The sequence below is a fragment of the Phodopus roborovskii genome, unplaced genomic scaffold (assembly GCF_943737965.1).
Source record: "Phodopus roborovskii unplaced genomic scaffold, PHOROB, whole genome shotgun sequence".
In the NCBI taxonomy this organism is placed as follows: domain Eukaryota; kingdom Metazoa; phylum Chordata; class Mammalia; order Rodentia; family Cricetidae; genus Phodopus; species Phodopus roborovskii.
Genome location: NW_026126962.1, coordinates 759,260 through 903,438, shown reverse-complemented (window position 1 = coordinate 903,438; position 144,179 = coordinate 759,260).

The window sequence follows — 144,179 nt, the reverse complement described above, 5'->3', positions numbered from 1 at the left end:
GAAATGTACTCAAGAACAGAAAGAAATATCTGTCACCCTCTCTCTAACTGCCCTCTCAAACATTTTCACGGTATCCAAAAAAATCATGCTTAGGTGTAGGAAGGGTGTGGGGTGAGGAGAACGTGTCCGTTTTAGCGTGAGTTTTAGTGCTAGTGTTACTGTTAGTGTTAGGATCGCAATAGTATTCCCACTAGGTTTCGGTTTCAGTTTTGCGTAAATGTCAGGATAGTGATACGGTTAGGGTTAGGGTTAGGGTTAGCAGCAATGTAGATTTACTTTCTCTTACTCTGTCATAGAACGATGCTGAGTTACCGTCGCAGCACTCTCCCACATTGAGAATGCACTCTGTTAGAATGAGAGAGTAGTCTCGCACATTGAAGAAGGACTTTAGCTGAGTCCAAATCTGACGCTCCGTGTCACAACAATATCAAACTCGTTTCAGCACAAAGACAAAGTGAAAACGCACTCTCGCTGACAGAGAAGAAACACACAAAAATTTAACAGTGCTACAGTGTGCGAACCACTGACACACTGGGTCACTACCTCACAGTCACTATGTTAGACAACTAACGTAATGTCACTTGTTTCTCGTTCAATGTCACATTTCATCTACATTGTTTCCTAACTCACATACGTTGTGTCAACACACACACGGAATATCCCAATACTGAAGCGCTACTTCCCAACAGTCAACAGTAATGTCACAGAGAATCTGTCAGCGTTAGAGCTTTGTGGCACAGTGATATGAAAGACTACCATTAACAATGCACTCATAATGTGATTTCCATCACTGAGGCTGATAGCCTCATTTTGGCACAGTGTGTTCACGTTCTGATCCTGTGTAGCATGAAATCACATAGTGTTTTTCTTCAGGAAACGTACTCAAGAACAGAAAGAAATATCTGTCACCCACTCTCTAACTGCCCTCTCAAACATTTTCACGGTATCCAAAAACATCATGCTTAGGTGTAGGAAGGGTGTGGGGTGAGGAGAACGTGTTCGTTTTAGCGTGAGTTTTAGTGCTAGTGTTACTGATAGTGTTAGGATAGCAATAGTATTCCCACTAGGTTTCGGTTTCAGTTTTATGTAAATGTCAGGATAGTGATAGGGTTAGGGTTAAGGTTAGGGTTAGCAGCAATGTAGATTTACTTTCTCTTACTATGTCACAGAACGATGGATGCTGAGTTACTGTCGCAGCACTCTCCCACATTGAGAATGCACTCTGTTAGAATGAGAGAGTAGTCTCGCACATTGAAGAAGGACTTTAGCTGAGGCCAAATCTGACTCTCCGTGTCACAACAATATCAAACTCGTTTCAGTACAAAGACGAAGTGAAAATCACTCTCGCTGTCAGAGCACAAACACACAAAGTTTTAACAGTGCTACAGTGTGCGAACCACTGACACACTGGGTCACTCCCTCACACTCACTATGTTAGACAACTAACGTAATGTCACTTATTCCTCGTTCAATGTCACATTTCATCTACTTTGTTTCCTAACTCACATATGTTGATTCCAAACAAACACGGAATATCCCAATACTGAAGCGTTACTTCCCAACAGTCAACAGTAATGTCACAGAGAATCTGTCAACGTCAGAGCTTTGTGGCACAGTGATATGAAAGACTACCATTAACAATGCACTCATAATGTGATTTCCATCACTGACGCTGATAGCCTCATTGTGGCACAGTGTGTTCACGTTGTGATCCTGTGTTGCATGAAATCACATAGTGTTCTTCTTCTGGAAATGTACTCAAGAACAGAAAGAAATATCTGTCACCCTCTCTCTAACTGCCCTCTCAAACATTTTCACGGTATCCAAAAAAATCATGCTTAGGTGTAGGAAGGGTGTGGGGTGAGGAGAACGTGTCCGTTTTAGCGTGAGTTTTAGTGCTAGTGTTACTGTTAGTGTTAGGATCGCAATAGTATTCCCACTAGGTTTCGGTTTCAGTTTTGCGTAAATGTCAGGATAGTGATACGGTTAGGGTTAGGGTTAGGGTTAGGGTTAGCAGCAATGTAGATTTACTTTCTCTTACTCTGTCATAGAACGATGCTGAGTTACCGTCGCAGTACTCTCCCACATTGAGAATGCACTCTGTTAGAATGAGAGAGTGGTCTCGCACATTGAAGAAGGACTTTAGCTGAGTCCAAATATGACGCTCCGTGTCACAACAATATCAAACTCGTGTCAGCGCAAAGACAAAGTGAAAAAGAACTCTCGCTGTCAGAGCACAAACACACAAAGTTTTAACAGTGCTACAGTGTACGAACCACTCAAACACTGGGTCACTCCCTCACAGTCACTATGTTAGACAACTAACGTAATGTCACTTATTTCTCGTTCAATGTCACATTTCATCTACATTGTTTCCTAACTCACATACGTTGTGTGCAAACACACACGGAATATCCCAATACTGAAGCGTTACTTCCCAAGAGTCAACAGTAATGTCACAGAGAATCTGTCAGCGTCAGAGCTTTGTGGCACAGTGATATGGAAGACTACCATTAACAATGCACTCATAATGTAATAGACTCATTTGGCACAGTGTGTTCACGTTGTGATCCTGTGTTGCATAAAATCACATAGTGTTCTTCTTCTGTAAATGTACTCAAGAACAGAAAGAAATATCTGTCACCCACTCTCTAACTGCCCTCTCAAACATTTTCACGGTATCCAAAATCATGCTTAGGTGTAGAAAGGGTGTGGGGTGAGGAGAACGTGTTCGTTTTAGCATGAGTTTTAGTGCTAGTGTTACTGTTAGTGTTAGGATCGCAATAGTATTCCCACTAGGTTTCGGTTTCAGTTTTGCATAAATGTCAGGATAGTGATACGGTTAGGTTTAGGGTTAGGGTTAGCAGCAATGTAGATTTACTTTCTCTTACTCTGTCATAGAACGATGCTGAGTTACCGTCGCAGCACTCTCCCACATTGAGAATGCACTCTGTTAGAATGAGAGAGTAGTCTAGCAAATTGAAGAAGGACTTTAGCTGAGTCCAAATCTGACGCTCCGTGTCACAACAATATCAAACTCGTTTCAGAACAAAGACAAAGTGAAAAAGCACTCTCGCTGTCAGACAAGAAACACACAAAGATTTAACAGTGCTACAGTGTGCGAACCACTGACACACTCGGTCACTCCCTCACAGTCACTATGTTAGACAACTAACATAATGTCACTTATTTCTCGTTCAATGTCACATTTCATCTACATTGTTTTCTACCTCACATACGTTGTGTCCAAATACACATGGAATATCCCAATACTGAAGCGCTACTTCCCAACAGTCAACAGTAATGTCACAGAGAATCTGTCAGCGTTAGAGCTTTGTGGCACAGTGATATGAAAGACTACCATTAACAATGCACTCATAATGTGATTTCCATCACTGACGCTGATAGCCTCATTTTGGCACAGTGTGTTCACGTTCTGATCCTGTGTTGTATGAAATCACATAGTGTTCTTCTTCTGGAAATGTACTCAAGAACAGAAAGAAATATCTGTCAGCCATTCTCTAACTGCCCTCTCAAACATTTTCACGGTATCCAAAAACAACATGCTTAGGTGTAGGAAGGGTGTGGGGTGAGGAGAACGTGTTCGTTTTAGCGTGAGTTTTAGTGCTAGTGTTACTGATAGTGTTAGGATAGCAATAGTATTCCCACTAGGTTTCGGTTTCAGTTTTATGTAAATGTCAGGATAGTTATAGGGTTAGGGTTAGGGTTAGGGTTAGCACCAATGTAGATTTATTTTCTCTTACTATGTCACAGAACGATGGATGCTGAGTTACCGTCGCAGCACTCTCCCACATTGAGAATGCACTCTGTTAGAATGAGAGAGTAGTCTCGCACATTGAAGAAGGACTTTAGCTGAGGCCAAATCTGACTCTCCGTGTCACAACAATATCAAACTCGTTTCAGCACAAAAAGTAAAAAAGCACTCTCGGTGTCAGAGCACAAACACACAAAGTTTTAACAGTGCTACAGTGTGCGAACCACTGACACACTGGGTCACTCCCTCACACTCACTATGTTAGACAACTAACGTAATGTCACTTATTCGTCGTTCAATGTCACATTTCATCTACTTTGTTTCCTAACTCACATATGTTGTGTCCAAACACACACGGAATATCCCAATACTGAAGCGTTACTTCCCAACAGTCAACAGTAATGTCACAGAGAATCTGTCAGCGTTAGAGCTTTGTGGCACAGTGATATGAAAGACTACCATTAACAATGCACTCATAATGTGATTTCCATCACTGACGCTGATAGAATCATTGTGGCACAGTGTGTTCACGTTCTGATCCTGTGTTGTATGAAATCACATAGTGTTCTTCTTCTGGAAATGTACTCAAGAACAGAAAGAAATATCTGTCACCCACTCTCTAACTGCCTTCTCAAACATTTTCACGGTATCCAAAAACATCATGCTTAGGTGTAGGAAGGGTGTGGGGTGAGGAGAACGTGTTCGTTTTAGCGTGAGTTTTAGTGCTAGTGTTACTGATAGTGTTAGGATAGCAATAGTATTCCCACTAGGTTTCGGTTTCAGTTTTATGTAAATGTCAGGATAGTGATAGGGTTAGGGTTAGGGTTAGGGTTAGCACCAATGTAGATTTACTTTCTCTTACTATGTCACAGAACGATGGATGCTGAGTTACCGTCGCAGCACTCTCCCACATTGAGAATGCACTCTGTTAGAATGAGAGAGTAGTCTCGCACATTGAAGAAGGACTTTAGCTGAGGCCAAATCTGACTCTCCGTGTCACAACAATATCAAACTCGTTTCAGCACAAAAAGTAAAAAAGCACTCTCGGTGTCAGAGCACAAACACACAAAGTTTTAACAGTGCTACAGTGTGCGAACCACTGACACACTGGGTCACTCCCTCACACTCACTATGTTAGACAACTAACGTAATGTCACTTATTCGTCGTTCAATGTCACATTTCATCTACTTTGTTTCCTAACTCACATATGTTGTGTCCAAACACACACGGAATATCCCAATACTGAAGCGTTACTTCCCAACAGTCAACAGTAATGTCACAGAGAATCTGTCAACGTCAGAGCTTTGTGGCACAGTGATATGAAAGACTACCATTAACAATGCACTCATAATGTGATTTCCATCACTGACGCTGATAGCCTCATTTTGGCACAGTGTGTTCACGTTGTGATCCTGTGTTGCATGAAATCACATAGTGTTCTTCTTCTGGAAATGTACTCAAGAACAGAAAGAAATATCTGTCACCCACTCTCTAACTGCCCTCTCAAACATTTTCACGGTATCCAAAATCATGCTTAGGTGTAGGAAGGGTGTGGGGGTGAGGAGAACGTGGTCGTTTTAGCATGAGTTTTAGTGCTAGCATTACTGATAGTGTTAGGATAGCAATAGTATTCCCACAAGGTTTCGGTTTCAGTTTTGCGTAAATGTCAGGATAGTCATAGGGTTAGCGTTAGGGTTAGGGTTAGCACCAATGTAGATTTACTTTCTCTTACTATGTCACAGAACGATGGATGCTGAGTTACCGTCGCAGCACTCTCCCACATTGAGAATGCACTCTGTTAGAATGAGAGAGTAGTCTCGTACATTGAAGACGGACTTTAGCTGAGGCCAAATCTGACTCTCCGTGTCACAACAATATCAAACTCGTTTCAGTACAAAGACGAAGTGAAAATCACTCTCGCTGTCAGAGCACAAACACACAAAGTTTTAACAGTGCTACAGTGTGCGAACCACTGACACACTGGGTAACTCCCTCACACTCACTATGTTAGACAACTAACGTAATGTCACTTATTTCTCGTTCAATGTCACATTTCATCTACATTGTTTCCTAACTCACATACGTTGTGTCAACACACACACGGAATATCCCAATACTGAAGCGCTACTTCCCAACAGTCAACAGTAATGTCACAGAGAATCTGTCAGCGTTAGAGCTTTGTGGCACAGTGATATGAAAGACTACCATTAACAATGCACTCATAATGTGATTTCCATCACTGACGCTGATAGCCTCATTTTGGCACAGTGTGTTCACATTCTGATCCTGTGTAGCATGAAATCACATAGTGTTTTTCTTCAGGAAACGTACTCAAGAACAGAAAGAAATATCTGTCACCCACTCTCTAACTGCCCTCTCAAACATTTTCACGGTATCCAAAAACATCATGCTTAGGTGTAGGAAGGGTGTGGGGTGAGGAGAACGTGTTCGTTTTAGCGTGAGTTTTAGTGCTAGTGTTACTGATAGTGTTAGGATAGCAATAGTATTCCCACTAGGTTTCGGTTTCAGTTTTATGTAAATGTCAGGATAGTGATAGGGTTAGGGTTAGGGTTAGGGTTAGCAGCAATGTAGATTTACTTTCTCTTACTATGTCACAGAACGATGGATGCTGAGTTACTGTCGCAGCACTCTCCCACATTGAGAATGCACTCTGTTAGAATGAGAGAGTAGTCTCGCACATTGAAGAAGGACTTTAGCTGAGGCCAAATCTGACTCTCCGTGTCACAACAATATCAAACTCGTTTCAGTACAAAGACGAAGTGAAAATCACTCTCGCTGTCAGAGCACAAACACACAAAGTTTTAACAGTGCTACAGTGTGCGAACCACTGACACACTGGGTCACTCCCTCACACTCACTATGTTAGACAACTAACGTAATGTCACTTATTCCTCGTTCAATGTCACATTTCATCTACTTTGTTTCCTAACTCACATATGTTGATTCCAAACAAACACGGAATATCCCAATACTGAAGCGTTACTTCCCAACAGTCAACAGTAATGTCACAGAGAATCTGTCAACGTCAGAGCTTTGTGGCACAGTGATATGAAAGACTACCATTAACAATGCACTCATAATGTGATTTCCATCACTGACGCTGATAGCCTCATTGTGGCACAGTGTGTTCACGTTGTGATCCTGTGTTGCATGAAATCACATAGTGTTCTTCTTCTGGAAATGTACTCAAGAACAGAAAGAAATATCTGTCACCCTCTCTCTAACTGCCCTCTCAAACATTTTCACGGTATCCAAAAAAATCATGCTTAGGTGTAGGAAGGGTGTGGGGTGAGGAGAACGTGTCCGTTTTAGCGTGAGTTTTAGTGCTAGTGTTACTGTTAGTGTTAGGATCGCAATAGTATTCCCACTAGGTTTCGGTTTCAGTTTTGCGTAAATGTCAGGATAGTGATACGGTTAGGGTTAGGGTTAGGGTTAGGGTTAGCAGCAATGTAGATTTACTTTCTCTTACTCTGTCATAGAACGATGCTGAGTTACCGTCGCAGCACTCTCCCACATTGAGAATGCACTCTGTTAGAATGAGGGAGTAGTCTCGCACATTGAAGAAGGACTTTAGCTGAGTCCAAATCTGACGCTCCGTGTCACAACAATATCAAACTCGTTTCAGCACAAAGACAAAGTGAAAACGCACTCTCGCTGACAGAGAAGAAACACACAAAAATTTAACAGTGCTACAGTGTGCGAACCACTGACACACTGGGTCACTACCTCACAGTCACTATGTTAGACAACTAACGTAATGTCACTTTTTTCTCGTTCAATGTCACATTTCATCTACATTGTTTCCTAACTCACATACGTTGTGTGCAAACACACACGGAATATCCCAATACTGAAGCGTTACTTCCCAAGAGTCAACAGTAATGTCACAGAGAATCTGTCAGCGTCAGAGCTTTGTGGCACAGTGATATGGAAGACTACCATTAACAATGCACTCATAATGTAATAGACTCATTTGGCACAGTGTGTTCACGTTGTGATCCTGTGTTGCATAAAATCACATAGTGTTCTTCTTCTGTAAATGTACTCAAGAACAGAAAGAAATATCTGTCACCCACTCTCTAACTGCCCTCTCAAACATTTTCACGGTATCCAAAATCATGCTTAGGTGTAGAAAGGGTGTGGGGTGAGGAGAACGTGTTCGTTTTAGCATGAGTTTTAGTGCTAGTGTTACTGTTAGTGTTAGGATCGCAATAGTATTCCCACTAGGTTTCGGTTTCAGTTTTGCATAAATGTCAGGATAGTGATACGGTTAGGTTTAGGGTTAGGGTTAGCAGCAATGTAGATTTACTTTCTCTTACTCTGTCATAGAACGATGCTGAGTTACCGTCGCAGCACTCTCCCACATTGAGAATGCACTCTGTTAGAATGAGAGAGTAGTCTAGCAAATTGAAGAAGGACTTTAGCTGAGTCCAAATCTGACGCTCCGTGTCACAACAATATCAAACTCGTTTCAGAACAAAGACAAAGTGAAAAAAGCACTCTCGCTGTCAGACAAGAAACACACAAAGATTTAACAGTGCTACAGTGTGCGAACCACTGACACACTCGGTCACTCCCTCACAGTCACTATGTTAGACAACTAACATAATGTCACTTATTTCTCGTTCAATGTCACATTTCATCTACATTGTTTTCTACCTCACATACGTTGTGTCCAAATACACATGGAATATCCCAATACTGAAGCGCTACTTCCCAACAGTCAACAGTAATGTCACAGAGAATCTGTCAGCGTTAGAGCTTTGTGGCACAGTGATATGAAAGACTACCATTAACAATGCACTCATAATGTGATTTCCATCACTGACGCTGATAGCCTCATTTTGGCACAGTGTGTTCACGTTCTGATCCTGTGTTGTATGAAATCACATAGTGTTCTTCTTCTGGAAATGTACTCAAGAACAGAAAGAAATATCTGTCAGCCATTCTCTAACTGCCCTCTCAAACATTTTCACGGTATCCAAAAACAACATGCTTAGGTGTAGGAAGGGTGTGGGGTGAGGAGAACGTGTTCGTTTTAGCGTGAGTTTTAGTGCTAGTGTTACTGATAGTGTTAGGATAGCAATAGTATTCCCACTAGGTTTCGGTTTCAGTTTTATGTAAATGTCAGGATAGTTATAGGGTTAGGGTTAGGGTTAGGGTTAGCACCAATGTAGATTTATTTTCTCTTACTATGTCACAGAACGATGGATGCTGAGTTACCGTCGCAGCACTCTCCCACATTGAGAATGCACTCTGTTAGAATGAGAGAGTAGTCTCCCACATTGAAGAAGGACTTTAGCTGAGGCCAAATCTGACTCTCCGTGTCACAACAATATCAAACTCGTTTCAGCACAAAAAGTAAAAAAGCACTCTCGGTGTCAGAGCACAAACACACAAAGTTTTAACAGTGCTACAGTGTGCGAACCACTGACACACTGGGTCACTCCCTCACACTCACTATGTTAGACAACTAACGTAATGTCACTTATTCGTCGTTCAATGTCACATTTCATCTACTTTGTTTCCTAACTCACATATGTTGTGTCCAAACACACACGGAATATCCCAATACTGAAGCGTTACTTCCCAACAGTCAACAGTAATGTCACAGAGAATCTGTCAGCGTTAGAGCTTTGTGGCACAGTGATATGAAAGACTACCATTAACAATGCACTCATAATGTGATTTCCATCACTGACGCTGATAGAATCATTGTGGCACAGTGTGTTCACGTTCTGATCCTGTGTTGTATGAAATCACATAGTGTTCTTCTTCTGGAAATGTACTCAAGAACAGAAAGAAATATCTGTCACCCACTCTCTAACTGCCTTCTCAAACATTTTCACGGTATCCAAAAACATCATGCTTAGGTGTAGGAAGGGTGTGGGGTGAGGAGAACGTGTTCGTTTTAGCGTGAGTTTTAGTGCTAGTGTTACTGATAGTGTTAGGATAGCAATAGTATTCCCACTAGGTTTCGGTTTCAGTTTTATGTAAATGTCAGGATAGTGATAGGGTTAGGGTTAGGGTTAGGGTTAGCACCAATGTAGATTTACTTTCTCTTACTATGTCACAGAACGATGGATGCTGAGTTACCGTCGCAGCACTCTCCCACATTGAGAATGCACTCTGTTAGAATGAGAGAGTAGTCTCGCACATTGAAGAAGGACTTTAGCTGAGGCCAAATCTGACTCTCCGTGTCACAACAATATCAAACTCGTTTCAGCACAAAAAGTAAAAAAGCACTCTCGGTGTCAGAGCACAAACACACAAAGTTTTAACAGTGCTACAGTGTGCGAACCACTGACACACTGGGTCACTCCCTCACACTCACTATGTTAGACAACTAACGTAATGTCACTTATTCGTCGTTCAATGTCACATTTCATCTACTTTGTTTCCTAACTCACATATGTTGTGTCCAAACACACACGGAATATCCCAATACTGAAGCGTTACTTCCTAACAGTCAACAGTAATGTCACAGAGAATCTGTCAACGTCAGAGCTTTGTGGCACAGTGATATGAAAGACTACCATTAACAATGCACTCATAATGTGATTTCCATCACTGACGCTGATAGCCTCATTTTGGCACAGTGTGTTCACGTTGTGATCCTGTGTTGCATGAAATCACATAGTGTTCTTCTTCTGGAAATGTACTCAAGAACAGAAAGAAATATCTGTCACCCACTCTCTAACTGCCCTCTCAAACATTTTCACGGTATCCAAAATCATGCTTAGGTGTAGGAAGGGTGTGGGGTGAGGAGAACGTGGTCGTTTTAGCATGAGTTTTAGTGCTAGCATTACTGATAGTGTTAGGATAGCAATAGTATTCCCACAAGGTTTCGGTTTCAGTTTTGCGTAAATGTCAGGATAGTCATAGGGTTAGCGTTAGGGTTAGGGTTAGCACCAATGTAGATTTACTTTCTCTTACTATGTCACAGAACGATGGATGCTGAGTTACCGTCGCAGCACTCTCCCACATTGAGAATGCACTCTGTTAGAATGAGAGAGTAGTCTCGTACATTGAAGACGGACTTTAGCTGAGGCCAAATCTGACTCTCCGTGTCACAACAATATCAAACTCGTTTCAGTACAAAGACGAAGTGAAAATCACTCTCGCTGTCAGAGCACAAACACACAAAGTTTTAACAGTGCTACAGTGTGCGAACCACTGACACACTGGGTAACTCCCTCACACTCACTATGTTAGACAACTAACGTAATGTCACTTATTTCTCGTTCAATGTCACATTTCATCTACATTGTTTCCTAACTCACATACGTTGTGTCCAAACACACACGGACTATCCCAATACTGAAGCATTACTTCCCAACAGTCAACAGTAATGTCACAGAGAATCTGTCAGCGTCAGAGCTTTGTGGCACAGTGATATGAAAGACTACCACTAACAATGCACTCATAATGTGATTTCCATCACTGACGCTAATAGCCTCATTTGGCACAGTGTGTTCACGTTGTGATCCTGTGTTGCATGAAAGTACATAGTGTTCTTCTTCTGGAAATGTACTCAAGAACAGAAAGAAATATCTGCACACTCTGTCTAACTGCCCTCTCAAACATTTTCACAGTATCCAAAAAAATCATGCTTAGGTGTAGGAATGGTGTGGGTTGAGGAGAACGTGTTCGTTTTAGCGTGAGTTTTAGTGCTAGTGTTACTGTTAGTGTTCGGATCGCAATAGTATTCCCACTAGGTTTTGGTTTCAGTTTTGCGTAAATGTCAGGATAGTGATACGGTTAGGGTTAGGGTTAGGGTTAGCAGCAATGTAGATTTACTTTCTCTTACTCTGTCATAGAACGATGCTGAGTTACCGTCGCAGCACTCTCCCACATTGAGAATGCACTCTGTTAGAATGAGGGAGTAGTCTCGCACATTGAAGAAGGACTTTAGCTGAGTCCAAATCTGACGCTCCGTGTCACAACAATATCAAACTCGTTTCAGCACAAAGACAAAGTGAAAACGCACTCTCGCTGACAGAGAAGAAACACACAAAAATTTAACAGTGCTACAGTGTGCGAACCACTGACACACTGGGTCACTACCTCACAGTCACTATGTTAGACAACTAACGTAATGTCACTTTTTTCTCGTTCAATGTCACATTTCATCTACATTGTTTCCTAACTCACATACGTTGTGTCAACACACACACGGAATATCCCAATACTGAAGCGCTACTTCCCAACAGTCAACAGTAATGTCACAGAGAATCTGTCAGCGTTAGAGCTTTGTGGCACAGTGATATGAAAGACTACCATTAACAATGCACTCATAATGTGATTTCCATCACTGAGGCTGATAGCCTCATTTTGGCACAGTGTGTTCACGTTCTGATCCTGTGTAGCATGAAATCACATAGTGTTTTTCTTCAGGAAACGTACTCAAGAACAGAAAGAAATATCTGTCACCCACTCTCTAACTGCCCTCTCAAACATTTTCACGGTATCCAAAAACATCATGCTTAGGTGTAGGAAGGGTGTGGGGTGAGGAGAACGTGTTCGTTTTAGCGTGAGTTTTAGTGCTAGTGTTACTGATAGTGTTAGGATAGCAATAGTATTCCCACTAGGTTTCGGTTTCAGTTTTATGTAAATGTCAGGATAGTGATAGGGTTAGGGTTAGGGTTAGGGTTAGCAGCAATGTAGATTTACTTTCTCTTACTATGTCACAGAACGATGGATGCAGAGTTACTGTCGCAGCACTCTCCCACATTGAGAATGCACTCTGTTAGAATGAGAGAGTAGTCTCGCACATTGAAGAAGGACTTTAGCTGAGGCCAAATCTGACTCTCCGTGTCACAACAATATCAAACTCGTTTCAGTACAAAGACGAAGTGAAAATCACTCTCGCTGTCAGAGCACAAACACACAAAGTTTTAACAGTGCTACAGTGTGCGAACCACTGACACACTGGGTCACTCCCTCACACTCACTATGTTAGACAACTAACGTAATGTCACTTATTCCTCGTTCAATGTCACATTTCATCTACTTTGTTTCCTAACTCACATATGTTGTGTCCAAACAAACACGGAATATCCCAATACTGAAGCGTTACTTCCCAACAGTCAACAGTAATGTCACAGAGAATCTGTCAACGTCAGAGCTTTGTGGCACAGTGATATGAAAGACTACCATTAACAATGCTCTCATAATGTGATTTCCATCACTGACGCTGATAGCCTCATTGTGGCACAGTGTGTTCACGTTGTGATCCTGTGTTGCATGAAATCACATAGTGTTCTTCTTCTGGAAATGTACTCAAGAACAGAAAGAAATATCTGTCACCCTCTCTCTAACTGCCCTCTCAAACATTTTCACGGTATCCAAAAAAATCATGCTTAGGTGTAGGAAGGGTGTGGGGGTGAGGAGAACGTGTCCGTTTTAGCGTGAGTTTTAGTGCTAGTGTTACTGTTAGTGTTAGGATCGCAATAGTATTCCCACTAGGTTTCGGTTTCAGTTTTGCGTAAATGTCAGGATAGTGATACGGTTAGGGTTAGGGTTAGGGTTAGGGTTAGCAGCAATGTAGATTTACTTTCTCTTACTCTGTCATAGAACGATGCTGAGTTACCGTCGCAGTACTCTCCCACATTGAGAATGCACTCTGTTAGAATGAGAGAGTAGTCTCGCACATTGAAGAAGGACTTTAGCTGAGTCCAAATATGACGCTCCGTGTCACAACAATATCAAACTCGTGTCAGCGCAAAGACAAAGTGAAAAAGAACTCTCGCTGTCAGAGCACAAACACACAAAGTTTTAACAGTGCTACAGTGTACGAACCACTCAAACACTGGGTCACTCCCTCACAGTCACTATGTTAGACAACTAACGTAATGTCACTTATTTCTCGTTCAATGTCACATTTCATCTACATTGTTTCCTAACTCACATACATTGTGTCCAAACACACACGGAATATCCCAATACTGAAGCGTTACTTCCCAAGAGTCAACAGTAATGTCACAGAGAATCTGTCAGCGTCAGAGCTTTGTGGCACAGTGATATGGAAGACTACCATTAACAATGCACTCATAATGTAATAGACTCATTTGGCACAGTGTGTTCACGTTGTGATCCTGTGTTGCATAAAATCACATAGTGTTCTTCTTCTGTAAATGTACTCAAGAACAGAAAGAAATATCTGTCACCCACTCTCTAACTGCCCTCTCAAACATTTTCACGGTATCCAAAATCATGCTTAGGTGTAGAAAGGGTGTGGGGTGAGGAGAACGTGTTCGTTTTAGCATGAGTTTTAGTGCTAGTGTTACTGTTAGTGTTAGGATCGCAATAGTATTCCCACTAGGTTTCGGTTTCAGTTTTGCATAAATGTCAGGATAGTGATACGGTTAGGTTTAGGGTTAGGGTTAGCAGCAATGTAGATTTACTTTCTCTTACTCTGTCATAGAACGATGCTGAGTTACTGTCGCAGCACTCTCCCACATTGAGAATGCACTCTGTTAGAATGAGAGAGTAGTCTAGCACATTGAAGAAGGACTTTAGCTGAGTCCAAATCTGACGCTCCGTGTCACAACAATATCAAACTCGTTTCAGAACAAAGACAAAGTGAAAAAGCACTCTCGCTGTCAGACAAGAAACACACAAAGATTTAACAGTGCTACAGTGTGCGAACCACTGACACACTCGGTCACTCCCTCACAGTCACTATGTTAGACAACTAACATAATGTCACTTATTTCTCGTTCAATGTCACATTTCATCTACATTGTTTTCTACCTCACATACGTTGTGTCCAAATACACATGGAATATCCCAATACTGAAGCGCTACTTCCCAACAGTCAACAGTAATGTCACAGAGAATCTGTCAGAGTCAGAGCTTTGTGGCACAGTGATATGAAAGACTACCACTAACAATGCACTCATAATGTTAATTCCATCACTGATGCTAATAGACTCATTTGGCACAGTGTGTTCACGTTCTGATCCTGTGTTGCATAAAATCACATAGTGTTCTTCTGGAAATGTACTCAAGAACAGAAAGAAATATCTGTCACCCACTCTCTAACTGCCCTCTCAAACATTTTCACGGTATCCAAAATCATGCTTAGGTGTAGAAAGGGTGTGGGGTGAGGAGAACGTGTTCGTTTTAGCATGAGTTTTAGTGCTAGTGTTACTGTTAGTGTTAGGATCTCAATAGTATTCCCACTAGGTTTAGGTTTCAGTTTTGCGTAAATGTCAGGATAGTCATAGGGTTAGGGTTAGGGTTAGGGATAGCAGCAATGTAGATTTACTTTCTCTTACTCTGTCTCACAACGATGCTGAGTTACGGTCGCAGCACTCTCCCACATTGAGAATGCACTCTGTTAGAATGAGAGAGTAGTCTCGCACATTGAAGAAGGACTTTAGCTGAGTCCAAATCTGATGCTCCGTGTCACACCCATATCAAACTCGTTTCAACACAAAGAGAAAAAGCACTCTCCCTGTCAGAGCAGAAACACACAAAGTTTTAACAGTGCTACAGTGTGCGAACCCCTGACACACAGGGTCACTCTCTCACAGTCACTATGTTAGAGAACTAACGTAATGTTACTTATTTCTCGTTCAATGTCACATTTCATCTACATTGTTTCCTAACTCACGTACAATGTGTCCAAGCACACACGGAATATCCCAATACTGAAGCACTACTTCCCAACATTCAACAGTAATGTCACAGAGAATCTGTCAGGGTCAGAGCTTTGTGGCACAGTGATATGAAAGACTACCATTAACAATGCACTCAAATGTGATTTCCATCACTGATGCTAATAGCCTCATTTTGGCACAGTGTGTTCACGTTCTGATCCTGTGTTGCATGACATCACATAGTGTTCTTCTTCTGGAAATGTACTCAAGACCAGAAAGAAATATCTGTCACCCACTCTCTAACTGCCCTCTCAAACATTTTAACAGTATCCAAAATCATGCTTAGGTGTAGGAAGGGTGTGGGGTGAGGAGAACATGTTCGTTTTAGTGTGATTGTTGGATCTAGTGTTACTGTTAGTGTTAGGATCACAATAGTATTCCCACTAGGTTTCGGTTTCAGTTTTGCGTAAATATCAGGATAGTGATACGGTTAGGGTTAGGATTAGGGTTAGCACCAATGTAGATTTACTTTCTCTTACTCTGTCACAGAACAATGCTGAGTTACCGTCACAGCACTCTCCCACATTGAGAATGCAAAATGTTACAATGAGAGAGTAGTCTCGCACATTGAAGAAGGAGTTTAGCTGAGTCCAAATCTTTCGCTCCCTGTCACAACAATATCAAACTCGTTTCAGCACAAAGACAAAATGAAAAAGCACTCTCGTTGAAAGAGAAGAAACACACAAAAATTTAACAGTGCTACAGTGTGTGAACCACTGACACACTGGGTCACTCCCTCACAGTTACTATGTTAGACAACTAACGTAATGTCACTTTTTTCTCGTTCAATGTCACATTTCATCTACATTGTTTCATAACTCACATACGTTGTGTCAAAACACACATGGAATATCCCAATACTGAAGTGCCCTCTCAAACATTTTCACGGTCTCCAAAATCATGCTTAGGTGTAGGAAGGGTGTGAGGTGAAGAGAATATGTTCGTTTTAGTGTGAGTGTTGGTGCTAGTGTTACTGTTAGTGTTAGGATCACAATAGTATTCCCACTAGGTTTCGGTTTCAGTTTTGCGTAAATGTCAGGATAGTGATAGGGTTAGGGTTTGGGTTAGGGTTAGGGTTAGGGTTAGGGTTAGGAGCAATGTAGATTTACTTTCTCTCACTCTGTCACAGAACGATGCTGAGTTACCGTCGCAGCACTCTCCCACATTGAGAATGCACTCTGTTAGAATGAGAGAGTAGTCTTGCACATTGAAGAAGGACTTTAGCTTGGTCCAAATCTGACGCTCCGTGTCACAACAATATCAAACTCGTTTCAGCACAAAGACAAAGTGAAAAAGCACTCTCGCTGACAGACAAGAAACACACAAAGTTTTAACAGTGCTACAGTGTGCGAACCACTGACACACTGGGTCACTCCCTCACAGTCACGATGTTAGACAACTAACCTAATGTCACTTATTTCTCGTTCAATGTCACATTTCATCTACATTGTTTCCTAACTCACATACGTTGTGTCAAAACACACATGGAATATCCCAATACTGAAGTGCTACTTCCCAACAGTCAACAGTAATGTCACACAGAATCTGTCAGCGTCAGAGCTTTGTGGCACAGTGATATGAAAGACTACCACTAACAATGCACTCATAATGTGATTTCAATCACTGACGCTAATAGCCTCATTTTGGCACAGTGTGTTCACGTTCTGATCCTGTGTTGCATGAAATCACATAGTGTTCTTCTTCTGGAAATGTATTCAAGAACAGAAAGTAATATCGGTCACCCACTCTCTAACTGCCCTTTCAAACATTTTCACGGTATCCAAAATCATGCTTAGGTGTAGGAAGGGTGTGGGGTGAGGAGAACGTATTCGTTTTAGGGTGAGTTTTAGTGCTAGTGTTACTGTTAGTGTTAGGATCGCAATAGTAATCGCACTAGGTTTCGGTTTCAGTTTTGCTTAAATGTCAGGATAGTGATAGGGTTAGGGTTAGGGTTAGGGTTAGCAACAATGTAGATTTACTTTCTCTTACTCTGTCATAGAACGATGCTGAGTTACCGTCGCAGCACTCTCCCACATTGAGAATGCACTATGTTAGAATGAGAGAGCAGTCTCGCACATTGAAGGAGGACTTTAGCTGAGTCCAATTCTGACGCTCCATGTCACAACAATATCAAACTCGTTTCAGCACAAAGACAAAGTGAAAAAGCACTCTCGCTGTCAGAGCACAAACTCACAAACTTTTAACAGTGCTACAGTGTGCGAACCACTGACACACTGGGTAACTCCCTCGCAGTCACTATGTTAGACAACTAACGTAATGTCACTTATTTCTCGTTCAATGTCACATTTCATCTACATTGTTTCATAACTCACGTACGTTGTGTCCAAACACACACGGAATATCCCAATACTGAAGCGCTACTTCCCAACAGTCAACAGTAATGTCACAGAGAATCTGTCAGCGTCAGAGCTTTTTGGCACAGTGATATGAAAGACTACCACTAACAATGCACTCATAATGTGATTTCCATCACTGACGCTAATAGCCTCATTTTGGCAAGTGTGTTCAAGTTCTGATCCTGTGTTACATGAAATCACATAGTGTTTTTCTTCAGGAAACGTACTCAAGAACAGAAAAAATATCTGTCACCCACTCTCTAACTGCCCTCTCAAACCTTTTCACGGTATCCAAAAAAACATGCTTAGGTGTAGGAAGGGTGTGGGGTGAGGAGAACGTGTGCGTTTAAGAATGAGTTTTAGTGCTAGTGTTACTGTTAGTGTTAGGATCGCAATAGTATTCCCACTAGGTATAGGTTTCAGTTTTGCGTAAATGTCAGGATAGTGATAGGGTTAGGGTTAGGGTTAGGGTTAGGGTTAGGGTTAGCAGCAATGTAGATTTACTTTCTCTTACTCTATCACAGAACGATGCTGAGTTACCGTCTCAGCACTCTCCCACATTGAGAATGCAATCTGTTACAATGAGAGAGTAGTCTCGCACATTGAAGAAGGACTTTAGCTGAGTCCAACCCTTTAGCTCCCTGTCACAACAATATCAAACTCGTTTCAGCACAAAGACAAAGTGAAAAAGCACTCTCGCTGACAGACAAGAAACACACAAAGTTTTAACAGTGCTACAGTGTGCGAACCAGTAACACACTGGGTCACTCTCTCACAGTCACGATGTTAGACAACTAACCTAATGTCACTTATTTCTCATTCAATGTCACATTTCATCTACATTGTTTCCTAACTCACATACGTTGTGTCAAAACACACATGGAATATCCCAATACTGAAGCGCTACTTCCCAACAGTCAACAGTAATGTCACAAAGAATCTGTCATCGTCAGAACTTTGTGGCACAGTGATATGAAAGACTACCACTAACAATGCACTCTAATGTGATTTCCATCACTGACGCTAATAGCCTCATTTTGGCACAGTGTGTTCAAGTTCTGATCCTGTGTTGCATGAAATCACATAGTGTTTTTCTTCAGGAAACGTACTCAAGAACAGAAAGAAATATCTGTCACCCACTCTCTAACTGCCCTCTCAAACATTTTCACGGTATCCAAAATCATGCTTAGGTGTAGGAAGGGTGTGGGGTGAGGAGAACGTGTTCGTTTAAGAATGCGTTTTAGTGCTAGTGTTACTGTTAGTGTTAGGATCGCAATAGTATTCACACAAGGTTTCGGTTTCAGTTTTGCGTAAATGTCAGGATAGTGATAGGGTTAGGGTTTGGGTTAGGGTTAGGGTTAGGGTTAGGGTTAGCAGCAATGTAGATTTACTTTCTCTTACTCTGTCACAGAACGATGCTGAGTTACCGTCGCAGCACTCTCCCACATTGAGAATGCACTCTGTTAGAATGAGAGAGTAGTCTCGCACATTGAAGAAGGACTTTAGCTTGGTCCAAATCTGACGCTCCGTGTCACAACAATATCAAACTCGTTTCAGCACAAAGACAAAGTGAAAAAGCACTCTCGCTGACAGACAAGAAACACACAAAGTTTTAACAGTGCTACAGTGTGCGAACCACTGACACACTGGGTCACTCCCTCACAGTCACGATGTTAGACAACTAACCTAATGTCACTTATTTCTCGTTCAATGTCACATTTCATCTACATTGTTTCCTAACTCACATACGTTGTGTCAAAACACACATGGAATATCCCAATACTGAAGTGCTACTTCCCAACAGTCAACAGTAATGTCACACAGAATCTGTCAGCGTCAGAGCTTTGTGGCACAGTGATATGAAAGACTACCACTAACAATGCACTCATAATGTGATTTCCATCACTGACGCTAATAGCCTCATTTTGGCACAGTGTGTTCACGTTCTGATCCTGTGTTGCATGAAATCACATAGTGTTCTTCTTCTGGAAATGTATTCAAGAACAGAAAGTAATATCGGTCACCCACTCTCTAACTGCCCTTTCAAACATTTTCACGGTATCCAAAATCATGCTTAGGTGTAGGAAGGGTGTGGGGTGAGGAGAACGTATTCGTTTTAGGGTGAGTTTTAGTGCTAGTGTTACTGTTAGTGTTAGGATCGCAATAGTAATCGCACTAGGTTTCGGTTTCAGTTTTGCTTAAATGTCAGGATAGTGATAGGGTTAGGGTTAGGGTTAGGGTTAGCAACAATGTAGATTTACTTTCTCTTACTCTGTCATAGAACGATGCTGAGTTACCGTCGCAGCACTCTCCCACATTGAGAATGCACTATGTTAGAATGAGAGAGCAGTCTCGCACATTGAAGGAGGACTTTAGCTGAGTCCAATTCTGACGCTCCATGTCACAACAATATCAAACTCGTTTCAGCACAAAGACAAAGTGAAAAAGCACTCTCGCTGTCAGAGCACAAACTCACAAACTTTTAAAAGTGCTACAGTGTGCGAACCACTGACACACTGGGTAACTCCCTCGCAGTCACTATGTTAGACAACTAACGTAATGTCACTTATTTCTCGTTCAATGTCACATTTCATCTACATTGTTTCATAACTCACGTACGTTGTGTCCAAACACACACGGAATATCCCAATACTGAAGCGCTACTTCCCAACAGTCAACAGTAATGTCACAGAGAATCTGTCAGCGTCAGAGCTTTTTGGCACAGTGATATGAAAGACTACCACTAACAATGCACTCATAATGTGATTTCCATCACTGACGCTAATAGCCTCATTTTGGCAAGTGTGTTCAAGTTCTGATCCTGTGTTACATGAAATCACATAGTGTTTTTCTTCAGGAAACGTACTCAAGAACAGAAAAAATATCTGTCACCCACTCTCTAACTGCCCTCTCAAACCTTTTCACGGTATCCAAAAAAATCATGCTTAGGTGTAGGAAGGGTGTGGGGTGAGGAGAACGTGTGCGTTTAAGAATGAGTTTTAGTGCTAGTGTTACTGTTAGTGTTAGGATCGCAATAGTATTCCCACTAGGTATCGGTTTCAGTTTTGCGTAAATGTCAGGATAGTGATAGGGTTAGGGTTAGGGTTAGGGTTCGGGTTAGGGTTAGGGTTAGGGTTAGGGTTAGGGTTAGCAGCAATGTAGATATACTTTCTCTTACTCTATCACAGAACGATGCTGAGTTACCGTCTCAGCACTCTCCCACATTGAGAATGCAATCTGTTACAATGAGAGAGTAGTCTCGCACATTGAAGAAGGACTTTAGCTGAGTCCAACCCTTTAGCTCCCTGTCACAACAATATCAAACTCGTTTCAGAACAAAGACAAAGTGAAAAAGCACTCTCGCTGTCAGACAAGAAACACACAAAGATTTAACAGTGCTACAGTGTGCGAACCACTGACACACTCGGTCACTCCCTCACAGTCACTATGTTAGACAACTAACATAATGTCACTTATTTCTCGTTCAATGTCACATTTCATCTACATTGTTTTCTACCTCACATACGTTGTGTCCAAATACACATGGAATATCCCAATACTGAAGCGCTACTTCCCAACAGTCAACAGTAATGTCACAGAGAATCTGTCAGAGTCAGAGCTTTGTGGCACAGTGATATGAAAGACTACCACTAACAATGCACTCATAATGTTAATTCCATCACTGATGCTAATAGACTCATTTGGCACAGTGTGTTCACGTTCTGATCCTGTGTTGCATAAAATCACATAGTGTTCTTCTTCTGGAAATGTACTCAAGAACAGAAAGAAATATCTGTCACCCACTCTCTAACTGCCCTCTCAAACATTTTCACGGTATCCAAAATCATGCTTAGGTGTAGAAAGGGTGTGGGGTGAGGAGAACGTGTTCGTTTTAGCATGAGTTTTAGTGCTAGTGTTACTGTTAGTGTTAGGATCTCAATAGTATTCCCACTAGGTTTAGGTTTCAGTTTTGCGTAAATGTCAGGATAGTCATAGGGTTAGGGTTAGGGTTAGGGATAGCAGCAATGTAGATTTACTTTCTCTTACTCTGTCTCACAACGATGCTGAGTTACGGTCGCAGCACTCTCCCACATTGAGAATGCACTCTGTTAGAATGAGAGAGTAGTCTCGCACATTGAAGAAGGACTTTAGCTGAGTCCAAATCTGATGCTCCGTGTCACACCCATATCAAACTCGTTTCAACACAAAGAGAAAAAGCACTCTCCCTGTCAGAGCAGAAACACACAAAGTTTTAACAGTGCTACAGTGTGCGAACCCCTGACACACAGGGTCACTCTCTCACAGTCACTATGTTAGAGAACTAACGTAATGTTACTTATTTCTCGTTCAATGTCACATTTCATCTACATTGTTTCCTAACTCACGTACAATGTGTCCAAGCACACACGGAATATCCCAATACTGAAGCACTACTTCCCAACATTCAACAGTAATGTCACAGAGAATCTGTCAGGGTCAGAGCTTTGTGGCACAGTGATATGAAAGACTACCATTAACAATGCACTCAAATGTGATTTCCATCACTGATGCTAATAGCCTCATTTTGGCACAGTGTGTTCACGTTCTGATCCTGTGTTGCATGACATCACATAGTGTTCTTCTTCTGGAAATGTACTCAAGACCAGAAAGAAATATCTGTCACCCACTCTCTAACTGCCCTCTCAAACATTTTAACAGTATCCTAAATCATGCTTAGGTGTAGGAAGGGTGTGGGGTGAGGAGAACATGTTCGTTTTAGTGTGATTGTTGGATCTAGTGTTACTGTTAGTGTTAGGATCACAATAGTATTCCCACTAGGTTTCGGTTTCAGTTTTGCGTAAATATCAGGATAGTGATACGGTTAGGGTTAGGATTAGGGTTAGCACCAATGTAGATTTACTTTCTCTTACTCTGTCACAGAACAATGCTGAGTTACCGTCACAGCACTCTCCCACATTGAGAATGCAAAATGTTACAATGAGAGAGTAGTCTCGCACATTGAAGAAGGAGTTTAGCTGAGTCCAAATCTTTCGCTCCCTGTCACAACAATATCAAACTCGTTTCAGCACAAAGACAAAATGAAAAAGCACTCTCGTTGAAAGAGAAGAAACACACAAAAATTTAACAGTGCTACAGTGTGTGAACCACTGACACACTGGGTCACTCCCTCACAGTTACTATGTTAGACAACTAACGTAATGTCACTTTTTTCTCGTTCAATGTCACATTTCATCTACATTGTTTCATAACTCACATACGTTGTGTCAAAACACACATGGAATATCCCAATACTGAAGTGCCCTCTCAAACATTTTCACGGTCTCCAAAATCATGCTTAGGTGTAGGAAGGGTGTGAGGTGAAGAGAATATGTTCGTTTTAGTGTGAGTGTTGGTGCTAGTGTTACTGTTAGTGTTAGGATCACAATAGTATTCCCACTAGGTTTCGGTTTCAGTTTTGCGTAAATGTCAGGATAGTGATAGGGTTAGGGTTTGGGTTAGGGTTAGGGTTAGGGTTAGGGTTAGGAGCAATGTAGATTTACTTTCTCTCACTCTGTCACAGAACGATGCTGAGTTACCGTCGCAGCACTCTCCCACATTGAGAATGCACTCTGTTAGAATGAGAGAGTAGTCTTGCACATTGAAGAAGGACTTTAGCTTGGTCCAAATCTGACGCTCCGTTTCACAACAATATCAAACTCGTTTCAGCACAAAGACAAAGTGAAAAAGCACTCTCGCTGACAGACAAGAAACACACAAAGTTTTAACAGTGCTACAGTGTGCGAACCACTGACACACTGGGTCACTCCCTCACAGTCACGATGTTAGACAACTAACCTAATGTCACTTATTTCTCGTTCAATGTCACATTTCATCTACATTGTTTCCTAACTCACATACGTTGTGTCAAAACACACATGGAATATCCCAATACTGAAGTGCTACTTCCCAACAGTCAACAGTAATGTCACACAGAATCTGTCAGCGTCAGAGCTTTGTGGCACAGTGATATGAAAGACTACCACTAACAATGCACTCATAATGTGATTTCAATCACTGACGCTAATAGCCTCATTTTGGCACAGTGTGTTCACGTTCTGATCCTGTGTTGCATGAAATCACATAGTGTTCTTCTTCTGGAAATGTATTCAAGAACAGAAAGTAATATCGGTCACCCACTCTCTAACTGCCCTTTCAAACATTTTCACGGTATCCAAAATCATGCTTAGGTGTAGGAAGGGTGTGGGGTGAGGAGAACGTATTCGTTTTAGGGTGAGTTTTAGTGCTAGTGTTACTGTTAGTGTTAGGATCGCAATAGTAATCGCACTAGGTTTTGGTTTCAGTTTTGCTTAAATGTCAGGATAGTGATAGGGTTAGGGTTAGGGTTAGGGTTAGCAACAATGTAGATTTACTTTCTCTTACTCTGTCATAGAACGATGCTGAGTTACCGTCGCAGCACTCTCCCACATTGAGAATGCACTATGTTAGAATGAGAGAGCAGTCTCGCACATTGAAGGAGGACTTTAGCTGAGTCCAATTCTGACGCTCCATGTCACAACAATATCAAACTCGTTTCAGCACAAAGACAAAGTGAAAAAGCACTCTCGCTGTCAGAGCACAAACTCACAAACTTTTAACAGTGCTACAGTGTGCGAACCACTGACACACTGGGTAACTCCCTCGCAGTCACTATGTTAGACAACTAACGTAATGTCACTTATTTCTCGTTCAATGTCACATTTCATCTACATTGTTTCATAACTCACGTACGTTGTGTCCAAACACACACGGAATATCCCAATACTGAAGCGCTACTTCCCAACAGTCAACAGTAATGTCACAGAGAATCTGTCAGCGTCAGAGCTTTTTGGCACAGTGATATGAAAGACTACCACTAACAATGCACTCATAATGTGATTTCCATCACTGACGCTAATAGCCTCATTTTGGCAAGTGTGTTCAAGTTCTGATCCTGTGTTACATGAAATCACATAGTGTTTTTCTTCAGGAAACGTACTCAAGAACAGAAAAAATATCTGTCACCCACTCTCTAACTGCCCTCTCAAACCTTTTCACGGTATCCAAAAAAACATGCTTAGGTGTAGGAAGGGTGTGGGGTGAGGAGAACGTGTGCGTTTAAGAATGAGTTTTAGTGCTAGTGTTACTGTTAGTGTTAGGATCGCAATAGTATTCCCACTAGGTATAGGTTTCAGTTTTGCGTAAATGTCAGGATAGTGATAGGGTTAGGGTTAGGGTTAGGGTTAGGGTTAGGGTTAGCAGCAATGTAGATTTACTTTCTCTTACTCTATCACAGAACGATGCTGAGTTACCGTCTCAGCACTCTCCCACATTGAGAATGCAATCTGTTACAATGAGAGAGTAGTCTCGCACATTGAAGAAGGACTTTAGCTGAGTCCAACCCTTTAGCTCCCTGTCACAACAATATCAAACTCGTTTCAGCACAAAGACAAAGTGAAAAAGCACTCTCGCTGACAGACAAGAAACACACAAAGTTTTAACAGTGCTACAGTGTGCGAACCAGTAACACACTGGGTCACTCTCTCACAGTCACGATGTTAGACAACTAACCTAATGTCACTTATTTCTCATTCAATGTCACATTTCATCTACATTGTTTCCTAACTCACATACGTTGTGTCAAAACACACATGGAATATCCCAATACTGAAGCGCTACTTCCCAACAGTCAACAGTAATGTCACAAAGAATCTGTCATCGTCAGAACTTTGTGGCACAGTGATATGAAAGACTACCACTAACAATGCACTCTAATGTGATTTCCATCACTGACGCTAATAGCCTCATTTTGGCACAGTGTGTTCAAGTTCTGATCCTGTGTTGCATGAAATCACATAGTGTTTTTCTTCAGGAAACGTACTCAAGAACAGAAAGAAATATCTGTCACCCACTCTCTAACTGCCCTCTCAAACATTTTCACGGTATCCAAAATCATGCTTAGGTGTAGGAAGGGTGTGGGGTGAGGAGAACGTGTTCGTTTAAGAATGCGTTTTAGTGCTAGTGTTACTGTTAGTGTTAGGATCGCAATAGTATTCACACAAGGTTTCGGTTTCAGTTTTGCGTAAATGTCAGGATAGTGATAGGGTTAGGGTTTGGGTTAGGGTTAGGGTTAGGGTTAGGGTTAGCAGCAATGTAGATTTACTTTCTCTTACTCTGTCACAGAACGATGCTGAGTTACCGTCGCAGCACTCTCCCACATTGAGAATGCACTCTGTTAGAATGAGAGAGTAGTCTCGCACATTGAAGAAGGACTTTAGCTTGGTCCAAATCTGACGCTCCGTGTCACAACAATATCAAACTCGTTTCAGCACAAAGACAAAGTGAAAAAGCACTCTCGCTGACAGACAAGAAACACACAAAGTTTTAACAGTGCTACAGTGTGCGAACCACTGACACACTGGGTCACTCCCTCACAGTCACGATGTTAGACAACTAACCTAATGTCACTTATTTCTCGTTCAATGTCACATTTCATCTACATTGTTTCCTAACTCACATACGTTGTGTCAAAACACACATGGAATATCCCAATACTGAAGCGCTACTTCCCAACAGTCAACAGTAATGTCACACAGAATCTGTCAGCGTCAGAGCTTTGTGGCACAGTGATATGAAAGACTACCACTAACAATGCACTCATAATGTGATTTCCATCACTGACGCTAATAGCCTCATTTTGGCACAGTGTGTTCACGTTCTGATCCTGTGTTGCATGAAATCACATAGTGTTCTTCTTCTGGAAATGTATTCAAGAACAGAAAGTAATATCGGTCACCCACTCTCTAACTGCCCTTTCAAACATTTTCACGGTATCCAAAATCATGCTTAGGTGTAGGAAGGGTGTGGGGTGAGGAGAACGTATTCGTTTTAGGGTGAGTTTTAGTGCTAGTGTTACTGTTAGTGTTAGGATCGCAATAGTAATCGCACTAGGTTTCGGTTTCAGTTTTGCTTAAATGTCAGGATAGTGATAGGGTTAGGGTTAGGGTTAGGGTTAGCAACAATGTAGATTTACTTTCTCTTACTCTGTCATAGAACGATGCTGAGTTACCGTCGCAGCACTCTCCCACATTGAGAATGCACTATGTTAGAATGAGAGAGCAGTCTCGCACATTGAAGGAGGACTTTAGCTGAGTCCAATTCTGACGCTCCATGTCACAACAATATCAAACTCGTTTCAGCACAAAGACAAAGTGAAAAAGCACTCTCGCTGTCAGAGCACAAACTCACAAACTTTTAAAAGTGCTACAGTGTGCGAACCACTGACACACTGGGTAACTCCCTCGCAGTCACTATGTTAGACAACTAACGTAATGTCACTTATTTCTCGTTCAATGTCACATTTCATCTACATTGTTTCATAACTCACGTACGTTGTGTCCAAACACACACGGAATATCCCAATACTGAAGCGCTACTTCCCAACAGTCAACAGTAATGTCACAGAGAATCTGTCAGCGTCAGAGCTTTTTGGCACAGTGATATGAAAGACTACCACTAACAATGCACTCATAATGTGATTTCCATCACTGACGCTAATAGCCTCATTTTGGCAAGTGTGTTCAAGTTCTGATCCTGTGTTACATGAAATCACATAGTGTTTTTCTTCAGGAAACGTACTCAAGAACAGAAAAAATATCTGTCACCCACTCTCTAACTGCCCTCTCAAACCTTTTCACGGTATCCAAAAAAATCATGCTTAGGTGTAGGAAGGGTGTGGGGTGAGGAGAACGTGTGCGTTTAAGAATGAGTTTTAGTGCTAGTGTTACTGTTAGTGTTAGGATCGCAATAGTATTCCCACTAGGTATCGGTTTCAGTTTTGCGTAAATGTCAGGATAGTGATAGGGTTAGGGTTAGGGTTAGGGTTCGGGTTAGGGTTAGGGTTAGGGTTAGGGTTAGGGTTAGCAGCAATGTAGATATACTTTCTCTTACTCTATCACAGAACGATGCTGAGTTACCGTCTCAGCACTCTCCCACATTGAGAATGCAATCTGTTACAATGAGAGAGTAGTCTCGCACATTGAAGAAGGACTTTAGCTGAGTCCAACCCTTTAGCTCCCTGTCACAACAATATCAAACTCGTTTCAGCACAAAGACAAAGTGAAAAAGCACTCTCGCTGACAGACAAGAAACACACAAAGTTTTAACAGTGCTACAGTGTGCGAACCAGTAACACACTGGGTCACTCTCTCACAGTCACGATGTTAGACAACTAACCTAATGTCACTTATTTCTCATTCAATGTCACATTTCATCTACATTGTTTCCTAACTCACATACGTTGTGTCAAAACACACATGGAATATCGCAATACTGAAGCGCTACTTCCCAACAGTCAACAGTAATGTCACAAAGAATCTGTCAGCGTCAGAACTTTGTGGCACAGTGATATGAAAGACTACCACTAACAATGCACTCTAATGTGATTTCCATCACTGACGCTAATAGCCTCATTTTGGCACAGTGTGTTCAAGTTCAGATCCTGTGTTGCATGAAATCACATAGTGTTTTTCTTCAGGAAACGTACTCAAGAACAGAAAGAAATATCTGTCACCCACTCTCTAACTGCCCTCTCAAACCTTTTCACGGTATCCAAAAAAATCATGCTTAGGTGTAGGAAGGGTGTGGGGTGAGGAGAACGTGTGCGTTTAAGAATGAGTTTTAGTGCTAGTGTTACTGTTAGTGTTAGGATCGCAATAGTATTCCCACTAGGTATCGGTTTCAGTTTTGCGTAAATGTCAGGATAGTGATAGGGTTAGGGTTAGGGTTAGCACCAATGTAGATTTACTTTCTCTTACTCTGACATAGAACGATGCTGAGTTACCGTCGCAGCACTCTCCCACATTGAGAATGCACTCTGTTAGAATGAGAGAGTAGTCTCGCACATTGAAGAAGGACTTTAGCTGAGTCCAAATCTGACGCTCTGAGTCACAACAATATCAAACTCGTTTTTCTCGTTCAATGTCACATTTCATCTACATTGTTTCCTAACTCACGTACGTTGTGTCCAAACACACACGGAATATCCCAATACTGAAGCGCTACTTCCCAACAGTCAACAGTAATATCACAAAGAATCTGTCAGCGTCAGAGCTTTGTGGCACAGTGATATGAAAGACTACCACTAACAATGCACTCATATTGTGATTTCCATCACTGACGCTGATAGCCTTATTTTGGCACAGTGTGTTCACGTTCTGATCCTGTGTTACATGAAATCACATAGTGTTTTTCTTCAGGAAACGTACTCAAGAACAGAAAGAAATATCTGTCACCCACTCTCTAACTGCCCTCTCAAACATTTTCACGGCATCCAAAATCATGCTTAGGTATAGGAAGGGTGTGGGGTGAGGAGAACGTGTGCGTTTAAGAATGAGTTTTAGTGCTAGTGTTACTGTTAGTGTTAGGATCGCAATAGTATTCCCACTAGGTTTCAGTTTCAGTTTTGCGTAAATGTCAGGATAGTGATAAGGTTAGGGTTTGGGTTAGGGTTAGGGTTAGGGTTAGGGTTAGGGTTAGCAGCAATGTAGATTTACTTTCTCTTACTCTGTCACAGAACGATGCTGAGTTACCGTCGCAGCACTCTCCCACATTGAGAATGCACTCTGTTAGAATGAGAGAGTAGTCTCGAACATTGAAGAAGAACTTTAGCTGGGTCCTAATCTGACGCTCCGTGTCACAACAATATCAAACTCGTTTCAGCACAAAGACAAAGTGAAAAAGCACTCTCGCTGACAGACAAGAAACACACAAAGTTTTAACAGTGCTACAGTGTGCGAACCACTGACACACTGGGTCACTCCCTCACAGTCACGATGTTAGAAAACTAACCTAATGTCACTTATTTCTCGTTCAATGTCACATTTCATCTACATTGTTTCCTAACTCACATACATTGTGTCAAAACACACATGGAATATCCCAATACTGAAGTGCTACTTCCCAACAGTCAACAGTAATGTCACAAAGAATCTGTCAGCGTCAGAGCTTTGTGGCACAGTGATATGAAAGACTACCACTAACAATGCACTCATAATGTGATTTCCATCACTGATTCTAATAGCCTCATTTTGGCACAGTGTGTTCACGTTCTGATCCTGTGTTGCATGAAATCACATAGTGTTCTTCTTCTGGAAATGTATTCAAGAACAGAAAGTAATATCGGTCACCCACTCTCTAACTGCCCTTTCAAACATTTTCACGGTATCCAAAATCATGCTTAGGTGTAGGAAGGGTGTGGGGTGAGGAGAACGTGTTCGTTTAAGAATGAGTTTTAGTGCTAGTGTTACTGTTAGTGTTAGGATCGCAATAGTATTCCCACTAGGTTTCGGTTTCAGTTTTGCGTAAATGTCAGGATAGTGATAGGGTTAGGGTTTGGGTTAGGGTTAGGGTTAGGGTTAGGGTTAGCAGCAATGTAGATTTACTTTCTCTTACTCTGTCACAGAACGATGCTGAGTTACCGTCGCAGCACTCTCCCACATTGAGAATGCACTCTGTTAGAATGAGAGAGTAGTCTCGCACATTGAAGAAGGACTTTAGCTTGGTCCAAATCTGACGCTCCGTGTCACAACAATATCAAACTCGTTTCAGCACAAAGACAAAGTGAAAAAGCACTCTCGCTGACAGACAAGAAACACACAAAGTTTTAACAGTGCTACAGTGTGCGAACCACTGACACACTGGGTCACTCCCTCACAGTCACGATGTTAGACAACTAACCTAATGTCACTTATTTCTCGTTCAATGTCATATTTCATCTACATTGTTTCCTAACTCACATACATTGTGTCAAAGCACACATGGAATATCCCAATACTGAAGCGCTACTTCCCAACAGTCAACAGTAATGTCACAAAGAATCTGTCAGCGTCAGAGCTTTGTGGCACAGTGATATGAAAGACTACCACTAACAATGCACTCATAATGTGATTTCCATCACTGACACTAATAGCCTCATTTTGGCACAGTGTGTTCACGTTCTGATCCTGTGTTGCATGAAATCACATAGTGTTCTTCTTCTGGAAATGTATTCAAGAACAGAAAGTAATATCGGTCACCCACTCTCTAACTGCCCTTTCAAACATTTTCACGGTATCCAAAATCATGCTTAGGTGTAGGAAGGGTGTGGGGTGAGGAGAACGTGTTCGTTTTAGGGTGTTTTAGTGCTAGTGTTACTGTTAGTGTTAGGATCGCAATAGTATTCGCACTAGGTTTCGGTTTAAGTTTTGCTTAAATGTCAGGATAGTGATAGGGTTAGGGTTAGGGTTAGGGTTAGGGTTAGGGTTAGGGTTAGGGTTAGCAGCAATGTAGATTTACTTTCTCTTACTCTATCACAGAACGATGCTGAGTTACCGTCTCAGCACTCTCCCACATTGAGAATGCAATCTGTTACAATGAGAGAGTAGTCTCGCACATTGAAGAAGGACTTTAGCTGAGTCCAACTCTTTCGCTCCCTGTCACAACAATATCAAACTCGTTTCAGCACAAAGACAAAGTGAAAAAGCACTCTCGCTGACAGACAAGAAACACACAAAGTTTTAACAGTGCTACAGTGTGCGAACCACTGACACACTGGGTCACTCCCTCACAGTCACGATGTTAGACAACTAACCAATGTCACTTATTTCTCGTTCAATGTCACATTTCATCTACATTGTTTCCTAACTCACATACGTTGTGTCAAAACACACATGGAATATCCCAATACTGAAGTGCTACTTCCCAACAGTCAACAGTAATGTCACACAGAATCTGTCAGCGTCAGAGCTTTGTGGCACAGTGATATGAAAGACTACCACTAACAATGCACTCATAATGTGATTTCCATCACTGACGCTAATAGCCTCATTTTGGCACAGTGTGTTCACGTTCTGATCCTGTGTTGCATGAAATCACATAGTGTTCTTCTTCTGGAAATGTATTCAAGAACAGAAAGTAATATCGGTCACCCACTCTCTAACTGCCCTTTCAAACATTTTCACGGTATCCAAAATCATGCTTAGGTGTAGGAAGGGTGTGGGGTGAGGAGAACGTATTCGTTTTAGGGTGAGTTTTAGTGCTAGTGTTACTGTTAGTGTTAGGATCGCAATAGTAATCGCACTAGGTTTCGGTTTCAGTTTTGCTTAAATGTCAGGATAGTGATAGGGTTAGGGTTAGGGTTAGGGTTAGCAACAATGTAGATTTACTTTCTCTTACTCTGTCATAGAACGATGCTGAGTTACCGTCGCAGCACTCTCCCACATTGAGAATGCACTATGTTAGAATGAGAGAGCAGTCTCGCACATTGAAGAAGGACTTTAGCTTGGTCCAAATCTGACGCTCCGTGTCACAACAATATCAAACTCGTTTCAGCACAAAGACAAAGTGAAAAAGCACTCTCGCTGACAGACAAGAAACACACAAAGTTTTAACAGTGCTACAGTGTGCGAACCACTGACACACTGGGTCACTCCCTCACAGTCACGATGTTAGACAACTAACCTAATGTCACTTATTTCTCGTTCAATGTCACATTTCATCTACATTGTTTCCTAACTCACATACGTTGTGTCAAAACACACATGGAATATCCCAATACTGAAGTGCTACTTCCCAACAGTCAACAGTAATGTCACACAGAATCTGTCAGCGTCAGAGCTTTGTGGCACAGTGATATGAAAGACTACCACTAACAATGCACTCATAATGTGATTTCCATCACTGACGCTAATAGCCTCATTTTGGCACAGTGTGTTCACGTTCTGATCCTGTGTTGCATGAAATCACATAGTGTTCTTCTTCTGGAAATGTATTCAAGAACAGAAAGTAATATCGGTCACCCACTCTCTAACTGCCCTTTCAAACATTTTCACGGTATCCAAAATCATGCTTAGGTGTAGGAAGGGTGTGGGGTGAGGAGAACGTATTCGTTTTAGGGTGAGTTTTAGTGCTAGTGTTACTGTTAGTGTTAGGATCGCAATAGTAATCGCACTAGGTTTTGGTTTCAGTTTTGCTTAAATGTCAGGATAGTGATAGGGTTAGGGTTAGGGTTAGGGTTAGCAACAATGTAGATTTACTTTCTCTTACTCTGTCATAGAACGATGCTGAGTTACCGTCGCAGCACTCTCCCACATTGAGAATGCACTATGTTAGAATGAGAGAGCAGTCTCGCACATTGAAGGAGGACTTTAGCTGAGTCCAATTCTGACGCTCCATGTCACAACAATATCAAACTCGTTTCAGCACAAAGACAAAGTGAAAAAGCACTCTCGCTGTCAGAGCACAAACTCACAAACTTTTAACAGTGCTACAGTGTGCGAACCACTGACACACTGGGTAACTCCCTCGCAGTCACTATGTTAGACAACTAACGTAATGTCACTTATTTCTCGTTCAATGTCACATTTCATCTACATTGTTTCATAACTCACGTACGTTGTGTCCAAACACACACGGAATATCCCAATACTGAAGCGCTACTTCCCAACAGTCAACAGTAATGTCACAGAGAATCTGTCAGCGTCAGAGCTCTGTGGCACAGTGATATGAAAGACTACCACTAACAATGCACTCATAATGTGATTTCCATCACTGACGCTAATAGCCTCATTTTGGCAAGTGTGTTCAAGTTCTGATCCTGTGTTACATGAAATCACATAGTGTTTTTCTTCAGGAAACGTACTCAAGAACAGAAAAAATATCTGTCACCCACTCTCTAACTGCCCTCTCAAACCTTTTCACGGTATCCAAAAAAATCATGCTTAGGTGTAGGAAGGGTGTGGGGTGAGGAGAACGTGTGCGTTTAAGAATGAGTTTTAGTGCTAGTGTTACTGTTAGTGTTAGGATCGCAATAGTATTCCCACTAGGTATCGGTTTCAGTTTTGCGTAAATGTCAGGATAGTGATAGGGTTAGGGTTAGGGTTAGCACCAATGTAGATTTACTTTCTCTTACTCTGACATAGAACGATGCTGAGTTACCGTCGCAGCACTCTCCCACATTGAGAATGCACTCTGTTAGAATGAGAGAGTAGTCTCGCACATTGAAGAAGGACTTTAGCTGAGTCCAAATCTGACGCTCTGAGTCACGACAATATCAAACTCGTTTTTCTCGTTCAATGTCACATTTCATCTACATTGTTTCCTAACTCACGTACGTTGTGTCCAAACACACACGGAATATCCCAATACTGAAGCGCTACTTCCCAACAGTCAACAGTAATATCACAAAGAATCTGTCAGCGTCAGAGCTTTGTGGCACAGTGATATGAAAGACTACCACTAACAATGCACTCATATTGTGATTTCCATCACTGACGCTGATAGCCTTATTTTGGCACAGTGTGTTCACGTTCTGATCCTGTGTTGCATGAAATCACATAGTGTTTTTCTTCAGGAAACGTACTCAAGAACAGAAAGAAATATCTGTCACCCACTCTCTAACTGCCCTCTCAAACATTTTCACGGCATCCAAAATCATGCTTAGGTGTAGGAAGGGTGTGGGGTGAGGAGAACGTGTGCGTTTAAGAATGAGTTTTAGTGCTAGTGTTACTGTTAGTGTTAGGATCGCAATAGTATTCCCGCTAGGTTTCAGTTTCAGTTTTGCGTAAATGTCAGGATAGTGATAAGGTTAGGGTTTGGGTTAGGGTTAGGGTTAGGGTTAGGGTTAGGGTTAGCAGCAATGTAGATTTACTTTCTCTTACTCTGTCACAGAACGATGCTGAGTTACCGTCGCAGCACTCTCCCACATTGAGAATGCACTCTGTTAGAATGAGAGAGTAGTCTCGAACATTGAAGAAGAACTTTAGCTGGGTCCTAATCTGACGCTCCGTGTCACAACAATATCAAACTCGTTTCAGCACAAAGACAAAGTGAAAAAGCACTCTCGCTGACAGACAAGAAACACACAAAGTTTTAACAGTGCTACAGTGTGCGAACCACTGACACACTGGGTCACTCCCTCACAGTCACGATGTTAGACAACTAACCTAATGTCACTTATTTCTCGTTCAATGTCACATTTCATCTACATTGTTTCCTAACTCACATACATTGTGTCAAAACACACATGGAATATCCCAATACTGAAGCGCTACTTCCCAACAGTCAACAGTAATGTCACAAAGAATCTGTCAGCGTCAGAGCTTTGTGGCACAGTGATATGAAAGACTACCACTAACAATGCACTCATAATGTGATTTCCATCACTGATTCTAATAGCCTCATTTTGGCACAGTGTGTTCACGTTCTGATCCTGTGTTGCATGAAATCACATAGTGTTCTTCTTCTGGATATGTATTCAAGAACAGAAAGTAATATCGGTCACCCACTCTCTAACTGCCCTTTCAAACATTTTCACGGTATCCAAAATCATGCTTAGGTGTAGGAAGGGTGTGGGGGTGAGGAGAACGTGTTCGTTTAAGAATGAGTTTTAGTGCTAGTGTTACTGTTAGTGTTAGGATCGCAATAGTATTCCCACTAGGTTTCGGTTTCAGTTTTGCGTAAATGTCAGGATAGTGATAGGGTTAGGGTTTGGGTTAGGGTTAGGGTTAGGGTTAGGGTTAGCAGCAATGTAGATTTACTTTCTCTTACTCTGTCACAGAACGATGCTGAGTTACCGTCGCAGCACTCTCCCACATTGAGAATGCACTCTGTTAGAATGAGAGAGTAGTCTCGCACATTGAAGAAGGACTTTAGCTTGGTCCAAATCTGACGCTCCGTGTCACAACAATATCAAACTCGTTTCAGCACAAAGACAAAGTGAAAAAGCACTCTCGCTGACAGACAAGAAACACACAAAGTTTTAACAGTGCTACAGTGTGCGAACCACTGACACACTGGGTCACTCCCTCACAGTCACGATGTTAGACAACTAACCTAATGTCACTTATTTCTTGTTCAATGTCATATTTCATCTACATTGTTTCCTAACTCACATACATTGTGTCAAAACACACATGGAATATCCCAATACTGAAGCGCTACTTCCCAACAGTCAACAGTAATGTCACAAAGAATCTGTCAGCGTCAGAGCTTTGTGGCACAGTGATATGAAAGACTACCACTAACAATGCACTCATAATGTGATTTCCATCACTGACACTAATAGCCTCATTTTGGCACAGTGTGTTCACGTTCTGATCCTGTGTTGCATGAAATCACATAGTGTTCTTCTTCTGGAAATGTATTCAAGAACAGAAAGTAATATCGGTCACCCACTCTCTAACTGCCCTTTCAAACATTTTCACGGTATCCAAAATCATGCTTAGGTGTAGGAAGGGTGTGGGGTGAGGAGAACGTGTTCGTTTTAGGGTGAGTTTTAGTGCTAGTGTTACTGTTAGTGTTAGGATCGCAATAGTATTCGCACTAGGTTTCGGTTTAAGTTTTGCTTAAATGTCAGGATAGTGATAGGGTTAGGGTTAGGGTTAGGGTTAGGGTTAGGGTTAGGGTTAGGGTTAGCAGCAATGTAGATTTACTTTCTCTTACTCTATCACAGAACGATGCTGAGTTACCGTCTCAGCACTCTCCCACATTGAGAATGCAATCTGTTACAATGAGAGAGTAGTCTCGCACATTGAAGAAGGACTTTAGCTGAGTCCAACTCTTTCGCTCCCTGTCACAACAATATCAAACTCGTTTCAGCACAAAGACAAAATGAAAAAGCACTCTCGCTGACAGAGAAGAAATACACAAAAATTTAACAGTGCTACAGTGTGTGAACCACTGACACACTGGGTCACTCCCTCACAGTTACTATGTTAGACAACTAACGTAATGTCACTTTTTCTCGTTCAATGTCACATTTCATCTACATTGTTTCATAACTCACATACGTTGTGTCAAAACACACATGGAATATCCCATTAATGAAGCGCTACTACCCAACAGTCAACAGTAATGTCACAAAGAATCTGTCAGCGTCAGAGCTTTGTGTCACAGTGATATGAAATACTACCACTAACAATGTACTCATAATGTGATTTCCATCACTGACGCTAAGAGCCTCATTTTGGCACAGTGTGTTCACGTTCTGATCCTGTGTTGCAAGACATCACATAGTGTTCTTCTTCTGGAAATGTACTCAAGACCAGAAAGAAATATCTGTCACCCACTCTCTAACTGCCCTCTCAAACATTTTCACGGTATCCAAAATCATGCTTAGGTGTAGGAAGGGTGTGAGGTGAAGAGAATATGTTCGTTTTAGTGTGAGTGTTGGTGCTAGTGTTACTGTTAGTGTTAGGATCACAATAGTATTCCCATTAGGTTTCGGTTTCAGTTTTGCTTAAATATCAGGATAGTGATAGGGTTAGGGTTAGGGTTAGCACCAATGTAGATTTACTTTCTCTTACTCTGACATAGAACGATGCTGAGTTACCGTCGCAGCACTCTCCCACATTGAGAATGCACTCTGTTAGAATGAGAGAGTAGTCTCGCACATTGAAGAAGGACTTTAGCTGAGTCCAAATCTGACGCTCTGAGTCACAACAATATCAAACTCGTTTTTCTCGTTCAATGTCACATTTCATCTACATTGTTTCCTAACTCACGTACGTTGTGTCCAAACACACACGGAATATCCCAATACTGAAGCGCTACTTCCCAACAGTCAACAGTAATGTCACAAAGAATCTGTCAGCGTCAGAGCTTTGTGGCACAGAGATATGAAAGACTACCACTAACAATGCACTCATAATGTGATTTCCATCACTGACGCTGATAGCCTTATTTTGGCACAGTGTGTTCACGTTCTGATCCTGTGTTGCATGAAATCACATAGTGTTTTTCTTCAGGAAACGTACTCAAGAACAGAAAGAAATATCTGTCACCCACTCTCTAACTGCCCTCTCAAACATTTTCACGGTATCCAAAATCATGCTTAGGTGTAGGAAGGGTGTGGGGTGAGGAGAACGTGTTCGTTTAAGAATGAGTTTTAGTGCTAGTGTTACTGTTAGTGTTAGGATCGCAATAGTATTCCCACTAGGTTTCGGTTTCAGTTTTGCGTAAATGTCAGGATAGTGATAGGGTTAGGGTTTGGGTTAGTGTTAGGGTTAGGGTTAGGGTTAGCAGCAATGTAGATTTACTTTCTCTTACTCTGTCACAGAACGATGCTGAGTTACCGTCGCAGCACTCTCCCACATTGAGAATGCACTCTGTTAGAATGAGAGAGTAGTCTCGCACATTGAAGAAGGACTTTAGCTTGGTCCAAATCTGACGCTCCGTGTCACAACAATATCAAACTCGTTTCAGCACAAAGACAAAGTGAAAAAGCACTCTCGCTGACAGACAAGAAACACACAAAGTTTTAACAGTGCTACAGTGTGCGAACCACTGACACACTGGGTCACTCCCCTCACAGTCACGATGTTAGACAACTAACCTAATGTCACTTATTTCTCGTTCAATGTCACATTTCATCTACATTGTTTCCTAACTCACATACGTTGTGTCAAAACACACATGGAATATCCCAATACTGAAGCGCTACTTCCCAACAGTCAACAGTAATGTCACAAAGAATCTGTCAGCGTCAGAGCTTTGTGGCACAGTGATATGAAAGACTACCACTAACAATGCACTCATAATGTGATTTCCATCACTGACGCTAATAGCCTCATTTTGGCACAGTGTGTTCACGTTCTGATCCTGTGTTGCATGAAATCACATAGTGTTCTTCTTCTGGAAATGTATTCAAGAACAGAAAGTAATATCGGTCACCCACTCTCTAACTGCCCTTTCAAACATTTTCACGGTATCCAAAATCATGCTTAGGTGTAGGAAGGGTGTGGGGTGAGGAGAACGTGTTCGTTTTAGGGTGAGTTTTAGTGCTAGTGTTACTGTTAGTGTTAGGATCGCAATAGTATTCGCACTAGGTTTCGGTTTAAGTTTTGCTTAAATGTCAGGATAGTGATAGGGTTAGGGTTAGGGTTAGGGTTAGCAACAATGTAGATTTACTTTCTCTTACTCTGTCATAGAACGATGCTGAGTTACCGTCGCAGCACTCTCCCACATTGAGAATGCACTATGTTAGAATGAGAGAGCAGTCTCGCACATTGAAGGAGGACTTTAGCTGAGTCCAATTCTGACGCTCCATGTCACAACAATATCAAACTCGTTTCAGCACAAAGACAAAGTGAAAAAGCACTCTCGCTGACAGACAAGAAACACACAAAGTTTTAACAGTGCTATAGTGTGCGAACCACTGACACACTGGGTCAATCCCTCACAGTCACTATGTTAGACAACTAACTTAATGTCACTTATTTCTCGTTCAATGTCACATTTCATCTACATTGTTTCCTAACTCACGTACCTTGTGTCCAAACACACGCGGAATATCCCAATACTGAAGCGCTACTTCCCAACAGTCAACAGTAATGTCACAGAGAATCTGTCAGCGTCAGAGCTTTGTGGCACAGTGATATGAAAGACTACCACTAACAATGCACTCATATTGTGATTTTCATCACTGACGCTGATAGCCTCATTTTGGCACAGTGTGTTCAAGTTCTGATCCTGTGTTGCATGAAATCACATAGTGTTTTTCTTCAGGAAACGTACTCAAGAACAGAAAGAAATATCTGTCACCCACTCTCTAACTGCCCTCTCAAACATTTTCACGGTATCCAAAATCATGCTTAGGTGTAGGAAGGGTGTGGGGTGAGGAGAAAGTGTGCGTTTAAGAATGAGTTTTAGTGCTAGTGTTACTGTTAGTGTTAGGATCGCAATAGTATTCCCACTAGGTTTCGGTTTAAGTTTTGCTTAAATGTCAGGATAGTGATAGGGTTAGGGTTAGGGTTAGGGTTAGCAACAATGTAGATTTACTTTCTCTTACTCTGTCATAGTACGATGCTGAGTTACCGTCGCAGCACTCTCCCACATTGAGAATGCACTATGTTAGAATGAGAGAGCAGTCTCGCACATTGAAGGAGGACTTTAGCTGAGTCCAAATCTGACACTCCGTGTCACAACAATATCAAACTCGTTTCAACACAAAGAGAAAGTGAAAAAGCACTCTCGCGTACAGAGCTCAAACACACAAACTTTTAACAGTGCTACAGTGTGCGAACCACTTACACACTGGGTCACTCCCTCACAGTCACTATGTTAGACAACTAACGTAATGTCACTTATTTCTCGTTCAATGTCACATTTCATCTACATTGTTTCCTAACTCACGTACGTTGTGTCCAAACACACACGGAATATCCCAATACTGAAGCGCTACTTCCCAACAGTCAACAGTAATGTCACAGAGAATCTGTCAGCGTCAGAGCTTTGTGGCACAGTGATATGAAAGACTACCACTAACAATGCACTCATAATGTGATTTCCATCACTGACGCTAACAGCCTCATTTTGGCACAGTGTGTTCAAGTTCTGATCCTGTGTTGCATGAAATCACATAGTGTTTTTCTTCAGGAAACGTACTCAAGAACAGAAAGAAATATCTGTCACCCACTCTCTAACTGCCCTCTCAAACCTTTTCACGGTATCCAAAATCATGCTTAGGTGTAGGAAGGGTGTGAGGTGAGGAGAATATGTTCGTTTTAGTGTGAGTGTTGGTGCTAGTGTTACTGTTAGTGTTAGGATCACAATAGTATTCCCATTAGGTTTCGGCTTCAGTTTTGCTTAAATGTCAGGATAGTGATAGGGTTAGGGTTAGGGTTAGCACCAATGTAGATTTACTTTCTTTTACTCTGACATAGAACGATGCTGAGTTACCGTCGCAGCACTCTCCCACATTGAGAATGCACTCTGTTAGAATGAGAGAGTAGTCTCGCACATTGAAGAAGGACTTTAGCTGAGTCCAAATCTGACGTTCCGAGTCACAACAATATCAAACTCGTTTTTCTCGTTCGATGTCACATTTCATCTACATTGTTTCCTAACTCACGTACGTTGTGTCCAAACACACACGGAATATCCCAATACTGAAGCGCTACTTCCCAACAGTCAACAGTAATGTCACAAAGAATCTGTCAGCGTCAGAGCTTTGTGGCACAGTGATATGAAAGACAACCACTAACAATGAACTCATAATGTGATTTCCATCACTGACGCTGATAGCCTTATTTTGGCACAGTGTGTTCACGTTCTGATCCTGTGTTGCATGAAATCACATAGTGTTTTTCTTCAGGAAACGTACTCAAGAACAGAAAAAATATCTGTCACCCACTCTCTAACTGCCCTCTCAAACCTTTTCACGGTATCCAAAAAAATCATGCTTAGGTGTAGGAAGGGTGTGGGGTGAGGAGAACGTGTGCGTTTAAGAATGAGTTTTAGTGCTAGTGTTACTGTTAGTGTTAGGATCGCAATAGTATTCCCACTAGGTATCGGTTTCAGTTTTGCGTAAATGTCAGGATAGTGATAGGGTTAGGGTTAGGGTTAGCACCAATGTAGATTTACTTTCTCTTACTCTGACATAGAACGATGCTGAGTTACCGTCGCAGCACTCTCCCACATTGAGAATGCACTCTGTTAGAATGAGAGAGTAGTCTCGCACATTGAAGAAGGACTTTAGCTGAGTCCAAATCTGACGCTCTGAGTCACGACAATATCAAACTCGTTTTTCTCGTTCAATGTCACATTTCATCTACATTGTTTCCTAACTCACGTACGTTGTGTCCAAACACACACGGAATATCCCAATACTGAAGCGCTACTTCCCAACAGTCAACAGTAATATCACAAAGAATCTGTCAGCGTCAGAGCTTTGTGGCACAGTGATATGAAAGACTACCACTAACAATGCACTCATATTGTGATTTCCATCACTGACGCTGATAGCCTTATTTTGGCACAGTGTGTTCACGTTCTGATCCTGTGTTGCATGAAATCACATAGTGTTTTTCTTCAGGAAACGTACTCAAGAACAGAAAGAAATATCTGTCACCCACTCTCTAACTGCCCTCTCAAACATTTTCACGGCATCCAAAATCATGCTTAGGTGTAGGAAGGGTGTGGGGTGAGGAGAACGTGTGCGTTTAAGAATGAGTTTTAGTGCTAGTGTTACTGTTAGTGTTAGGATCGCAATAGTATTCCCGCTAGGTTTCAGTTTCAGTTTTGCGTAAATGTCAGGATAGTGATAAGGTTAGGGTTTGGGTTAGGGTTAGGGTTAGGGTTAGGGTTAGGGTTAGCAGCAATGTAGATTTACTTTCTCTTACTCTGTCACAGAACGATGCTGAGTTACCGTCGCAGCACTCTCCCACATTGAGAATGCACTCTGTTAGAATGAGAGAGTAGTCTCGAACATTGAAGAAGAACTTTAGCTGGGTCCTAATCTGACGCTCCGTGTCACAACAATATCAAACTCGTTTCAGCACAAAGACAAAGTGAAAAAGCACTCTCGCTGACAGACAAGAAACACACAAAGTTTTAACAGTGCTACAGTGTGCGAACCACTGACACACTGGGTCACTCCCTCACAGTCACGATGTTAGACAACTAACCTAATGTCACTTATTTCTCGTTCAATGTCACATTTCATCTACATTGTTTCCTAACTCACATACATTGTGTCAAAACACACATGGAATATCCCAATACTGAAGCGCTACTTCCCAACAGTCAACAGTAATGTCACAAAGAATCTGTCAGCGTCAGAGCTTTGTGGCACAGTGATATGAAAGACTACCACTAACAATGCACTCATAATGTGATTTCCATCACTGATTCTAATAGCCTCATTTTGGCACAGTGTGTTCACGTTCTGATCCTGTGTTGCATGAAATCACATAGTGTTCTTCTTCTGGATATGTATTCAAGAACAGAAAGTAATATCGGTCACCCACTCTCTAACTGCCCTTTCAAACATTTTCACGGTATCCAAAATCATGCTTAGGTGTAGGAAGGGTGTGGGGTGAGGAGAACGTGTTCGTTTAAGAATGAGTTTTAGTGCTAGTGTTACTGTTAGTGTTAGGATCGCAATAGTATTCCCACTAGGTTTCGGTTTCAGTTTTGCGTAAATGTCAGGATAGTGATAGGGTTAGGGTTTGGGTTAGGGTTAGGGTTAGGGTTAGGGTTAGCAGCAATGTAGATTTACTTTCTCTTACTCTGTCACAGAACGATGCTGAGTTACCGTCGCAGCACTCTCCCACATTGAGAATGCACTCTGTTAGAATGAGAGAGTAGTCTCGCACATTGAAGAAGGACTTTAGCTTGGTCCAAATCTGACGCTCCGTGTCACAACAATATCAAACTCGTTTCAGCACAAAGACAAAGTGAAAAAGCACTCTCGCTGACAGACAAGAAACACACAAAGTTTTAACAGTGCTACAGTGTGCGAACCACTGACACACTGGGTCACTCCCTCACAGTCACGATGTTAGACAACTAACCTAATGTCACTTATTTCTTGTTCAATGTCATATTTCATCTACATTGTTTCCTAACTCACATACATTGTGTCAAAACACACATGGAATATCCCAATACTGAAGCGCTACTTCCCAACAGTCAACAGTAATGTCACAAAGAATCTGTCAGCGTCAGAGCTTTGTGGCACAGTGATATGAAAGACTACCACTAACAATGCACTCATAATGTGATTTCCATCACTGACACTAATAGCCTCATTTTGGCACAGTGTGTTCACCTTGTGATCCTGTGTTGCATGAAATCACATAGTGTTCTTCTTCTGGAAATGTATTCAAGAACAGAAAGTAATATCGGTCACCCACTCTCTAACTGCCCTTTCAAACATTTTCACGGTATCCAAAATCATGCTTAGGTGTAGGAAGGGTGTGGGGTGAGGAGAACGTGTTCGTTTTAGGGTGAGTTTTAGTGCTAGTGTTACTGTTAGTGTTAGGATCGCAATAGTATTCGCACTAGGTTTCGGTTTAAGTTTTGCTTAAATGTCAGGATAGTGATAGGGTTAGGGTTAGGGTTAGGGTTAGGGTTAGGGTTAGGGTTAGGGTTAGCAGCAATGTAGATTTACTTTCTCTTACTCTATCACAGAACGATGCTGAGTTACCGTCTCAGCACTCTCCCACATTGAGAATGCAATCTGTTACAATGAGAGAGTAGTCTCGCACATTGAAGAAGGACTTTAGCTGAGTCCAACTCTTTCGCTCCCTGTCACAACAATATCAAACTCGTTTCAGCACAAAGACAAAATGAAAAAGCACTCTCGCTGACAGAGAAGAAATACACAAAAATTTAACAGTGCTACAGTGTGTGAACCACTGACACACTGGGTCACTCCCTCACAGTTACTATGTTAGACAACTAACGTAATGTCACTTTTTTCTCGTTCAATGTCACATTTCATCTACATTGTTTCATAACTCACATACGTTGTGTCAAAACACACATGGAATATCCCATTAATGAAGCGCTACTACCCAACAGTCAACAGTAATGTCACAAAGAATCTGTCAGCGTCAGAGCTTTGTGTCACAGTGATATGAAATACTACCACTAACAATGTACTCATAATGTGATTTCCATCACTGACGCTAAGAGCCTCATTTTGGCACAGTGTGTTCACGTTCTGATCCTGTGTTGCAAGACATCACATAGTGTTCTTCTTCTGGAAATGTACTCAAGACCAGAAAGAAATATCTGTCACCCACTCTCTAACTGCCCTCTCAAACATTTTCACGGTATCCAAAATCATGCTTAGGTGTAGGAAGGGTGTGAGGTGAAGAGAATATGTTCGTTTTAGTGTGAGTGTTGGTGCTAGTGTTACTGTTAGTGTTAGGATCACAATAGTATTCCCATTAGGTTTCGGTTTCAGTTTTGCTTAAATATCAGGATAGTGATAGGGTTAGGGTTAGGGTTAGCACCAATGTAGATTTACTTTCTCTTACTCTGACATAGAACGATGCTGAGTTACCGTCGCAGCACTCTCCCACATTGAGAATGCACTCTGTTAGAATGAGAGAGTAGTCTCGCACATTGAAGAAGGACTTTAGCTGAGTCCAAATCTGACGCTCTGAGTCACAACAATATCAAACTCGTTTTTCTCGTTCAATGTCACATTTCATCTACATTGTTTCCTAACTCACGTACGTTGTGTCCAAACACACACGGAATATCCCAATACTGAAGCGCTACTTCCCAACAGTCAACAGTAATGTCACAAAGAATCTGTCAGCGTCAGAGCTTTGTGGCACAGAGATATGAAAGACTACCACTAACAATGCACTCATAATGTGATTTCCATCACTGACGCTGATAGCCTTATTTTGGCACAGTGTGTTCACGTTCTGATCCTGTGTTGCATGAAATCACATAGTGTTTTTCTTCAGGAAACGTACTCAAGAACAGAAAGAAATATCTGTCACCCACTCTCTAACTGCCCTCTCAAACATTTTCACGGTATCCAAAATCATGCTTAGGTGTAGGAAGGGTGTGGGGTGAGGAGAACGTGTTCGTTTAAGAATGAGTTTTAGTGCTAGTGTTACTGTTAGTGTTAGGATCGCAATAGTATTCCCACTAGGTTTCGGTTTCAGTTTTGCGTAAATGTCAGGATAGTGATAGGGTTAGGGTTTGGGTTAGTGTTAGGGTTAGGGTTAGGGTTAGCAGCAATGTAGATTTACTTTCTCTTACTCTGTCACAGAACGATGCTGAGTTACCGTCGCAGCACTCTCCCACATTGAGAATGCACTCTGTTAGAATGAGAGAGTAGTCTCGCACATTGAAGAAGGACTTTAGCTTGGTCCAAATCTGACGCTCCGTGTCACAACAATATCAAACTCGTTTCAGCACAAAGACAAAGTGAAAAAGCACTCTCGCTGACAGACAAGAAACACACAAAGTTTTAACAGTGCTACAGTGTGCGAACCACTGACACACTGGGTCACTCCCTCACAGTCACGATGTTAGACAACTAACCTAATGTCACTTATTTCTCGTTCAATGTCACATTTCATCTACATTGTTTCCTAACTCACATACGTTGTGTCAAAACACACATGGAATATCCCAATACTGAAGCGCTACTTCCCAACAGTCAACAGTAATGTCACAAAGAATCTGTCAGCGTCAGAGCTTTGTGGCACAGTGATATGAAAGACTACCACTAACAATGCACTCATAATGTGATTTCCATCACTGACGCTAATAGCCTCATTTTGGCACAGTGTGTTCACGTTCTGATCCTGTGTTGCATGAAATCACATAGTGTTCTTCTTCTGGAAATGTATTCAAGAACAGAAAGTAATATCGGTCACCCACTCTCTAACTGCCCTTTCAAACATTTTCACGGTATCCAAAATCATGCTTAGGTGTAGGAAGGGTGTGGGGTGAGGAGAACGTGTTCGTTTTAGCGTGAGTTTTAGTGCTAGTGTTACTGTTAGTGTTAGGATCGCAATAGTATTCGCACTAGGTTTCGGTTTCAGTTTTGCTTAAATGTCAGGATAGTGATAGGGTTAGGGTTAGGGTTAGGGTTAGCAACAATGTAGATTTACTTTCTCTTACTCTGTCATAGAACGATGCTGAGTTACCGTCACAGCACTCTCCCACATTGAGAATGCACTTTGTTAGAATGAGAGAGCAGTCTCGCACATTGAAGGAGGACTTTAGCTGAGTCCAATTCTGACGCTCCATGTCACAACAATATCAAACTCGTTTCAGCACAAAGACAAAGTGAAAAAGCACTCTCGCTGACAGACAAGAAACACACAAAGTTTTAACAGTGCTATAGTGTGCGAACCACTGACACACTGGGTCAATCCCTCACAGTCACTATGTTAGACAACTAACTTAATGTCACTTATTTCTCGTTCAATGTCACATTTCATCTACATTGTTTCCTAACTCACGTACCTTGTGTCCAAACACACGCGGAATATCCCAATACTGAAGCGCTACTTCCCAACAGTCAACAGTAATGTCACAGAGAATCTGTCAGCGTCAGAGCTTTGTGGCACAGTGATATGAAAGACTACCACTAACAATGCACTCATATTGTGATTTTCATCACTGACGCTGATAGCCTCATTTTGGCACAGTGTGTTCACGTTCTGATCCTGTGTTGCATGAAATCACATAGTGTTTTTCTTCAGGAAACGTACTCAAGAACAGAAAGAAATATCTGTCACCCACTCTCTAACTGCCCTCTCAAACATTTTCACGGTATCCAAAATCATGCTTAGGTGTAGGAAGGGTGTGGGGTGAGGAGAAAGTGTGCGTTTAAGAATGAGTTTTAGTGCTAGTGTTACTGTTAGTGTTAGGATCGCAATAGTATTCCCACTAGGTTTCGGTTTAAGTTTTGCTTAAATGTCAGGATAGTGATAGGGTTAGGGTTAGGGTTAGGGTTAGCAACAATGTAGATTTACTTTCTCTTACTCTGTCATAGTACGATGCTGAGTTACCGTCGCAGCACTCTCCCACATTGAGAATGCACTATGTTAGAATGAGAGAGCAGTCTCGCACATTGAAGGAGGACTTTAGCTGAGTCCAAATCTGACACTCCGTGTCACAACAATATCAAACTCGTTTCAACACAAAGAGAAAGTGAAAAAGCACTCTCGCGTACAGAGCACAAACACACAAACTTTTAACAGTGCTACAGTGTGCGAACCACTTACACACTGGGTCACTCCCTCACAGTCACTATGTTAGACAACTAACGTAATGTCACTTATTTCTCGTTCAATGTCACATTTCATCTACATTGTTTCCTAACTCACGTACGTTGTGTCCAAACACACACGGAATATCCCAATACTGAAGCGCTACTTCCCAACAGTCAACAGTAATGTCACAGAGAATCTGTCAGCGTCAGAGCTTTGTGGCACAGTGATATGAAAGACTACCACTAACAATGCACTCATAATGTGATTTCCATCACTGACGCTAACAGCCTCATTTTGGCACAGTGTGTTCAAGTTCTGATCCTGTGTTGCATGAAATCACATAGTGTTTTTCTTCAGGAAACGTACTCAAGAACAGAAAGAAATATCTGTCACCCACTCTCTAACTGCCCTCTCAAACCTTTTCACGGTATCCAAAATCATGCTTAGGTGTAGGAAGGGTGTGAGGTGAGGAGAATATGTTCGTTTTAGTGTGAGTGTTGGTGCTAGTGTTACTGTTAGTGTTAGGATCACAATAGTATTCCCATTAGGTTTCGGCTTCAGTTTTGCTTAAATGTCAGGATAGTGATAGGGTTAGGGTTAGGGTTAGCACCAATGTAGATTTACTTTCTTTTACTCTGACATAGAACGATGCTGAGTTACCGTCGCAGCACTCTCCCACATTGAGAATGCACTCTGTTAGAATGAGAGAGTAGTCTCGCACATTGAAGAAGGACTTTAGCTGAGTCCAAATCTGACGTTCCGAGTCACAACAATATCAAACTCGTTTTTCTCGTTCGATGTCACATTTCATCTACATTGTTTCCTAACTCACGTACGTTGTGTCCAAACACACACGGAATATCCCAATACTGAAGCGCTACTTCCCAACAGTCAACAGTAATGTCACAAAGAATCTGTCAGCGTCAGAGCTTTGTGGCACAGTGATATGAAAGACAACCACTAACAATGAACTCATAATGTGATTTCCATCACTGACGCTGATAGCCTTATTTTGGCACAGTGTGTTCACGTTCTGATCCTGTGTTGCATGAAATCACATAGTGTTTTTCTTCAGGAAACGTACTCAAGAACAGAAAGAAATATCTGTCACCCACTCTCTAACTGCCCTCTCAAACATTTTCACGGTATCCAAAATCATGCTTAGGTGTAGGAAGGGTGCGGGGTGAGGAGAACGTGTTCGGTTAAGAATGAGTTTTAGTGTTACTGTTAGTGTTAGGATAGCAATAGTATTCCCACTAGGTTTCGGTTTCAGTTTTGCTTAAATGTCAGGATAGTGATAGGGTTAGGGTTAGGGTTAGGGTTAGCAACAATGTAGATTTACTTTCTCTTACTCTGTCACAGGACGATGCTGAGTTATTGTGGCAACACACTCCCACATTGAGAATGCACTCAGTTAGAATGAGAGAGTAGTCTCGCACATTGAAGGAGGACTTTAGCTGAGTCCAAATCTGACGCTCCATGTCACAACAATATCAAACTCGTTTCAGAACAAAGACAAAGTGAAAAAGCACTCTCGCGTACAGAGCACAAACACACAAACTTTTAACAGTGCTACAGTGTGCGAACCACTTACACACTGGGTCACTCCCTCACAGTCACTATGTTAGACAACTAACGTAATGTCACTTATTTCTCGTTCAATGTCACATTTCATCTACATTGTTTCCTAACTCACGTACGTTGTGTCCAAACACACACGGAATATCCCAATACTGAAGCGCTACTTCCCAACAGTCAACAGTAATGTCACAGAGAATCTGTCAGCGTCAGAGCTTTGTGGCACAGTGATATGAAAGACTACCACTAACAATGCACTCATAATGTGATTTCCATCACTGACGCTAACAGCCTCATTTTGGCACAGTGTGTTCAAGTTCTGATCCTGTGTTGCATGAAATCACATAGTGTTTTTCTTCAGGAAACGTACTCAAGAACAGAAAGAAATATCTGTCACCCACTCTCTAACTGCCCTCTCAAACATTTTCACGGTATCCAAAATCATGCTTAGGTGTAGGAAGGTTGTGCGGTGAGGAGAACGTGTTCATTTTTGCATGAGTTTTAGTGGTAGTGTTACTATTAGTGTTAGGATCGCAATAGTATTCCCACTAGGTTTCGGTTTCAATTTTGCGTAAATATCAGGATAGTGATACGGTTAGGGTTAGGATTAGGGTTAGCACCAATGTAGATTTACTTTCTCTTACTCTGTCATAGAACAATGCTGAGTTACCATCGCAGCACTCTCCCACATTGAGAATGCACTCTGTTACAATGAGAGAGTAGTCTCGCACATTGAAGAAGGACTTTAGCTGAGTCCAAATCTGACGCTCCCTGTCACAACAATATCAAAATCGTTTCAGCACAAAGACAAAGTGAAAAAGCACTCTCGCTGACAGAGAAGAAACACACAAAAATTTAACAGTGCTACAGTGTGCGAACCACTGACACACTGGGTCACTCCCTCACAGTCACTATGTTAGACAACTAAAGTAATGTCACTTTTTTCTCGTTTATTGTCACATTTCATCTACATTGTTTCCTAACTCATGTACGTTGTGTCCAAACACACTCGGAATATCCCAATACTGAAGCGTTACATCCCAACAGTCAACAGTAATGTCACAGAGAATCTGTCAGAGGCAGAGCTTTGTGTCACAGTGATATGAAATACTACAACTAACAATGCACTCATAATGTGATTTCCATCACTGACGCTGATAGCCTCATTGTGGCACAGTGTGTTCACGTTCTGATCCTGTGTTGCATGACATCACATAGTGTTCTTCTTCTGGAAATGTACTCAAGACCAGAAAGAAATATCTGTCACCCACTCTCTAACTGCCCTCTCAAACATTTTCACGGTCTCCAAAATCATGCTTAGCTGTAGGAAGGGTGTGAGGTGAGGAGAATATGTTCGTTTTAGTGTGAGTGTTGGTGCTAGTGTTACTGTTAGTGTTAGGATCACAATAGTATTCCCATTAGGTTTCGGTTTCAGTTTTGCTTAAATGTCAGGATAGTGATAGGGTTAGGGATAGGGTTAGCACCAATGTAGATTTACTTTCTCTTACTCTGACATAGAACGATGCTGAGTTACCGTCGCAGCACTCTCCCACATTGAGAATGCACTCTGTTAGAATGAGAGAGTAGTCTCGCACATTGAAGAAGGACTTTAGCTGAGTCCAAATCTGACCCTCCGAGTCACAACAATATCAAACTCGTTTTTCTCGTTCGATGTCACATTTCATCTACATTGTTTCTTAACTCACGTACGTTGTGTCCAAACACACACGGAATATCCCAATACTGAAGCGCTACTTCCCAACAGTCAACAGTAATGTCACAAAGAATCTGTCAGCGTCAGAGCTTTGTGGCACAGTGATATGAAAGACAACCACTAACAATGAACTCATAATGTGATTTCCATCACTGACGCTGATAGCCTTATTTTGGCACAGTGTGTTCACGTTCTGATCCTGTGTTGCATGAAATCACATAGTGTTTTTCTTCAGGAAACGTACTCAAGAACAGAAAGAAATATCTGTCACCCACTCTCTAACTGCCCTCTCAAACATTTTCACGGTATCCCAAATCATGCTTAGGTGTAGGAAGGGTGTGGGGTGAGGAGAACGTGTGCGTTTAAGAATGAGTTTTAGTGCTAGTGTTACTGTTAGTGTTAGGATCGCAATAGTATTCCCACTAGGTTTCGGTTTAAGTTTTGCTTAAATGTCAGGATAGTGATAGGGTTAGGGTTAGGGTTAGGGTTAGCAACAATGTAGATTTACTTTCTCTTACTCTGTCATAGAACGATGCTGAGTTACCGTCGCAGCACTCTCCCACATTGAGAATGCACTATGTTAGAATGAGAGAGCAGTCTCGCACATTGAAGGAGGACTTTAGCTGAGTCCAAATCTGACGCTCCATGTCACAACAATATCAAACTCGTTTCAGCACAAAGACAAAGTGAATAAGCACTCTCGCGGACAGAGCACAAACTCACAAACTTTTAACAGTGCTACAGTGTGCGAACCACTGACACACTGGGTAACTCCCTCGCAGTCACTATGTTAGACAACTAACGTAATGTCACTTATTTCTCGTTCAATGTCACATTTCATCTACATTGTTTCATAACTCACGTACGTTGTGTCCAAACACACACGGAATATCCCAATACTGAAGCGCTACTTCCCAACAGTCAACAGTAATGTCACAAAGAATCTGTCAGCGTCAGAGTTTTGTGGCACAGTGATATGAAAGACTACCACTAACAATGCACTCATAATGTGATTTCCATCTCTGACGCTAATAGCCTCATTTTGGCACAGTGTGTTCAAGTTCTGATCCTGTGTTGCATGAAATCACATAGTGTTTATCTTCAGGAAACGTACTCAAGAACAGAAAGAAATATCTGTCACCCACTCTCTAACTGCCCTCTCAAACCTTTTCACGGTATCCAAAAAAATCATGCTTAGGTGTAGGAAGGGTGTGGGGTGAGAAGAACGTGTGCGTTTAAGAATGAGTTTTAGTGCTAGTGTTACTGTTAGTGTTAGGATCGCAATAGTATTCCCACTAGGTATCGGTTTCAGTTTTGCGTAAATGTCAGGATAGTGATAGGGTTAGGGTTAGGGTTAGGGTTAGGGTTAGCAGCAATGTAGATTTACTTTCTCTTACTCTGTCGCAGAACGATGCTGAGTTACCATCTCAGCACTCTCCCACATTGAGAATGCACTCTGTTAGAATGAGAGAGTAGTCTCGCACATTGAAGAAGGACTTTAGCTGAGTCCAAATCTGACCCTCCGTGTCACAACAATATCAAACTCATTTCAGCACAAAGTCAAAGTGAAAAAGCACTCTCGCTGTCAGAGGACAAACACACAAAGTTTTAACAGTGCTACAGTGTGCGAACCACTGACACACTGGGTCACTCCCTCACAGTCACGATGTTAGACAACTAACCTAATGTCACTTATTTCTCGTTCAATGTCACATTTCATCTACATTGTTTCCTAACTCACATACGTTGTGTCAAAACACACATGGAATATCCCAATACTGAAGCGCTACTTCCCAACAGTCAACAGTAATGTCACAAAGAATCTGTCAGCGTCAGAGCTTTGTGGCACAGTGATATGAAAGACTACCACTAACAATGCACTCATAATGTGATTTCCATCACTGACGCTAATAGCCTCATTTTGGCACAGTGTGTTCACGTTCTGATCCTGTGTTGCATGAAATCACATAGTGTTCTTCTTCTGGAAACGTACTCAAGAACAGAAAAAATATCTGTCACCCACTCTCTAACTGCCCTCTCAAACCTTTTCACGGTATCCAAAAAAATCATGCTTAGGTGTAGGAAGGGTGTGGGGTGAGGAGAACGTGTGCGTTTAAGAATGAGTTTTAGTGCTAGTGTTACTGTTAGTGTTAGGATCGCAATAGTATTCCCACTAGGTATCGGTTTCAGTTTTGCGTAAATGTCAGGATAGTGATAGGGTTAGGGTTAGGGTTAGGGTTAGGGTTAGGGTTAGGGTTAGGATTAGGGTCAGGGTTAGCAGCAATGTAGATTTACTTTCTCTTACTCTATCACAGAACGATGCTGAGTTACCGTCTCAGCACTCTCCCACATTGAGAATGCAATCTGTTACAATGAGAGAGTAGTCTCGCACATTGAAGAAGGACTTTAGCTGAGTCCAACCCTTTAGCTCCCTGTCACAACAATATCAAACTCGTTTCAGCACAAAGACAAAGTGAAAAAGCACTCTCGCTGACAGACAAGAAATACACAAAGTTTTAACAGTGCTACAGTGTGCGAACCAGTAACACACTGGGTCACTCCCTCACAGTCACGATGTTAGACAACTAACCTAATGTCACTTATTTCTCATTCAATGTCACATTTCATCTACATTGTTTCCTAACTCACATACATTGTGTCAAAACACACATGGAATATCCCAATACTGAAGCGCTACTTCCCAACAGTCAACAGTAATGTCACAAAGAATCTGTCAGCGTCAGAACTTAGTGGCACAGTGATATGAAAGACTACCACTAACAATGCACTCTAATGTGATTTCCATCACTGACGCTAATAGCCTCATTTTGACACAGTGTGTTCAAGTTCTGATCCTGTGTTGCATGAAATCACATAGTGTTTTTCTTCAGGAAACGTACTCAAGAACAGAAAGAAATATCTGTCACCCACTCTCTAACTGCCCTCTCAAACCTTTTCACGGTATCCAAAAAAATCATGCTTAGGTGTAGGAAGGGTGTGGGGTGAGGAGAACGTGTGCGTTTAAGAATGAGTTTTAGTGCTAGTGTTACTGTTAGTGTTAGGATCGCAATAGTATTCCCACTAGGTATCGGTTTCAGTTTTGCGTAAATGTCAGGATAGTGATAGGGTTAGGGTTAGGGTTAGGGTTAGGGTTAGGGTTAGGGTTAGCAGCAATGTAGATTTACTTTCTCTTACTCTGTCACAGAACGATGCTGAGTTACCATCTCAGCACTCTCCCACATTGAGAATGCACTCTGTTAGAATGAGAGAGTGGTCTCGCACATTGAAGAAGGACTTTAGCTGAGTCCAAATCTGACCCTCCGTGTCACAACAATATCAAACTCGTTTCAGCACAAAGTCAAAGTGAAAAAGCACTCTCGCTGTCAGAGGACAAACACACAAAGTTTTAACAGTGCTACAGTGTGCGAACCACTGACACACTGGGTCACTCCCTCACAGTCACGATGTTAGACAACTAACGTAATGTCACTTATTTCTCGTTCAATGTCACATTTCATCTACATTGTTTCCTAACTCACGTACGTTGAGTGCAAACACACACGGAATATCCCAATACTGAAGCGCTACTTCCCAACAGTCAACAGTAATGTCACAGAGAATCTGTCAGCGTCAGAGCTTTGTGGCACAGTGATATGAAAGACTACCACTAACAATGCACTCATAATGTGATTTCCATCACTGACGCTAACAGCCTCATTTTGGCACAGTGTGTTCAAGTTCTGATCCTGTGTTGCATGGAATCACATAGTGTTTTTCTTCAGGAAACGTACTCAAGAACAGAAAGAAATATCTGTCACCCACTCTCTAACTGCCCTCTCAAACATTTTCACGGTATCCAAAATCATGCTTAGGTGTAGGAAGGTTGTGCGGTGAGGAGAACGTGTTCATTTTTGCATGAGTTTTAGTGGTAGTGTTACTATTAGTGTTAGGATCGCAATAGTATTCCCACTAGGTTTCGGTTTCAATTTTGCGTAAATATCAGGATAGTGATACGGTTAGGGTTAGGATTAGGGTTAGCACCAATGTAGATTTACTTTCTCTTACTCTGTCATAGAACAATGCTGAGTTACCATCGCAGCACTCTCCCACATTGAGAATGCACTCTGTTACAATGAGAGAGTAGTCTCGCACATTGAAGAAGGACTTTAGCTGAGTCCAAATCTGACGCTCCCTGTCACAACAATATCAAACTCGTTTCAGCACAAAGACAAAGTGAAAAAGCACTCTCGCTGACAGAGAAGAAACACACAAAAATTTAACAGTGCTACAGTGTGCGAACCACTGACACACTGGGTCACTCCCTCACAGTCACTATGTTAGACAACTAAAGTAATGTCACTTTTTTCTCGTTTATTGTCACATTTCATCTACATTGTTTCCTAACTCATGTACGTTGTGTCCAAACACACTCGGAATATCCCAATACTGAAGCGTTACATCCCAACAGTCAACAGTAATGTCACAGAGAATCTGTCAGAGGCAGAGCTTTGTGTCACAGTGATATGAAATACTACAACTAACAATGCACTCATAATGTGATTTCCATCACTGACGCTGATAGCCTCATTGTGGCACAGTGTGTTCACGTTCTGATCCTGTGTTGCATGACATCACATAGTGTTCTTCTTCTGGAAATGTACTCAAGATCAGAAAGAAATATCTGTCACCCACTCTCTAACTGCCCTCTCAAACATTTTCACGGTATCCAAAATCATGCTTAGGTGTAGGAAGGTTGTGGGATGAGGAGAACGTGTTCGTTTAAGAATGAGTTTTAGTGCTAGTGTTACTGTTAGTGTTAGGATCGCAATAGTATTCCCACTAGGTATCGGTTTCAGTTTTGCGTAAATGTCAGGATAGTGATACGGTTAGGGTTAGGGTTAGGGTTAGCAGCAATGTAGATTTACTTTCTCTTACTCTGTCACAGAACGATGCTGAGTTACCATCACAGCACTCTCCCACATTGAGAATGCACTCTGTTAGAATGAGAGAGTAGTCTCGCACATTGAAGAAGGACTTTAGCTGAGTCCAAATCTGACCCTCCGTGTCACAACAATATCAAACTCGTTTCAGCACAAAGTCAAAGTGAAAAAGCACTCTCGCTGTCAGAGGACAAACACACAAAGTTTTAACAGTGCTACAGTGTGCGAACCACTGACACACTGGGTCACTCCCTCACACTCACTATGTTATACAACTAACTTAATGTCACTTTTTTCTCGTTCAATGTCACATTTCATCTACATTGTTTCCTAACTCACGTACGTTGAGTGCAAACACACACGGAATATCTCAATACTGAAGCGTACTTCCCAACAGTCAATAGTAATGTCACACAGAATCTGTCAGCGTCAGAGCTTTGTGGCACAGTGATATGAAAGACTACCATTAACAATGCACTCATAATGTGATTTCCATCACTGACGCTGATAGCCTCATTTTGTCACAGTGTTGTCACGTTCAGATCCTGTGTTGCATGAAATCACATAGTGTTCTTCTTCTGGAAATGTACTCAAGAACAGAGAGAAATATCTGTCACCCACCCTCTAACTGCCCTCTCAAACATTTTCACGGTATCCAAAATCATGCTTAGGTGTAGGAAGGGTGTGGGGTGAGGAGAACGTGTTCGTTTTAGCGTGAGTTTTTGTGTTAGTGTTACTGTTAGTGTTAGGATCGCAATAGTATTCCCACTAGGTTTCAGTTTCAGTTTTGCGTAAATGTCAGGATAGTGTTAGGGTTAGGGTTAGGGTTAGGGTTAGGGTTAGGGTTAGTGTTATTAGCAATGTAGATTTACTTTCTCTTACTCTGTCACAGAACGATGCTGAGTTACCGTTGCAGCACTCTCCCATATTGAGAATGCACTCTGTTAGAATGAGAGAGTAGTCTCGCACATTGAAGAAGGACTTTAGCTGAGTCCAAATCTGACGCTCCGTGTCACAACAATATCAAACTCGTTTCAGCACAAAGACAAAGTGAAAAAGCACTCTCGCTGACAGAGCAGAATCACACAAAGTTTTAACAGTGCTACAGTGTGCGAACCACTGACACACTGTGTCACTCCCACTCAGTTACTATGTTAGACAACTAAAGTAATGTCACTTTTTTCTCGTTTATTGTCACATTTCATCTACATTGTTTCCTAACTCATGTACGTTGTGTCCAAACACACTCGGAATATCCCAATACTGAAGCGTTACATCCCAACAGTCAACAGTAATGTCACAGAGAATCTGTCAGAGGCAGAGCTTTGTGTCACAGTGATATGAAATACTACAACTAACAATGCACTCATAATGTGATTTCCATCACTGACGCTGATAGCCTCATTGTGGCACAGTGTGTTCACGTTCTGATCCTGTGTTGCATGACATCACATAGTGTTCTTCTTCTGGAAATGTACTCAAGATCAGAAAGAAATATCTGTCACCCACTCTCTAACTGCCCTCTCAAACATTTTCACGGTATCCAAAATCATGCTTAGGTGTAGGAAGGTTGTGGGATGAGGAGAACGTGTTCGTTTAAGAATGAGTTTTAGTGCTAGTGTTACTGTTAGTGTTAGGATCGCAATAGTATTCCCACTAGGTATCGGTTTCAGTTTTGCGTAAATGTCAGGATAGTGATACGGTTAGGGTTAGGGTTAGGGTTAGCAGCAATGTAGATTTACTTTCTCTTACTCTGTCACAGAACGATGCTGAGTTACCATCACAGCACTCTCCCACATTGAGAATGCACTCTGTTAGAATGAGAGAGTAGTCTCGCACATTGAAGAAGGACTTTAGCTGAGTCCAAATCTGACCCTCCGTGTCACAACAATATCAAACTCGTTTCAGCAGAAAGTCAAAGTGAAAAAGCACTCTCGCTGTCAGAGGACAAACACACAAAGTTTTAACAGTGCTACAGTGTGCGAACCACTGACACACTGGGTCACTCCCTCACAGTCACTATGTTAGACAACTAACTTAATGTCACTTTTTTCTCGTTCAATGTCACATTTCATCTACATTGTTTCCTAACTCACGTACGTTGAGTGCAAACACACACGGAATATCTCAATACTGAAGCGTACTTCCCAACAGTCAATAGTAATGTCACACAGAATCTGTCAGCGTCAGAGCTTTGTGGCACAGTGATATGAAAGACTACCATTAACAATGCACTCATAATGTGATTTCCATCACTGACGCTGATAGCCTCATTTTGTCACAGTGTTGTCACGTTCAGATCCTGTGTTGCATGAAATCACATAGTGTTCTTCTTCTGGAAATGTACTCAAGAACAGAAAGAAATATCTGTCACCCACCCTCTAACTGCCCTCTCAAACATTTTCACGGTATCCAAAATCATGCTTAGGTGTAGGAAGGGTGTGGGGTGAGGAGAACGTGTTCGTTTTAGCGTGAGTTTTTGTGTTAGTGTTACTGTTAGTGTTAGGATCGCAATAGTATTCCCACTAGGTTTCAGTTTCAGTTTTGCGTAAATGTCAGGATAGTGTTAGGGTTAGGGTTAGGGTTAGGGTTAGGGTTAGGGTTATTAGCAATGTAGATTTACTTTCTCTTACTCTGTCACAGAACGATGCTGAGTTACCGTTGCAGCACTCTCCCATATTGAGAATGCACTCTGTTAGAATGAGAGAGTAGTTTCGCACATTGAAGAAGGACTTTAGCTGAGTCCAAATCTGACGCTCCGTGTCACAACAATATCAAACTCGTTTCAGCACAAAGAGAAAGTGAAAAAGCACTCTCGCTGACAGAGCAGAATCACACAAAGTTTTAACAGTGCTACAGTGTGCGAACCACTGACACACTGTGTCACTCCCACTCAGTTAATATGTTAGACAACTAACGTAATGTCACTTATTTCACGTTCAATGTCACATTTCATCTACATTATTTCCTAACTCACGTACGTTGTGTGCAAACACACACGGAATATCCCAATACTGAAGCGTTACTTCCCAACAGTCAACAGTAATGTCACAGAGAATCTGTCAGCGTCAGAGCTTTGTTGCACAGTGATATGAAAGACTACCACTAACAATGCACTCATAATGTGATTTCCATCTCTGACGCTAATAGCCTCATTTTGACACGGTGTGGTCACGTTCAGAACCTGTGTTGCATGAAATCACATAGTGTTCTTCTTCTGGAAATGTACTCAAAAACAGAAAGATATATCTGTCACACACTCTCTAACTGCCCTGTCAAACATTTTCACGGTATCCAATATCATGCTTAGGTGTAGGAAGGGTGTGGGGTGAGGAGAACGTGTTCATTTTAGCGTGAGTTTTAGTGCTAGTGTTACTGTTAGTGTTAGGATCGCAATAGTATTCCCACTAGGTTTCGGTTTCAGTTTTGCGTAAATGTCAGGATAGTCATAGGGTTAGGGTTAGGGTTAGCACCAATGTAGATTTACTTTCTCTTACTCTGTCATAGAACGATGCTGATTTACAGTCGCAGCACTCTCCCACATTGAGAATGCACTCTGTTAGAATGAGAGAGTAGTCTTGCTCATTGAAAAAGGACTTTAGCTGAGTCCAAATCTGACGCTCCGTGTCACAACAATATCAAACTCGTTTCAGCACAAAGACAAAGTGAAAAAGCACTCTCTCTGACAGAGAAGAAACACACAAAGATATAACAGTGCTACAGTGTGTGAACCACTGACACACTGGTCACACCCTCACAGTCACTATGTTAGACAACTAACGTAATGTCACTTTTTTCTCGTTCAATGTCACATTTCATCTACATTGTTTCCTAACTAACATACGTTGTGTCCGAACACAGGTGGAATATCCCAATACTGAATCGCTACTTCCCAACAGTCAACAGTAATGTCACAAAGAATCTGTCAGCGTTCGTGCTTTTGTGGCACAGTGATATGAAAGACTACCACTAACAATGCACTCATAATGTGATTTCCATCACTGAGGCTAATAGCCTCATTTTGGCACAGTGTATTCACGTTCTGATCCTGTGTTGTATGACATCACATAGTGTTCTTCTTCTGGAAATGTACTCAAGATCAGAAAGAAATATCTGTCACCCACTCTCTAACTGCCCTCTCAAACATTTTCACGGTATCCAAAATCATGCTTAGGTGTAGGAAGGGTGTGGTGTGAGGAGAACGTGTTCGTTTAAGCATGAGTTTTAGTGCTAGTGTTACTGTTAGTGTTAGGATCGCAATAGTATTCCCACTAGGTTTCGGTTTCAGTTTTGCGTAAATATCAGGATAGTGATACGGTTAGGGTTAGGATTAGGAATAGCAGCAATGTAGATTTACTTTCTCTTACTCTGTCACAGAACGATGCTGAGTTACCGTCGCAGCACTCTCCCTCATTGAGAATGCACTCTGATTTGGAAAGTTTTCCTCGATGATTTTGTTGAATATGTTTTCAGCTCCTTTGAGCTGGGCTTCCTCACCTTCCTCTATGCCTATTATTCTTAGGTTTGGCCTTTTCATGGTGTCCCACATTTCCTGGATATTGTGTGTTAAGGATTTGTTGGATTTATGGTTTTCTTTGGTCGATGAATCTATTTCTTCTAGTTTATCTTCTGCGCCTGAGATTCTCTCTACCATCTCTTGAATTCTATTGGTTATGCTTGTGTCCGTGGTTTCCGATTTTTTGCCCAGCTTTTCAATTTCCAGCTTTCCTTCCATTTGTGTTGCCTTTATTTTCTCAATTTCGGTTTTCAAATCTTGAACCGTTTCCTTCACCTGGTTAATTGTTTTTTCTTGGCTTTCTGTACTTTCCTTAAGGAATTTGTTCATTTCTTCCACTTTTTTGTTTGTTTTTTCCTCTATTTCTTTAAGGGATTTTCTCATATCTTCTTTGAGGGCCTCTATCATTTTTATGATGGTGATTTTTAAGTCGTACCCTTCTGCTTCCTCTGCTTTGTTGTTGTGTTCCATTCTAGTGGTGTAGATTCCCTAGATTCTGGTGGTGTCATGTTTGTCTTTCTGTTGTTAGGTGTTCTCTTGTATTGCCTTCTTCCCATAGTTTCTTCCTGTAGGTGTTGGTGGTGTCTCTTCCCTCTCTCTATGGTCCTTCCCAGATGGGCTTATTTGGATCAAAGATTCAATGTCTGTATCTCTGTGTGGTCCAAGCTCTCTAGGAGGCTTCTCTCTGGCCAATAGCCGGCAGAAGAGGACGAGGGCTGGACTGGAACTTGAGAAGGTTTTGCAGGGTAGTGGGATCCCACTGGAAACTGGCGCTCTCCAGCTGAGACCTCGTTCTTTGGCAGGGGCCCGGATTTGGGGGTCAAGGATCTTGCCTGCAGGAACTCCAAGTGGACCCTCAGAGATAGGCGGATCTCTGGGAGGGGCCTGGGACTCCAGCAGAGGACTGGAGGCGGGGTCAGGGACCAAGCCGGTGGAAATTACAGGTGGTCCCACGTGGATAGTCAGGTCTCCTTTGTTCGGAGTTGCTCCAAGAGGTCTCCGAAGTAGGGTGGACTGTTGGCTCCACCCTCTGTCCCAGTGCTCAACCAGAGCGGCAGGACCGTAGGTGGGGTAGGGCACAGGGTAGGGGGGGGGTAGGCTGGAGGTTGGGATGGGTGGGGGTGTATCAGAGCTCCAAGGGTGCTCTCAAAGGGGACTGGAGACAGGAGCAGCAGGATCAGGGGCCAATCCAGGGAGTTCAGGCGGGGGAGGGGGGAAAGAGGTTGAAGGGGACAGGCAGCCCCGATTGGGCCCAGACTCACCTCTGGCCAATAGCCGGCAGAAGAGGACAAGGGCTGGGCTGGAACTTGAGAAGGTTTTGCAGGGTAGTGGGATCTCACTGGAAACTGGCGCTCTCCAGCTGAGACCTCGTTCTTTGGCAGGGGCCCGGATTTGTGGGTCAAGGATCTTGCCTGCAGGAACTCCAAGTGGACCCGCAGAGATAGGCGGATCTCTCCCTCTCAAACATTTTCACGGTATCCAAAATCATGCTTAGGTGTAGGAAGGGTGTGGGGTGAGGAGAACGTGTTCGTTTAAGAATGAGTTTTAGTGCTAGTGTTACTGTTAGTGTTAGGATCACAATACTATTCCCACTAGGTTTCGGTTTCAGTTTTGCGTAAATGTCAGGATAGTGATACGGTTAGGGTTAGGGTTAGCAGCAATGTAGATTTACTTTCTCTTACTCTGTCACAGAACGATGCTGAGTTACCGTCGCAGCACTCTCCCACATTGAGAATGCACTCTGTTAGAATGAGAGAGTAGTCTCGCACATTGAAGAAGGACTTTAGCTGAGTCCAAATCTGACGCTCCGTGTCACAACAATATCAAACTTGTTTCAGCACAAAGACAAAGTGAAAAAGCACTCTCGCTGTCAGAGCACAAACACACAAAGTTTTAACAGTGCTACAGTGTGTGAACCACTGACACTTGGGTCACTCCCTCACAGTCACTATGTTAGACAACTAACGTAATGTCACTTATTTCTCGTTCAATGTCACATTTCACCTACATTGTTTCCTAACTCACGTACGTTGTGTGCAAACACACAGGGAATATCCCAATACTGAAGCGTTACTTCCCAACAGTCAACAGTAATGTCACAGAGAATCTGTCAGCGTCAGAGCTTTGTGGCACAGTGATATGAAAGACTACCACTAACAATGCACTCATAATGTGATTTCCATCACTGACGCTAATAGCCTCATTTTGGCACAGTGTGTTCACGTTCTGATCCTGTGTTGCATGAAATCACATAGTGTTCTTCTTCTGGAAATGTACTCAAGAACAGAAAGAAATATCTGTCACCCACTCTCTATCTGCCCTCTCAAACATTTTCACGGTATCCAAAATCATGCTTAGGTGTAGGAAGGGTGTGGGGTGAGGAGAACGTGTTCGTTTTAGCGTAAGTTTTAGTGCTAGTGTTACTGTTAGTGTTAGGATCGCAATAGTATTCCCACTAGGTTTCGGTTTCAGTTTTGCGTAAATGTCAGGATAGTGATAGGGTTAGGGTTAGGGTTAGGGTTAGGGTTAGCAGCAATGTAGATTTACTTTCTCTTACTCTGTCACAGAACGATGCTGAGTTACCGTCGCAGCACTCTCCCACATTGAGAATGCACTCTGTTAGAATGAGAGAGTAGTCTCTCACATTGAAGAAGGACTTTAGCTGAGTCCAAATCTGCTAATATTTCAGGTTTTCTTCTCTTGTGCCAGAATGGGCATATTGCTCTGGCTTGGTTGAAAACTGGGATCGTAAAGGTTGTGATGCTCAGTCTCCCCAGGTGAATGAGAGCACATTTTCTTGGTTTGCATTTTGACTGTTACTATGTTGTTTTTCTGTTTTATATGTTCATGTCTCTGTAAAACTGAAGCAATTTATTATGCTATTCTCTTTTTAAAGACAAAAGCTTGCTCAGCTTATTATATTGCCCCTAAATTCAAATTTTAAAAAGCTCAATAGAGATTTAGATCAAATAGGCTCCATTGATGCTTTTGGGCCAAAGAAATTACTGCTTCCCCGCCCACAGGCTAAGTCTGGATGGGAAACCCTTCACAGGTCTTTTAGATTCTGGGGCTGAGGCTTCCCAATCACACTTGCCATGGCCTGGCCTCTCAAAGATACACTCAACCATTTACAGGAAATTGGCCAGGCTTCTAATCCTAAACAAAGCTCTAATGTTCTCACCTGGCAGGATGAGGAAGGAAATCAGGGACAAATTCAAACTTTCCTTATTCTTGGATTGCCCTTTAACCTTTGGGGGTAAGATATTTTTTCAGAAATGAATGTCATCATTTGCTCCCCTAATGAGGTGGTCACCAAACAGATGCTTGTTCATAGCTTTCTTCCAGGACAGGGTCTGGGTAAACACTCACATGGACAACAGGAACCCATACAGTCCACGATTAAAACCAATGCCCAGTCTGGGTAGATCAGTGGCTTCTAACTTTAGAAAAACTGACTGCATCCACTCTGCTAGTACAGGAGCAATTGGCTACATTTACAACTGTCCCCTCCAATTCTCCATGGAATACTCCTATTTTTGTTATAAAAAAAAAATCTGGAAAATGGAGTCTCCTTCAGGATCTGAGAGCTATAAATAAGGTCATGATACCAATGGGTGCTCTTCAACCTGGGACATCTTCCCCCAGCACCATTCCCCAGGGTTATTTTGAAATTATTACTGGTCTACAAGATTGCTTCTTTACTATCCCTCTTCATCCTGGGGATTGTTTTTACTTTGTCTTCAGCCTGCCTCAAGTCGATTTTCAAGGACTCAAGTTAAGATACCAATTTTGTGTTCTACCTCAGGGCATGACTAACAGTCCTGCCCTGGCAAAAATGTATGGCTCATGCAATTCAGCCCATCCAGAACAAATGGCCATTAGCATACATCCTCCATTACATGGATGATGTCTTGTTGGCCTGCTCCACCAAAAAAGAAATCTTTAAATGCTTCCAGGGTTTACAGGCCTCATTTACAAATTTTGGCCTCATTATTGCCCCTGAAAAGTTCCAACTAAATGATCCCTACATGTATCTGGGGTATGAATTAAAAAGCCAACAGATATTCACTCCCAAGCTAGAGATTCACCTCTCCTCCCTCCCCATGCTCCATGCTCCCCAACACCTTGTAGGGAACCTTCAATTTTTGAGGCCATACCTAATGCTCCCCCTGATGCTCTTAAGCCCCTCTCTAATTTGTTAAATGGTGACTCTTATCCTCTCTCACCCCGTAAACTAAGTCACAAGGTTTAGTAAAGTGGAGAAATCCTCTTACTGGCAATGTATTGGCCCAGACCTCATCCTAATTTGTGAACTAGGTTCAGCCTGCATTTATGATCAACAACATATTGCCCCCAGACGGCTGCCAGAGAGGCTTGTTAAACAAGTTACCACCATCCCCTCTAATGACCTAATGTCCAGACAGGAGCAATTGCCTCCACCTAAGACCCCTTCCTCTTCTCACACAGATGCTGCTAATCTGGATAAACATGCTCCTTAGAATGATGATGGTGATGAAGACTCCACCATCAGCTTGGCAAACTTCACCTGGATGGATGTCTAACTCCCTTTTGCCCATCTTCTTTCTTCTTTTGACTCCCTTTCAGCCTCATGCTGGCACCCTTCCTCTAAGGCCTTCCATAAACAGACTGAGCTTCCATATCCCTTGCAACTATTCTTGGGTGGTCCTCTCTGAAAGAGGAGACATAATCTGGTCTGCCTCTCCTGTCCACAATATGGTTGGTGGCCTAAACAACTTAACCCTGATCTGTGCAAACTAGCCTTAGGTGCTGCTGCCCCAAGGGTACTGAGGGCCTTTTTGATCAGTCAGCCATAACATCCATCGACATCAACTTTGAGGGCTTCCCTCTATGCTGGATGTTCCCATTCAAGCCGACGGGCAGTCATGTGGAGATACACCTTTTGCGTATGCCAGGGCCCCCATAGGGACCGCAGCCTCCTACATAAATGTGGAGACTGCTGTGATTATTTCTGCAAAAACTGGGGCTGTGAAACCACAGGTGACACCTATGGGAGTGTTCAGTTGGGATTACATCACAATCACTGCTGGATACCCGCATATCTACGATTCCTACATTAGCAAACATTATGAATCAATTTACACTATCCAGACCCCTGAGGAATGCCATACATCGTCTCCCACAAAATCCTCTTAAAATTACCTTTACTGCTCTGAGCTATCATGGGCCTAATTGGTGTCAAGGATACAACTGGGGCCTTCACTTTTATAAAGAGGGCTATGATGAGGGAATCACCTTCTAATTAAGCTCCTTAAAGAAACCCCAATTACAACCCCCACTGTTGCTATTTGTTCCAATGTTATTTTGGGAGGGGGGCAGCTACCACCATCACCCATACTTCATCTCTCAACAGGCTCACATCCAAAACCAGATAGCACCAGACCACCTAATCTTACTCCCCCACAGGAGAACAACACAGGTCCCCACATGGACAAATCCCAGGACATTGTTGTGACCCTCATCAACCAGACTTTCCTTGCACTAAATTCCATTACCCCCAAACTAGTTGAAGATTGTTGGCTTTGCTATCATTCCTCCCCACCCTTCTAAGAAGGAATTGTTATTTCTTCACCCTTTCACACCACCAATCACTCTAATTACTGTCGCTGGAAACCTGCCTTAGTAGCCAGTCTCACCCTACAGCAAGTTTTTGGCTCAGGACTCTGCCTTACCTCACTGACTCACCCCTTTTCCCCACCCTCATATACCCAGCTATGCAATACCACGATAATTCTTAATACCTACGATCATTATGCTATTCCTCCCAATGATACCTGGTGGGTTTGTCTTGATGGACTCACCCATTGCCTGTCTACACATTATTTCTCTGATGTTGGCTTCTGCACCATGGTACAGATTGTCCCTTGCCTAACTTTCTATTGCCATGATGAGCTCTTTCACTTCTGCCAACAGACCCAAGGAAACACCCCCTTATATGCTCCCTCAGGTAACCCATTACTAGAGTTACTATAGCTATCCTCTTAGGACTTGGAGTGGTAGGTGCAGGCACCAGGACATCCACCCTTATTATAGGTCAATCTAGCTATTCAGAGCTAAGTGCTACCATAGATAGAGATGCTGAGGAACTTCAGCATCAGGTCAGCTACCCAGAGGACTCTCTTCAGTACCTGACTGAGTTAGTCCTCCAGAATAGAGCAGAGCCTAACTTACTTTTTCTGCAGCAGGGAGGCCTTTGTGTTGCACTCAAGGAAAGATGTTGATTTTATGTTAACTGCTCAGGAGTCATCAAAGACAGTATGGCAAGGGTTAGAGACGGATTAGAAAAACTCCAAAAGGCTTGAGAATAACAGGAATCCTGGTATCAAAATTGGTTCTCTATATCTTCTTGGTTGAGTACTTTACTGCCTTCCCTGCTTGGGCCTCTTATAGGACTCCTGCTTTTGGTCTCTTTTGGCTCATGGGCCTTTCATAAATTAGTAGCCTTTGTCAAACAGCAAGTAGAGTCTGCCACATGACTTATACAGGTTAACTACCATAAACTGGCTGTAAGGAGTACGGTTTTTCCTCCAGCCACCTGGTCTTGTCCTGCTGCCACATCAGCCCCAATTAACACACTGAGACTCTGTATTAGATACAATTCTGTTGCCAGGTACTTGTTTCTTATTGGCTAGCTCTGTCTTAAGTATTAACCCATTTCTATGTATTTCCACGTGGTCTTACCGAGAGCTGAGGAATGGCTCTTCTATTCTCTCCAGACTCTCCATCCTGACACCTCCTTACTACTTCCTATTTCCTCCTTGTTTCCTAGTCCCTCCTATCTTTCTTTCCTATTGGCAAACAGTGCTTTATTCATTAACTAGTATGAGAAACATATATACAGAATGACATCTCCCATCAACTGGCCTCAGAGGAGAATGACCCAAATCCCACAATAACCAATAGTCCCAGATGGAACTAGCTTCAGCCAGGTTCAGAAGTGCAGACCTAGATGGTACTGCAGGAAGGTCTCAACCTTCTGAGGAATATGCCCTTGTGCATCGAGGTTGATGTTCCATACCGTTGTCTCCTGCAAAAACAACATCGGACAGTCCCACCCTTGATGCAGACGCAATAGATTGCTATCTAAGCCAATAAGGGGGGTTGGCCACTGTCCCCCTCTGGTGTAAAATTTTGGGTGCATACTAATTAAGAAAGGTGGAATATTTTGGAAACTGAGGCTGGATCTATGATCAGTTAGGGAGTGAACCTTGGCTGAACTCTTGGCTGTACATTTAGAGCCTTCATATTCCGCAAAAGTTTGATGATTCAGTAACTAGCCCTATTTAGCAAGATCAGCCTAGCATATAACCACTAGCCCCATCACCATAGTAACCTTTCTTGTTCTCATAATTCCTGATCTTTCCACCCATGTCAATGTCTATTCTTTGTGATTTTGGATATTTTGCTTGCAAGAACACCTGGTCTTCAAATATTCTTCTTACCTCCCCTGCCCCTTTCCTACATCCTTGCTCTGTTGACTATATAAGCTCTGGATAGAAAAATAAAATTTGCCATTTGATCAGAATCCTGTCTTGTGGTCAATTACCCTGCATCTCTTGCTCCCATCCCCTTCTTGGGTTTTTGGGTTCTAGGTTGAAGTCTCATGGGTCGAGGCAGAAAGTTGCTGCTAGTTTCAAATGTTTCACATTGGTGCCCGTTTTTATATTATGATGGAAATTTAAGCTATTATTATGATATGAACATATATGTGTGTATGTACGTATGCATGCATGCATGCATTATGGCTCTTGATTGATATGCTAAGGAATTTGTCTAAGCCTGACTAAACAGGAGAAACACAGACAGGGAGAAATGGATCTAATGATATATTGACATTGGTTAGAGGGGATATGAATTATACTGAATTTGAAATGGAAACTATAAAATATGTTGGGAATTTAATCATGTTGGATTAAGTCTTGTTGGTTTTCTTCTTCTTCTTCTTCAAAAAAAAAAACCCCTGATGATTCTTCACTGTCTAATGTTTATGTTAAAATGGAATTATGCTCTTTAAAGGAAAAAGAAGACTGAGATTCAAACTGCAAGTCAATAATTAATCATCCTATTGCAATCCTCTAGGTTGCAGTATTCCATATGATTGTTCTCTTTTGAAATGACAAGGCTAACACTCTTAGTTACCTATTTCAACTTTCATAGAGAAGTTCAAAATGTTTCTTAAAGACTGTCAACATCACATCTATGGTGTGTAAATAAAAATTGTAGTCTAACTGCTCCTATAATGTCTATAAATCAGAAAAATGCTCACATAATAAATAAACATATATATTATGTGTAAACATAAATTCTAAGGTCTAGGAATTTAAATTATTACAGATGACTTTAAATATATTGTAAAATACAAGTATTAGAAACCTGAGGACATAAGGGCTTGGACTAAAAGGGTCTAAAATTCTAAATGAGTTCATAAGTTTTCACTTCTGTTCCTAGCTTGTATCTGTCTTAACAGATTTCTGCTTTCATGACCAATATTTGCAAGCATCAATTGGTGACAACAACCTGCTCTGAATGTCAATAATCCCTGAACTTGCTGTAAATGCTGCTTCTTTGGCTGATCAATAAGTCAGAATTCTTATAAGCTCCCTCATAGCCTTTAACTAACATTCTAGCTTTTTAGGGCCCCGAGAACAACATCCTAAGATCATCCCGGAGGGAATTCACTGCCCTTGTTTCCACTCCCCCCGTCCCCACCCCTGGGAATTTTAGATCAATAGAGAGGTTCTTGTCATAAAAAATGAGACAGAGTACCGATGTCTTTAATAAATGATAACTCCTCTCTAGGTACCATTGAGCTAAGGTGCTAAAAGCCAAGTATCAGCCTTTGGATGAAACCCATCTCAAGGATTTGAGATGATGCAGTATCCTGAGCAGGGAATTGTTTAAATGGCACATGGGATTCTTAAGACATAAATGGGGGAGTTATATCCATAATATGCCTTATTTGCTTAAAAATGGTTTAAAAAAAATTTAGATGTGAATGCTCCTGGAAAATCTGCAGCAGCCAGCGTTGGCATGGAGTCAAAAGCACAAAATTTGCCCAAGTGAAATGGAAAGATTCATGTACTGGTTTATGGAAAGGCCCCAGGTCATGGGGGTGAGGGCATATTTGGTTTTTCATGGAATAAAATGAGGCTCCACGGTTGCTAGAATAGCTGTTATGTTCTTTGGAGGAGACATATGCTGATCCTGATGATGTTGGTGATAATCCAGAAAAACTAGAATGAGATTTATGGGCCTATGTTCCTCATCCATCAATTTTATATCCTGCCATCTGGGAAGGTATAGAAATTGTGGTTGTAGTCAGCAATACACAACTTTTCGATTAATCTGCTACTCAAGAAGTTCAGTTTTCTTGGAATTTCCTATTTGGGGGTTTGATAAAGGAATTATTGTATGTTTTATAAAGAATATTACTTTGGAGGGATGTCTTGGAGTGTTTCCAAAACTAATAATGGAACATGATAAGCAATGCCCTAATTATACCAAGTTATTGCTTCCTCAAGGTAATTGTATAAATGACATTTCACTGATGGGGTATGTTCTTTTGTATATATTGTATATATTCTTTTCTTATTCATTAATGAATAAAACACTGATTGGCTGATTGGTAATACAGGAAGTGAAGTAGCTGGGCAGCAACATGACACTAGCTAACCATAGAGGTCTGGAGGTCTGTACACACAGACAGGAAGTGATGTAGCTGGACAGAATCAGAATAAAAGCACAGAGAAACAGGAAATCACTCTCTTCTCTGCAGAGATGCTTAGCAGTTGCCATGTGAGCCATCAAAGGTATTAGAGGTCCAGACCCTTCTCCAGTAAGATAAGACCACATGGAAATGGTTAGATTAATACAAATAGGTTAGTAGTTAAAACAAAGATAGCAAATAAGACACCCAAGTCCCTGGCTAACAGTTTCATAATTAATAAAAGCATCTGTGTGATTATTTGGTACTGATGAGGCTCAGGGACCAATCTTGTAGAAAGAAGCATCCATAAGACTTCCCCCCTCGATGATTTCCTCCATGCTTGAACTAATTTTGAGAATCTAACCAAACTTTGTTATGGAAGTGGTGTACTGGCATTATTCCCTTTAAGGTACAACACCACAGGGACATCACAGTACATTCTTGACTGGTCTGTATGTCAAAATAAGTCATAGTGACTTTTATCCTGTGTCTGCAACAGAATCTTGGGACCAGGAACTGTCTGCTGTAATTTGGAATTCTAGCATGAGATTTTCATAAATTAGTGTTTGGAAACTTGCTATCTCTATTGGAACAGTTTCAGGACAATCCAGTTCTTCAAACCATGCTTGCCTTCTGAAAGGAGGGTTTTAGCCTGTCTGAAGATGCCAAATTGTATTTCTTGAGTAGATGATTATACCCATGTTTAAGTAACCTCATTTTGTAATGTTGCCAATGTATGCATATGATCCATGCTTTGGTGACAAAGGGTTACAAGCATTTGAAGAATTTAAGAAAGCTTTAAATAGACAGAAATGTCTTGTCAGATTAGTTATAGCAGGAATTACAACGCTTGCTGTTATGCTTATGACTACTATGTTTGCTTCAGTGACTTTGTCTCAATCCATTAGTAATCAGAGTTTGTTAATAAATTATCCAAGGAAGTTTCTATAACATTAGAGACACAAGAAGAAATAAAAATAAAAATGAAGTATAAATTGAATGCCTTGCAATGCTGTGGCACAATTTTTAGGAGATAAGCCCCAGAACCTGAAAAGCAGAGTGCATTTAAAATGTCATGCTATGTATGATTGGATTTGTGTTACATCTTCTGTATATAATGAAAGTGCTATTGAATGGTGAACGTTTAAGGCACCTCTTAAAAGGAATTTGACATGATTGTTATGAATCCTTACATTTGGCTAAATTACATCAAGAAATTATGAATATAAAAAGAAGGCTAGAATAGATTTTCATTCAGCAAAAACAGCTGAAGATTTTTTGGAACAGTTTAAAAAGTCTATTCTATCATGGTCAGCATTTACTTCACTTCTTAGTAGTATTGCAGTTATTGGAGCATGTGTCTTATTGGGCATACATTTGTTTGTCTGTAGTTTGCAAGCTGATTATGAAACTACTGTAGAAAGTGGGCTTGGAACTTCATGGAGTAAAACTCTACACATTCCCATAACCTGACACCAGAGTCTGGTAGCCAAAGATGAATAAGTTCTCTTTGCCTTCTTTTAACCTTAGGCAAGAAATGAATGATGGAATTCATGCTCCCATAATGGGTAACACTGCAGTGTGAAAAGGACAACCAAGACAGGCACAGTCATCTGAGAGACTCTATGGAGTCTTAAAAAATTAAATGTTATAGGGGGATTTGTGGTGGCCCATGTTTGACTCAATTTCCACACAAGTCAATTCAGAATTAGAGGTCAAGTTTGCATGCTCCAGTTTCCTTGAGAGCAATGAGAAAATTCTGATTAAGCCCATGGGATAGAGTATATTATCTCTCTAGTAAGCTACTGATGGCAGTTGCAGGTACACAGATAGATAATGGAGCTGCTTGCTGCTAGTAGGACCCACATGATAGTGAGCCTGGGTGTTCCTAGATTCAAGGACAGTTCATGGAGTTGGTTAGCCGATGATGCTGCTCTTCATTCTACTTTGATTCTATTCTGTATATAAACTAAACTTGGAGATGTCTGGTGTGCTGAAAAGCATGGACCGGGCAGTCTTCCTGAATCTATCCTGTGTTTCTGTCTTTTTCTTTATCTTCCATTTCTCAGTCCTTATGCCCCTTCTCAGGTAACTCAGCTCATTGGAGCAGGCTCTGACTCATCATTAGGTACAGCTTCCCACTGGGACTAAAAGCAGTATTTCCTTTCTATTTCTGCAAAATAGAAGCAAACTCTACTCTAAAAATGTGAGGATTTTACTTGTGAATGGTTCCTGTGATATACTTGCAGCTATATGATTTTGAGAAAGTGACTATCTGATTATCATTATATTTTCTCCCTCTTTTCAATAAAGCAGCATGATCTGGTTACCTACCAGGCAGGGCCAAACAGGTTTGCTGCTCCTGGCAAGGAGAGGCTAGGCCAGGTGAGATAAGGTGAGAAGAGGCAAGGTTTGAAACAGAACAAGAACTGTTGGATGGTAGGTAGACAGCTGTAGTGGCATCTTTCCTTGCCAGTGAATTTGTAGTGGCTGCCACACCCTTTGGGCATAGTTTCAGGTGCAGATGTGACCTAGTATATGGTAGAGGAGGGGCTGGATCATGAGCTCTGGGGGTTTCAGACAGAGTACATCATAAGGGCAAAGACTGCATCATCTGTAGCAGGAAGATCATAGTGGTTATATACTCTTACCTGTGTAAGTGCTTCCCTTATGAACACATATTTATAATTTATCTTGTGTCTGGTGAACTCATGTACACCCAACCTTCATGCAGCTCTGGACCCAAGCCCTCTCCCTCTTCTGTTACTAATGACTAAACAGGAGGGTCTGAACACATTTGTCCTGTGATGAGCTGGCAGTGTGCATTGTGCAGACCAACATTTTTCAGATGATCTACAATATTTGTACACTTTGAGACACTCCTAGCCTTTCCCATCAAAATCACCTCATACCACCTAAAGTGCCAGCCTCCAAATAGAGCCACAATCCACACATCCAATTATAGATGGCATCTTGGGTTTAAGTCTGCCATAAGATTCTATGGGCCAATGAACATCCAGAGACTGTTTATCTCCCTTCTCCACCTTGTGTTTCTGTCTGGAACTTGAGCATGCTCAGTCTAGATGCAATTAAAGAACTGCTGATGAGCTGCTCAGGCATTGAGGAATATGTCTTTGGAGTTCATCATGGTGAGAGCAACACCTGAAAGGGTTACCAGACTCAGTCTCTAAGGGGTGGGGCCCCACATGTGGGAGACCATCATCTCCTCAGAGTCTAAGCTTCCTCACAGCACTGGTTCTTTTCAGACTGAGGTGAAGGCAAAGCAGGATTCTCCTAGACCAGAAGCTCCAGTGAGGGCCAGGATAGTCTTCTCAGAGCCTGGTGACTCCTCACAGCCCAAGTTCTCATGAGGCTGAGATGCCTGCTCTGAAGTTCAGGGTGGCAGAATGCAGTTCTGAAAGAAATATTATAAGCTTTAATACAAACTTCTTATTCATGAGCTTAATGTGGTCCATACTTCTTTACTCCATCTTAGTACCTGTGGGATCTGCAGCATCCTCTTTCTCTTTTCCTATGGAGTAACTTTAATATTCTTTTCTTTTTCTTGAGCTAGTGTGCCTAGAGACTTATCAGTGTTATAAAGATATCAATATATTTTTTCTCTTACATCTCATCATGTTTACTTTCAATGTATTTAATGTTTCAAAATTGATTAGGACCTTCTTATTGACTTTTGTTTTTATTTTTATATAAAAATTTATGTCACAGATTACAAGTCTACTTAACTCAGGTGTTAAATAAACCATGCCTATAATCCATGCCTCAGGTAAACAGGATTCCTTTAATTTGAGAAGAGACCAGGCTCCACAGAGAGTTCTAGGTAGATTGGGCCCTGCTACAGAGTAAGAACTTACTGTAGAATATACGAACGAAGATGAAAATGGATTCAGTTTCACATGAAATAACTTAATGTTTTATTGTTTTCTAATCGTTGGTTAGCTTTATTCTAGAAATTTAAATGTTTTATTTTCAATTTGAGTCAAAATATTTTTATTTTTAATGTAGTGATTATTTTAGGAATAAAATGTTTAATTTTCGTGTACCGGGAGTCATAGAGATACTATTTTGTTATTAACTTACATTTTAATTTCCCTGTAGTCAGATTGTACATATTGCTTTATATCAGTTCTTTATATTTTTTAACTTGTTTCATAGTCTGAAACATGGAACATGTTGTAGAGTGTCCTGTGTGTACTGGACATGATGTCATAAGCTGTCATCTAATGAAGTGTTCTGTAAATGTTAGGTCAAATTGCTTGAAAGCAGTGTTCATGTTCTCCTTGTACTTAATGACTTTCTCTGCTTTTCTTTCTTCTCTCTCTCTTTTTTTTAAATAAAGGAACTCAGTTAATTCAGTTTTAATTTTAAATGTTTCTCATCACCAAATCTTACCTGGTGGATGTATCAAAAGGTAAATGGAATTTACTGTTCCAAATACATTTTGAAGCCTTGTTGCACACTAATGTCTGTTCCTATGTCAAAATTACACTAAATTATTCAATATATTCATAATTTTTAAAAGAATAGTACCTCATTCATCTGACAACTTCTTGTCATTTAGTTCATATTAACAAATGGAAGAAACTGAAATTTGATATTTACTCTACACACTTTCTATTTTTAATGATTTTTTTGGGAACTTCACAACATGCACTCCAATCCCCCTCATCCCCCAGTCCCTATGTATCCACTTCTCACTCTTGTGGTGTCCTCTGACAAAGAGAATAAAAGTAAGATAAAAGTACATAGTAATAAAAAAAAAAAATGAAAGAAATAAAGACACTTTTCTCCCATTTTTCTCATCTCTTCAATCCTCCTAGTGTCACTGAGAGCTGCTGTGTACCATGTAGGTCCACTATTGAGGGAGTACAACAGCCAGAGGCCTTGATCTGACCAAAATATCATTAGACAATGACCATTTGCAAGTAAAGCTGTTCAGACTTTCTCTGCTTTTATTCTGTAGATTCCAAGCTCCATTATTAATTTTAGATTTCTAAGGTTCTATCCACCTTAAATCCTCTTTTGAGGATTCATAGTTAAGTACTTTTTAAGAAGAGTGTTCTGTCTGCCTGGAAATTTGATTCCCATTCATCACCTACATGTAAATCATACTGTTATTCATAATAGCTATTGTCCCTAGTATAGCTTATTTTTCTGAAGTTTACTTTGGCAGTAACATTGGTACTAAAGAATTTTAGAGAACTCTTATTTTCCTGACTCATTAATATGTTACTCTGGATTTTTTTTTCCAACTAGGTTCCACTGCTTCTTGCCACAAATAAACACAAGGATGCTATAGTAATTATAAAACTGTTGGTCAATAACTAGGGCTTCTTATTGGCAGCTCTGTCTTAATTATTAAACCATTTCTGTAGTGAGATATTCACCTTGCAGCACCTGTGGCATAGACCATGCCCATTGGAGATGGAGACAGGGCTGAGGTTTAATAAGGATCAGGAGAAACAAATAGGCTGAAGAGATGTTTATTCAGGGAGAAATAACTCACAACATAGACAGATGAACACCAGCAGGTTCCTGGTCCTAAGGATGCCTCTGGATGTATGCCTGCCCCTGTGCTGCAAGCAAGAGAGCAATTTGAGCCACCTCCTCAGCCTTAGATCCCCCAGGTCCCTCCCAGGGCTTTTGACAGCTACATTGTGTCTCTTGCATACCTTTCCCAGAATTGTCCTCATCTTTTAGTCCCACCTATCTTTCTGCCCCTATTGGGTAAATAGTGTTTTATTCATCAACCAATATGAGAAACATATATACAGAAGGATATCCCCCATCATCATACTTTTATTTTATATTTAGCATAGAATGAAATCATGTGTGGTTGTTTAATCTGGCTATTACTCCCTTCAACACCTGTACATTTAATGAAAGTTCATGGTTAGCTTGAGTCTTCTATCTTGACCATTTTAACTTGCAAGACTCTCAGAATGAGGAGTCTTCCAGTTTCGGTCAGTACCCCAAGAACTCAATGTCCAGTCCAGTTGCTGCAACATGCAAGAGGCTTTAATGAACAGGAAACATTTGCGCAAATGGGCCCCTCCAGCACGCAGGCTGGAGAGATGCCCCCTCCCCTGGGCCCAGGTGTTTGTAAAGGCAAATCCACAAGCTTAGGGAGGGGGTGGGACCCTCTGTCCATTGAGTACATGACCCTTGGGGCCTCGGGGGTGTGCTAATTAATTTTGTCTGGGCAAATCAGTGTTGCAGCTATCTCTTTGTTTCCTAAGGACCATATTCATCACCTGTTGACTCACAGGAAAGGGGGGGGCAGAAAGGAGGGGCAGTGTGAATTCTTGTCATCTCAGGGCCTGGTGAGAGGAAGCTAGCAAATTCCAAGGAACAGATATTGGTTTCCAGGTCAGTCCTTCATTAACTTTTCTCTTTTGTCCTTCATTCCCCTCTTTTTCTTTCTGCAAGATTTTAATCTTAAAGTCTTAAGGGACCTCAGTGTTCGGTATAGCCTGATACTGTTGAGTAAGGACAAGGGCTTGAGTAATGGATAATCTTTCTCAAATAAACCTTAAAAGTCTGTTGAGGAGACAGGGGCCAAATGTTAGGAGCAGAAGGAGTATGAGCAGAGGTCCTATCAGAGTTGAACCTAGGGTGGTCAGCCATGGGGTACTGTTGAACCATCCTTCAAATCATGCCTTGACATCCCTTTGTCTTTGGGGTAGTCTCTCCCTGAGGTTAGCCATGGAATTTCTAATTACTCCTGAGTGATTAACATAGAAACAGCATTCCTCTCTGAGGGTGGAACAAAGTCCTCCTTCTTGTAGGAACAATAAATCCAGTCCTCTTCGGTTTTGCAGGGCCACCTCTGCTAGGGTGGCTAACGATTCTTCCAGTCTGGTCACTGACTTTTCTATTACTTTTACGTCCTCTGTCATAGCATATCTGAGTTCACTATATTGTTGTGACCCTTGAACTAAGGCCACAGTCCCAGTGCCAACCCCTGCAATAATCCCTACTCCTAGTAGAAAGGCTAAAGTCAGGGATATAGGTTCTCTCCTGTATTGGATTGGGTGAGAACTATATATTTCTTCCAGGTATTCTGTGGTAAATTATACGAGGCAACAGTTGAACCAGCACACAAAAGACTTTGGTTAGGTCAAGGGCCCCTGTATGTATGCAAGGGGTGAGTCCCGTATCACAGGCCCACCATAGGTCAGGGTCAGGTATTAGGTATGTGGGGCTCATACTGGCCTGAGACAGTGGAAGAGTGTTTTTGCAGAGATCCTGGTGAGACTGAGGAAAAATCCTAAACAGGTGCCTCTTCCTGTGACTTGGGTGAGAGTTAGCTTATGGTGTGTTCCCCAGTCACATTGGGATGGTTCAGTGGTGTTAGTAAATGCCCCATTAGTGGCTATGCCCTCGTAATAAGGAGGCGCTGAGGTAAGGCATAGCCAGCAAGGGTTAGTTATATCTAGCCTTGTTTGATTGAGGGCAAAGAAGGCTCCTCGGATTAATTCAAAGGCCCGCTGGCCTCTTGACGGGGTATCTTTTCCCTGAGGGGGACTGATGGTGATTGGTACTGGGGTAGCGACTGAAGTCAGGACTCTAGGTATGGGGGGTTTAGGCGTCCCTGGGTTTCTAAGAACTGGGTTGGGCTCTATGGCTTGTGGAGCAGGGTCCCAAACTTCTAGGCAAATCTTAAAGATATCCCCTATATTCGGCCCCTGTAAGTACCATCTCAGTCCCCAAATCTTGCCTTTTAGCCAGGCAACATAGTCTTTTCTCCCATGGATGGTGAAGTCAATTCTCAAGGGGAGACAAGGGCCCGACTCACAGGTCCAACTCCCCCAGTAGGCTGGAGAGGTGCAGCCAGATCTGCCCAAAGAGGGGCAAGTATAATTTCAGCGCACAGTTATTAGATCCCAAGATGAGCTTAGGTTCCAATAGGCACACCCAGTAGTTTCACTTCCCCATTTTTACAAAAATATTCTTGGTATCCCCTGCATCCCAATCCCCTAGGTTGATCCTGCTGAGGGCAGACATAGAAGTCTAATTGAGCCAAGTAGCATCGGGCCCTGGGGTTGCTACAGACCCGAGACCGTTTATCCCCTAGGTCTATACTAGGCATTGTTTTCTTAAAGGACTCCACATCAAAAGTAGGAATGTCCCAAGTTTCCAGTCCAGTGGCCAGTTGACAAAAATCAGGGGTGAGGCTAGGCCACCAGGTGCCAGGTGGATAATAGCCAGAGGTGGACCAGACAACCTCACCCATCTGGGAAATCACTTGCCAGATCAATTGCTGAGGGGCATGTGGGTTTCCCCTTAATAGGGGCCAGGAAATGGGGGAACAGTATGCAAAGCAAATCAATTAGGTATTGCGGGAAAATCTTAGCTTGAGCGGGTTTTGGGTGCATTGCAGTCGCCATCCCTGTGTCTCGTCCCTCTTCTGATCTCCAATGGCACAGGCCTTCTTGGCTGCGATTCCCTCTACCTTGAGTGCCATGGGGGTGGTAGGGAGCACGGTGTAAGGTCCCTTCCAGTGAGGCTCCAGAGTCTTGGACTGGTGACTCCTGATGTATACTGAGTCCCTAATCTAGAATGGGCATGGGACGACAGGGCCTCTGGCCTGGTATGCTGCAGTCAGTGGCTTCCAGATCTGGTTCTTGAATAATCTGAAGAGCATGCAGCCAGGCCTGGAGGGGTTGGGAATCAGTGAGGTGATTAGGATCTGGGGGGAGCATGTTCATTATGGATGGAGGTCCTCCGAATAAGATCTCAAAGGGTGTAAGCCCATGTATTGAGGGTGTGTTCCGGACCCAGAACAGTGCCATGGGCAGGAGCTGCACCCAGTCTCTAGTGCCAGTCCTTATGGTCAATTTAGTTAGGGTCTTTTTAATTGTTCTATTCATTCTTTCTACCTGTCTATATGCACAATGTAGCTTCCAATTAATCCTCAATATTTTGGCCACCAACTGACTTACCTGGGAGACAAAGGCGGGTCCATTGTGGGACTCTATTATCTTAGGCAGTCCAAACCACGGGAAGATTTCCTCTAGTATTTTCTTGACCACCCCTTGGGCAGTCTCACGCTTAGTAGGAAAAGCCTCAGTCCATCCTGGAAAATTGTCTATGAAAACTAGAAGATACCTTTTCCCAAAAATACTGGGTTTGATCTCCGTAAAATCAACCTCCCAGTTGGTCCCTGGCCATTCCCCTCTGTCTCTGATTCCCTCTGGCAGCTTGCATTGCCCAGCGTTCACCTTTGCACAAGGAACAGAGGTGGTAGTGATCTGCTGGAGGAGGGTGTTGAGGTTATGAATATAATAGGTATGTTCTTCTCGCTGTAGGAGGATTTTGAGCTTCTTGCTTCCGAGATGGGACCCTCTATGTAGCTGGGACAAAAGCTCTTTAGCCTCTATCTGGGGTAGTAGAATTTTGCCTTGGTAGTGCCATACCTTTGCTTCTGGGTCATATTGAGCCCCCAAGCTCTGGACTGTATTTAGGTCCTGGTCAGTGTACTCAAATTCCTGTGGTGTATGTGGGGGCTGGATCAGAAGTCTTTAAGGGGAGAAACTGTGGTCCCAAAGCTGCTTTTCTGGCCTCCTCATCAGCCATCCACTTCCCTTTGTCTTTTGGGTCATTTCCTTTATGGTGTCACGGGCAGTGCATGATGCTCAGCTTCTGTGGCAGAAAGAGAGACTGCAAGAGACCCAGGATTTCAGTCTTGTTTTTGATGCCCTTTCCTGCAGAGGTCGATAGGCCTTGTTGTCTTCGGTAAATTTCTCCATGTATGTGGGCAGTGGTGAAGGCGTAGCGGCTATCAGTGTAGATGTTAACTTTGTGGCCCTCTGCCATCTTGAGTGCTTGGGTTAGATTGATGAGCTCTGCTCTTTGGGCGGACATTCCTGGTGGCAATGCACTGGACCATATTGTGGTTCATCCATCTACCACCTCTGCTCCAGATCGTCTTATGCCATTTTGCAAGAAGCTGCTCCCGTCCATGAACATAATGGTCGGCTCTGGGCAGCGGTTTGTCCCTTAGGTCTTCTCTGGTTCCACAGGTCTCGGCCAGGATCTGGTGGCAGTCATGGGGTGGGGCTGTGTCTGCATCGACTTCCAGAAGAAGAGTGGCTGGTTTTAGGGACTTGGTTGTCCCGAATTTCAGCCTGTCTTGATTAAAGAGTAGAGCCTGGTAACGGGTCATTTGTGCATTTGAAAGCCATCAGTCAGGGGGCTGCTGGATTACAGTCTCGATTGCATGAGGGCCTATTACAGTAAGTGGCTGATCCAGAGTCAGTTTGTCTGCATCCTTGATCAAGACTACCACAATCCAGAGGCAAGGGGGCCGTCCTGTGGCCACATTGTCTAACTTCTTGGAAAAGCCTGAGCTGCCTGCCTTTTCATCCACTTAAAGGGTGAAAGGCTTGTTTACATCAGGGAGGCTCAGTGCTGGAGCTGAATAGCAAGGCTCTTTTGATTTTATCAAAGGCCTTTTGATGTTCTTTTGTCCATGCAAAATGGGTGTTAGTCTTGGTTAGGGGGTATAATGGGGCTGCCAGCTCTGCAAAACCCTGAATCCAAAGGCGGCAGAAGCCTGCACTGCCTAGGAACTCACGTGCCTCTCAGCGGTTTTTGGGCAATGGGGTCATGAGGATCTGGGCATACAGGATGAATCATAAACTTGGAGTTACATCCTGACTCCAGAATATTTCTCACACTGGACCATAGAGGATGCTTCTGCCTCTGTTAGTGTAGATTCTGAGAGTCCCAGCACATCCAGAGAGAAGAATTCATTCCCAAACTCATTACCAGCTTCAAAACATTTCCTTATGGTGATCAGGCCTGGAAGAGTACAAGACTTAGTACTCTTCCACAAGAAGTGGTTTTGAATAGCCAAGACATACAGCAGCAGCTGCTGCCAACCCAAAGCTGTTGAAGACAAAACTGGGTCAGCAGGAAATGAAGGTTCTCATCTCTGCTATAGCCTGAGTACCAAAGTATGTTCAAATCTCAGGTTCATCTACTGAGGAGCTCTGCCTAGGAGTCCTTCAAGTTTGGTCACTCTTATATATCTGGCAATATGTCTTTATCATATGAGCCCCTCTCATCCCTGTATTAAGAACCCTTGGTTCAGGCCACAAAACTGTTGTATCAAGGAAGATATGGCCTTGCAGACAATGGCCAAGTCACGTTGTTACCCCTGAGAGACATGCTGTTTTTTGAAGGTAAACAGAGGATGAGTGGATCAAACAGAGAAGTCAGGTAAGGGAAGGGACCTGGGAGGTGAGTAAGGAGAGGAAACTGCAGTCAGGATGTAGAAGAAAGGAATAAATAAAAGAGAAAAAACAATCCTCATAGAGTTTTCTTTTCGCTTTCCCTTTTTTTCCCTTTCTTTCTTTCTCTTCCTTTCTTTCACTCCTTTCCTCCCTTCTTTCTTCCTCTCGTCTTTCTTTCTTTTTTATTTTTTATTTTTTTGAGTTTTTGAGACAGCTCTAGCTGTTGTTGAACACACTCTGTAGAACAGGCTGGCCTTGAACTCATAGAGATCTCTCAGGCATCTGCCTCCTGAGTGTTGGGATTAAAGGTGTGGTATTGCCAACTGGTTCTAGAGTTTCCTTTTTCCAATGGATTTGGGTCAATTTGTGGTATGGAAAAAATTATGTAGCGTTTCCTTATGCAGCCCAGGCTGTTCAGCAGGTTGTGGCAGTAGGCATCATACTTCCAGAGTGGCGAGATACTAAACTTGTGCTAAATGCCTGTGTTGTAGCTGTTATGCTCAGGTCACAAGAAACCCATAGCCTTCCAGACAAAAGACTTTCATAAACTGCAATTAAGCAAAGTTCTTTTTCATTACAAGCCAAGGTATGGACCCTCTACGGGAAAACTGCCACAGCAGCTTCCAGGAGAAGTGGTGCTTGACTTCAATTGTAAGGGGTTTTTAAAGGAAAACACACACACACACACACACACACTGGTAGGAGCGAGCCTTGGATGTTCAGGATTAGGTAGGAGTAGGTGACCTTTGGATTATTGGTGTGGGACCTAGGGGAATTTCAAAATTGTTACTAAGAGTTGCTCATAAGTAAAGTTGTGACAAGATGTTATTTACCAAAATTAATCATTGCCTGCCCACCGGGATGGTAACTTTGTCCGGGGGTGGGGGGGGTGGCACAGTTTGGGTACTTCTTAGACTTGTTCATAATTATTTGGCTGGAGCTGAATCAACTTTGTGCCATGTAGCAAATTTCTCAAGGTGACTTTTTCTAAGGTTGAAGTTGTAAAGATTCAGTTCAGACATTAGGCTGGCCTGCCTCTATCACCTGGCAGAATGCACTCAGCCAGTCCTCTGGTCAGCCCAGGGTTTCATGAGTACTAGTCTGCAGAAAGGTATAAACGACCCCCTTTAAAAGACATACCCCTGCCCACTTTTGCTCTCTTTGCTTACACTTTGCTCTCTTTCTGACCTTACTGTTCTTCTCTGCTCCCAGTTCACCAACACCTGACCTCCCCACCCCTTTTATTTCCTCCACCAGTAAACTCCACCTGGGCATATTGAGTCTCATGTTCCTGTTTCATTGTCTTTGTGCTTTATAGGCACAAATCTAACCTACGAAGTTAAAATAAGTTACAGACTCTCACCCTCTCAGCTTGGATCAATTTTTCCAGACAGCTCCTACACTAACGTTATCGTAGCCATAATAAGTATAGATTAATTAATTGCAGGGATAAAGCCTTAACTAGCCATCTACATGCTTGTGACAAGAAACTAAAGACAATTTTGTCTGCTGAGATATACTAAACAGACAGACATTTCTCAAGTGCTCAGAGATCTAGAGAATATGGTATTTAAAATGTTTTATTAAAAAGCTTTCCCTGACTGAGAGACAGGCTAGCTGCTGGCCCTACCTCATTTCCTCCAGGAAGACTGGTGGACATTGAAGAAACTCCACCCACAAAAGTGGCAATGCTAGCCACTGAGAAATCCTGTCTTTTACCTCAACTGCTGCCAAGGACTCTAAGGACCATGGACAAGAGGGAGATGGAATTATCTTTCTCCAAGTTGCTTGGGCCAATGGTAGGTAAGCCTTTCAAAAAGCTCCTAACCCATAGGTCTCATGCTATCAGCAGAATGTGGGTGTCCTTAAAGCCTTTGACCTTAACAACTGTGGAGGATCTGGGGGTGGCTGTCCATGCTGCTAGCCAATAAATCTCTATTACTCTCTAATCATTAATTTGGGTAAGATTTTATCCTTTCCAAGAACTCTGATGCTTTTGATGACTGGTAGCTGTGCCAGCTTAAAGCATAAGCCAAGGTACCAACTGTTACAAAACAGATTTCAGGAACAGGTGTTTTGAGGTTCATCTATGGAAAGATGGGAAAGTATAAGATGTGTGAAGGTATAAGAATGTAAGTAAGTTATGATTGTCTGAGAATGGTAAGGTCTAACAAGGTGAATAAATGCAAGTTATGAAGGTCTGAGGATGAAAAGATCTAAGATGATTAAGTAAGGTATATGAATTCAAGTTATGAAGGTTTGAGGATAAAAAGGCTTTGGTGATGACAAAAACGTGATATGAGACATTTAAATGAGTGAAACACATTACAGATTTCTCTCTCTCAATATGTTAGCATTCACAGTAATAACATTAACCAATAAAGTTTTAATGAGTTATTAATCCACCTCTGACAGGGTATTAAAATTATACTATACCATAACTGTGACTACAAGCTCAAAATTAAGGTGCTTTTCTTTGTGCTAAAGTTATCTGTCAGTTTTAAAGTGTTAATGCTTTCAGCCAAATCACTTCTGATATGAGTATACTGCAAATGTATCTAATATTTATGTTTTTACAGACTCAAAGGATTCTTGTCAGTTACAGGGAGCCAAATTGAACACACACAAACAGGGCATATTCACCCCAAATAAATATTATTCAACTTTTCTCTGAACATGGGACTCCTTTCCCTTATCTTGAGACCTCCATCAGGAACCCCTCCCTCATCTTACAATCTTCCCCATCAAGCACTAGGACCTAAGAAATTGTTTTTCCTGTATTTAAATTTGTCCTCTTCTCTGCCAATATCTTGCCAGGTCTAAGAGGTTCCACAGAGTTCCATAGAGCCTGGTCTGTGATTAAACAGCCAGCTACCCCAGGACATGGCAGCACCCCAGCATTCTCAGGTCCCCTAGTGAAGGCGAATGCCTCCCATGTCAGCAAGAATTAGTCTTGAGAACTGGACATACTTACTCCCTAACAATAGGTTATCATCTTTTGTAAGACTAGTACTTTACAGTCAGATATAACTTGAAATTTTAATGCTTTGACATTCCCCCCCCCCCATGTAACGGTGATCCCTTATTACAAAAATTTCCTGTTGTTATTAATGTAAACATCTGACATACAGGTGGTCATAGGCTATCCTTGTAAAAAGATCTTAAACCTCTAATGGGTTGAGACCCATGGGCTTAGAAGCTACTCCAGGCCTTTTTTTCAGACTTAGGTCATAGTGGTACTGTATTACAAGAAATGAACATCTTAATTTCTGGTGAGCATATGATGCTTATACCTATGACTCTTAATTTTAGCTTTTTAATTTAGGCAGAAATATCTCATAACCTTATGGATTTAATTTAAAATCTCTCAGTGCCTTTCTGTAATACCAAAAATAAAGTGCCCTTTATGCCTTTAAAACCATTATCACCACAAAGGAGACCTGACTATCCATGTGGGACCACCCTTAATTTCCACCAGCTTGGTCTCTGACCCCAACGCCAATCCTCTGCTGGAGTCCCAGGCCCCTCCCAGAGATCCGCCTGTCTCTGCAGGTCCACTCACTCTGATTTCCTGCAGGAAAGATTCTTGACCCCAAATCCTGACCTCTGCCAAAGAAAGAGGTCTCAGCTGGAGAGCTCCAGTTTGCAGTGAGATCTGACTATTCTGCAAAACCTTCTCAAGTTCCAGCTCAGCCCTTGCCCTCTTCTGCCAGCTATTGGCCAGAGCTATTGGCCAGAGGACCACTGTGAGTACCTGCTGGCATCTTCTTCTGGATCCTCATCATTGACCCCATCCCTGGATCCCTGTCTGTCAAGAAACCTCCTAGAGAGATTGGACCACACAGAGCTACAGATATTGAATATTAGACACACATAAGCCCATCGGGGAAGTACCATAGAGAGAGGGGGAGACCCCACCAACACGTACTGGAAGAAGCTATGGGAAAAAGGCAATACAAGAGAACACCTAACAACAGAAAGACAAGCATGACAACACCAGAATCTAGGGAATCTACACCAACTAGAATGGAACATAACAACAAAGCAGAGGAACCAGAAGGGTACGACTATAAATTACCATCATAAAAAGGATAGCGGCCCTCAAAGAAGATGTGACAAAATCCCTTAAAGAAATGGAGGAAAAAGCAAACAAAAAGTGGAAGAAATGAACAAAATCCTTAAGGAAAGTACAGAAAGCCAAGAAAAAAAAAATTAAGCAGGTGAAGGAAACAGTTCAAGACTTGAAAACTGAAATAGAGAAAAGAAAGGCAACACAAACTTAAGGAATGCTGGAAATTGAAGAGCTGGGCAAAAAAACAGCAACTACAAACACAAGCATAACCAACAGAATTCAAGAGATGGAAGAGAGAATCTCAGGCGCAGAAGATAAACTAGAAGAAATAGATTAATCGACCGAAGAAAATCATAAATCCAACAAATCCTTAACATAAAACATCTAGGAAATGTGGGACACCATGAACAGGCCAAACCTAAGAATAATAGGCATAGAGGAAGGTGAGGAAGGCCAGTTCAAAGTTGCCGAAAACATATTCAACAAAATCATCGAGGAAAACTTTCCAAATCTGAAGAAGAACAAGCCCATGAAAGTACAAGAAGCATACTGAACCCCAAATATGCTGGACCAAAGAAAAAAGACCCCTCGACATATAATAATCAAAACACCTAGCATACAGAATAAAGAAAAAATATTAAGAGCAGCGAAGGAAAAAGGACAGGTAACATATAAAGGCAGACCTATCTAAATTTCACCTGAATTCTCCATGGGAACCTTCGAGGCCAGAAGGTCTTGGATAGATGTTCTAAAAGTATTAAGAGAACACGGATGCCAGCCTAGGCTACTATATCCAGCAAAACTCTCAATCAATATAGACGGAGAGAACAAGATATTTAATGACAAAACCAGATTTCCCAATACATATCTACAAACCCAGCCCTACAGAAAGTATTGGAAGGAAAACTCCAACCCAAGGAAGGTAACTATGCCCACAAACATGTAGGCAACAGATAATCTACACCAGAAACCAAGGGTGAAGCAGAACTAATATACTCACAATAACACTGACAACAACAAACCTAAATCAAACAAGCATCAACAATCAATGGTCCTTACTCACCCTCAACATTAATGTTCTTAACTCAACTATAAAAAGAAACAGGCTAACGAATTATACGAAGACACAATCCATCCTTCTGATGCATACAAGAAACACATCTAAGCTTCAAAGATAGACATTACCTCAGGGTAAAGAGTTGGGAAAAGATTTTCCAATCAAATGGAAATAAGAAGCAAGCAGGCGTAGCTATCCTAATATCTAACAAGTTAGAATTCAAACCAAAATTAATCAAAAGTGATAAAGACAGTCATTTCATATTCATCACAGGAGAAATCCATCAACACAAAGTCTCAGTTCTGAACATCTATGCCCCTAATACAAAGTCACTCACATTCATAAAAGAAACACTTCTAAAACTCAAAGCTCATATAAAACCTCACACACTTATAGTGGGAGACTTCAATACACCACTCTCAACACTAGACAGGACCACAAATCAGAAACTCAACAAAGAAACAAAAGAATTAACAGAACTTATGTCTCAACTGGGGTTAATAGACATCTATAGAACATTCCGTCCAAAGACAAAAGAATATACCTTCTTTTCTGCTAAACATTGAACCTTCTCTAAAATCAACCTCATACTAGGTGACATAACAAACCTCAACAGATAGAAAGAGAATAGGAATAGTCCCCTGTATCTTATTGGCCCACCATGCTTTAAAATTTGAATTCAACAACAACACAAATAGCAGAAAACCTGCAAACTCATGGAAACTGAACAATGTGCAATTGCACCACTCCTGGGTCAAAGAAGCAATAAAAAAAGAAATTAAGGACTTTCTAATATTCAACGACAATGAGGATACAACATACCCGAACTTATGGGACACCTTGAAAGCAGTGCTACGAGGGAAGTTCATTGCACTAAATGCCCATATGAAGAAAACAGAGGATATCACATAAGAGAATTAACAGTGCAACTGAAAACCTTAGAACAGAGAGGAGCGAATTCACCCCGCAGGAGTAGACGCCAGGAAATAATCAACTTGAGGGCTGAAATCAACAAAATAGAAGCCAGGAAAACAATACAAAAAAATCAATGCAACAAAGAGTTGTTTTTTTTGAGAAAGTCAACAAGATAGACAAACCTTTTTCCAAATTAACGAAAAAGCACAGAGACAACATGCAAATTAACAAAATCAGAAACGAAACGGGGGACATGACAACAGACAGAGAGGAAATCCAGACAATTTTCAGGTAATACTTTGAAAATCTGTATTCCACAACAATTGAAAATTCAAAGGAAATGGGCAAGTTTCTGGATAACTATCACTTACCAAAATTAAGTCAAGAACTGATAAACAACTTAAATAGACCTATAACCAGCAATGAAATAGAAGCAGTCATCGAAAGCCTTCCAGCCAAAAAAAGTCCAGGGCCAGATGGATTCAGCGCAGAATTCTACCACACATTCTAGGAAGAAATAATACCACTACTCCTCAAACTATTCCACAAGATAGAAACAGAAGGTTCATTGCCAAACTCTTTTTATGAGGCCACAATAACTTTGGTACCCAAACCTCACAAAGACACAACTAAGAAAGAAAATTACAGACCAAAATCCCTGATGAACATCAATGCAAAAATACTCAATAAAATACTGGCAAACCGAATTCAAGAATACATCAGAGAAATCATCCACCATGACCAAGTGGGCTTCATACCTGTGATGCAGGTATGGTTTAACATACGAAGATCTATCAACGTGATACACCATATAAACAAACAGAAAAAGAAAAATCATATGATTATCCTCCTAGATGCAGAAAAAGCCTTCGACAAAATTCAACACCCTTTCGTGATAAAGGTCTTGGAGAAGTCAGGGACAACATACCTAAACATACTAAGAGCAATATACAGCAAACCAACTGCCAACATCAAACTGAATTGAGAGAAACTTAAGGCAATTCCTCTAAAATCAAGAACAAGTCAAGGCTGTCCTCTCTCTCCATATATATTCAATATCCTACTAGATGTTCTAGCTAATGCTATAAGACAACAAAAGGAGATCAAATGGATCCAAATTGGACAGGAAGAAGTCAAACTGTCTCTATTTGCAGATGATAGGATAGTTTACATAAGCGACCCAATAAACTCTACCAGGGAACTCCTACAGATGATAAACACCTTCAGCAAACTAGCAGGATACAAGATAAACTCAAAAAAAAAATCAGTAGCCATACTTTTTTCAGACGACAAAGAGACAGAGAAAGAAATCAGAGAAACATCATCCTTTACAATAGCCATAAGCAACATAAAGTATCTTGCTGTAACACTTACCAAACAAGTAAAAGACCTATATAATAAGAACTTTGTGACTCTAAAGAAAGAAATTAAAGAAGATACCAGAAAATGGAAAGATCTCCCATGCTCTTGCATAGGTAGGATAAACAGAGTAAAAATGGCAATCTTACCAAACTCAATGCAGATTCCATGCAATCCCCATTAAAATCCCACCACAATTCTTCACCGACCATGAAAGGATAATAATCAACTTTATATAGAAAAACAAAAGATACAGGATAGACCAAAAAAAAAAAACATATACAATAAAAGAACTTCAGGAGGCATCACCATTCCTGACTTTAAGCTCTACTACAGAGCTATAGTTCTGAAAACAGCCTGGTATTGGCATAAAAATAGACAGGTAGACCATGGAATTGAATTGAAAATCCTGATATTAATCCATGCATCTATGAACACCAGCTTTTCGACAAAATACCTAAAATTATACAATGGGGCGAGGACAGCATCTTCAACAAATGGTGCTGGCACAATTGGATGAGGGTGTGTAGAAGACTGCATATAGACCCATGTCTGTCTCAATGCACAAAACTCAAGTCCAAATGGATCAAAGACTTCAACATCAATCCAGCCACATTGAACCTCTTAGAAGAGAAAGTAGGAAGTACCCTTGAACAAATTGGCATAGGAAACCGCTTCTTGAACATAATTCCAGGGGCACAGACACTGAAAGAAACAATTAATAAATGGAACCTCTTCAAACTTAGAAGCTTCTGTAATGCAAAGGGCACAGTGGACAAGACCAAACGGCAGCCCACAGACTGGGAAAAGATTTTTACCAATCCTATATCCGACAAAGGGCTGATCTCCAAAATATACAAAGAACTCAAGAAACTAATCAACAAAACACCAAATAACTCTATTTAAAAATGGGGTACAGAACTGAAGAAAGAATTCTCAATAGAGGAAATAAAAAAGGCTGAAAGACACTTAAGAAAATGTTCCACATCCTTAGCTATCAGGGAAATGCAAATCAAAACAACTTTGAGATACCATCTTACCCCTGCCAGAATGGCTAAAATTAGAAAGACCAGTGATGACTTATGTTGGAGAGGATGTGGAGAAAGTGGAACACTCCTCCACTGCTGGTGGGAGTGCAAACTCATACAGACATTTTGGAGATCAGTATGGCTGTTCCTCAGAATAATGGGAATTAGTTTACCACAGGACCTGGCAATTCCCCCTCTTAGGCATATACCCAAAGGAGTCACATCCATGCAACAAATACATCTGTTCAACTATTTTCATATCAGCACTCTTTGTAATAGCAAAAACCTGGAAGCAACCTAGATGCCCCTCAATTGAAGAATGGTTAATGAAGATGTGGCACATCTACACAATGGAATACTACTCTGCAGAAAAAAACATAATGGTATCTTGAAATTTGCAGGCAAGTGCATGGCACTTGAAGAAACCATCCTGAATGAGGTAACACAGTCACAAAAAGAGGTACACAGTATTTACTCACTCATATATGTATTTGAGACCTAGAGAAAAGGATCACCAGCCTATAATTCACATCACCAGAGAAACTAGGATACAAGGTGTATTCTAAGAGATTCATATAAAGTCCCTCACAGAACTGGGAAGGGACAAGTGCCCCAGAGCTCAGGTGTAGTGGGGGGGGGCAGCGAATGGAGAGATAAAGTAGGAGAAAATGAGGGGGAGGAAAGGAAGACATGTGCGACCAGGAGGATTGAGCCTGGTTAGGAATAGAAGATAGGAAAGAGAGAGACAGAGACAGAGAGAGAGAACATAAAAGAGGGTGCCAATATTGGTTTGAATATAAAATTGAACCCAAAGAAAGGTCTGGAGAACTACAAGACTGCTCCCTACTAACAATTTGAGCTTCCGTGGAAGGGCTATCATAAATGCCCTTCCAGGAGAGTGAAATCAACAACTAACTTCTCCATGGAGCCCTCAACTAATGCCTTTTGAAAACAGGATCAAACACCCATACATAAACACTGAGTCGAACTAGAACCCAGATGGAGATGGAGAGGACAAGACCATGCGGTAGAAGCACATAGAGACAGCTTACCTGAACAAGGAGGAGCTAATGGCCACTAGACTGATAGCTGGGAAGCCAGCATGGGACTGACTCAGGTCCCCCTGAATATGGGTCTCAGCCAGAAGGACTGAGCAATCTAAGAGACCTCAGACAGTGGAGCCAAGATGTATCCTTGGTTCACAAAAAGACTTTGCGAACACATCCCCCATGGAGCGATAACTGCCTTAATCTAGAGACAGGAGAGAAGCCCTAGTCCCTACTTCACAGGACCTGTCAGATCTACATGACCCCAACTGGATGGCATTCCCCTACATAAGGAATTTGGGTGGAGGGATGGGAGGGGAGGGTGGTTAGAGTGCATGTGAGAGGGCAGAGAGGGAAAAAGGGAGGGATGGAGAGAGGGAGGGAGGGAGAGGGAACTGGGATTGACACGTAAAATAATAAATTAAATTAAAAAAAATGATTTTACTCCAAAATTTTAGTTCAAGGACAAGTTGCTGGGGAAAAGGATTTCTATTTTTATTTCCACAGAAAATGAAAAGATGTGGATTCCTTCCAGACTAATGTGGTTTGATCAAGCCAGACCGCCTGAAACAGAGTACAAGGTGATCCTGTATTTAAAACTGCTGGACAAAGCAGCCTTACAGAGTACAGCCAGGATTTCTGAATCTTCTTCGAATCCCCCATGACCACGCCCCTTCCCAGCAGGAAGTAGTTTGGAAAGAACGATGCCCAAATTCCCAAATATTGTTTATAAATGTTTGTTTTCATTTAATTGCACTTTGTTATATAAAATAAAATAAAATAAATTAATAAAAAAGACCCATTATAACCTGGGTGATTTTTAATTTACAAAGTTTAGCATTATTGTCTATAGAGGTGTGCATCAGAAAACACAGACAAAACTTTTTATCAGAACAAGCATACATGATATTCTTGATAAATAGACAAACTTTTTAACTAGAATTAACCCAATATGGTCAACATTCTAACTTATATTACCAATTTTTAAAATTCAGCATTTGCAGAATTGAGAAACCTTAGCAAACATAGTTTATAATTTCCTCTTACCGTCAATGGCTTTCTTCTGACCATCTACGATTTCATTTGAAATTCAAAAGATTAGCAGGATACAAGATTTGCTCAAAAAAAAAAAAAAAAAAAAGAAAAGAAAAGAAAAGAAAAAATTAGTAGCTCTACTATATAGAGATGACACAGGGCCAGAGAAAGAAATCAGAGAAACATCACCCTTTACAATAGCCACAAACAACATAAAGTATCTTGGGGTAACAGTTACCAAACAAGTGAAAGACCTATATAGCAAGAACTTTGTGACTCTAAAGAAAGAAATTAAGGAAGATACCAGAAAATGGAAAGATCTCCCATGTTCTTGAATAGGTAAGATAAATTTAGTAAAAATGGCAATCTTACCAAAAGCAATCTACAGATTCAATGCAATCCCCATCAAAATCCCAGCACAATTCTTCACTGACTTGAAAGAAAATCTATATAATTTCTAGAGTAGCGGTACCAGTTTTCTCTCCTCACAGCAAGACGTAAATGTCCACATTTTCACCAGCATAAGATGTCCTCGTCTATTTATTTTGGCCACTCCAGCTAGGTAAGATAATATCTTAATGTAGTTTCAATTGTATTACACTTATTGTTAATATTATATATATATATATATATATATATATATGATATAATTCTATGTGTAACCATGGGTGTCTTGTGAAACCCATCTGTTTTATGTTTGGTTTCTTTTGTTTGTTTGTTTTGCTTTTTTGACAAAGTCTCTCTACAACAAATAGGCATGGCTATTCTGGAGCTCTTTATGAAGATCAGGCTTGGGTGACCTCCACAAAGATCGTTCTTGTGAGTTTCTACCTTGTGAGTGCTGAGATCAAAGCAGTAAGTCACCACACCCTGCATTGTAGTGAGATATCCATCCCCCCTGCACCTGTTATACTGATCACACCTATCTGACACCAGACATCATGTGGGAAATATGATTTACCCAGACACAATATATACTCTGAGTTATGTTTATTTGTGGAGAAATCACTTACACCTGAAACACATGACTGCCTCAGGTTCCAGCTCCAAGGATGCCCCAGATGCTCTTTGCCACTCGACCAGGAAGTAAGAGAGTGAGCTGGGATCTGGGACCCCAGACCTAGCTTCCCCAAAGGTCACATCCACACCTGTGCCCATGCCCCAAAGGGCTTGTTCAGTGTATTAGGTGTGGGCAGGATGAATATCTCACTATGCAGCATCATTAACATTATTCAAAATATTTGCTCAGGCATGTGTGTTCTATCTTTTGAAAATTTTTCTTTAGTTCTATACTCCACTTGAAAAAAGAAATCACTATCTGGCTGGAGAGATGGCTCAGTGGTTAAGAACAATGAACACTCTTCCAGATGCACCGACTTGAGGGGCAGTCAAACAACAAACTGGGGAACACCTAAGGGGGGAAGAAGAACAAGGAAGAGGTACAGCAAAACAATATTCTGATGAAGCTGACAAGTTTTACTTTCTCAGGGGAGTCTTATATGCGACCATAGGCAGGATGTGAGCAGGGTTTGCACGTAGACAAGATGAAAGGGTCAGTAGAAAGAATGCCCTGAATTCATCTTTAACTGGCTGTAAAGCTGTAGCAGGAGGAATATCCTGAGCTTTTCTTTAACTGACTGTAAAGCTACAACAGGAAGAATATCCTGAGCTTTTCTTTAACTGGCTGAAAAGCTACAACAGAAGAATATCCTGGGTGTTTATTTAACTGGTTGTAAAACCACAAGCCTGTATCTAGGGATATCCTGCTGAACATTCTGCTGACTTCTTAAGAGGCAGTAATTTTCTATCTCAGAAGCCTGAGGTAGTGAGAATGGTGATGGTCCCCAACATCCAGAGGACTCAGGTTCAATTCCAGGCACCCAAAAGGCAACTACCAAATATCTCCAAGTCTAAGACCTGGCACCCTCATGCAGATGCAGGCAAAATACCAATGCCAATGGCTTCAGGAAAAGAAATTACATTTTTAAAAGAAAAAAATGACTACTACTTTTCATTCTCTTATTCTTTTTTCATATCTGGTATCTTATTGTATCATTGGTTTTCTTCTTACATCTGATCTGGGTGGTCTAGAAATGACAAGGATACACCTGCCTCTACCTCCCTAGGTCTAGGATAAAAGCAGTGTGTGTCACCATGCCCTCTTAGATATGCTTGTTCTTGTACTTTGTTTAAAAAAAGTCCAGGAGTTGGTGGCCCATGCCTTTAATACCAGCATTTGGATGGAGAGGCAGACAGCTCTCAGTGTGTTCCAGGCCACCCTTTTCTACAAAGCAAGTTTCAGGAGAGCAAGGTCTCATACACAGAGAAATGTTGTCTTGAAAATAAACAAACATAACTACATTTTTCATTGTATATTCTAAATATTACACCACTGTCAGATCCTGCTATATGACCAAAGTTTTCCTGTAGAGATGTGAAACACATGTCTATTTAGTCCAGATATGGAACCTGTGACAAAACAAACAAACAAACAAACAAACAAACAAACAAAAACCCCTCACATGCCACGGAAGTACGATTTGATCTAGGTTTTATATTGGGATTCAATACACAATTTTATTCCCATTTTTTTTAATGATTTACTTATATTCCATTGGTGTATTGCTTCTGGGTATGTCTGGGAAAGGTTGTTTTATCCTCAGTATTAAAGTTACCAACAATTATGAGGTAAATGTGGGTGCTGTGAAATGACCACAGGTCTTCTGGAAGAAGATCTGGTTCTGTTAACAGCCCAAATAACAGAGACTCCAGTCCATTGAATCTGATACAGGTTCACTGCAAAATTGGAAAAAGGCATCCTACTCATATAAACTTCTTGTCTTCATCACATCTTTTTTACATGTAGAGTTTTTGTCACATATACATGGTTGACCTCACAGTTACTCTGAAGCCAGGCTATGCTTGAATTTGCAGTTCTCCTGGTGCAGATTCTCAAATATCTGGGCTTACAGGTCTGTCCCCATGGGTTTTACTCTCATATAGGCTTTAATAACAGTAAGAGTGTATGATAATTCATCTCATTGGACACCTAAATACTCACATAGAGATAATGTCTGTTGTTTATTGATGTTTTTTGTTATTTTTTGTTTTGTTTTGTTTTTCCTTTTGAGACAGTGTCTCCTAGAATCTAGGCAATCTTTGGAGTTGCTATATAATCAGGGCTGGCCTTCATGTCTTGATACTCCTTTCTCCATTTCCAAGGCAATACAGTCATTGTGTACCAACCTGGTGGGAAGAGGCAGTAAATGGACCTAACTATTGAAGTTTCAAAAAGTTTGACAAGTACTTAGTGAACCTCAACTGTTCTAGCTTGGTTAAATTTGCAATTGATTTTGTACTTAACGAAAATCACCTTTAAATGTCAAGAAAGTGTCCTAGTATTTGGCCCAGTAAAAAGATGTCTTCCCTGAACCAGATTTCCTGAACAAGGAAAAGGTCAGTTGGAAATTCTATGTTTCTTTTTTCCTTTTTCCTTTTTCTTTTTTTTTTTCTTCAGTTCTTCATTGACCTAATTCTTTTTTATTTAGTTTTTAAATTTAATTTAGAAAAAAATTGTATTTTACATATCAATACCATTTCCCTCTCCCTTCCATCCACCCATGCACCACCCCCATATTATCCCCCTTCCACTCAAGGAGAGTGAGCCCTTTCATGGTTGATTATCAAAGTCTGTCATTTGGAGAAGGGCCTAGGCCCTCCCCCATGTATCTAGGCTGATAGAGTATCCCTCCATGGGGAATGGGCTCCCAAAGTCCATTCTTGCACTAGGGATAAATACTGGTTCCAGTGCCAGAGGCCCCACAGCCAGGACTCCTAACTGACACTCACTTTTGTGGGCCTGGTTCAGTCCTATGCTGGCTTCCCAGCTATCTGACTGGGCTTTCTGAGATCCCACTTGCTCAGGTCAACTGTTTATGTAGGTTTCTTCAGCATGGCCTGGACCCCTCTACTCATCAGCCCTTCCTCTCTACAATTAGATTCCAAAAGTTTGGCTCAGTTCTTAGATGTGGATCTCTTCTTCTGCTCCTATCAGCTACTGGATGCAATCCACATCAAAACCCCAGCACAATTCTTCCATAATGAGATTTTATATTTCTACAGTTGGGCGTTTCTGGGTCCTGGGAATCAAACTAAGGTTTCCTTAGTACAGACTGAGTACAGTTAAATCCCCCTGCCATAGGAGGGCAGGAATCCAAAGATTTAGTTAAGGCCATGTTTGTTTGCTAGTTTCCGGGGAAGCTAGCTTTTTGTAAATCTGCCTAATAAAGAAAGATGTCCTCAACTGGACCCATACTGTTGGGCCCACAGTGTGGGAGGGTCTGCTGGATGTGAGGGGATAAAGGACTGAGAGGCGATGAGGCTCCTTGATGGAGAAGATTTTTAAGATCAGGTTCTTGGATCATATCAAGATGGAGAGCATGCTGTTCAACCCAGAGTGATCTGGTCACAACAGTTCCTGTGCTAATGATGAGGGTTGGGTGTGGACACCTGGGAGTACCTGACCCAAGGCCCATTCACTTCTTCCTAGGGAGATAGAGGGCATAATAGGAAAAGAAACAAGAACCTGGGATTTGTTTACTCTGGGTGAAGTTCCTCTCCATTGCTAGCCTTCCTGGGCTTGCTGTCTTGTCTTAACACAGGAGCTCTTTGTGTATATATTTCACTGTTTAGAAAACTTACACAGGTAGAGAGAAATGAAGCAATAATATCATCCCTGCTGCATAGGAAGTCTTGAAAAAATGATGAGTAAACCCTGGAGATTGAGGAGCTACACTTTCCAATTCCTGATTCCTGACTTCAATAGAATAGGAAGGTACTAGGTCCCCAAATATTCTTAGAACCATGAAAAAATGTATCCCAATACATTCAGGTTCCCTAACATTGGGAATCCCATAAGTGTACTATAGTTACCAGATGCACTCAAATTTCTCAGTGAGTTCTAGTTGTGACAGTTACCTAGGCCCTATAGTGCCTTCAGATATATATGTTGACCCATCAAGTTGACCCCAAGGATCCAAGGAAGAAGCAGTAAACAAAAGTATCCCTTCCAATAACATTTTGATCATTGCACATACCCAAGCTTGGAGCACCAATTGGAACTGCCTCACTCTATGGTATAAATTTAGTTGTAGAGACGCTGGATAAACCTGGTGTTCGTATAGGTCAGCACTATATTCAATCACATAATATAAAGAAATATATCTATTTGATAACAGCTATAAAGCACCCCACCATAGAAGTATATACCAGGTTTTCTTTTTTTTTTTAAGTATTTTTTCATTTTCTTTTCTTTCTTTTTTATTTTTTTTCTACCAGTACTCATAAGCACTACAGGCATGTAGATGTCAGAGGGAAACTTGGAGGAGTGGAGTCCTGCCCTCTTAGCCACTATAATATAACATAGGTAACCAGCTATGGGAGAAAGTTGTTTATTAGAAGGGCCACATCCTGTGGCCACCTCCCCTTCTACTTTTTATCTTGACATCATTAGAAATAGAGTTTGTAGTTTCACACTCCTGTGCAGTCTGCAGAGCAACTACACTGACCTGCCCTAACTTGACAATTCCCTGGAGTTCTGCATCTGAAATCTGCAGGGAAGGAAGCAGTAACTTGTTTCTCTTTTTAGTAAATGCAGACACCACTAGATTTAAAAATAGCTAATGGTAAATCAGATTCCTTTTTCCTTTTTAAGTGTTGTTTGTCTTTCCTTGTAGGTCTTTCTTCTATTTTAGATTTTAGTTTCCCATCAAGATCCTGCTACCATAATTTCCTGAATTCTGCATCCCAAGCCTGATAACTATCTTCCAAAATATCATAAAAACCAACAGCAGGCTATTCTGCAAATGGGATTTTGGCATTATAATCAATTCATCTCTTTGCTTTCCTTTTCTTCTGAATTACTATGCCAGCTGCTTGAATCTCTCATCTTCTCTGGAGGACAACAAGGTGCTTTGCTTCTTCCAGATGCTTCCCTCTTGCTTTCTTTTTATCCTTTTCTTGTGTATTGGCCAAGTAGGCTTGAGGCTCAGAAAACATCCCAAGTTCACCCTCATTCATAGCAAATGGATCAGGCAGAGCTGGGTTATTTTCTTGTTGTTGTTGTTTGCTTGTTTTTTGGATTTGGATCTATCTCCCCAGGTTAAAGTTTGTGGGGAAGTCATCAGTTTTTTCCTCTTTATTGTCCCTTTGGTAGCTCTGTCCTGGAGGAATTTGTAGTGTTCCAAGCAATGGGTTGCTATTCTTCCAGTAATTGGAATGATGATCCCCCACTCTGTTGGCATCAACTTGGCCAAGTGTAAGAGTTTTTCCTCCTCTTTGCTACACCATTCAACTTTTTTAATACTTGGGTTCAGTTCATTTCTTTTATATACTCTGCATCTCATATGGCCTGCTTTGAGCATTCACATCAGTAGCATCTTCAATGTAGGTGTCATCTATTTCATGCTCCTCCAGCTCCTATTGATTAATATTTTCACCAGTGGAGAGTAAATTTATATGATAATTTAATAATGTAGCATAAAATAGATGACTTTTATATGTATTGACAGTATCACTCAATAACCAGATTTTGCAAAGTTCCCTTCCAACACAGTTATTTTAATTCTTTTTTTTATTTTTTTTTGTCTGAATGTACTTAGTAGGATTTATATTAAAAATTGTACCTTTTCTACACTACCATTTGCATTATCACATTTCCTCAATTTCAAACAAAGTGATGATATTCTGCAAAATACCCTGGTAGAAAAAGTTGTATCAATTTTTTTCAGCCAGTGTTTCTCTGCATAGCTTTGAAACCTGTCCTGGAACTCATGATGCAGATCAGGCTGGCCTTGAACTCACAGACCCATCTGCCTGAGCCTCCACAGTGATGAGATTAAAGACAATTACCATTCCTACCTGGCTGTAATGTTAATACTTAGCTGCCTCTAGTTATAATTTTAAAGATACAAGTCCAAATAATATAATTTTCAGTCCCAATGTGATGTGCATTATGTACTAAATTCTGTTTCCCCAAGAATATGGTTGTGAAAGTTTGTTCTCTAACTAAGATTGAAGAAAATGGGATCTCTTGAGAATAAAAGTATATTGTGCAAATTTGTCATCATAGCATGAGGATACATGTTACATTTGACAGGAAGGAATAGTAATATCTCTTGTACAAATATATGTCATCATAGCATCTCTGTTCATCTCTAAAACTGTTTTTGAACCTAAAATTATAACTTGATAAAAAACAGATGAGGGAAAGGAACATGTGATTTCATCACTTACATGCCTCAGAATGCTGACATCACAGTGGTCAGGCACTGTCAGTACTGCAGACTCCTCAGACTTCAGTAGTTGATCTGCCAACTCCTGTAGCTATCTTTGGTGTTTGATGTCAAGAAGGAAAAAAAAGAATTTCAAGTCTATTGAAAGGCTCTCCATTCCAGGTTCTGCTGAAAACATATTCTTCTAATATCTACTTTGATCCTTTGGCTGGACTGATGGTCTCAGCATATGGCCTCTATTGACTTTATGTTGCTTATGGCTATTGTAAAGGATGATGTTTCTCTGATTTCTTTCTCTGTCTCTTTGTCGTCTGAAAAAAGTATGGCTACTGATTTTTTTTTTGAGTTTATCTTGTATCCTGCTAGTTTGCTGAAGGTGTTTATCATCTGTAGGAGTTCCCTGGTAGAGTTTATTGGGTCGCTTATGTAAACTATCCTATCATCTGCAAATAGAGACAGTTTGACTTCTTCCTGTCCAATTTGGATCCATTTGATCTCCTTTTGTTGTCTTATAGCATTAGCTAGAACATCTAGTAGGATATTGAATATATATGGAGAGAGAGGACAGCCTTGACTTGTTCTTGATTTTAGAGGAATTGCCTTAAGTTTCTCTCAATTCAGTTTGATGTTGGCAGTTGGTTTGCTGTATATTGCTCTTAGTATGTTTAGGTATGTTGTCCCTGACTTCTCCAAGACCTTTATCACGAAAGGGTGTTGAATTTTGTCGAAGGCTTTTTCTGCATCTAGGAGGATAATCATATGATTTTTCTTTTTCTGTTTGTTTATATGGTGTATCACGTTGATAGATCTTCGTATGTTAAACCATACCTGCATCACAGGTATGAAGCCCACTTGGTCATGGTGGATGATTTCTCTGATGTATTCTTGAATTCGGTTTGCCAGTATTTTATTGAGTATTTTTGCATTGATGTTCATCAGGGATTTTGGTCTGTAATTTTCTTTCTTAGTTGTGTCTTTGTGAGGTTTGGGTACCAAAGTTATTGTGGCCTCATAAAAAGAGTTTGGCAATGAACCTTCTGTTTCTATCTTGTGGAATAGTTTGAGGAGTAGTGGTATTATTTCTTCCTAGAATGTGTGGTAGAATTCTGCGCTGAATCCATCTGGCCCTGGACTTTTTTTGGCTGGAAGGCTTTCGATGACTGCTTCTATTTCATTGCTGGTTATAGGTCTATTTAAGTTGTTTATCAGTTCTTGACTTAATTTTGGTAAGTGATAGTTATCCAGAAACTTGCCCATTTCCTTTGAATTTTCAATTGTTGTGGAATACAGATTTTCAAAGTATTACCTGAAAATTGTCTGGATTTCCTCTCTGTCTGTTGTCATGTCCCCCGTTTCGTTTCTGATTTTGTTAATTTGCATGTTGTCTCTGTGCTTTTTCGTTAATTTGGAAAAAGGTTTGTCTATCTTGTTGACTTTCTCAAAAAAAACAACTCTTTGTTGCATTGATTTTTTTGTATTGTTTTCCTGGCTTCTATTTTGTTGATTTCAGCCCTCAAGTTGATTATTTCCTGGCGTCTACTCCTGCGGGGTGAATTCGCTCCTCTCTGTTCTAAGGTTTTCAGTTGCACTGTTAATTCTCTTATGTGATATCCTCTGTTTTCTTCATATGGGCATTTAGTGCAATGAACTTCCCTCGTAGCACTGCTTTCAAGGTGTCCCATAAGTTCGGGTATGTTGTATCCTCATTGTCGTTGAATATTAGAAAGTCCTTAATTTCTTTTTTTATTGCTTCTTTGACCCAGGAGTGGTGCAATTGCACATTGTTCAGTTTCCATGAGTTTGCAGGTTTTCTGCTATTTGTGTTGTTGTTGAATTCAAATTTTAAAGCATGGTGGGCCAATAAGATACAGGGGACTATTCCTATTCTCTTTCTATCTGTTGAGGTTTGTTATGTCACCTAGTATGAGGTTGATTTTAGAGAAGGTTCAATGTTTAGCAGAAAAGAAGGTATATTCTTTTGTCTTTGGACGGAATGTTCTATAGATGTCTATTAACCCCAGTTGAGACATAAGTTCTGTTAATTCTTTTGTTTCTTTGTTGAGTTTCTGATTTGTGGTCCTGTCTAGTGTTGAGAGTGGTGTATTGAAGTCTCCCACTATAAGTGTGTGAGGTTTTATATGAGCTTTGAGTTTTAGAAGTGTTTCTTTTATGAATGTGAGTGACTTTGTATTAGGGGCATAGATGTTCAGAACTGAGACTTTGTGTTGATGGATTTCTCCTGTGATGAATATGAAATGACTGTCTTTATCACTTTTGATTAATTTTGGTTTGAATTCTAACTTGTTAGATATTAGGATAGCTACGCCTGCTTGCTTCTTATTTCCATTTGATTGGAAAATCTTTTCCCAACTCTTTACCCTGAGGTAATGTCTATCTTTGAAGCTTAGATGTGTTTCTTGTATGCATCAGAAGGATGGATTGTGTCTTCGTATAATTCGTTAGCCTGTTTCTTTTTATAGTTGAGTTAAGAACATTAATGTTGAGGGTGAGTAAGGACCATTGATTGTTGATGCTTGTTTGATTTAGGTTTGTTGTTGTCAGTGTTATTGTGAGTATATTAGTTCTGCTTCACCCTTGGTTTCTGGTGTAGATTATCTGTTGCCTACATGTTTGTGGGCATAGTTACCTTCCTTGGGTTGGAGTTTTCCTTCCAATACTTTCTGTAGGGCTGGGTTTGTAGATATGTATTGGGAAATCTGGTTTTGTCATTAAATATCTTGTTCTCTCCGTCTATATTGATTGAGAGTTTTGCTGGATATAGTAGCCTAGGCTGGCATCCGTGTTCTCTTAATACTTTTAGAACATCTATCCAAGACCTTCTGGCCTCGAAGGTTCCCATGGAGAATTCAGGTGAAATTTAGATAGGTCTGCCTTTATATGTTACCTGTCCTTTTTCCTTCGCTGCTCTTAATATTTTTTCTTTATTCTGTATGCTAGGTGTTTTGATTATTATATGTCGAGGGGTCTTTTTTCTTTGGTCCAGCATATTTGGGGTTCAGTATGCTTCTTGTACTTTCATGGGCTTGTTCTTCTTCAGATTTGGAAAGTTTTCCTCGATGATTTTGTTGAATATGTTTTCGGCAACTTTGAACTGGCCTTCCTCACCTTCCTCTATGCCTATTATTCTTAGGTTTGGCCTGTTCATGGTGTCCCACATTTCCTAGATGTTTTATGTTAAGGATTTGTTGGATTTATGATTTTCTTCGGTCGATTAATCTATTTCTTCTAGTTTATCTTCTGCGCCTGAGATTCTCTCTTCCATCTCTTGAATTCTGTTGGTTATGCTTGTGTTTGTAGTTGCTGTTTTTTTGCCCAGCTCTTCAATTTCCAGCATTCCTTAAGTTTGTGTTGCCTTTCTTTTCTCTATTTCAGTTTTCAAGTCTTGAACTGTTTCCTTCACCTGCTTAATTTTTTTTTTCTTGGCTTTCTGTACTTTCCTTAAGGATTTTGTTCATTTCTTCCACTTTTTGTTTGCTTTTTCCTCCATTTCTTTAAGGGATTTTGTCACATCTTCTTTGAGGGCCGCTATCCTTTTTATGATGGTAATTTATAGTCGTACCCTTCTGGTTCCTCTGCTTTGTTGTTATGTTCCATTCTAGTTGGTGTAGATTCCCTAGATTCTGGTGTTGTCATGCTTGTCTTTCTGTTGTTAGGTGTTCTCTTGTATTGCCTTTTTCCCATAGCTTCTTCCAGTACGTGTTGGTGGGGTCTCCCCCTCTCTCTATGGTACTTCCCGATGGGCTTATGTGTGTCTAATATTCAATATCTGTAGCTCTGTGTGGTCCAATCTCTCTAGGAGGTTTCTTGACAGACAGGGATCCAGGGATGGGGTCAATGATGAGGATCCAGAAGAAGATGCCAGCAGGTACTCACAGTGGTCCTCTGGCCAATAGCTCTGGCCAATAGCTGGCAGAAGAGGGCAAGGGCTGAGCTGGAACTTGAGAAGGTTTTGCAGAATAGTCAGATCTCACTGCAAACTGGAGCTCTCCAGCTGAGACCTCTTTCTTTGGCAGAGGTCAGGATTTGGGGTCAAGAATCTTTCCTGCAGGAAATCAGAGTGAGTGGACCTGCAGAGACAGGCGGATCTCTGGGAGGGGCCTGGGACTCCAGCAGAGGATTGGCGTTGGGGTCAGAGACCAAGCTGGTGGAAATTAAGGGTGGTCCCACATGGATAGTCAGGTCTCCTTTGTGGTGATAATGGTTTTAAAGGCATAAAGGGCACTTTATTTTTGGTATTACAGAAAGGCACTGAGAGATTTTAAATTAAATCCATAAGGTTATGAGATATTTCTGCCTAAATTAAAAAGCTAAAATTAAGAGTCATAGGTATAAGCATCATATGCTCACCAGAAATTAAGATGTTCATTTCTTGTAATACAGTACCACTATGACCTAAGTCTGAAAAAAAAGGCCTGGAGTAGCTTCTAAGCCCATGGGTCTCAACCCATTAGAGGTTTAAGATCTTTTTACAAGGATAGCCTATGACCACCTGTATGTCAGATGTTTACATTAATAACAACAGGAAATTTTTGTAATAAGGGATCACCGTTACATGGGGGGGGGGAATGTCAAAGCATTAAAATTTCAAGTTATATCTGACTGTAAAGTACTAGTCTTACAAAAGATGATAACCTATTGTTAGGGAGTAAGTATGTCCAGTTCTCAAGACTAATTCTTGCTGACATGGGAGGCATTCGCCTTCACTAGGGGACCTGAGAATGCTGGGGTGCTGCCATGTCCTGGGGTAGCTGGCTGTTTAATCACAGACCAGGCTCTATGGAACTCTGTGGAACCTCTTAGACCTGGCAAGATATTGGCAGAGAAGAGGACAAATTTAAATACAGGAAAAACAATTTCTTAGGTCCTAGTGCTTGATGGGGAAGATTGTAAGATGAGGGAGGGGTTCCTGATGGAGGTCTCAAGATAAGGGAAAGGAGTCCCATGTTCAGAGAAAAGTTGAATAATATTTATTTGGGGTGAATATGCCCTGTTTGTGTGTGTTCAATTTGGCTCCCTGTAACTGACAAGAATCCTTTGAGTCTGTAAAAACATAAATATTAGATACATTTGCAGTATACTCATATCAGAAGTGATTTGGCTGAAAGCATTAACACTTTAAAACTGACAGATAACTTTAGCACAAAGAAAAGCACCTTAATTTTGAGCTTGTAGTCACAGTTATGGTATAGTATAATTTTAATACCCTGTCAGAGGTGGATTAATAACTCATTAAAACTTTATTGGTTAATGTTATTACTGTGAATGCTAACATATTGAGAGAGAGAAATCTGTAATGTGTTTCACTCATTTAAATGTCTCATATCACGTTTTTGTCATCACCAAAGCCTTTTTATCCTCAAACCTTCATAACTTGAATTCATATACCTTACTTAATCATCTTAGATCTTTTCATCCTCAGACCTTCATAACTTGCATTTATTCACCTTGTTAGACCTTACCATTCTCAGACAATCATAACTTACTTACATTCTTATACCTTCACACATCTTATACTTTCCCATCTTTCCATAGATGAACCTCAAAACACCTGTTCCTGAAATCTGTTTTGTAACAGTTGGTACCTTGGCTTATGCTTTAAGCTGGCACAGCTACCAGTCATCAAAAGCATCAGAGTTCTTGGAAAGGATAAAATCTTACCCAAATTAATGATTAGAGAGTAATAGAGATTTATTGGCTAGCAGCATGGACAGCCACCCCCAGATCCTCCACAGTTGTTAAGGTCAAAGGCTTTAAGGACACCCACATTCTGCTGATAGCATGAGACCTATGGGTTAGGAGCTTTTTGAAAGGCTTACCTACCATTGGCCCAAGCAACTTGGAGAAAGATAATTCCATCTCCCTCTTGTCCATGGTCCTTAGAGTCCTTGGCAGCAGTTGAGGTAAAAGACAGGATTTCTCAGTGGCTAGCATTGCCACTTTTGTGGGTGGAGTTTCTTCAATGTCCACCAGTCTTCCTGGAGGAAATGAGGTAGGGCCAGCAGCTAGCCTGTCTCTCAGTCAGGGAAAGCTTTTTAATAAAACATTTTAAATACCATATTCTCTAGATCTCTGAGCACTTGAGAAATGTCTGTCTGTTTAGTATATCTCAGCAGACAAAATTGTCTTTAGTTTCTTGTCACAAGCATGTAGATGGCTAGTTAAGGCTTTATCCCTGCAATTAATTAATCTATACTTATTATGGCTACGATAACGTTAGTGTAGGAGCTGTCTGGAAAAATTGATCCAAGCTGAGAGGGTGAGAGTCTGTAACTTATTTTAACTTCGTAGGTTAGATTTGTGCCTATAAAGCACAAAGACAATGAAACAGGAACATGAGACTCAATATGCCCAGGTGGAGTTTACTGGTGGAGGAAATAAAAGGGGTGGGGAGGTCAGGTGTTGGTGAACTGGGAGCAGAGAAGAACAGTAAGGTCAGAAAGAGAGCAAAGTGTAAGCAAAGAGAGCAAAAGTGGGCAGGGGTATGTCTTTTAAAGGGGGTCGTTTATACCTTTCTGCAGACTAGTACTCATGAAACCCTGGGCTGACCAGAGGACTGGCTGAGTGCATTCTGCCAGGTGATAGAGGCAGGCCAGCCTAATGTCTGAACTGAATCTTTACAACTTCAACCTTAGAAAAAGTCACCTTGAGAAATTTGCTACATGGCACAAAGTTGATTCAGCTCCAGCCAAATAATTATGAACAAGTCTAAGAAGTACCCAAACTGTGCCACCCCCCCACCCCCCGGACAAAGTTACCATCCCGGTGGGCAGGCAATGATTAATTTTGGTAAATAACATCTTGTCACAACTTTACTTATGAGCAACTCTTAGTAACAATTTTGAAATTCCCCTAGGTCCCACACCAATAATCCAAAGGTCACCTACTCCTACCTAATCCTGAACATCCAAGGCTCGCTCCTACCAGTGTGTGTGTGTGTGTGTGTGTGTTTTCCTTTAAAAACCCCTTACAATTGAAGTCAAGCACCACTTCTCCTGGAAGCTGCTGTGGCAGTTTTCCCGTAGAGGGTCCATACCTTGGCTTGTAATGAAAAAGAACTTTGCTTAATTGCAGTTTATGAAAGTCTTTTGTCTGGAAGGCTATGGGTTTCTTGTGACCTGAGCATAACAGCTACAACACAGGCATTTAGCACAAGTTTAGTATCTCGCCACTCTGGAAGTATGATGCCTACTGCCACAACCTGCTGAACAGCCTGGGCTGCATAAGGAAACGCTACATAATTTTTTCCATACCACAAATTGACCCAAATCCATTGGAAAAAGGAAACTCTAGAACCAGTTGGCAATACCACACCTTTAATCCCAACACTCAGGAGGCAGATGCCTGAGAGATCTCTATGAGTTCAAGGCCAGCCTGTTCTACAGAGTGTGTTCAACAACAGCTAGAGCTGTCTCAAAAACTCAAAAAAATAAAAAATAAAAAAAGAAAGAAAGACGAGAGGAAGAAAGAAGGGAGGAAAGGAGTGAAAGAAAGGAAGAGAAAGAAAGAAAGGGAAAAAAAGGGAAAGCGAAAAGAAAACTCTATGAGGATTGTTTTTCTCTTTTATTTATTCCTTTCTTCTACATCCTGACTGCAGTTTCCTCTCCTTACTCACCTCCCAGGTCCCTTCCCTTACCTGACTTCTCTGTTTGATCCACTCATCCTCTGTTTACCTTCAAAAAACAGCATGTCTCTCAGGGGTAACAACGTGACTTGGCCATTGTCTGCAAGGCCATATCTTCCTTGATACAACAGTTTTGTGGCCTGAACCAAGGGTTCTTAATACAGGGATGAGAGGGGCTCATATGATAAAGACATATTGCCAGATATATAAGAGTGACCAAACTTGAAGGACTCCTAGGCAGAGCTCCTCAGTAGATGAACCTGAGATTTGAACATACTTTGGTACTCAGGCTATAGCAGAGATGAGAACCTTCATTTCCTGCTGACCCAGTTTTGTCTTCAACAGCTTTGGGTTGGCAGCAGCTGCTGCTGTATGTCTTGGCTATTCAAAACCACTTCTTGTGGAAGAGTACTAAGTCTTGTACTCTTCCAGGCCTGATCACCATAAGGAAATGTTTTGAAGCTGGTAATGAGTTTGGGAATGAATTCTTCTCTCTGGATGTGCTGGGACTCTCAGAATCTACACTAACAGAGGCAGAAGCATCCTCTATGGTCCAGTGTGAGAAATATTCTGGAGTCAGGATGTAACTCCAAGTTTATGATTCATCCTGTATGCCCAGATCCTCATGACCCCATTGCCCAAAAACCGCTGAGAGGCACGTGAGTTCCTAGGCAGTGCAGGCTTCTGCCGCCTTTGGATTCAGGGTTTTGCAGAGCTGGCAGCCCCATTATACCCCCTAACCAAGACTAACACCCATTTTGCATGGACAAAAGAACATCAAAAGGCCTTTGATAAAATCAAAAGAGCCTTGCTATTCAGCTCCAGCACTGAGCCTCCCTGATGTAAACAAGCCTTTCACCCTTTAAGTGGATGAAAAGGCAGGCAGCTCAGGCTTTTCCAAGAAGTTAGACAATGTGGCCACAGGACGGCCCCCTTGCCTCTGGATTGTGGTAGTCTTGATCAAGGATGCAGACAAACTGACTCTGGATCAGCCACTTACTGTAATAGGCCCTCATGCAATCGAGACTGTAATCCAGCAGCCCCCTGACTGATGGCTTTCAAATGCACAAATGACCCGTTACCAGGCTCTACTCTTTAATCAAGACAGGCTGAAATTCGGGACAACCAAGTCCCTAAAACCAGCCACTCTTCTTCTGGAAGTCGATGCAGACACAGCCCCACCCCATGACTGCCACCAGATCCTGGCCGAGACCTGTGGAACCAGAGAAGACCTAAGGGACAAACCGCTGCCCAGAGCCGACCATTATGTTCATGGACGGGAGCAGCTTCTTGCAAAATGGCATAAGACGATCTGGAGCAGAGGTGGTAGATGGATGAACCACAATATGGTCCAGTGCATTGCCACCAGGAATGTCCGCCCAAAGAGCAGAGCTCATCAATCTAACCCAAGCACTCAAGATGGCAGAGGGCCACAAAGTTAACATCTACACTGATAGCCGCTACGCCTTCACCACTGCCCACATACATGGAGAAATTTACCGAAGACAACAAGGCCTATCGACCTCTGCAGGAAAGGGCATCAAAAACAAGACTGAAATCCTGGGTCTCTTGCAGTCTCTCTTTCTGCCACAGAAGCTGAGCATCATGCACTGCCCGTGACACCATAAAGGAAATGACCCAAAAGACAAAGGGAAGTGGATGGCTGATGAGGAGGCCAGAAAAGCAGCTTTGGGACCACAGTTTCTCCCCTTAAAGACTTCTGATCCAGCCCCCACATACACCACAGGAATTTGAGTACACTGACCAGGACCTAAATACAGTCCAGAGCTTGGGGGCTCAATATGACCCAGAAGCAAAGGTATGGCACTACCAAGGCAAAATTCTACTACCCCAGATAGAGGCTAAAGAGCTTTTGTCCCAGCTACATAGAGGGTCCCATCTCGGAAGCAAGAAGCTCAAAATCCTCCTACAGCGAGAAGAACATACCTATTATATTCATAACCTCAACACCCTCCTCCAGCAGATCACTACCACCTCTGTTCCTTGTGCAAAGGTGAACGCTGGGCAATGCAAGCTGCCAGAGGGAATCAGAGACAGAGGGGAATGGCCAGGGACCAACTGGGAGGTTGATTTTACGGAGATCAAACCCAGTATTTTTGGGAAAAGGTATCTTCTAGTTTTCATAGACAATTTTCCAGGATGGACTGAGGCTTTTCCTACTAAGCGTGAGACTGCCCAAGGGGTGGTCAAGAAAATACTAGAGGAAATCTTCCCGTGGTTTGGACTGCCTAAGATAATAGAGTCCCACAATGGACCCGCCTTTGTCTCCCAGGTAAGTCAGTTGGTGGCCAAAATATTGAGGATTAATTGGAAGCTACATTGTGCATATAGACAGGTAGAAAGAATGAATAGAACAATTAAAAAGACCCTAACTAAATTGACCATAAGGACTGGCACTAGAGACTGGGTGCAGCTCCTGCCCATGGCACTGTTCTGGGTCCGGAACACACCCTCAATACATGGGCTTACACCCTTTGAGATCTTATTCGGAGGACCTCCATCCATAATGAACATGCTCCCCCCAGATCCTAATCACCTCACTGATTCCCAACCCCTCCAGGCCTGGCTGCATGCTCTTCAGATTATTCAAGAACCAGATCTGGAAGCCACTGACTGCAGCATACCAGGCCAGAGGCCCTGTCGTCCCATGCCCATTCTAGATTAGGGACTCAGTATACATCAGGAGTCACCAGTCCAAGACTCTGGAGCCTCACTGGAAGGGACCTTACACCGTGCTCCCTACCACCCCCATGGCACTCAAGGTAGAGGGAATCGCAGCCAAGAAGGCCTGTGCCATTGGAGATCAGAAGAGGGACGAGACACAGGGATGGCGACTGCAATGCACCCAAAACCCGCTCAAGCTAAGATTTTCCCGCAATACCTAATTGATTTGCTTTGCATACTGTTCCCCCATTTCCTGGCCCCTATTAAGGGAAACCCACATGCCCCTCAGCAATTGATCTGGCAAGTGATTTCCCAGATGGGTGAGGTTGTCTGGTCCACCTCTGGCTATTATCCACCTGGCACCTGGTGGCCTAGCCTCACCCCTGATTTTTGTCAACTGGCCACTGGACTGGAAACTTGGGACATTCCTACTTTTGATGTGGAGTCCTTTAAGAAAACAATGCCTAGTATAGACCTAGGGGATAAACGGTCTCGGGTCTGTAGCAACCCCAGGGCCCGATGCTACTTGGCTCAATTAGACTTCTATGTCTGCCCTCAGCAGGATCAACCTAGGGGATTGGGATGCAGGGGATACCAAGAATATTTTTGTAAAAATGGGGAAGTGAAACTACTGGGTGTGCCTATTGGAACCTAAGCTCATCTTGGGATCTAATAACTGTGCGCTGAAATTATACTTGCCCCTCTTTGGGCAGATCTGGCTGCACCTCTCCAGCCTACTGGGGGAGTTGGACCTGTGAGTCGGGCCCTTGTCTCCCCTTGAGAATTGACTTCACCATCCATGGGAGAAAAGACTATGTTGCCTGGCTAAAAGGCAAGATTTGGGGACTGAGATGGTACTTACAGGGGCCGAATATAGGGGATATCTTTAAGATTTGCCTAGAAGTTTGGGACCCTGCTCCACAAGCCATAGAGCCCAACCCAGTTCTTAGAAACCCAGGGACGCCTAAACCCCCCATACCTAGAGTCCTGACTTCAGTCGCTACCCCAGTACCAATCACCATCAGTCCCCCTCAGGGAAAAGATACCCCGTCAAGAGGCCAGCGGGCCTTTGAATTAATCCGAGGAGCCTTCTTTGCCCTCAATCAAACAAGGCTAGATATAACTAACCCTTGCTGGCTATGCCTTACCTCAGCGCCTCCTTATTACGAGGGCATAGCCACTAATGGGGCATTTACTAACACCACTGAACCATCCCAATGTGACTGGGGAACACACCATAAGCTAACTCTCACCCAAGTCACAGGAAGAGGCACCTGTTTAGGATTTTTCCTCAGTCTCACCAGGATCTCTGCAAAAACACTCTTCCACTGTCTCAGGCCAGTATGAGCCCCACATACCTAATACCTGACCCTGACCTATGGTGGGCCTGTGATACGGGACTCACCCCTTGCATACATACAGGGGCCCTTGACCTAACCAAAGTCTTTTGTGTGCTGGTTCAACTGTTGCCTCGTATAATTTACCACAGAATACCTGGAAGAAATATATAGTTCTCACCCAATCCAATACAGGAGAGAACCTATATCCCTGACTTTAGCCTTTCTACTAGGAGTAGGGATTATTGCAGGGGTTGGCACTGGGACTGTGGCCTTAGTTCAAGGGTCACAACAATATAGTGAACTCAGATATGCTATGACAGAGGACGTAAAAGTAATAGAAAAGTCAGTGACCAGACTGGAAGAATCGTTAGCCACCCTAGCAGAGGTGGCCCTGCAAAACCGAAGAGGACTGGATTTATTGTTCCTACAAGAAGGAGGACTTTGTTCCACCCTCAGAGAGGAATGCTGTTTCTATGTTAATCACTCAGGAGTAATTAGAAATTCCATGGCTAACCTCAGGGAGAGACTACCCCAAAGACAAAGGGATGTCAAGGCATGATTTGAAGGATGGTTCAACAGTACCCCATGGCTGACCACCCTAGGTTCAACTCTGATAGGACCTCTGCTCATACTCCTTCTGCTCCTAACATTTGGCCCCTGTCTCCTCAACAGACTTTTAAGGTTTATTTGAGAAAGATTATCCATTACTCAAGCCCTTGTCCTTACTCAACAGTATCAGGCTATACCGAACACTGAGGTCCCTTAAGACTTTAAGATTAAAATCTTGCAGAAAGAAAAAGAGGGGAATGAAGGACAAAAGAGAAAAGTTAATGAAGGACTGACCTGGAAACCAATATCTGTTCCTTGGAATTTGCTAGCTTCCTCTCACCAGGCCCTGAGATGACAAGAATTCACACTGCCCCTCCTTTCTGCCCCCCCTTTCCTGTGAGTCAACAGGTGATGAATATGGTCCTTAGGAAACAAAGAGATAGCTGCAACACTGATTTGCCCAGACAAAATTAATTAGCACACCCCCGAGGCCCCAAGGGTCATGTACTCAATGGACAGAGGGTCCCACCCCCTCCCTAAGCTTGTGGATTTGCCTTTACAAACACCTGGGCCCAGGGGAGGGGGCATCTCTCCAGCCTGCGTGCTGGAGGGGCCCATTTGCGCAAATGTTTCCTGTTCATTAAAGCCTCTTGCATGTTGCAGCAACTGGACTGGACATTGAGTTCTTGGGGTACTGACCGAAACTGGAAGACTCCTCATTCTGAGAGTCTTGCAAGTTAAAATGGTCAAGATAGAAGACTCAAGCTAACCATGAACTTTCATTAAATGTACAGGTGTTGAAGGGAGTAATAGCCAGATTAAACAACCACACATGATTTCATTCTATGCTAAATATAAAATAAAAGTATGATGATGGGGGATATCCTTCTGTATATATGTTTCTCATATTGGTTGATGAATAAAACACTATTTACCCAATAGGGGCAGAAAGATAGGTGGGACTAAAAGATGAGGACAATTCTGGGAAAGGTATGCAAGAGACACAATGTAGCTGTCAAAAGCCCTGGGAGGGACCTGGGGGATCTAAGGCTGAGGAGGTGGCTCAAATTGCTCTCTTGCTTGCAGCACAGGGGCAGGCATACATCCAGAGGCATCCTTAGGACCAGGAACCTGCTGGTGTTCATCTGTCTATGTTGTGAGTTATTTCTCCCTGAATAAACATCTCTTCAGCCTATTTGTTTCTCCTGATCCTTATTAAACCTCAGCCCTGTCTCCATCTCCAATGGGCATGGTCTATGCCACAGGTGCTGCAAGGTGAATATCTCACTACAGAAATGGTTTAATAATTAAGACAGAGCTGCCAATAAGAAGCCCTAGTTATTGACCAACAGTTTTATAATTACTATAGCATCCTTGTGTTTATTTGTGGCAAGAAGCAGTGGAACCTAGTTGGAAAAAAAAATCCAGAGTAACATATTAATGAGTCAGGAAAATAAGAGTTCTCTAAAATTCTTTAGTACCAATGTTACTGCCAAAGTAAACTTCAGAAAAATAAGCTATACTAGGGACAATAGCTATTATGAATAACAGTATGATTTACATGTAGGTGATGAATGGGAATCAAATTTCCAGGCAGACAGAACACTCTTCTTAAAAAGTACTTAACTATGAATCCTCAAAAGAGGATTTAAGGTGGATAGAACCTTAGAAATCTAAAATTAATAATGGAGCTTGGAATCTACAGAATAAAAGCAGAGAAAGTCTGAACAGCTTTACTTGCAAATGGTCATTGTCTAATGATATTTTGGTCAGATCAAGGCCTCTGGCTGTTGTACTCCCTCAATAGTGGACCTACATGGTACACAGCAGCTCTCAGTGACACTAGGAGGATTGAAGAGATGAGAAAAATGGGAGAAAAGTGTCTTTATTTCTTTCATTTTCTTTTTTTTATTACTATGTACTTTTATCTTACTTTTATTCTCTTTGTCAGAGGACACCACAAGAGTGAGAAGTGGATACATAGGGACTGGGGGATGAGGGGGATTGGAGTGCATGTTGTGAAGTTCCCAAAAAAATCATTAAAAATAGAAAGTGTGTAGAGTAAATATCAAATTTCAGTTTCTTCCATTTGTTAATATGAACTAAATGACAAGAAGTTGTCAGATGAATGAGGTACTATTCTTTTAAAAATTATGAATATATTGAATAATTTAGTGTAATTTTGACATAGGAACAGACATTAGTGTGCAACAAGGCTTCAAAATGTATTTGGAACAGTAAATTCCATTTACCTTTTGATACATCCACCAGGTAAGATTTGGTGATGAGAAACATTTAAAATTAAAACTGAATTAACTGAGTTCCTTTATTTAAAAAAAAGAGAGAGAGGAAGAAAGAAAAGCAGAGAAAGTCATTAAGTACAAGGAGAACATGAACACTGCTTTCAAGCAATTTGACCTAACATTTACAGAACACTTCATTAGATGACAGCTTATGACATCATGTCCAGTACACACAGGACACTCTACAACATGTTCCATGTTTCAGACTATGAAACAAGTTAAAAAATATAAAGAACTGATATAAAGCAATATGTACAATCTGACTACAGGGAAATTAAAATGTAAGTTAATAACAAAATAGTATCTCTATGACTCCCGGTACACGAAAATTAAACATTTTATTCCTAAAATAATCACTACATTAAAAATAAAAATATTTTGACTCAAATTGAAAATAAAACATTTAAATTTCTAGAATAAAGCTAACCAACGATTAGAAAACAATAAAACATTAAGTTATTTCATGTGAAACTGAATCCATTTTCATCTTCGTTCGTATATTCTACAGTAAGTTCTTACTCTGTAGCAGGGCCCAATCTACCTAGAACTCTCTGTGGAGCCTGGTCTCTTCTCAAATTAAAGGAATCCTGTTTACCTGAGGCATGGATTATAGGCATGGTTTATTTAACACCTGAGTTAAGTAGACTTGTAATCTGTGACATAAATTTTTATATAAAAATAAAAACAAAAGTCAATAAGAAGGTCCTAATCAATTTTGAAACATTAAATACATTGAAAGTAAACATGATGAGATGTAAGAGAAAAAATATATTGATATCTTTATAACACTGATAAGTCTCTAGGCACACTAGCTCAAGAAAAAGAAAAGAATATTAAAGTTACTCCATAGGAAAAGAGAAAGAGGATGCTGCAGATCCCACAGGTACTAAGATGGAGTAAAGAAGTATGGACCACATTAAGCTCATGAATAAGAAGTTTGTATTAAAGCTTATAATATTTCTTTCAGAACTGCATTCTGCCACCCTGAACTTCAGAGCAGGCATCTCAGCCTCATGAGAACTTGGGCTGTGAGGAGTCACCAGGCTCTGAGAAGACTATCCTGGCCCTCACTGGAGCTTCTGGTCTAGGAGAATCCTGCTTTGCCTTCACCTCAGTCTGAAAAGAACCAGTGCTGTGAGGAAGCTTAGACTCTGAGGAGATGATGGTCTCCCACATGTGGGGCCCCACCCCTTAGAGACTGAGTCTGGTAACCCTTTCAGGTGTTGCTCTCACCATGATGAACTCCAAAGACATATTCCTCAATGCCTGAGCAGCTCATCAGCAGTTCTTTAATTGCATCTAGACTGAGCATGCTCAAGTTCCAGACAGAAACACAAGGTGGAGAAGGGAGATAAACAGTCTCTGGATGTTCATTGGCCCATAGAATCTTATGGCAGACTTAAACCCAAGATGCCATCTATAATTGGATGTGTGGATTGTGGCTCTATTTGGAGGCTGGCACTTTAGGTGGTATGAGGTGATTTTGATGGGAAAGGCTAGGAGTGTCTCAAAGTGTACAAATATTGTAGATCATCTGAAAAATGTTGGTCTGCACAATGCACACTGCCAGCTCATCACAGGACAAATGTGTTCAGACCCTCCTGTTTAGTCATTAGTAACAGAAGAGGGAGAGGGCTTGGGTCCAGAGCTGCATGAAGGTTGGGTGTACATGAGTTCACCAGACACAAGATAAATTATAAATATGTGTTCATAAGGGAAGCACTTACACAGGTAAGAGTATATAACCACTATGATCTTCCTGCTACAGATGATGCAGTCTTTGCCCTTATGATGTACTCTGTCTGAAACCCCAGAGCTCATGATCCAGCCCCTCCTCTACCATATACTAGGTCACATCTGCACCTGAAACTATGCCCAAAGGGTGTGGCAGCCACTACAAATTCACTGGCAAGGAAAGATGCCACTACAGCTGTCTACCTACCATCCAACAGTTCTTGTTCTGTTTCAAACCTTGCCTCTTCTCACCTTATCTCACCTGGCCTAGCCTCTCCTTGCCAGGAGCAGCAAACCTGTTTGGCCCTGCCTGGTAGGTAACCAGATCATGCTGCTTTATTGAAAAGAGGGAGAAAATATAATGATAATCAGATAGTCACTTTCTCAAAATCATATAGCTGCAAGTATATCACAGGAACCATTCACAAGTAAAATCCTCACATTTTTAGAGTAGAGTTTGCTTCTATTTTGCAGAAATAGAAAGGAAATACTGCTTTTAGTCCCAGTGGGAAGCTGTACCTAATGATGAGTCAGAGCCTGCTCCAATGAGCTGAGTTACCTGAGAAGGGGCATAAGGACTGAGAAATGGAAGATAAAGAAAAAGACAGAAACACAGGATAGATTCAGGAAGACTGCCCGGTCCATGCTTTTCAGCACACCAGACATCTCCAAGTTTAGTTTATATACAGAATAGAATCAAAGTAGAATGAAGAGCAGCATCATCGGCTAACCAACTCCATGAACTGTCCTTGAATCTAGGAACACCCAGGCTCACTATCATGTGGGTCCTACTAGCAGCAAGCAGCTCCATCTGTGTACCTGCAACTGCCATCAGTAGCTTACTAGAGAGATAATATACTCTATCCCATGGGCTTAATCAGAATTTTCTCATTGCTCTCAAGGAAACTGGAGCATGCAAACTTGACCTCTAATTCTGAATTGACTTGTGTGGAAATTGAGTCAAACATGGGCCACCACAAATCCCCCTATAACATTTAATTTTTTAAGACTCCATAGAGTCTCTCAGATGACTGTGCCTGTCTTGGTTGTCCTTTTCACACTGCAGTGTTACCCATTATGGGAGCATGAATTCCATCATTCATTTCTTGCCTAAGGTTAAAAGAAGGCAAAGAGAACTTATTCATCTTTGGCTACCAGACTCTGGTGTCAGGTTATGGGAATGTGTAGAGTTTTACTCCATGAAGTTCCAAGCCCACTTTCTACAGTAGTTTCATAATCAGCTTGCAAACTACAGACAAACAAATGTATGCCCAATAAGACACATGCTCCAATAACTGCAATACTACTAAGAAGTGAAGTAAATGCTGACCATGATAGAATAGACTTTTTAAACTGTTCCAAAAAATCTTCAGCTGTTTTTGCTGAATGAAAATCTATTCTAGCCTTCTTTTTATATTCATAATTTCTTGATGTAATTTAGCCAAATGTAAGGATTCATAACAATCATGTCAAATTCCTTTTAAGAGGTGCCTTAAACGTTCACCATTCAATAGCACTTTCATTATATACAGAAGATGTAACACAAATCCAATCATACATAGCATGACATTTTAAATGCACTCTGCTTTTCAGGTTCTGGGGCTTATCTCCTAAAAATTGTGCCACAGCATTGCAAGGCATTCAATTTATACTTCATTTTTATTTTTATTTCTTCTTGTGTCTCTAATGTTATAGAAACTTCCTTGGATAATTTATTAACAAACTCTGATTACTAATGGATTGAGACAAAGTCACTGAAGCAAACATAGTAGTCATAAGCATAACAGCAAGCGTTGTAATTCCTGCTATAACTAATCTGACAAGACATTTCTGTCTATTTAAAGCTTTCTTAAATTCTTCAAATGCTTGTAACCCTTTGTCACCAAAGCATGGATCATATGCATACATTGGCAACATTACAAAATGAGGTTACTTAAACATGGGTATAATCATCTACTCAAGAAATACAATTTGGCATCTTCAGACAGGCTAAAACCCTCCTTTCAGAAGGCAAGCATGGTTTGAAGAACTGGATTGTCCTGAAACTGTTCCAATAGAGATAGCAAGTTTCCAAACACTAATTTATGAAAATCTCATGCTAGAATTCCAAATTACAGCAGACAGTTCCTGGTCCCAAGATTCTGTTGCAGACACAGGATAAAAGTCACTATGACTTATTTTGACATACAGACCAGTCAAGAATGTACTGTGATGTCCCTGTGGTGTTGTACCTTAAAGGGAATAATGCCAGTACACCACTTCCATAACAAAGTTTGGTTAGATTCTCAAAATTAGTTCAAGCATGGAGGAAATCATCGAGGGGGAAGTCTTATGGATGCTTCTTTCTACAAGATTGGTCCCTGAGCCTCATCAGTACCAAATAATCACACAGATGCTTTTATTAATTATGAAACTGTTAGCCAGGGACTTGGGTGTCTTATTTGCTATCTTTGTTTTAACTACTAACCTATTTGTATTAATCTAACCATTTCCATGTGGTCTTATCTTACTGGAGAAGGGTCTGGACCTCTAATACCTTTGATGGCTCACATGGCAACTGCTAAGCATCTCTGCAGAGAAGAGAGTGATTTCCTGTTTCTCTGTGCTTTTATTCTGATTCTGTCCAGCTACATCACTTCCTGTCTGTGTGTACAGACCTCCAGACCTCTATGGTTAGCTAGTGTCATGTTGCTGCCCAGCTACTTCACTTCCTGTATTACCAATCAGCCAATCAGTGTTTTATTCATTAATGAATAAGAAAAGAATATATACAATATATACAAAAGAACATACCCCATCAGTGAAATGTCATTTATACAATTACCTTGAGGAAGCAATAACTTGGTATAATTAGGGCATTGCTTATCATGTTCCATTATTAGTTTTGGAAACACTCCAAGACATCCCTCCAAAGTAATATTCTTTATAAAACATACAATAATTCCTTTATCAAACCCCCCAAATAGGAAATTCCAAGAAAACTGAACTTCTTGAGTAGCAGATTAATCGAAAAGTTGTGTATTGCTGACTACAACCACAATTTCTATACCTTCCCAGATGGCAGGATATAAAATTGATGGATGAGGAACATAGGCCCATAAATCTCATTCTAGTTTTTCTGGATTATCACCAACATCATCAGGATCAGCATATGTCTCCTCCAAAGAACATAACAGCTATTCTAGCAACCGTGGAGCCTCATTTTATTCCATGAAAAACCAAATATGCCCTCACCCCCATGACCTGGGGCCTTTCCATAAACCAGTACATGAATCTTTCCATTTCACTTGGGCAAATTTTGTGCTTTTGACTCCATGCCAACGCTGGCTGCTGCAGATTTTCCAGGAGCATTCACATCTAAATTTTTTTAAACCATTTTTAAGCAAATAAGGCATATTATGGATATAACTCCCCCATTTATGTCTTAAGAATCCCATGTGCCATTTAAACAATTCCCTGCTCAGGATACTGCATCATCTCAAATCCTTGAGATGGGTTTCATCCAAAGGCTGATACTTGGCTTTTAGCACCTTAGCTCAATGGTACCTAGAGAGGAGTTATCATTTATTAAAGACATCGGTACTCTGTCTCATTTTTTATGACAAGAACCTCTCTATTGATCTAAAATTCCCAGGGGTGGGGACGGGGGGAGTGGAAACAAGGGCAGTGAATTCCCTCCGGGATGATCTTAGGATGTTGTTCTCGGGGCCCTAAAAAGCTAGAATGTTAGTTAAAGGCTATGAGGGAGCTTATAAGAATTCTGACTTATTGATCAGCCAAAGAAGCAGCATTTACAGCAAGTTCAGGGATTATTGACATTCAGAGCAGGTTGTTGTCACCAATTGATGCTTGCAAATATTGGTCATGAAAGCAGAAATCTGTTAAGACAGATACAAGCTAGGAACAGAAGTGAAAACTTATGAACTCATTTAGAATTTTAGACCCTTTTAGTCCAAGCCCTTATGTCCTCAGGTTTCTAATACTTGTATTTTACAATATATTTAAAGTCATCTGTAATAATTTAAATTCCTAGACCTTAGAATTTATGTTTACACATAATATATATGTTTATTTATTATGTGAGCATTTTTCTGATTTATAGACATTATAGGAGCAGTTAGACTACAATTTTTATTTACACACCATAGATGTGATGTTGACAGTCTTTAAGAAACATTTTGAACTTCTCTATGAAAGTTGAAATAGGTAACTAAGAGTGTTAGCCTTGTCATTTCAAAAGAGAACAATCATATGGAATACTGCAACCTAGAGGATTGCAATAGGATGATTAATTATTGACTTGCAGTTTGAATCTCAGTCTTCTTTTTCCTTTAAAGAGCATAATTCCATTTTAACATAAACATTAGACAGTGAAGAATCATCAGGGGTTTTTTTTTTTGAAGAAGAAGAAGAAGAAGAAAACCAACAAGACTTAATCCAACATGATTAAATTCCCAACATATTTTATAGTTTCCATTTCAAATTCAGTATAATTCATATCCCCTCTAACCAATGTCAATATATCATTAGATCCATTTCTCCCTGTCTGTGTTTCTCCTGTTTAGTCAGGCTTAGACAAATTCCTTAGCATATCAATCAAGAGCCATAATGCATGCATGCATGCATACGTACATACACACATATATGTTCATATCATAATAATAGCTTAAATTTCCATCATAATATAAAAACGGGCACCAATGTGAAACATTTGAAACTAGCAGCAACTTCCTGCCTCGACCCATGAGACTTCAACCTAGAACCCAAAAACCCAAGAAGGGGATGGGAGCAAGAGATGCAGGGTAATTGACCACAAGACAGGATTCTGATCAAATGGCAAATTTTATTTTTCTATCCAGAGCTTATATAGTCAGCAGAGCAAGGATGTAGGAAAGGGGCAGGGGAGGTAAGAAGAATATTTGAAGACCAGGTGTTCTTGCAAGCAGAATATAGAAAATCACAAAAAATGGACTTTGACATGGGTGGAAAGATCAGGAATTATGAGAACAAGAAAGGTTACTATGATGGGGCTAGTGGTTATATGCTAGGCTGATCTTGCTAAATAGGGCTAGTTACTGAATCATCAGACTTTTGCGGAATATGAAGGCTCTAAATGTACAGCCAAGAGAAAGCCAGAGTTCAGCCAAGGTTCGCTCCCTAACTGATCATAGATCCAGTCTCAGTTTCCAACAATTTTCATTATCATAATCAGTAATAATATTAATATATATATCCAATTTCCTAAAATGATGACATGTATATGTAACCCTAATGGATTTAAATCATTAAAACCTGTATAACTTTCTTTTCCTGTGGAAACAAAAGCACAAGTTTTTCAAAAACACAATGTGTCTTTGATTTTTATTTTCAAGTCAAAGCTTCCCAAAGTATAAAGACTGGCATAATTCAACATTTTTTTTTCAAGCAGTATCAGGACAGAGAAGTGTTAAGGTGGGAAGGCCAGCAGAAGAGACCTTGACTGTTATCATAGTGAAGAAGAATTTGTCTTAGGAAGGAAAGTAGGGAGACTTAATCTCCTACAGGGGGCTCCAGATGTCTCTAAACCCCACAGGCTGGCTGCCATCAATCAGTGAATCCACATGGCATAATAAATAGCTTAAGCTTTACAGAGACATGAACATATAAAACAGAAAAACAACATAGTAACAGTCAAAATGCAAACCAAGAAAATGAGCTCTCATTCACCTGGGGAGACTGAGCATTACATCCCAGTTTTCAACCAAGCCAGAGCAATATGCCCATTCTGGCACAAGAGAAGAAAACCTGGAATATTCCCACCAATGTCAGTTGTCTTTTTTAAAAGGAGACATTGTTTTGTTCTCTTATGGATCCTGCCAACATTGTCACTTTGTAAGGGCAAGTAGTTTTAGCCACTTTGCTGTGAGAAAGAACTGCCATGAGCCACGAAATTAGTTGATAAAGAGAAATTTATTCTACAAGGAGCTTAATCAAGGTAAAGAAACAGAGTGGGAAGCTTAATTAAAACAAGGAAATAGAGTAGGAAGCCCCTAAGAGAGGAGACTTCATCCTGAATTACCATGTATTCCAGCACTGGAATACATGGGAATACATATATAGTAGTCATCACAGGCACGAGTTTCATACAGCACCGGATTAGTACATGGGAATATGCATCATCACTTGTATGTAAGAATGGAAAAATACAACCTAACTCCCCACTGACCACAGGAAGCTGGAAGTTTAAACCTTAAATTCCAGACCCTGCTCTCAGCTAGTAAATAGGAGAAAAGTCACATTCTTTGCTGTTTATGGCAGGACCTGTAACCCAGGAGCCACATAAAGGCAGACCTCTGGGGCTATAGGAAACTGATTGGTTTATGGGAGGCGGGCTTGGATGGTTTAAATTGATTGGTCCACACTGTGTGGGCTCTGGATCCTATGAGATGATTGGTTTAAAATGCCGGGCTTTGTTTTAATCCTATAAAAGCTATCTTACTTCTGCCCTCATAGTCCTCAACCTCTACCCCTGCGGGGCACATGACTTAGGACCCCAATGCACTTGGAATATAAAAGACCTCATGTTTTTACATCAAGACCACTTCTCATGAGTGATTTGGGGCGTCGCCTTTCCTGAGTGGGAACGTGAAGGTCTGTGCTGTGTGGGTCTTCAGTAATCATCATGGACACAAACTTTCCATTTGTCTGACTGCATGTTTCTCCTGGGTTGAAACAGCAGCAGTTAGAGGCATTCTGAGACAACTTTTTATGCCTCATGAACAAAGGTAGCTCAAGACCAGTCCTTGGCAATTATCCAAATACATGTTCCAGTATGCACATGCACTCCCAGACACTGGCCAGATGTCCAGGTTGTGAAGTGCATCAACATCTCTCTATCTCAATTATTCTATGTGTCATGCAATTTTCTCATTAATTATATAGAAAAGAGGTTTTTGTGTACTGACTTGCATCTGAGTTTTAAATCAGCAGTGAACATTGGCTTTATCAAATGTTGTTTCTGCAACAACCAAAAGAACATTTGCTTTGTGATAGACTGTTATATTTCCTCATTATCCCAAATTTGCGTTCTTGAGAATCTCCTTTGGCTGTATCACCTTTTAACAGACTGCTGGATTTGAACTAATGAAACATGATGTGGAATTGTCTGTATTCATGTCGGGATACTGGCCTTTGTGAGTTGGGTATCACTCCCTGATTTTACAGTGCTTCAAGCACTTGCTCAGAACTTGGTGTTTTCTTTAAATATATGAAAGAACTAATCAGTTTTCACAGTTGGCAATTTTTTATCAGAAATATTTGTAGAATATGTGATTTATTTTATTCCTGACATTGATCATTTATATCAGTGAAGATTGACTATATTTTAATACAAAAAAGTATTTACTATATTCATCATTTAAATCCACAAGGGCTTCATCTATACACATATAATTACTAAATTGCTTTATCACATCCCTTTTAATAATTATGTCTGTATATATATATATATATATATATAGAGAGAGAGAGAGAGAGAGAGAGTAGGAAAATATTAATAGATTGAATATGGTATAGAGACAAAGTACATCTGCATTGTAATCTTGTTTGAGTGACATATAAGGAAATTTGTTACAAATCATAATACTGCCATATCCACCAAGAAAAGACCACAGCATGACCTTGGAAAGTGATATTCTTGTTTTGTATTTGGAAATAATCATTCATAAGTTTATATTTATTAACTATATCCTTACACCTTCTATGTCTTTTAAAAGCCATAAAGTTAGCAAACTAAACTGCATTTTAGTAAACAGTTTTATCCCCAAAAACAAAACTGGGCAACAGACATATATATGAAGTACACAGTTGAAATCTTTGGGCAAGAGGCAACAAGAATGTAAATGGATGAGCAGCTCTCATAATCCAGTCCACCCAAACTGTAGATCACAGCATGCAGATGAGTATGACCACCTGCTCCAAAGTGTAATTTCTTTTCAGTCTGAACCTATATAAATAATGCTATGGTAAGGCATTAAAAAAATAATATTTGCAGCATACTATAACTAGAGAAACTTAATGGTCAAAAACACAGAAAAAATAATCTATGCTTCTCACTTGCAAGGAAAAAATGGCAACAATATTGTGATATTTAGTATCTTACAATAAATTTTCATCGATTGTAAGTTGAGTCACGGTGATTAAAACCTTACTGTATGATTTTGCATACCATTGATTCATTATACAATCAGATGCAAAGCCTTTGAATTTTTCAAACCTTTACAAGTTTTTCATATGTAAAGTTAGGTAATCAGAGTAGAAAGCCCTCAGAAACAGAGCACAGCAGCAGAAATGACAACTATACAACTACAGCTTCAAATGTATCACACATGCAAGCAATTTTTTATAAGTCATACCTGATGTCATCATGCTAACAAAATAATTACTAATCAGTAATGTGAAAAAGTCCAATTGCCCCTTTTAAAAAAATCCACTGTCAAGGTCATGAAAACAATAATGATTCTGTGTCTATTTTAGTTGCAAGAAACGTCCCAAATCATAAAATATTAAGGTATTCTGAGTCTCCAGAAGTGGTCCCATAGTCTGTTGTTTTCTTCTTGAAGCCTTTCAGTTTCAGCCACCAGCCTTTATTGACCAAGTACCTTTCCAGCTAAGAGTGTATTTCATTCTGGAGAAGCAGGAAATGGCTTTTAAATTATTGGCTCTCCATAGTACTCAGCAGGCTCTGACTTGCACACACTCAGCTGTCATTTCTTTCATGCTCAATTAACTATGTAAATAGTATTTTTTGGACTTAACCACAAAGATTACCAGAGAAATTAAATATCCAGAAGATATATAATCACTCATTTGGAATCTTGTTGTTTACTCATCAAAGGACAAATCTTTGAGAAACCTCAACTATTAAAAGTTCAAAAGTAGTTGAGCAGCTAAGATCTGCTTCCCTTGTTAATATGCCTGCAACTCCACTTATCTTGGAAATTAGCTGTAACAACATGTAAAACTGTATTGGTTTTGTGGAATTTTTTTCTCAGATCCCCACACTCTACATTCTTTAGGACACTGTTTTCTATACATACCAGTTGTACATGAAACTGTTTGCAAATCCACAATGGCAGTATTTTTTCTTTTTCTTTTATAGGTTTTTTTATTCTAAGTCTTAGGCTTTTATTAATTATTTCCTTTCAAGGTAAAATGGGAAATCTTGTGTCAAGATGAGGTGTTTAATTTTTAATTGAGTATATTAGTTAGTTGAATCAAAGAAGACTTGATTGCTGGATTTTAATACTTTGATAGCTGGACCTTGGTAGTCATCCTCAGCCAAAGAGAGGAACTGGCCAATTAAGGCAATGGACCTTTGAGGCCAGCTTCAGAAATGCAGTCTAATGATTTTTTTTAACCAACATAGAGGGAATGTGGAGAAGGATAAAGTCTGACAGAACCACATGCTGGAATCAGATAGTGTCCCTTTAGTGTATAGCTGGGTACATAGTACTTTTTCTGGGTCAGTCAGTCATCCTAGGTGCAGAGATGGGACAAAGTCATTGGGAAGCTGTGCACAGGTTGTCTACACATTGCACCCAAGACTTTGATCTATTTGTGAATTTCTCTCATAAATACCAAAGAATGTTCACTCTGAGTGGGGAGAAAACTGGTGAATTTCAACAGCCTGGAGGCCACTAATTTTACATGAGGATGCCATTAGCTGCTTGGACACTTTCCAGCTGACACTCAGAGGAAACTGAGTGAAACTAGGTGAAATGGAGGTGAGACTTTGGAGGCCCTGAGAGAGTCAATCACAACGAGTTAGCTAAGGAGGGTAGCAGCTCAAGATGCCAGCAGCAAGTGTTCCTCAAAGATGGAAACTGTAAGGCAATGTGATGGTGTTGGGTGGGGGTTGTGGAGCCATGGAATAAAATGTGTGGGGGGGTCAAGGAGTAAGTATCAGAAAGAAGAAACCTGGTGTGGATTACGAATGTTTTAGAAGGAGGGAGGGGACCCTGAAGGGACTGGTGCCCATGAAAGTCTTAAGTCATACAAGTCAGTCAACAGCAACATTGTCAATCTGTTGCCACAGGGAAGGTTGCTCACCTCTATCATGGTTTCATAAGGATCAGGATAAACAAATAGGACAAACAGATGTTTCTTCAGGGAGAAATATCCCACAACATAGACAAATGAACACCAGCAGGTTCCATTGGATGCTCTCCTCTCCACCTCTAGCCAGCCAGAGAGCCCTCCTGGGCTCCTCCTCAGATACAGTTCCCCAGGTCACTTCCTCCCCTGTCTCCACCCCCAATGGGCATGGTCAGTGCCACAGATGCAGACAAGGTGAATGTCTCACTACAATTCCCCTTTTAGTCTAAAGAAAAGATTTAGACTTGATACAAAACTATATGCAACACAGTTAATAATAAGTGTGTTCAAAGAAAAGGAAAATCAAGAACATACAAACTTAATACCTACATAACTAGTCCTAGGGTGAAGGCTTAACAGAGTTTACAATAGAGTTGTCCTAAGCTGGAAAGCTTAAGCCTAGTACCTAATATAACTAACTAGGAAGAGAATAATAGTTGTCAGAGTTTAATTGTCAACTTCATCAAGACCTGAGAAGGAAAATAACAATACTAGGGTAGACAGGAAGTGAGGATGGGCAACTTCCAAGAGGATCAGCGAGGACAGAAACAATGCGCTACCTGGAAAGTCACCCAAGGTCTCACAGCAATGTTGGTACAACCAGTTTTGGCTAAGGCAAAGAGTACTTGATAGACCACAACAAAAGTAGGAAGGTATAAATGCTGCCTTACCCTGACTTGGCAGGGTTCAGCAGTCTTCTATGTTTGTCTCCTGCAAGCACATAGGACCACACTTCCAAATCAGTGGTCAAGGTGGGGCAGTTCTTTGCCCAAAAGGCCATTAGCTGAAGCAAGGATAGACTCCAGAAGGAGCAACAACAGTGTCCAACATAATTTTGGGAAAATGCACGGTGCTGTCAGGAGCAATAGTGTCTCATGTCAATGAAGTACTAATATTAAAACATTTAAATGCCATGTTCTGCATGTCTATGAAGTATTTAAAGATTAAGCATCTATGTCTGACTAATCTCATAGGTATAGGAAACATGGGTGAAGATAATCTGTAATACTCAAACTTTGCTAAAAAACTGAATCTTCTCTGAGTAAAGCAGGGACAAATACCTGAACAATATAACTATATATATACATATATATATGTGTGTGTGTGTGTGTGTGTGTGTAAATCCCTAAAATATAGGTAGAGTAGAAATGTCTAGACAAGAGGTAGAACTATAAAGGGCAGCATGATAAAAAATATCCTCAATTGTTTCAATATACAAAATGTCTTGAACATAAGTAAAAGTATACATACATAAAATATTGTAAGGATAATGTGCTTAAAACATCATAAATGGAAAGAATATACAATTCTTCTGGGAAGGGAATATAAACTTGATTTTACATAGGTTACCACAAATAAGAACATAAAACAATGGAAGCTATATAATACTAATGACTCACTATTACTAAATAATTCACAAGAAGATCTTCCTATATCCATTCTAAACCATACCTTTCCCCACCATACCCTATCCCTGTCTAAAAAAGATACCCAAGTCTAAGCATCACCTTCCATACCGAAAAACAAGTAACTAAAACCAACCCTCAGAAGATGAATATTATCCCTAAATTCCAAGAGTAGGGAAAGGGGGTGTCGTTTTCTTAAGATTATCTCCTGCAGAAATAGGATGATGATTGTTCCATGGGAAGAACATTTTTAGCAACTAAATTTCTTGACAGGACTGGATGTGATATATGTAGCTAGTCACTGTGTGGCAGAACATGCTTGACTAGAGTTCTATCTGAAACTCTGGCCAGAGCGAATAAGAAGGTGCACCATTACAGCTAGCTAATCAGGAGTTGTGTTGAGAAAAACAGTCTCAAACCAGTTTTAGGGTGATTTTTGTAGTCCAGATGCATCATGTTGAGTCAAGTAGAAATGTCAAAGTGGGGCCCCATCTTCTTTTCGGAGTGTTCAAAGATTACTGTAAGGAATTGGTATCATTCCTTGTGGAAAACTTAAACATCAATATCAAAGTAAAATATTCAAGTTTTAAGGTATGCATATAGGGAAAGGCAACAATAAGCATTAAAGTGTATATGAGAAAATTAGGATTTCAGAGAGAAAATTGCATATACATAAATGGTTCCCCAGATTTTGTTTTCTTCTGCCTTATATCCATTGACTTCTTGTTATAAGGCAGAAACTGTGAATTGATGGGAGATGCGATTCTGTACATATGTTTCTCATACTGGTTTAATGAATGAAGCACTGTTGGCCAATAGGAAAGCAAGATAGGCAGGACTAGGAGACGAGGAAGAAAAAGGAAGTAGTGAGGAGGAAAGATGGAGAGTCTGGAGAAAGCATAATGCCGGCGGGCTCCCCGGTAAGAGAAGACCACATGAAAATACAAAGATCAGCATGGAAAGCTGATGTCCACAGAGAGCCTGCCCCTTTCTCTGTGACCATTCCTGGGGAAGCTCACTAAAATTGGCCTATGAAAGGCATATGTCCCTCCCCTCCCTTCACCATACACTTGTTCCAGCTCTTTGAAAGTGTTTAATAAACAGAGTTTATTATGTTTATAATGAACTACATCCACTATGAACAACAGCCTAGGCTCTGCCCCACATGAGCAAGGGAGAAGCTTTTGGGTCCAGGCTGTGCTGGCTTGGTGATATGGTGACTCACCATGCCTATTCTTCAGGCTCAAATTCCTTTCTGTTCTTCCCTGTACATTAATGGAAGTGGGGGCATTGACTAAGCCCACTGAACAGAGTTCTCAAATGCTTAACAAATTGATGACTATCATTAAAAGTCAAATTGATGCCATAAAAATGCAATTTTGAACATAAATGCAGTAAACATTTCATCCCTCATGATTGATGCTTTTCCTGCTTGATTAGTAAGTATTCTCTGTAAGCCCCTACTGATTCATTCAAGCTTTCAAGAGACCTGAGACCAGAACTAGAGGCATCACATTGTTTTAGAGATGAAAATCATTTTCCTGCATGTCTAAATCTTACAGAACAAATACCATCAAATGAAAAACAGCTGTTCCTGAATATAAACCAGCAATTGTATGCAGTCAGGTGTTTGGAGGAGTGTCTGCCTCCTCCAGGCTGGTTTTTTCAGTCCTAAGTGACTTTGTTAAGGGGGTGCTGTGCTGTCCTCTGTGAAGATAAAAGATGATAGTGTTGAGCAAGGGTGTTGCCAGAGAATGGCAGGAGGAGGGTAAATGCATTAGGAATCAGTTTCCTGGGGGAGGGAAATGTCTAGAACTGATTCTCATGTCTGGAGTGGTAGGGCTCCCTCTGTCAGGAAAATTCCTGTTAAGTTTTGTCTTGAACCAAATGGGTTCTCATGAAGCTAATAAACCTCAGTGAGAAGTCTGTGAAGTCCGCTGTTGCAGTGAGTTCCAGTGAAGTACTCATGCCTGCAAATAGTACTTAGATGTAAAGAAGCATTGCACTGTGTACAGTCTGCATCCTTCTTTGTGTAGTGAGTTTTTCTCCTTCTGGAAGTTCTTCTGGTATCCAAGATCAGCTAGACAACGATGATGATGCACACTGACCCAGCCAATGGAAAGGCAGAACTGAGAAATTCCTCTTAGGAGAGGTAAGGGATTCTTTTTGAGAACAGGACAATGAATTTCTTCATAATGAGGTTGAGGAGATGGCAGAGCAGCTGCTTTGTATTTAGCAAACAGCAGAGGCCATGTCCTTTGGTGAAGAGTGTACCTTTACAGGTCTGGGATGGGAAAGGGGACACAAGGGTGGAGGCAAGTTTCTTCCCATTGACTGGTTTATTCTTGTCAAGCTGTCCCTGTAATACATATGATTTCTGAGATTTTTAGGTGAGTCAGAGAGTAAATGTGTGGACATTGTGACCCTTTATGTCCTTAGATGAGTGACAAACCAGAACTAATATCAGCAGCTAAAACAGTGGGGTAGAAGTTTTGGCTTGTCTATATTTCTCTAACTTGTTATTTTTGCAGTGCTGGGGGTTAAACCTGGGCATTGTGATGATTATGTAAGTGTTCTCTCACAAAGCTATATTCTCAGGCCTCCACAAGAATTTTATAAATACATTTTCCACTAAAAGGATCTGGAGTCTTTGGGTCTGCAAGTGTGGTGATTTGAGAAAGGTCCGCGTAGGCTCACGTTATTTCAATGTTTGGTCCCTTGTTCTGCAAGTGTTTGGAAAGGTGTGACCTTGTGGCAGAAGGTGTGTCCTTGGGAGTAGGCTTTGTGGTTTCAAATGCCCATGTCATTATCAGTTACTTCTCTCTGCCTTCTGCTGTGAACCAAGGTGATACAAGCTTTCAGGTACTGCTCCCCCACATGCCTATCTACTGCCATTCTCACCACCATGATGGTCATGGAACCATGAGCCCAGAATTAAATAGTTTATAAGTTACATTGTTGCCAGTGTCTCACCACAGCAACAGAAATAAACTAAAGCATCAGGTAAAGGCATTTACCATCAAGTTTGATGCCCTGAGTTTGATTTCTAAAACTTCAAAGTGGAAGAAAAGAACAAACTCTCACAAACTGTCTTCAGACCTCCACCCATTCTCCATGACATACATGCACCTATACATATGAAAACACATGCATTAAATGGATAATTTTAAACAAGAAATATAGAGAAAATGGCCTTCAGGGAACTACAATGGTGAAGACTAAAATTTAAATAATTAACCTGTTGATCTTAGGGAAAAAAAAAAACATATGACTACTTACAGATGATTCATTCAGATTTCTCAGTAGATCTGTAGTTTTTAGTATATGGATCTTTATCTGCTTAACACATTTACCTCTATTATTGATATTGTCATATAGTTTTAAATTCTGTTTATACATTTTTATATTAGATGATATGGATGACTTATCCATGAATATGTTCAACATGGTGATCAAAATGGAATGATCAAATGTGAATGGCTGTCATGTCTCTCAGCTCATATATTTACTATTTCTCTGTTGTCATAGCATCATCACTCAACTCTGCTATTTAGAAATATTCAGTCAACTGTGGTAATTCATAGTGATCTTATTGTTCTGTGTGATATGGGACATTAGGAATGATTCCTCCTATCTCACTGCACATTTTCCTGTCTTTCCTTTGTATTTTCCTCTGAGATGTCCTAACCACCATTGCTTGTTCTAAATCTTCATGATGGAAATATTCACAGAGGCTAGTTAGATGTTTATCTTTGGTTAATACACTGAAAATGTATTATTTCTTTTCTATTTCTTTAAGTTCTAGGGATTAAACAATTGGCCTTATCCTTGCTAAGAATATATTCTACCACTGAGTTACATCTACAATTTTTAATTTTTAATAAGGTCTCAGTAGGATAATCTCCCTGTTTTCACTTCAGTCCTTTCCCTTTGCAGGGTTTGTGATCATGACCATCATTGCTGATAATCCCTTATCTTATATATTGTGGACATAAGGATCTCTTCTGTTTTGGCTGTGGTGGTGTCAGATAAAAATATAAGTCAATAGTTCTCACTCCATCCTGGATGAAAGCAGACGACAATGGAGTCTCAGCAAATGCTGTAGATTGGGTAGACTGCTCTTCACCCTCTGCCTGTATCCTGTTCCTCATACATTTCTTAATATAGCCATCTGTTACTCAAGATACTCTTCCTTAGGCCCACTGCAGATCTGATTCCCTTAGGCTGTCCCTGTTTCCTTACAGAATTCGCACGGTTTTATATAGTCATTTTACTTCTTCTCTCCATTAACATGAACATGGGCAGGATCTCATCTATTGTGTCTGAAGAGTCAGAAAAATGTACTCCATGTTGTCATATGGTATATCATGTGGATGACCTATAGACATAGAGGACTTCTAGAAGTTAAAGATAGTTGTGGTGATATACTTGAAAATGGAATTGTAATTGAAACTAAGGATGGTGGGATACATAAAGAATTCTGCAAAGTTACAGATTTGTTCTCACTACTGGAGCAAAGAAAAACAGAATCAGAAGAATAATATAAATTTTAGGCAGGCAAGGCTTTCAGAGGTGGAACTGAATTGCACTCGATTGAATTGTTAGGCTTGGCCATTGGTAGTAGAAGTGAAAGAGCCCCATGGAGATCCCTAAAGAACCCAGGTTGATGCAAGGACAAAGGCTATCTCCATGAAAACAGACAGCAGGCCCCTGATGCTGAGGACATCATCCTCACAGCTCATTGAATGCAGAATTTGAGTTGGGACCTGCAAGGAGCTTTCACCCCTAAGGACTAGTCTTTAGCATGGGAAGGTACTCTCCAGGTTGCAGAAAAAGAAACCTCAACTGCAACACAGCCAGAAAAACCTGTACCTCTACAATCTCTCTGGCCTTTAAGGTGGCATATAACTTCTGTGCGTGTCCAACTAATGATTGGTTTAACTTGAGGCTGAGTCCACAAGAGAAAACCTGTCACCTATTCTACATGCATGGCCAAGAACAGAGACTAGATACCCCAAAGTCCTATGGCAGAAACAAAAAGGACAGGAGGGAAAAATAATGAAATGTTTCTTAATGGCATTCTACTATACTGCCTTGTGCAGTCAACGACTTCTTACAACAGCATATGGGAGCAGCCACACATTATTCAGAGAGAGGAGGGAAGAGAGGGAGAGAGGGAGTGGGGGGGGAGAGAGAGAAACAGAGAGAGAAAAAGTAAATTGAAGATTTATATTCAAATACTGCTTTATCAACTTTGTCCCGGCATGTGAACCTTACATTGTGGAGTGGTGGATAGAATAATAATGACTTCCCATTTCTGACATGTTTATACTATTCCATTTCATTGTTTTATTTCTACATATGCACAGGTCTAGATTCAGAGTTTTATCAAAGCCAGGTGTGAACTACTTTATTTCCCCATGAAAATGCATAACAATGATTTGTTAGAAGAGGTCTACAAAATACCATCTTTAGATTTCATCCCCTAAATTGAGACCTTTTTGTTTGTTTGTTTGTTTGTTTGTTTGTTGAGATGAGGTATTTTTGCATACCTGTAGATGTCCTGGTACTGGCACTATACTCCAAGCTGGCATTGAACTTAGAGATAAACTTACCTCTGCCTCCCAAGTGTTGGGATCAAAGGCGAGTGCCACCATATCTGGCCTTGAATTGGTACATTTTTTACACATGGCTAAAAGCTATGGTCAGCACATTTCTGTTCTGAAACCCATTGATTATTGAATTAATTATTTATATATGTGCAGGGGCACTCAATGTTTATTTGAAGGGCAGAAGACAAATGCAGGTGTCCTTTTTCTTCTAACGTATGGGCTCTAGAGACCCAGTTGAATAGTTAGGCTAAGTGACAAGCACCTTTAATCTATGACAGGAAGTGTCTGCTCTCTCTGCCCCTAGGTGATTTGTTCATTTCTTTACTTGCTTGTAGACTGATATGGTTTAACAGTGCATACCTGGTTGTCCTGGAACTTACTATGCATAAGAATCTGTTCTTATACCCATACATAGCTGCCTGACTCACCACTGAAGGTATTAAAAGCCTACATAACATGCCCAGCCCAGGTGCCTTGTTTCTGTTTTGTTTGTTGCTATTGTTTCTTGTTGATGTTTTTGTTCATTTGATTTGTGAGATAGAGTCTTTCTCTGATGTAGCCTCAACATTTCATGAACTCACTAAGTACACCAGATCCAGCTAACAAGAGACAGCCCCGGCCCTCCACAACACTTTCTTCTCAACCCTTGCCAATTGGATTGTGTTAAGGAAGGGAACTTGTAGATGACTCTGTCTAGCTGGTTCTCAACATTCAGGTTTAAGTCTTACCCCTCTATAGGTGTCAGCTCTCAAATCTCTCTACAGGCAAAGGGCTTTCTAAATGGTCATCTGGCTTTTTCTTGAACCCTTCATATGCTTCAGGTGACCCAGGGGATAGCTTCCTAAAGTTTACTCACACTTATACAGGATTTAGCTTGGCTTCACAGCCTTCAAATCTGGTCTCAGAAGCAGGAGAATAGGGGCACAGTACACAAACACTCAGGTGATGTGAAGAAGTCCAGGTTATCTGCTTGGTCACTCAAGAGCCTTGCTGTGGTTGAAGGACACCCAAAGGTGGAAAAAAAAAAAAGCATGCTCCATCACTGTCCCCTGACCCTTAAAAAACTTTCAGAATGAGAGCTGAGTAAATGTGTTATCTGCTTGAACATTTGCCTAGCCAAGAAATCTCCTGCACCTAAAATATAACTTCAGGCTGGGTAGCACTGCTGTGTGCCTTTTATCCCAGCACTTGGGATTAAAGCAAAAGCCAGCCTGATTTACAGAGACAATTTCAGGACAGAACACAAAGTTCCAGATAAAACCTGCCTCAAAACAACCAAAAACAAAAACAAACCAAAACAGACAAACAAAAAAACCACCACAAAACCCCACCAAACAGCAACAAAACCACTAAATAAATAGATAAATAAATAAAATAAAAAGCCCAACAACAACAACAAAACAAAAGAAAAAAACATAACTGAGATCTCTTTGGCTCCATCAGATTCCTTTGATAGGTGTCTGCGCCTTTTTACGTTTTGCTTTATTTGGTTTGGGTTTTTTTTTTTTTTTTTTTTTTTTTTAGAGACAGGGTTTCTCTGTGGCTTTGGAAACTTTCCTGGAACTAGGTCTTTTAGACCAGTCTGGTCTCAAACTCACAGAGATCCACCTGCCTCTGCCTCCCAAGTGCTGAGATTAAAGGCATGCATCACCATGGCCCAGCTAAGTGTCTACTATTTAGTAAAAAGCAACTTGTGTCTTAGTTTAAACTTTCCTGTCCATAGTATAGTCCTTCAGAGGTTTTGTTAAAATATTGGAAAATGGAGCCATCATTGCTTTAATTTTATTCAGTGATGCTCCCTAATGACTACAGCCATTTATGTTATCTGCATTTTACTTTCTATAAAATCTAAAACAAAGCAGATCTGATTTACAGAAGTCTTATTTAAATCATTTACCAATGTCCCAATAACAGTAGTTGCCCAGTTCTTCACTGACTTTAAAAGAGGAATCTAATGGTTCTGTGAATATTTACTATTAAGTCACGCAAAGTTTTGCTGCTTGAGGCTTGCAGACCTCACCTCTGACTGAACTTGCTACACCTTTCCAGGTATAAAGTTATCTCATATAACAATTTAAATAAAATTATACATATAAAATTGTACTAACACAATATTTAAAATACAAAGGTTCACCTGGTATTGACAGTTATATAAACATCAGCATCTTTCCACATGGATAGGAACCATTAATATCTGAAAGGGTACATGTGCTCAATGTGTATGATGTGTATGTGCCAATTGCTCAAATGGTTAATGAATTTTCTGCTCCCCTTAGAAATGATAACGTGGGCTGAATGGACACAGAAAGGAACACTGAACTTGGAATGTTAACACTTGTCATCCAAAGTACAAAGGATGTAACATTTGGGCACATTACTACATGCATTGGTAAAATGTTCACTGTATGATTGCCCTTGCAGAGTAACAGTTCACAGCCTGTTCTAACTCCAACTCCAGGGTATATTTTGCCATCTTCTGGCATCTATGGGTACTGCAAGCATGTGCTGTATAGACAGACATTCAGGCAAAATGCCAATACACATAAAGTAAAAGCAAAGCTTTCAAATGTGCTGAGTATTATATTTTTACTGACATGCTCATAAACCATTCTCTTATGTCGGTTCATTTGTTATGCCTTTTTTGGTGAATTTTTTTTGGTAACTTTCTTGTTGTTTTGAAACAAGGTTCCTCCATGCAGTCCTGGTACTCATAACATATATAAACCATGCTGGCCTCAGACTCACAGTTATCCAAGTGGCTTTTCCTCTAGGCACTGTCATTAAAAGTCATTGAACTCATGAAGATCCACCTGCCTGAGCATCTCATGTGTTGGAAGTAAAGTGATGTAGGAATACATCCACAATAACTGTCTATGTATCTTTAACAGAAAGAGGAGAAGCTACATGCATAGACAAGAATTTCAGCACTATGAACTTAACCTTGTTGATCCTTCTATTTTTCAGATGCACTAATAGGTAGGTTCCAGCTTCAGTTCACACTCTTAGAGTTATATTGAATCAATCCCTCATTTGCATGAAGATTCAAGAAATTTCTGCTCATTAACACCAGTTTAGATTTGGTTTTCTGTCATGCAGGTTAGTAAAGAAGGAAATTTCATACTTGTCGTCTGCTTTGATTGTGTTCAGTCCACTGGACAGCCTGTGAAGGATGTAGAAGAATTAGCTATGGCCAGGAGAACATCATGTTGCTCATAGCCACTCTTTTGTGTAGCTTCAGGGAGCATGGTGCTGCTGGGCACCTGCAGTGCCTCCAGCACAGGAATGGCAGAGACTCTGCACATTCTTTCAGGAAGGAAGTGAATCCAAAAACGATCTGAAGAGCAAAAACTCAGGCTTGGATGAAGTACTGTCAGGATGATAGTGAAAGGGGAAGCTTTTGTAAGACATGTAGGAATTTATTAAAATGTCACAGAATTCTGGAGGATGCACTTGAATCCCTCCTCTCCCTGGATCCTGCCCTATGATTATTAGAAAGTGGCAACACAAACAAACCCTGAATAGTCTCTACTCCCTTCTGTGTGGAATAAAGAAGAGAGGACTTGTTCATTGTGGGGGCTGCCTTTGGATGAGATTCTCTCTCACATAATGCAAAACACTGGGTAAAGAAAAACAGAATTCTTTACATGACAAGTGGAAGGCCACAAGACTCCACAAGAGTGGGCAGGAGTTGTTCCAGCACCAAAGATATTGCAGAATTTCCAAGAGACTTCAGGTAGGGTGGGGGTGAGAATATAGGCCCCAGAGATGCACATAGGTATATCTCTAGTGGAAAAGTACACACTCAAGCCAGAGCAAGCATGAAGGGCACCTACTCTACACACTACTTCATCACAGTATAACCCTGGCACACCGAACGCTTACAACTTGACAAATGGCTGACAGTTTGTTGGGCTTCTCCCTGGGATCCATACCCACTTCGAGTCTTGGAGTGTGAGAACAATCAGCCCAGAGGCAGCCCTTGCTGTACATGGGAGACAGGCTTTCCACACTACCTGTCCATGCTGGCCCTAATGCCTGGGCTTTGCTTGGTGACATGAGTGGAACCAATCCTCCATGTAGGTTACACTGGATTGGGTGATGACTGTCACCAAAGGTGACAAGGGCAGGACCTGTGGTACTTCGTCACCAAGTTAGATCCCTTCTTACAGGTCAAAGAGGCCATGCTGGGTCCTGAAGATAGAGTCAGGTCACTTTGGACTTTAGAGGAAACTTGAAAGGAGTTTGTTATTGTTATTGTTTTCATTGTTAGGAACAACTTTGGGTTCCCACATGCTGGGCAGGGACTCTGTCTGAGCAGAGGATTATTTCTAAATTCTCCCAAACCTGGAACTTCCTGAGGCATTCACATGATGCCATAGATGGAATATTCCTCATGTGGCATCATGAAATGGATTGCCCTCTGTAGAGCCCTGCATGGACCCCTGAGGCGCCTTGAGCTAGCCTGAAGCTGTTGGCCAGAACTCTTTGCCCCAAGGCTTTTGTTGGTATTCTTCCTGTGACACACAACTCGTGACAACACACCTTGTGACACACACCCCATGACAACCATACCTCGTGACAACACAGGGAAGAGCTAAGCCAAAAAATTCCTGTAATTTTTCACTGTGCTATAAGCTGGTATTTAAGCCCGTTCTTCCCCCTCAATAAACGGCATTCGGCATTTGGTGTACCAACTTTGGAATTGAAGGAATGACCCGCTGTCTTGTCTTTATTTCAATCTCTAGGCCTTCGCCGGATTCGTGGAATAGATTGTAGTGCGGGCGCTACAGCCCTCAACAGAGACACAGTGGCAATGTTGCAGAGCTCATGTTTCTTTAGAGGGCCAAGGCGTGTGTGTGTGTGTGTGTGTGTCTAATATTCCCTCAGCCTCATAAACTATTTTCTAATTCCTCTCCTGTGGGGTTCCCTGAGTTCTGAGGGCATGGATTTCATGGTGATATTCCATTTTTTAGGAATGAGTGTTCCAAGTGTCTGGCTGTGTGTCTCTATTTGTTCTCATTTGCTGACTAAGGAATTGATCTATGAGTATTTCAAAATATCACTACAAGACATTTTGAATATGTTTCTCTATTTTTTTTTCTTTTAGACCAATATTATTGAGTTTTCCTATGCTATTGGTTGGGGGAGTGGGAGATTATGATCAAAATACATGCAAGGAAACAGAAGTGTGTTGCTGCGCCCTCTTCTGGCCAAAGTTCGTCATGTCCTTGCCCCGCAGAAATGAGGACATGCACACCAGGTGTAGGGTGCCACCTTCTGGAAGTAATAATTTAGTGCACCTGATCAATGTCTTTCCCACATTTGCCTTAGTCCCTATGTTTCCCAGCCTTAGTAATAATGGCAGGGCACACTTGCTCTCTATTGAGATTTGTGCACACCCTTCTATGTGACAAAAGTCTAAAGTCTTTCTCACCAATGATAATGGTAGGATATTGAGGTTACTGAATATCATTGGGAAACTCAAGCCAGTGTCATCTGTCTAGTCCAATGGGACACTGTTCTCCAAATACCCAGCTGTTCTTTCGTTATAAGCCATGTCAGATGTATGCTAAAAATTCAGTCATTATCCTGAGCCCCACAAACAAATGGTATATTTTATAATGAGCTATTAGGAACATGATTATTTATGGTTATAGGATACCAAGAAGAAGCTGCCTGCTATGGTGGTGCCCACTATTATTTGGAGAACTCCAAGAGGAGGACAGAGGCAGGCAGATATCAGGGAGAACATACTGGTCTATGTAAATAGCTCCAGGCTAAATATACACAAAAGAAACTTGTTCAGGGGGGAGGGGGATGGTTGGAGAGATGGCTCACAGGTTAAGATCACTGGCTGCTCTTCCATAGGTCCTGAGTTCAATTCCCAGCAACCACATGGTGGCTCACAACCATCTGTAATGAGATCTGGTCCCCTCTTCTGGCCCACAGCTGTACATGCACATGGAACACTGCACTGTATACATAATAAATAAATAAATCTTAAAAAAGAAACTTGTTTGGAAATAAATTTTCAGTAATCAGTAATCAAGATGAACATGTCATTGCAAATATTATACTTTGCATATTTTCTGTGTGCATAGTGTAAAACTAAACTTTTTCAATCCAAGAGAACATTCATGGCAAACTTAGAAACACGAGCAACCATGAAAATAAGAACAAAAGTGATGAAAATTTTATATAAAAATCTAAACACCTGGCTTAGTGATTAACAGCACTGGTTACTCCTATGGACTACCCGGGTTCAAATCCCACTACCGACATGGCATGGCAGTCACAACTGTCATTAACTCCAGATACAGGGACACCTTAACACCAATTCACATAAATGTAAGTTAAATGAATCTCATTTATTTATTTTAATATATCCAGGTGATGGTGGTGCATACGTCGAGAGAGGACATGCAAGGATACAAAAAGTACACCCAACTCAAAGTAAACAAGGTTTAGGTATAAAACACATGACCCTCACTCAATATCTGGGAACGCAAAGAATTCTACTACTGACAAGTAGCCAAAGGTTGGTAACTCTAAATCTCCACAGCACCTGTGAGGGTGTTGTCTCACTGAGTCATCGCCTGGCCAACAAAGACTCTAAGAGCTCCAAAGCATTTGAAGAAAAAGCATCTCATTTTTAAGAAAAAGAAAAAAAAAACGGAAAACATAAAATGACAAGGAAATTACATAAACTCTAAACAAAGGTATTGCTAAGAGTTTCATAACACAGGAAATTTGACAAGACTAGTTTATAATATCTGCTGTTCTTTAATAATCCATGTAGAAGGAGTTCTGTTTCAGTTATGGTGAGCAACTTTGCGTACTATTTCCCATCAAGCAACTCAATCCATGCAAATGAGGTAATTCTGATTGGCTGCCTGATTCTGACATTTTTGTGACTCTGGTTGAATAAAAAGGATTCCTGGGTTTCCTGCCCAAGGAATGTTTTTGTAAGTTGGTTGAAACTTAGGTGTGAGCCCCATCCATGCTTCCTCTCCCTCCCCCTCTCTCTCCTCACTTTATTATTTTATGTCCATGAGTGTTTTGTCTGTTTGTATTGGTGGGCACACCACATGCTAGCCAGGTGTGGGCTGAGTCCAGAAGATGGCCTCATCTATCTTGGAAGAGGAGTACAGGGTTACACCATGTATTTAAATTAAAACATAAATAAATAAACAAAGCATCAGTCCTGTTACTCTGACTCACTCCAGACATAATTGTGGCTGTGCCCCCATGCCGATTTCCTGGGTTTTTGTTTTGTTTTGTTTTCGAGACAGGATTTCTCTGTGTAGTACTTGCCATCCTAAAACTTGCTCTTGTGACCATTATAAGGATGTCTTTTTTATTTTTATTGACCAATGATATTTGACAAAAAGGACAGGATGTAGATAGCAAGTCCAGTCCTCTGTGAACCACTTTATTTCACCATGAGAAATGCACGAAGACTGATTTGCCAAGTAGATGTTGCCAAAACACCATCTTCGGATTTTAATGCAGCAACTCCCTTTGTTTATTTTCATTTGTTCGGTGAGGTTTAGTTTGTGTAGCTCTTAGCTATCCATGACCTGGCTGACCTTGAACTCAGAGTTCCTTCTGTCTTTGTCTCCTCAACGCTAGGATACAAGTGGATTGTGACCATTTTTACACATGAATCTGCAAACATGAATGGAAAAATGGAGAGCACATTTCTGTTCTGGGACCCTTGATTACTTACTTAATTACTTATAAATGAGTGAAGGGATGGTCCTAGGTCTGCATATGAAGGTCAGACGACAAATGCAGGGGTCTTTTATCTTCTAACATGGGTTCTATGAACACTATTAAGATGCTAGCACTTTTATTCCAAGAATGGTCTGCTCCTTAGTATTGACATTATACCTGCATCCCTAGGCACCACCTTGAAGCAATTTTGTTGTGTTGTTGTTGTTCTGCTTGTTTGTTTGTTGACACGGGGTCTTTCTGTATGTCCAGCCTTTCTGGAACTCACTAAGTACACCAGGCTCAATTGAAAATCAGATATCTGCCTGCCCCACCCTCCTTTGTGCTAAGATTATGGTGTGGACACCACACCTACTCCAGGAGGTATTTTCAAGGACTGAGGTAAAACCCCTCCCTCCTCTATTCATGTGATAACAGTAAGCAATTACAATGAGGCCTCTTTTGCCTTTCAGTCAAAGTCATCAACAGCCATGACCAAAGTATGCCACCACTCAGTAACATTTGGCAGACATGTTCAGCAGCACCTGATTCTACCCAGAGCTTCATGAAAGCTTAAGGCTCACGAAAGGGGTGTGAAGGTCTCTCAGGGAGCATATCACAATCATGCAACACCGCATTACAGATAACATCGAAGACAGTGTTGAAGGTAAGATACATGGGTATACTACTGTAGCAACTCAGTATAAAGTTTCAGAAGCAGTGAGTGTGAGCATACAGTGAAGTTTCTGGCCAACCTGCTTGATAATCTAATTTTATCATTTATTGAGTGTTGTTTTGCCTGCCTGCTTGCCTGCAAAACGCTTTGAGTTCCTGGACGTAGTCTTTAGTGCCAATGAGTTCAAGGCTACTTCCCACTTTTTCTTATCAGGTTTTGCATAACTGGCTTTATGTTGAGGTCTTTGATCCACTGAACTTCCATTTTGTGTAGGGTGATAGATATGAATCTATCTGTATTCATCTACATGGCAATATCCATTTATGCTAGCACTGTTTGTTGAAGGTGCTTTTGAAAAACCAAAAAGTGAAGTTAAATGAAGGACGGTCTGAAATGGAAAGCTAACCAATATCGGTTCCTTGGAATTTGCTAACTTCCTCTCACCAGTCTCTGAGATGACAAGAATTCACACTGCCCCTCCCTTCTTCTCCTCCTTTCCTGTGAGTCAACAGGTGGTAAATAGGGTCCTTAGGAAACAAAGAGATAGCTGTAACTCTGGTTTGCCCAGACAAAATTAATTAGCACACCCTGAGGCCCTAAGGTCTGCTGACCCTAATAGCAGACCATCCGGCCTCCAAGAGTCACATACTCAATGGATAGAGGGTCCCATCCCCTCCCTAAGCTTGTGGGTTTGCCTTTAAAAACACCTGGGCCCAGGGGAGGAGGCTTCTCTCTAGCCTGCATGCTGGAGGAGCCCGTTTGCGCAAAAGTTTCCTGTCCATTAAAGCCTCTTGTGTTTTGCAGCAACTGGACTGGACATTGAGTTCTTGGGGTATCGACCAAACCTGGAAGCCTCCTCATTCTGAGGGTCTTACATTTTGGGGGCTCGTCCAGGATTTGATCAACGCCCCCCCAGACTCAATTCCATTGCCAGTTGGAGGTAAGAAAGAGCTTGCAACCTATATGTTTGATGTATGTCTGATGCGTCTGATGTTACGTGTTTTGACTCGAGTACTTGAACCTGTGCCTGGTCTGCACAGGACTTGTATAGGACCACAGGAGGAGACAGACATGTCCTGAGACCCTCGGTCCTGCCCTGGACGAAAGTCCCAGGTTGTTTGGAGGAGGGAAGGAGACGAAGTTTCTTTTCTCAAGGGGACTGCTGGCCTTTGGACTTGCTTCCCTCCCGCTTTGTAACTTTGATTTGGGAGCCGTTTGTCTACTGCACTGATTTGTCCTCTTTGTCAGATTGTTCTGTGTTTTTGTGTCCTTCTGTTCCTACAGTTTGTGTCCATTTCTACCCTCCCCATGGGTGAACAACTAACTACCCCACCTAAGTTTGACTTTAGATCCGCAGGAGAGCAGGGCCAGAGACCCAGCTATGAGCACAATCGTCCCCTGCTCTCAGGAATGTGGCAGGGCAGCCAGAGCTGCAGGGGCTGAGCTTCAGCAGAATGGCTGAACAGCCATGGGCCGGGTGTGGCCTGGGCAGAGCCATGCCGAAATTGAGGGAAAGTGCCATGACTTATGACCCTGCCACCACACATGTTTATTTCCCAACATCAGCCTCCAGGGCTGACCCTTATCCCCAGATCTTTGTAATTGGAAAACTAACCACCCCCTTTCTGGAGTGCCTTATGTTCTCTCTCTAGGCTATTTGAGATGATTATCAACAGTTTCTGCTTGAGGCTGGAAAAATATCCCTGGAGCCGATGGGTGCCAAGGGCAGCTGAAAAAAAAATGAGATTGACTTGGGATTTCTTTTGACTCGCCCCAGTTGGGCCTTCAACTCTGCTAAAGGTAGGGAGAGCTTAAAAATCTATCACCAGGCTCTGGTGGCAGGTCTCCATGGTGCCGCGAGACGGCCCACCAATTTGGCTAAGGAAAAGAGAACACTTTTTTACCCTACTTCAGAAGCCCAGACAGCTTTCGTAGCTCTGGTCTTAATGGGGAAATTGGGCCGCAGATATTAGGAAAAAACTCCAGAGACTAGAAGGGTTAAGAGACGGAGAAAGTGTATTGAAGGGACGGAGAAGAGAAGGAAAAAAAGACAATAGAGAGACAGAGAGCAGAGAAAAAGCATGACAGAAGATAGAAAAGAATTTGACTAAAATATCTTGGCCGCAGTGGTTTAAAAAAAAAAAAAAGAGAGAGAGAGAGAGAGACAGAAAGTTAAGAAATTTAAAACAGGCTAGGGAACCTGGGCAACAGGACCCCACTTGACAGGGAGGAACAGTGTGCATATTGTAAAGCAAAAGGACACTTGGCAAATAACTGTCCCAAGAAGACAATGTATTGAAGGTCCTACCCTAAGAAAAGATAAAATTAAAGGGAGACGGGGTTTTTTGGACCTCCTCCCTGAGCCCAAGGTAATTCATGGACTACCCGAAGAACAGTGGACCTTGGCTTGGGCTGGGTACCCCACTCGTTCGAGGTTACATCCCACCACCAGCCAAATGCTTTTGCCTATGTATGGAAGGACTCTGACACATGCAGAACTGGACAGCTCATCTGGACCTGACTGTCCCAAGGGTTTAAAATTCCCCAACGATGGCCAGACAAGTAAGAGAATTTCTGGGGAAATCTGAGTTTTGCAGGCTGACTAAGGAAAAAATTCTCCTGGGCCTCAGAGCATCAGGAGACATTTGATGCCATTAAGAAGGCTCAGTTGAAAGGACCTGCTCTAAGCCTTTTGATGTAACTAACCTTTTACCCTTTATGTGGACAAGTGTAAGGGGGTCGCCTGGGAAGTTTTGACCAAATCCCTAGGGCCATGGAACAGACCAGTTTCTTATCTGTGAAAGAAGCTTGATCCTGTAGCTAGGAGAGGGCCTGGCTGTCTAAAAGCTATCGCTGCTGACAAGTTGATTTTGGGGCATAAAGCAAATGCATTGGAGAGCATTGTCCGGCAGCTGCTGACTAATGATGACCAATGCCCGTGTGACTCACCACCAAAGCCTGCTTCTCACTGAGAGACTGAGTGGATTGTGTTTGCTCCACCAGCCAGCCTCATCCTGCCACTCTTCTGCCTGAGGAGACTGGTGAACCAGGGACTCATATGACTGCCATCAACTGTTGGTTCAAGAGACTGGAGTTTGCAAAGATCTTAAGGACATCCTGCTGGCTGGGGAGATGTTGACCAGTTCACTGCTGGGAGCGGTTACATTGTAAAAGGTAAAGAAATGGCTGGGGCGGTGGTACTGCTAGACAAAGAGAAGTCCATAAACATTAACAGGCAACAGGTATGCTTTTTCATCTGTTCATGTGCATGGGACTGTCTTAACTATGTGGGTAAAAAAAAAATTACTGAAGAAAATTTTCCAAGGATTTAAATTACCTAAGGTAGTAAAATCAGACAATGGTCCAGTTTTTTTTTTTTTTTGCCCAGGTAAGTCAGTCATTGGCCAATATATTGGGGATTGATTAAAATTACATTGTGCATACAGACCCCAAAGGTCAGGTAGAAAGCATAAATA